The sequence below is a fragment of the Spermophilus citellus genome, assembly GCF_964194105.1.
Source record: "Spermophilus citellus genome assembly, chromosome: 4".
Classification (NCBI taxonomy): Eukaryota; Metazoa; Chordata; class Mammalia; order Rodentia; family Sciuridae; genus Spermophilus; species Spermophilus citellus.
Window position 1 is genome coordinate 106399412 of NC_138185.1, and position 142069 is coordinate 106541480.

Here is a 142069-nt window from a genome sequence, read left to right on the forward strand (position 1 = left end):
GCCTTCCCCACACTAGGTGCTCATACAAGTGCCTGTTGCCCTGGATGCAAAGCTTTCCTATTGCATTGCTCATTTTTAGGTGCCTCGCAGTGTGGGCCGGACACACTTAGGTCACAGAGCCTGGGGAGTCTGGACATTTCAGCCAGTCGCTAGGGAGCTCCGTTTCTCCCTACCCAGCTTCAAAGGGTCGTGTACGTGAAGGAAATGGGGGTCCGGCACCTTCTCAGTTTCCACCATGCCGATCTCCGATCCCAGAAGGCCTGGATCTAGTCCGGCGGTGCGCGAGATACGGGGGCCTCTACCACAGTTGCACCTCCCACTCGCGGCTGATTTAATTTATTTATTTTTATTTTTTTCTTGGAGGGAGGGGGAAGAGGCGGGGCGAGGAGAGGAGGTGGGCCGAGGGTGACTGACGTGAGCGCCAGGGAGCCAATAGCCCGTGGGGGGCGTTCCCCCCATTCAGTACTCCTCGCCGGGCTCGGAAGGTATGTTAAACAGCTGCTTTTAATTTGGTCCCCCTAATCTCGGGCGTTTGGGGGGCTAGTTCGCCAGCCTTTCGTTTTGGCTGGCTTGATGCGGTGTGGGCGCTGCGGGTCCTGGGACTCGGCGGGGGGAGGCTCGGAGTCCCGTAGCCGAGGTAGGCGAGGGGCAGGCCACGAAAGAGAGTCTTGGCGCCGCCCGCTCGCCAGTGTGTGTGTTTCCAAGCCCGGCTGGAGCCGAGGGGAGGGAATATGCCCGGCCTGGGGTCGCCCATGCGCCGGCCGCGCCGCCTAGTTTATTTCACTGAGCAGTCTGTTTTGGTAGGTTTAGGCGGCGCACTGGGGATTGGGGCCGACAGTAGGAGATCCTCCGCTCCGGTTATTTTTTTAAAGAAATGTTTTGTAAAAAAGGGGGTTCTGTGCATTGACTGGAACAGGGGCCTGGCTGTGGCGCGCGGGCTTGGCAGGGAGCGGCGGCCGGAGCTTGGTCCGCCGGGCCCACCGATCCCTTGGCGCCCGGAGTTGGTCGAGAGCTAGAGTTAAGCTAGCGAGCCGCGGCCCGCCGCTTTCCCGGGTAACCACGCCAGCAAGGGCGGCAGCCGCCGGAAGGTTTTGTTTCTGCCGGCAAACTTGTCGTAGGGGGCGGTGGGCGCGCTCGGAAGAGGCGCGGGCGCATTGGGCCCGCGGTTGTTAAGGACTCTGGGGGCGGGGGCAACGCCGGACTTGCGGGAGGGGACCTTGGGGGCGGGAGAGGTGCCGGAAAGAGCCGCCTGCGCCTCGCCACTAGCCCCGCGTGCTGCGTTGGGCTCCCTGAACTCCTGGGCCATGGCAGTCGAGCCAACATTCGGCTTCGGAGTCCGTCAGGCCGCGGGCCGGCGCAGAGCTCAGGCCGGGGGTGTGGAAAACCTCCAGGAGCTCGGCGGATTCGACTCGCAGCCCCAGCTGATCCCCTTGCAAACATGGAGCTGCCTCCTTCCCCGCCCACCCCAAGGCGGCGGCGGCCGCTGCTGTTGCTCCGTTCCCCTCCCCCGACCATGCCGGACTGCCGGGCTCCCTCTTCCCGCGAGGTTCCGCGGCGGGCAGAAAGACTCAGGAGGGGGCGGGGGCTAGTATGCGCGCCCACAAGGTTGGGGGGGTGGTCTGAAAGGGGCAGTGAAGGTCGGAAACTGGGAAAACAGTCTCCACGTTCAGAATCGGGAAAAGGAAATGCATCAGCGGGCGGGGAGGGGCGCAGGGGGCGCGCCTGTCAGCCGGGATGGCGGCCGCGGTTGGAGAGGCGGAGCACCGGCGTCTCGCGGCGCAGCGATGGGACTAGAAACGAAAGACCGCTCCTTGGAGTGCTGCGGGGCTACCCCTGCCTCCACTTCTCGGCCCAGACTGTTTACTATCTACTCCGCCGGTGCCTTGTGCAACCGGCCTGGAGAGGACCCGTGGGGCGGGGCTGTTTCCTCTCTTCCACCCACCTCAGGCTCCTAAAGAACCCCCGCCTCCTCTTGTCTTCCACTGGTTGGGAGAGAGTCCCTTTTTCCCATCTCGGATATGGATTGGATGGCATTCTCCTGAGCTCCGCCTATCCGGAGGCTGGGCTGGAGTTTAAGTTGCTAGGATTCTCCCCCCCCACCCCGTGAAGGGCGGAGGAGGATTCTCCTGGCCTACGTGCAGCGCAAGGTCCCGCCCCTGCGTCTGGTTGGAGGAATGGATAAGCCCGCCTCTCCCGCAGAGGGAGCTTGGAGGGGGAAGTCCAGCCGTGTTCTCCGCCCTTCTCCCTTCGCTTGGGAGCGCGCTCTGCACATGTGTGAGGCCCGCCTAGCTCCTTCCAACTGCCCTCCCGCCCGGAAGTCCTAGACTCGGCGCCCTTGGCGAGGGGGGCGGGGAGATACGAGGAGGCACACAAAGATTCCTCTGAGGCTGGAGATCTGGTAGACTTCGGGGTGACTGAAGCTCGGGGATTATGGGTGGAGTGGATTTGGGGCGCGTAGCTCTGGGGTTCTTGAGGCGTTGATTTGAGGGCGTGGGCTCTCCCCTCTCGGGCCAGGGAGAAGTACTAAATTTATGTGGTGGCCTGGCTGTTTCCACGCTCCTTAACTTTCCTGAGCTTAAAAGCTCGAGAAGGCTGCCCATGATAGCTTTGTCTTTTCTACTCTGGGCAAGACAGCCGCGTCAGTAGTTGGCTTTATCTAAAGCTCTGACCACCTTGGTTTGAAACCTTAGGCAAGATCCAGGGCAGCCCGTCCCCTGTGGTCAGGGGATATGAGGGCGGCCTAATTCTGGCGCTGGTTCAGAGTGGTTTTTGATGTCCAGGTGAGACTGCCATGTGGTACCCAGTCTAGGGGAGGAAGGCGGCCGGAGTTAAAAGGTAGCCATTGGTGAGTGCTGGATATCGCGTCTTAATAACCTCCGAGAGTTTATGAGGCTCCGAGGGCCACCTGGGGTCGCTTTCTTTAGTCCTTACTTTTTAGTGCCTTGTCCGGAGGTTACTGGCGAAAGGCTGCTCCCACCTGTCGGCCACTCGTGGAGTTCACAGCTCACTGCTGTGGCCTCGCGGCTGGAAGTCCTCCTTGGAAATCGGACCCACCTGTTGCCAGCCCTCGTTTTTGGGGCCGTCTCCGCGGAATTGCGGAAGGACGACAGTATTGGATCTAAGAATTGAGTTCACTGGGGCCTTTTGAGGAATTCAAGTCGATGGGGAATGTATCTTTTTTGCTGGAGAGAGCGGGAAGACTAGTCCCGCCCCCTCTCCTGACGCCGCCAGAGCGTCCCCCAAAGCAAGGCCAGTCAGCGTCTGGCCCAAGCCCTGTTTGGTTAATAAATAAAAGCAACTAGGTATCTCAAGCACTTTGTCAATCTATGTATTGGAGGCATTATTATCTACACAGGGAACCTAGGAACTTCCATTAGCACACCTTGGCAAAGATGAGATAAACAGCTCCCTTTTTATAGATAGGGTTTCGATTTGTTGCCCAAGCTAGACCAAAGCCCTGGGTTCAAGCGATTCTTTTGCTTCAAGCATCCAGGGTAACTGGAACTACGTACGCTGGCCGTGAACAGCTTTTCTTATCTTTTGACCCCAACCCTGAAATTTTTATCCTTTCTCAGTGTAAATATATTCAAGGTTCATTTATGCCATGGCCTGTTTTGGTCTCTTCCTCCGTATCTTGAGTTCCTCCAGTCTGAGGATGCCTCCAGGTCTGCCCTAGAGATCGCGGAATACATTAGGCCCCGCCTCCCGGAGGCTTGTCAGGGCGGTGGCTTTTAGGGGCCGCCCTTTGGTTATCTCCGCCCTCTTAGGACTACATATTCAGGTTCAGGGAGTGTTCAGAGAGTTAAGGTGCAGCCACCCTATCGTACGGGTGGCACCCCCCCCCCCGGTTATTTCTCGGCTTGGGCTCCAAGCCTTAGTTCAATACTCCACTTACTGAAAGGAGCTGCCGGCCGCTCTAGATATTTGTGCTTACAAGGAGACAGCATGTATAATTGTGAAGATAACAGGGTGGGAAGGATGAGGTTCTTTCATTGTTTTGGTAAGGGAGTCCTTCAGAGCAGTAGTATTACCGCCTTTCCCCTTTAGATCCCAGGGCCTCGGGTCTCGGGTGCTGAGCTCTTTGTCACCTCCTGTCCCAGGCCTTCGAACTCTGGCTTCACTCTCTAGTGTAAACATTCCACAAAAGGACTGCTCAGGTTCAGTCTCCTCGCGCAGGGCGGAATCAGCTTCCTGGACAGGCGAGGTGTCCAATGGAGGTTCCTACCGGCGTCAAGATATCCAATCCGACTCTTGGGGCGGGGCCTGGCCGGCAAGTGTGGTAGGAGGAGCCTGTTTCACTTACAGACATTTTACCCCATATCGGTTACTTACCTTCCTGAGGCGGTGTGAGAGCCAAAGGTAGCCTTCCAATGCAATGACCGGCGGAGGCGGGAGCCGATTTCTTAGGCCTGTGGCTTAGGCAGCACGGGGCGGGCTACTTTGTGTTCTCCAATGAGACTTGAGGAGCTTTCCTGCTTCCTCCAATAGTATTGTGCCTTGGGGGTGGGATTCAGCAATCTGTCTCCAATAGGCGGGGTTGAGTTAGGGACGCTCCCCGCCAATAGGGGCGTGGAGAAGGTGAGCAGCTCGCCCTCCCCTCACAGCCGAGGGGGAAGGGGCGGGACGTCGGTAGGCGTGGCTCAGTGATTGGTTAAGCCTTTGACGGATGGGTAATGTGTCCTTTGGCGGAGCTAAGCTGAGCCTTCCCTTGGCGGGGCGGGCCGGGGGAGTGGGCGGGATTTCCCGGGTAACAGAGAAGCGGCCGCGGCGGTAGAGGCGGCGGAGACGGTTTCTCCATCTTCCCCCCTCCCCTTCCCCCCTCGGAGTTTCCCTCCCTCCCTCCCTCCCTCCTTCCCAGTCTGGGCACCTGGGTCTGTGACCGCTTCGTGAGAGGAGAGGAGACTGCCAGCCCGCTTCGGCGGGCCTGTGTCCCGCGCCGTTCTCGGGGCCTCCCTGCTGAGTGCGAGGCTCACGCTGAGACGGACACGCAGTGCTGAGCGACCAAAGGAGCTTTGCGGTGAGAGCACGCTGGGCCGAGCTCCGGGCGGCAGCCTGGGTGGCGGGTAACGCGGGACTCGAGGGCGTGTATTTTTGGGGGGGGGCTGACCTCCTCGGCTTCCCGTAGAGCAGACGGGCGGGAGGTGTGTGGATGTGTGAGGGGGGCGGGGGGCGGAGCGGGGCAGCTCTCCGTGCGGGAGGGGGAGGAGAGCGTAGTCCCGGTGCGCGCGGAGGGGGCGGGCTCTCGCGCCGCCGCTCAGAGGCGGGGCTGGCGCGCGCGTGCGATGGTGGAGAAAGGGGCGGGGCTGGCGCGCGCTAAATGCTGTTTGCGACAGGCCACCCCCCCTCCAGTCCTCGGGCTGGGCGGAGCCTCGGGCTGGCGGCCGCCCTCTGCTAGGGTAGGGGGACTGGAAAAGGGTCTCTAGCTTGTGGCTTCTGGGCGCGGCAGGGAAGGGGCGTGAAGTCTCCGTTCCTCTGCATTCTCGGGATCCGGTTGGCCAGAGGGGCCGTCTAGAACGCCGATGCCACTCCCCTTACGCCCCCGCGGGGTTTCCGCCTCTTTGGAAATGAGGCGGTGCTCGGGAAAGCCCGCTGTCCGGTCTGGCTGGGAGTTGCGGCTCCTAGATCTGCCCCGCCCCCAATGTCTCGGTGGGTGGGAGGGGCCCCTATTGACTGGAAGCTGTGGAAAGGTATCAGGACGTTCTCTTGTGGCTTTGCCATGCCTTCTGCCCAGGGCCGGAGGCCAGAACTGTTGTCTTTTCTTTGCTCCGTGTAGCGTGGATGACACTATACAACTAGGAGAGTGGGTGTATGGCCGTTGGAACTTATCTCCTGGTTGTAATTATTGGGATGAGGTGCTCAAGGAACCTTTCATAGGAGTGTCTGCAGCCGGTGCTGTTACCACGCTTCCGAGGCGGTAGTATGGGGGAGGGGCGGAGGGTCTTCAGGGACTAGAAATGTGGCCGGGGACAACCTTTCCTGGAGTTCCCTTGATGTTCAGTTACTGTGGCGGCGGGGCGGTGTTTCGTTTGCACCAATGGGGTGGTGGGTTGGTAGGTAGACTTGGTGACTGTTTTGGTGCCTTAGGACTTTAAACCCAGTTAGCCATGCAGAGGGAGAGGAAGCTCTTCACAAGGTTGAGGTTTATTACAGGAAGGTCGGGTTTACATTTCAGTCTCCTCAACTGATCTGTTTATGAAAGGTTTTTATTTTTTAAAATTAATCTTATTAATTTTTGGGTTTTGGTGCTGGGGATTAAAACTAGGATACAGCTTAGCACCACTAGATTTACCACCAAGGTTCAGTGCCAGTCCCAATTTTTTTTAATTCAAACTTTCGACTAAAATGCTCTTAATTTCTTCAACACTTGCATCGTTTAATGCTGTCACTGTATAGATGGTTCTAATACATAAACATAGCTTCACAAAAAATAAGTTGCAGTTTAGATAACTACAGGTGAAAGAGAGTAAGGTGAAGTCTGGAATAAGGAAACCTTTATATAACTCCTGTAGCATTGCCCTCTAATCCTGTGTTGGAGAGTTGCTCTAGGACATTGCAGATTTAATGTATAGGTAACTACATTAGATGAGGTTTTTGTCTGGTTTTGTTAGAAGCTCTTTCCCTATTAAGAGAATTACTTGTTTTTGACATTTTCTATGAGAAAATAAGCATGGAATCATTATTCAATGACTCTGAGTGAGTCTCTAATTAATTAAACTGAAGTTAAATTCTAGATTTGTGCTTTTCCCAGTAGGGATTGAAAATTTGATGTCCTTTGTCAGGGTCTGAACTCAGGTACTATTGTTTGAGCCTCCTAACCCTATACTTCAGTTGCCTCTTGTCTAAGTTTAGGGAACAAAGAAGGAGCAGTGTGCTTTTTAAAAAAGTTTTTAACTGGCAAAATACACATAATGTAAAATTACCATTTAAATAATTTTAAAGTATATTTTAGTGGTATTAAATGCATTCACATTGTTTTGCAGCTCTTACCACCATCTCTTTAGAATTGTTTTATTTTCCCAACTGTAACTTTGTACCAGAGAAACAAATCTCTCCTTCTATATCCCCCAGTGTTGGCTACCACCATTCTGCTTTTTTCTAAATTTCACTACTCTAGGTACCTCATAAAACTCTTTTTGACATTTGTAACTGGCTTATTTTGCTTAGCATAACGTCCTGAAGATTCATCCATGATGTAGCATGAGTCAGAATTTTCTCACTTTTAAAGGCTGTATGTATGTGTATATATATATATATATATATATATATATATATATATATATGTATATATATATATATGCCACATTATGTTTATTCATCTGCCTATAGACATTGGGATTTTTCCCCTTTTTTGCTTTTATTAATAATTCTGCTATGAACATGGGTGTATTAATATCTCTTCAAGTCCTTGCTTTCAGTTCTATTGGATATATATTCAGAAATGGTATTACCATAATCATATGGTAATTCTGTGTTGAATTTTTTTGAGGAACAACTAGTGTACTTTTTGCGGGGGGAGATACCAGGGATCGAAACCAGGAGTGCTTAACCACTGAGCCCATATCCCCACACCTTTTTTTTTATTTATTTATTTATTTATTTATTTATATTTTAATATTTATTTTTTAGTTGTAGTTAGACACAATACTTTTATTTTATTTACTTATTTTTATGTGGTACTGAGGATCGAACCCAGGGCCTCTCGCGCATGCTAGGCGAGCACTGTACTGCTGAGCCACAACCCCAGCCCCACCTTTTTATTTTTAATTTTAAGACAGGATTTCACTAAGTTGCTTAGGTCCTCACTAAGTTCCTGAGGCTGGGATCCTCCTGCCTTAGCTTCCTGTGCCACTGGGATTACAGGTGTACTTTTGCAAGTTGTTTTGAGGAGAAAAAATTGGGACTCGTTCTAAGACATAAATTGTCTCAACGCTCATTTCTTTTTTAAAAGTATTCTTAAGTTTTTAGGTGAACACAGTATCTTTATTTTACATTTATGTGGTGCTGAGGATCGAAGCCAGTGCCTTGTGCATGCTAGGCAAACACTCTACCACTGAGCCACAACCCCAGCCTCAAAACTCATTTCTTTATTACCTGCTTAATAGATCTGGATTGACACAAAGTTTATTGTCTTCAAGAAATTAACATTTTTGTTTTTTTTTAAGAGAGAGAGAATTTTTTTTTTTTTAAAGAGAGAGGAGAGGGGGAGAGAGAGAGAGAGAGAGAAAGAGAGAATTTATTTGTTTATTTTTTATTTTAGTTCTCGGCGGACACAACATCTTTGTTTGTATGTGGTGCTGAGGATCGAACCCGGGCCGCACGCATGCCAGGCGAGCGCGCTACCGCTTGAGCCACATCCCCAGCCCCAAGAATTTTTTTTTTAATATTTATTTTTTAGTTCTCCGCGGACACAACATCTTTGTTGGTATGTGGTGCTGAGGATCCACCGGGGCCGCACGCATGCCAGGCGAGCGCGCTACCACTTGAGCCACATCCCCAGCCCCTGTACTTGATTCTTATGGCACCCACCATTCATTGATGTACAGTAGAAACCATTCATCTGCCTGTCTTACTTTATAAAAATGTTAATTTTGGGGCTGGGGATGTGGCTCAAGCGGTTGCGCGCTCGCCTGGCATGCCTGCAGCCCGGGTTCGATCCTCAGCACCACATACCAACAAAGATGTTGTGTCCGCCGAGAACTAAAATAAATAAATAAATTCTCTCTCTCTCTCTCTCTCTCTCTCTCTCTCTCTCTCTCTCCCCCCCCCCTTTCCTCTCTCTAAAAAAAAAAAAGAATCAAGTACAAAGTGTTTAAGGATTTCAGAGGTGAGAGAATCTATCTTAGAGGCGGAGGAAGAGGAGTCACTGCATGAGAAACAGGAGGGAGCAGTGTGACATCATAGATCCTCTTGAAGTAAGTTGTTAAATATCCTTAGACGGGCTGGGGATGTGGCTCAAGTGGTAGTGCTCGCCTGCCATGTGAGCCACCCGGGTTCGATCCTCAGCACCACATATAAACAAAGATGTTGTGTCCGCCGAAAACTAAAAAAATAAATAAATATTAAAAAAAAATCCTTAGACATCTCAAAGTGTCACTTGGGAATCACTTTAGGAATGTTAGAAGGGGTAGTATCATGTTGAAATTGAATTCTCTTGTGAAGTTACTCTTCCAGTGTTTGTGAATTGCACCATCTTCACTTTGCAGACCTGATCCTTTATATTACTTTGGGAGGTATTTAGGAATCACATTAAAGAAATTATGGATTTGGTGTGTATGTGCTTGATTATGGGGCACTTACCCCAGCCTTGGCTGGAAGAAGGATATGGTGCACAATAAGTGCATTATATAGCCAGTGGCCTACTTTATGTTTCCTCTTGCACAAACTAATCAGCATTCTTGACTCTTCTTTCTTGTTTTTTCATATGTTGAACATCCCAAATCTCATTTGCTCTATGTTCAAAATATTATGAAGAATTGGACCACTTAGTATTCCCACCTCCCCACATCCTCAATCAGTGTCAGCAGCATCTCTAGCAGGGATTCTGTTTGCTTTGTTATTGCCCGTCTTTAGTCTATTCTCAGCATAGCGACCCAAGTGATTCTTTTAAAACCTAAGACCATGTCACTTCTCTGCTTAAAACTATCCATTGAGCAGGGAATGGTGGCATAGGCCTGTAATCCTAGGCTGAGGCAGGAAGATTGCAAGTTTGAGGCCAGTCTGGGCAGTTTGGCAAGACCCTGTCTCAAAAACTAAAGGGCTGGGGATGTAGCTCAATGGTAAAGTGTTCCTGGTTCAGTCCCCCAAAAGAACCATTCAACGGCTTCCTCTTTCAGTCTTGAGTATTATATCCAAGTCCTTATTATAAACTGCAAGAACAAGTCTTATACCCTCTTTGGCTATGTTTGCTACTAATAGTCTCCTGAGTGTTTTCTAGCTGTATAACCTTGCTGTTTTGGGAAAATACCAAGAGTTTGTAAGCCTGAGGGTCTTTGCATTTGGATATCCCCTTTGCCTAGAAAGCTTCCTCACTGATTTCTACATGGTTGGCTCCCTCAGTTCCTTTACCCATAACTTACCTTTTTTGTGAGATATTCTTTGGCAGTTATATACAATTTCAAGAATGCTTTCCTGCTTTTTTTTCCCCTTAGCATTTGTCACTGTTTTTTTGTGTATTTCTCTCCAAAATGTAAGCTTCTTTTTTTTTTTTTTTAAAGAGAGAATATCTTTTTTGTAGATGGACACAACACAATGCCTTTATTTTTATGTGGTGCTGAGGATCGAACCCGGGTCCCGCCCATGCTAGGCGAGCGCTCTATGCTGAGCCACAATCCCAGCCCCAGATTCAGTACTTTTTGAACAAGAATCAAAAAACATTCCAGTTTTCTTTAAGGGTGTATTTTTGCTTTTAGGATATTTATACATCAAAACTTAGCCAGTGTGACTTTTAAGTGTACGGTTGCCAAAGGCAGGTATGTATATGAATTTGTACTTAATTGGCCTAAAAAAAGGTGAATGCTTGCAGTTGTATAACAAAGGAGATGACTGTTCTCTCTTCAAAATTGTAAAGTAAATTTTCAGTATATTGCATTTGATGATGTGATGTAGGGGCAACAAAACAACGACAAAAACCCAGAAATGATAAGTGAGAACCTTAGTGGAAAGGTACCTGGAATCAAGAGTTTATGAAATGGCTGTATTCCGGATTCGTGCATTGACAGTCAAGAGAAGTTGGTTGCATTATATGTTTAACACACATTCAAAACAGGCAACTGTAATAAACATTTGGATGGTGAGGATGAAAAGTTTTTCTGGTATACTAATGGTTAAAGTTGAATAATAAGACATAAAGAAGGCAGTGATACTTTGCATAGCCAAGATGACTATTCTAAAGTACCATGGTAAAAAAAAAGTTGTCACATGACGGGACATAATCCCACCAGTATTCACCAAAGGTATATGCCAGATGGAGTGGTAAAGATTTCTCAGCCTCAGCAATACTACGGATGTTTTGGGCCAAATAATTATTTATTATATATGTGTAGTGGGGAATGTCCAATGCTTTGTAGGATGTTTTTATGCATCCATGATCTCTACCCATTAGATGCCAGTGGGACACTCCCTTTCCCCCACAAGTTATAATGACCCAAAATGTCTTCCAACATTACTAAATTTGTGCCTGGGTGGGGAGTGAGGCAGAGTCTCCCTAGTTGTGGTCACCACTACATTAGAAGAATATAAAAATTGAGACTTGGGTATTAGATCTTGTGGCTTTTGAGAAGAATGAATTGTTTATTTTGCTGAGCTATAATTCTAAGCAATATGTAGAGAGAGAGAGAATTTTTAATATTTACTTTTTTTTTTTAGTTCTCGGCGGACACAACATCTTTGTTGGTATGTGGTGCTGAGGATCGAACCCGGGCCGCACGCATGCCAGGCGAGCGCGCTACCGCTTGAGCCACATCCCCAGCCCTTCTAAGCAATATGTAAACTCCAAATAAAATACCTCTCCTTTATTCTGGAATAGATTCCATTTCTTAGCAGATTTAAAACTAGAGGTGGATTTTCGGACAGGTTTTGGAGCAGACTATCATGGGCAATTGTACCAAGATAAAGTTACATTTACGTAATGTTTTGATAAAAATTTCTTTGCTTTTGAAGAGGAACTTCCAATTTTTTTGAATATTCATTTAAATAAACTAACCAGGACACATTTTATATCATGTTGACTACTAATAAAAGATAATCTCAGTATAGTTTTAAAATTAAAAATATCAGTACAAAATTAAGAGGCACTATAGGGTCAGCTGAAAATTAATTTCACTTTAGAAAGAATAAAATGTACTTAAGTTGTCTTAGCTTCTGGAATAGGGCAGTTTGAAGTTCACATACACTCTTACTTTGAGTTTATTCATCCTAAAATGGTCTTTGTTAAGGCAGTTATTTGAAACTTAATGTGAGAAAGTTAAGAAGCTTCTATAAAGTTGGACTTTTCATTTGGATTTTAATAATCATGGATAAATGTCTAGGTTTCTAGGAGGCCAATTCTTCATTGTTAATAAAGAGTAGAAAATTGGTCTTTAGCTTTTACCTTTGCCCTTCAGTATTTCTCTAAAATATATCACATTTGCTCCCTAAATGTAACCTTCTCCAGAATTTCCCCTGTAATGTCAGAATCACCTTGTTTTATTTGGGAATTATGATTCCTTTGCATGGTGCTTTGGAGTTATTTCTCACTTTTTATTACAGTGTGACCAGATGGTTTTTAATGTTTCAGTGCCATTGTTTACTCACATTAGTGTTCCTTCTATTTACTATCATTTAATTCTTTTGAATCTCTTTTTTGCCTTCATAGAGTTCTGCTAACCCTAAGTTTCAAATCTGAAATGATTTGAAGACCATAGTGGCAGATGAAAATAATGTGAACTGAAGCAGTGCTTGAAAATACTTCTGTGTCTGACTCTGTGGCCCTACCATTTGACATTCAAATACTTTATAACCTTGAACTACACTGTACCCCTCTACAAGTGGGATTTTTATAGTCCATACAATTTTCCTACTATAGATCGGTAAGGTATTCTAAGGAGAAAGAGTCTAACCAACCCATTGCTCCTTTAGCCAAGTATATGACTTGGAACAAGTCACTTGATTTCTTTGAGTGTCAACTGCCTTCAAAATAAGAGAGTTTAGTTGATGAGTAGATAAAGAAAATGTGGTATATATAAACAATGGAATACTATTCAACATTAAAAGAGAATAAAATCATGACATTTGCAGGAAATGGATGGAATTGGAGAATATAATGCTAAGTGACATTAGCCAGTCCCAAAACACCAAATGCCAAATGTTTTCTCTGATATAAGGATGCTGATTCATAATGGGGTTGCTGGGGGGAGTATGGGAGGATTAGATGAACTCTAGATAGAGAAAAGGTGGGGAGGGGAAGGGAGGGGGCATGGGGGTAGGTAGGAAAGATGGTGGAATATGATGGACATCATTACCCTAACTACATGTATAAAGACACAAATGGTGTGACTCTACTTTGTGTACAGAGATATAAAAAATTAAAAAAAGAGTTCTAGGTCTTTCTGACAAGATTGTTTTGAGGAACACATCACTTTATTATAGCCATGTATGGAAGACTTGGTTGTTGTTGGGCAGGAAATACCCTCTTGAGTCCTGGAACCCTAACACTAAGTCCAGTACCTGGCAGTTAGTAGGCACTTGGTAATTATTTGTGGGATGAATGAATTGGCAAAGAATGTAAAAAACTGTCTATTTTTGTTTGTAATTTTAAAGTTACTTTACTGTTTCATGGCATATAGCCTGTACTTTCTAATTCATCCCAAATTTTAAATCTGTAATTGGATTTTTTTTTTTTTAACTGAGGATTGAACCCAGAGGTGCTTTACCACTGAGCCACATCCCCAACCCTTTTTATTTTTGAGACAGGATCTTACTAAGTTGCAAAGGGCCTCACTTAGTTGCTAAGACTGGCCTCATAGAGTCTGCCCCTTGTTTCCTTCCAAGATTTTATTAAGGATATCTTCATTATATAGCAAAGTTTGTAGAATTTTGTAGTGAACACCCATATACTCACTACATAGAGCTTACTATTATCACTTTTAGAATACTGGGTTTATCATACATCTGTCCACTCATCTGTGAATCTAAACTAATTTCTTAATACAATTTGCAGTAAAATTCCAGACATTAACTGTACTTTCACCCAGTATTTGAGCATGTATATTATTGTCACTGTTTATAGCATTTTTCATTTGATGCAAACTTTATATAAAATGAAATGCACAAATCAAGTTCATGAGATCAAACATTATGTATTTGGTAGCTTTTCTCACTTTTGCCTCATTTAGTAAATGTAAGTGAATACTGATCTATTTGCTGTGTCACTTTACTACATTTGTGTCAACTTCATTCAACTATTATTTAGACACTTAGATTTTCATACTCTGTAGTAGATATACTTGATAAATGTATAGGATAGAGACAAGTGAAAAATGCTAGGTTAAACATTATGCACATTTTAAGTTTAGGATGCCAACCAAGTAGGGTATGTTGATTAGAATTTACATTAATAATTTTTTTCCCATATTTTCATCCACACAATTATGATTTTGTTTTAATTTTTGCCAGTTGCTTTGATGTAAATATCATTTTACACTTATTTGATTACTGGTGAGGCTGTATATGATCTTCCCAGCTGGTTTTTAAGCTTTTCAAGGGCAAGAGCCAATATCATCTGCCACCTTCATGTTTACTCACTGAGAATTTGCTAATTATGTGAATGAATGCTGCCAAAGCATTCCTCTTACTATGTTGAGGCTGCAGAAAGGATGAATTAGTTAAGTGTGTGTTAGGTTAAAGAATGCAGAAGTTGCACAGTGCACATGTGCTTTAAGTAAAGGGATTCTTTATTTCTTCTCTTGTGTTAGGGCTGGAATAGTTAAGTGGTTGAGAGTCCAGGCTCTGGAGGAAGATTTTATGGATTTATATTGCATCTTTGCTTCATAATAGCTGTGCAATTTGGGGGAGTTTACTTCTTTGTGTATCAGTTTTCCTTGTTTATAGAATAAAATAACAATACTTTACTTACAGTGCTGTTGTGAGGGTTAAATTAATTCATATTTGTCAATTGTGTAAAATGGTACTTGGCATTCAGTATGTTAAGTATTACTTTTGCTTATTTTCTTAGAATGCATGCATGCTAGTCAAAGTGCTCCACCATGGAGCCACATCTCCAGATCTTCATGTGAATTGACTTGGTGTATCCATGGGTTCCACATTCACAGATTTATTCAATCTCAGATCTGAAACATTATAAGTAATCTAGAGATTATTTAAAGTGTATGGGAGGATATATGTGTGAGACTATGCAGAGATTATATGTAAGTATTATACCATGTTATATAAGGGACTTTATCATTCGTGAGTTTTGATATCCATGGAGGGGTCCTGGAATCAATCCCCTATGGCTACGAAAGGAAGACACTATAGTTGAGTGTGGAGAATGCACAGTTGAAAAGGACCCTACCTTGAAGAAGCTTATAGACTTGAACTTCTTTAAGGGAATGTTGAAAACATTTGGCAGGACTGGATGACAGGGTGGGGACTGGATGAAGATAATCAGTAAGTTAACTTTCTCCTCCAATTAGTAAAGAAGGATTTTGGTTTGGTTTGGTTTGGTCTGGTTTGGTTTGTTTTGAGACCTAGGTATTGCTGTGATACCCAGTCTGGTCACAAATGCCTGGACTCAAGTGATCCTCCCTCCTCGGCTTCCCCAGTAGCCAAACTACAGGCACACAACTGTCCCAAGCTCTTAAGAGTTTTGTAGGTTAAACAAAAGAATTTTGATTGTGTCTTCAATGATAGAAGCCAGTGATAATTTTATAGCTAGATTAGATTCAGTTGAGGCAGGTGATTTTGAAATCAGTGTAGAAGATATACTAAAGAAGAGATGCTGGAGAGTATTGGCAACAGTCTAGATGAGGGATGATGAAGGCCTAAAATAAAGGGGTGGCGATTTGAGACACAGGAAAGAGAATTATGAGTAGTGATTGGTAAGGGACTAAAGTATGATTCAGAGCACGCTCCCAGCCTGGAGAGCCTCCTAAGTGTGGTAAACATGGTCTGGAAAGCAAACTCTAGTGCTGAAAGAAGTTAAATATTTTATAAAATGACAATCACTTTATAAAGTAAATGATATTTTAATAATAAAAAAGCATGATCTTAGAGTAAACCTTAGTACTTTAATACTTAATCTATGAAAAACTTGCTACAATCTTTTTTTTTTTTTCATTTTCCTGTAGATTGATCCACTCACCTGCCATTAGGAATCACTAAGTTAGTCTAATCTCCCCTTTTTGTAGATGAGAAAACAGGACCAGAGTTACAAAGCTTTTATGTCAGAGTTGAATAGAATCCAATTCTTTGACAGGTGTCCAGTGTTTTTTCCTTAGTTTTGTGCTGTGCTCTGCACACATATGGTTTATCACTTATAAGTGTTGGTTTTGGATTTTAGAGAGATTAATCTCAGAGGAGTTAAACATACAATTTTTAAACCAGTAGAAACCAAGACCAAAAAAACATGGATTAAGTCATAGGTAGAAGTAGCAGTCCAAAAGTCTTCAAGACTTTTATGAATTTATGAGAACCAATTTCTCATCACAAAATAGGCTTGAGGTTTAGTGTTCATAGTTAGTTGACTAGAGGCTCTTCCAGGTACCAAGTAGCATGTGCAAATCTATATTTCTAACCCCTTATCTGAAAATTATGAAAATATCTATGAAAATTTTTGAAATATCAGGCTAAGTATATATTACTTCATCCTTCTGAGCTGCTGGGATTGCAGGCATATACCACAGTGCCCAGCTAATTTTTAGTTTCTTATTACAGGAGTAATGTCTTTTTTCAGAGTTTCTGGGATTGGAAAGTGGTGAGGCTTGGTCACACTCCCCACATACACACACTGGGGATCGAACCCAGGGATGCTCTTCCAGTGAGCTACATCCCCAGCCCTTTTAAAATTTTTATTTTGAGATGGGGTCTTGTTAAGTTGCCAAGGCTGGTCTGAAACTTGAGATCCTCCTGCCTCGGTCTTTCAAGTCACTGGGATTACAGCCCATCTTGGAGCATAATTTCTTAACTATGCTGCATTATGCTTGAGTTAGTGGTACTGATGTTAGAAAATCTCTGAAAAGACCCAAGAGGATTTCTGGTAAAGTTCTATTTTTGTTACTTTTGTGTCCTGTTGGAAGGAAAATGTCCTTTATAAAGTAATAGCTAAAGAAATTGTGTCTTATATTAAAGAATGTAAGAAAGAGACAAAAGAAACCTTGGACATGATCTGTTCCAACTTTCTTATTTGCTATTTGGGAAACCGAAAATCACATGAAACAAGGAACTTGTTGAAATGTGTATATCCTTGGTCCTTTTACTTCTGGCTCAGTGTTCCTTCCATGATAGCATTTAATTGTTGAAGTAATTGATATTTTAAAATCAGACCCTAATTTTACTAGGTTTTGAGTAGAGTTAAGAAATAAGGGGCTGGGATTGTGGCTCAGTGGTAGAGTGCTTGCCTAGCATGTGTGAGGCCCTGGGTTCGATCCTTAGCACCACATAAAAATAAATAAATAAAAGAAAAGAGAAGGAAGGAAAGAAAGAATATTTTTGCAGCATGTGGATTGTGTAATTAATATTAGGAATGGCAGCATTTGAGGAGCAAACTAGAAAGGGGGAAAAAGGGCTGTGTTTGTGTTTTTAAATTGGAGGTGACTTTAAAACTATTTTATTTAAATTTTTGTCTTTCCACTATAACTTTTTCACTATAAGGTGTGTGTGTGCACGGTTGAACTATCTAGTGACCACCTGTAAGATGAAATTGATAATCAGTTCTGGGAGTTAAGCTTACACTAAACCTGAGTGACTGGTCCTGAGTTGTATACATCATACTGGAGTTAAAATTATTTTGCTCTCATTGCTTTTTGATTTTTGCAGGTTTTGAAGTGCATCCCTGAGCATGAGTGCAGAATGAAGCGACGTTTGGATGACCAGGAGTCACCGGTGTATGCGGCCCAGCAGCGTCGGATCCCTGGCAGCACAGACGCTTTTCCTCACCAGCATCGGGTGCTTGCCCCTGCCCCTCCTGTATATGAAGCTGTGTCTGAGACCATGCAATCAGCTACAGGAATTCAATACTCAGTAACACCCAGCTACCAGGTAAATAGGAAGTAGTCGGGGGAGTAAGGAAGGAGGGATAGTGATTTCATCTAGTTAGAAATTTTATATTAAGCATTGAGTTAGATGTTTAAAAAAAAAAAATTCAAGCCAGATGCAGTGGCACATGCCTATAATCCCAGTTATTCAGGAGGCTGAGGTAGGAGGATCACAAGTTTGAGTACAATCTGGGTAATTTAGTAAGACCCTGTTTCAAAATAAAATCAAAAGAGCTGAGTTAATAGTTTTGTGGTAGAGTGCTTGCCTAGCAAGCTTGAGGCCCTGGGTTTAATCCCCAGTACATAATAATAATGAGAACTATGCAAGTTTGGCCAGAAAAACAAACCAAAAAAAGAAATCTTACAGGTATGTGTAAGGTATAAAAAATAGCAAAAATAATGTGCAATCTCAGTAGTAAAGTGCCCTGGATTCAATCCCTAGTACCTAAAGAAAATTAAAATCATATTGATGTGACCTTTATTTTCTTTTGACACATTTTTAAAAAACTGTTCCATATACTGATCTATATTTTAATGTGTATTGTTTGCATTATGGTGTGAACTATGTAAATATGCTCATTTCATTTCTCCAGTCTGCTATTAGATGATTGGAACTTGGAAGAAAAATAGTTGCTTGTTTTCTTTGGGTGATTAGTTTTTATTATCTGAACTAGTTCATGACTGTTTCCTACACTAGGGATAGTTACATGTATTCCTACTGGAAACTGTAAATATGCTTATATAAAACCAGCCATCTCAAACATAAACTCCAGTTGAGTCTTAAAAACCAATAAACTTGTAAAACCTGTAAAAACACACATTTTGAAATATATAATCTCAGAATAATACCTCTTCCTGTGAGAGGTACATTAGAACTTATAGAATTATTTAAATGGTTTGTTTTAGTCCTAATATGTTTTGTAATATTTCATAGATTAATGCTTAGTTGCTTTATTTCTCTTTCCTTACGCCCTCCTCTGGGTAACTTATATAAACCCGTGATGATTTGAAAAAAAAGCTTTATTCCCTCTTTATGTTGTGGTATACAACTTACATTGCTTAGAAGAAATTAACTTTATGTCATTTACTCTATTTTGATATGAAGCAGTCATGTACATTGTCATTAGTTATGTTTTTGTGATTAGTGGTTTTGAAATAGGAAAGTGAAAGTACTTTGGAAATTTTATACAGCATTTTGTTGTAATAAAAATGGAAGGAACGGTACTTTTTTTATCCCTAAACTTACAAGAGGATAAGAGATTGAAAGAAAAACATTTGGGGACAAACCACCAGCAACTCAATAATTTTTTTTTTAACTTTGGAAGTATAATTGTCTCACTTAATGACAGGAACATTTTCTGAGAAGTACATTTTGTCATTATGCAAACATCATAGAATATGCTTAAACCCAGGTGGTATAGATCAGTCACTTGACATGGCCTCTTGAAGAGGCAATAAAAATAAACACAGAATATATGAGACTGCTACCAGCATAATTTGTGGTACTGTTTTATGTTATACTTTTTCTAATAAGTAGGAGTAAATTCTAAAATATTGATAAAGGCCAATGTTGTATTCCTATAATCCCAGTTACTCAAGAGGCTGAGGCAGAAGGATTGCAAGTTTGAGACCAGCTTGTGTAACTTAGCAAGACGCTGTCTCAAAATAAAAAGGTCTGGGTATGTAGCTCAGTGATAGCATGTCTGTGGGCTTAATCCTCAGTACTACACATGCACAAAAGAGTATGGTATGGTAAATAACATCATCATTTATTATCATTATCAAATATTATGTATTGTACATAACTGTTCTATGCTCTTCCAAGATTGGTAGCAGTAGAGTAAATATGTTTACACCAGCATCACTGCAGATACATACTGAGTTGTGTGATGGCTATTATGCTACTAAAAGGTAGGAATTTTTCAGTTCCATTGTAATCTTATGTTACCACCATCTTATATGTATGGTCTGTTGTTGGCAGAAATGTCATTTTGCAGTATATGACTATAATACTTGGTCATCGTAGCAAGTAAAAGATAAGTGAAATAAAACAAATAAAAATCTTTTCTAGGGCTGGGGTTGTGGCTCAGTGGTAGCGCTTGCCTAGCATGTGTGAGGCACTGGGTTCGATTCTCAGCACCCCATAAAAATAAATAAAAGGCCACATACAACTAATAAAATATCTTTAAAAAAAATCTTTTTTAATTCCACTTCCATAAAATTAAATGCTAACATTTTGCTGTATATTTGGGTTCAAAATCTTTTCTAATGTTGTGTGTGTGTGTGTGTGTGTGTGTGTGTGTGTGTGTGTGTGTGTGTCTCCTTTTATCAGTACTATTCAAAATGTGGTCCTCAAATGACTGATGTGTACACTTGGTTACTAGACTCTAATGAGATGACAGAAATTGAGTGTTTAGAAACTTTTATTTATAGCAGGTGGATGTTGTTATTTTATATCTGTAAAATCTAATAAAATTATGTAGTTGATTTTTTTATTTCACTTTTTTGGAAATTTCCTTTTTTTGGGAAAACTGAACCTTAACCACAGAGTTTAAGAAGCATTAAGTTCTGTAGTTTTAATAGCTACAAAACAATTGGCATAGATGAACTGTAATTAATTTCATTAATTCTCTTGTGTGGGAAACTTGGATTTCTAATAAATTATTTTTATGCATTCAGAGCTATGCAGGTATGCCTTGTGCATTTGTGTTTGTGTTATTTCTCTAAATGTGTTTGAGGAAGAATGCACAAGCTTTGAAATTTCTTGTCTGTATTTTGTCTATCCCAGGTTTCTGCTGTACCACAGAACTCTGGTAGTCATGGGCCCACCATAGCAGCGGTTCATAGCAGTCATCATCATCCAACAGCTGTCCAGCCCCACGGAGGCCAAGTTGTCCAGAGTCATGCCCATCCAGCCCCACCCGTTGCACCAGTGCAGGGACAGCAGCAGTTTCAGAGGCTCAAGGTGGTATTCATCTCCCTTTTTTGGGTCAAAAGTTTATCTTTAGTAGGAAATAATAGCTTTATCCTATTAGTGGTGGTTACAACTTTTAACATTAAAAACTAAGGGTTGAATCAAGATAAACTTTGTTTTTTGTTTTGAAATCTGTTTCTCATGTTGACATTAGTGCTGATCCAGAGAAGAATAGCTGTAAGAAATGTTAGTGGAATATATGAATGCACAATACTCAAATATTATTAGAATGCAAGGACTTTTCATACAAAATGAACTTTAAAATCCAGTTTTGGGTTGCTTCCTTTTGAACTTATAGTTCTTAATATCATATAAGACTTTTATTGTGTGCACATGGTTGGCTATAAGCCTGTCCAGTAAATCCGTTCAGTTCTGGTGGTTCTTATTCCATTTATTTATGTATATATGTACTAGGGATTGAACTCAGGGGCACTTAGCCACTGAGCCACATCTCCAGCCCAGTTATTTTTTTTAACTTTGAGATGGTATTACTAAGTTGTTGAGGCTGGCTTTGAACTTGTGATCATCTTGCCTCAGCCTCCTGAGCTGCCGGGATTATAGATGTATGCCACTGTGCCTGCTTCTTAGTCCTTTCTTCTTTTTTATTTTTATTTATTTATTTGTTGTTGTTCTTATTCCTTTTTATGATTTGCTATCATTAGTAAAACATATGTTTCTTTTGGGAATGCCTTTCCTTTGGGGGAAACTAATTGTGAATGAGATGTTATTGTTTTCATCTCTTCTAAATATGTGCTGTAGGTTTTCAGTGCTTTGAAATGCGTGAGGCATCTATAGAGAAGTGAAGCTTGTGTTCTCAGCTAACCTTGTCTCTGCTTGCTTGAGTGTTTTCAAACTATGTGATTGCTGTAGCAAGTACACCAGGTTTCAGTTTTTCTAGGAAATATGAATTGAAAATTATTATAATCATAATGAGATAAATGTTAGATCTTCATTTGATTATAATAGCCTGAGCACACAAAATTATTGCAGTTAGGAATGAACAATATACTCTTGTTTTTGTTTGTTTGTTTTTTTTTTTTTTTTTTTTTTTTAAAGAGAGAGTGAGGGGGGGGAGAGAGAGAGAGAATTTTAATATTTATTTTTTAGTTATCGGCGGACACAACATCTTTGTTTGTATGTGGTGCTGAGGATCGAACCCGGGCCGCGCGCATGCCAGACGGGCGTGCTACCGCTTGAGCCACATCCCCAGCCCCAATATGCTCTTTTTTAAAAATTTTTTTTTAATTTATTTATTTTAATTTTTTTTTATTGATTATTTACCAATATACTCTTAAAAGACAATATACTCTTCTGTTTTCCCTGATTTATTAGTGTCCCCCCTTAGCCACAGTTTCACTTGCTTCTCTTTGCTTTCTGTTGTTACCTGTAGGTCTGCAAATATTACATGGAAAATTCTAGAAATAAAACGATTTATGAATTTTAAGAATCCTGCCATCCTGAATAGTATGATGAAATCTTACACTCTCCCTCTGTCCAAAGTGGGATGTAAATCATTCCTTTGTTCATCATATCTATACTATACTTAAATATGTAGTATATATATTTAAGTAAGCAGAGACAAGGTTAGCTGAGAACACAAGCTTCACTTCTCTATAGATGCCTCATGCATTTTAAAGCACTGAAAACCTGCCTGTTATTCACTTAGTAGTCCTCTTGGTTATCAGATCATGTGAGATTATCAGGCCTACTGTTGTGGTATCACAGTTTTGCACTCAAGTATTAAATATTTGACTTAATAAAGGCCCCAAAGTGCAAGAATAGTGGTGCTGGCGATTCATATATGCTAAAGGGAAGTGTTATAGTACTTCTTTTTAAGTAAAAATGTGAAAGTTCTCAATAAAGAAGGGGGAAAATTGTATGCTGAGGTTGGTAATATCCAAGGTAAGTTATTGTTGTTAATCTACTTATATGTCTAATTTATAAATAAAACTTCATCATAAAAAGTGTGTATAGGAAAATACCTAGTGGATTCAGTACTATCAAATTTTAGGCATCTAGTAGAGTTCTTGTGATTAAGAGATGACTATAGCACCATCCATAAGAGTGCAAATTATTTGGGCTCATTGGGAAAATTTGGTGTTTTTCTTAAAATGTCTTTACAAGTTGCTTATAGAATGATAACTGTATTGCAAAATGTAATATTTCTGTAAGCTTAGCACCCTACCAACTCCTGAAAAAACATTTTTAATTGATTTTGTGTGATTTAATGCTGCATTAATACTATATTCTATAGGTAATATCTTAACTTTCCAGAAAAGCTTATAATATGCTCCTTTTTGTTTTGTTTGCAGTGCTCAGGATTGAACCCAGGGCTTCATGCATGTTAGGGATGTGATCTAGCACTGAGCTACACTGACAGCTCTATAAACTTAACTCTTTGTGTGTGGTTTGAAGTATTAGGGATTGAATTCAGGGGAGCTTTACATGGAGCTACATTCCCAACCCTGTTTTTATTTAGAGACAGGGTCTTACTAAGTTGCCAAGGCTGGCCTTGAACTTGCAGTCCTCCTGCCTTGGCATGTGTGACACCTTATCCAGCTTAAATTTGCCTTTTTTTCCCCCCCGCCCCCGGTTCTGGGAATTTAACTCAGGAGCACTTGACCACTGAGCCACATCCCCAGTTCTACTTTTTGTATTTTATTTGAGTTCCTTAGGGCATCACTAAGTTGCTGAAGCTGGCTCTGAACTCAAGATCCTCCTGTCTCAGCCTCCTGAGCCACTGGGATTACAGGCATGTGCCACCGCACACAACTTCATATTATATTTTTGATAACTCTTACTTGTCACGTAGTGGTAAATGCTGTTCTTAAGTATCTTCCTAAATCTTTTGTTTCTACTGCATACCTTACAGTTTTTTGTTCAATCAACTTGGCCATTAATGAAACATTGAAAAGGAAAGTTCTGAATATAAGTTAGTCTATTGAATCTCAACAGAAATTGTCACGTAATACGAAGTATCATACAAGTAGGAATTGACCAGTATACAATATGTGTCCTAACAATACTGAAATACTCTGAATAACCACAGTCAGAATTGAAATTTGGACCATTCTGTTTTTGCAAGACCATGTCTTGCTATGTTGCCCAATAAGGTCTTAAATTCCTGGGCTCAAGTGATCCTTCTGCCTCAAGCTCTCGACTGGCTGGGACTATGTTTTTACCACTGTGCCCAGCTTAGACAACTCTTGAAATATTACTTGCCTCTATTCATTAGTACTACTTTAACAAAATACCTGAGAGTTGGTAATTTTATGAATAATGGAAGTTTACCTCTAATAGATCTGGAGAATGGAAAATTCAAGATCTAGGTGATCTAGAAGTCTGGTGAGGTTCCAGTGTTTGCTTCCAAGATGCTGCCTTAAAACAGTGTCCCTAATGGGTAAGAGTTGTTGAGGGAGAAGGAAAGTACCCAGGAGCCATATTGGCCAAATTATGTTGTTATATTGTATATTGTGCAATATATGATGTGTAACAATGAATCCCATCAGTACATAAAATGATAATGTACCAATAAAAAAAAAGTGGGGAGGAAAAAACTGCCCTCATGTGGCAGAACATAGAAGGGTAAAAAGGACCAATACTAGTTTCCACCAACCCTTCTGCTAAGTTGCTAATCCATTCATGAGGTTTTGTTTTTATGACTTCCCCTCCTAAAGATCCAAGTAAATATTTTCACATTGGTGATTAAATTTCAACATATAAATTTTGGAGGACAACATTTAGACTGTAGCATCATTTAATGGTTTATTTGAACATAAATGTTCCATTTCATAATATATCAAAAAGTGTGGCTTAAATCAGCATTCCAAGATGCTGCCTTAAAACAGTGTCCTGAATGGATAGGAGTTGTTGAAGTTGGAAGAAAGTGCTGAGGAGCCATATTGGCCAAATTATTTCTGAAACTTTCCTAAGCCTGTTATTTTGTGTAATATAAAATGTCTATCCCAGAATATATAGGAAACACCTAGTGGGGATTTCCTTAGATGTCTCCTGAGTAACTTAAAGTTGAGTTGTCCTAGATCAGACTCATAACTTTGTAACCCTTCAAACATTTTACTTTTTGTGGCCAGTCACTTTTGAATGCCAGCTCTTCCTTGTCGCTCATCTGGTCAGTCCCCAAATTTTGTTATTTGAATCTTTTTTTTTTTTTAATTTTTAAATTTTATTTATTTATCTTTTGTTGACATTTATTTTTATATGGTGCTGAGAATAGAACCCAGTTGCCTCACACATGCCAGGCAAGTGCGCTACTTCTGAGCCACAACCCCAGCCCTGTTATTTGAATCTTTTAAAAGTTTTTGCATATGTGCTGTTTCTCCTCTTCACCATTACTGAAATTCAAGTCACCGTTCCTAATGTGGGTTATCCAATTAGTCCCATAGCATAAGTGGTCTTCCTCCTTTTCTATTTTAGGCTGTCTATCCTGCTCTGCACCAGTGGTCCACCCCCCTCCCCCAACACTGGTCAAATTGAGTACATGAAAATGCAGATGATAAAAATCTAGGGCTGGGGTTGTGACTCAGTTGTAAAGCTCTTTCCTCATGTGTGGGACACTGGGTTCCATCCTCAGAACCACATAAATAAAAAATATATAAAGGTATTGTGTCCATGTACAATTACAAATAAAACAAATGCTTTTTTAAAAATCTAAATTGTTTTTAAATAAGATGTATAATTTCTTTCAGGATCTAGAGCCTGTTTTTGTTGTTGTTTATTTTGGTCTTATCTCTTCTTACTCTTCCTGTCAATACTTATCCTCCAGTCAAGGTAAACTGTTCTCAGTTTTCCAAATGTTTTGCCACCTAATGTCCTGTCTGGGATTTTGCCCATGCTGCTTCCTCTGACTTTCTTTGCTAATCTGTACTTTTGACAAATTGTACTCATCATTAGGTCTCAGTTTATGCTTTATCTATGGATTGTCCTCACTTTTTGTGGGGAAGGGCAATGCCATTTCCATGCACTGTACAGGTATTTGGTGATTACCCATTTATCCCACTGTGTTATGATTTCTTGACTAGATATGAAAAAATTTCTACTGAATAGTGGCTGTGATTTACTTGTTGTTGATTTCTTTAGTGTCTGCATGGGGCCCACCATGTTGTATGTTAATACTTATGAAATGAATCATGCTGCATTATTGTGATTGTTAATTACTGATCATTTTCTCCAGAATTGTCCAGGGCAAGGCTACAGATTTTTTAAGTTGATTTTGAAGATTGAATTTTATTATTAGCACCCACTGCTAATTTCTAATACTTTATGTTTATATTTCATTTACTGTTTTGAATTTATTTAGGCATAAAGCCTTTCTTCTTGTGATTTTTGCTTATGTTTTAATTTTTTATAACTTTGAGATTTATTCCTGCCTCAGGTGGAAGATGCACTGTCCTATCTTGACCAGGTGAAGCTACAGTTTGGTAGTCAGCCTCAGGTCTACAATGATTTCCTTGACATCATGAAGGAATTTAAATCTCAGAGGTAAAAGATGTGGTTACACTTAAGTTTGTGGTTGGCATGTTGTTTTTAGATGGAGACTTATTCTTATCTGTTGGATGTCCCCTTTTGGAGGTTGAATTTTCAGGATCATGCTTTTATTTTACGGACTTATTTGTTGGTTTATTGATGGAAATTTCGGCCACTAGACTTTTTGTTTTCTCCCTATTGGTAAATTTTTCTTACCTAGAATATTTCTTAATGCTGTATCTGAATCAGTTGAGTAACACCAATAATAATTTAGGCTACTTGATTTTTGGATTAGTTTAATATACCCTAGTATTCTGGCGTGGCTCACTATTGCAAGAGAATAACATGCCCAGAAAATGGTTTATTTGGGTTTATCAAAGTTTGATTTTTTTTTTTTTTTAAGAGAAAACCTAGTTAAGTTTTTTCCTTAGGGTGTTCATCAAACCTGCTATTCATCAACCTGCTTTTCTTTCTTTCTTTTTTTTTTAATCAGCATTGACACTCCAGGAGTGATTAGCCGTGTGTCACAGTTGTTCAAAGGCCACCCTGACCTGATCATGGGTTTCAACACCTTCTTGCCTCCTGGCTATAAAATTGAAGTACAGACCAATGATATGGTGAATGTGACAACTCCTGGCCAGGTTCATCAGATCCCCACCCACGGCATCCAGCCCCAGCCTCAGCCACCACCCCAGCATCCTTCTCAGCCTTCAGCCCAGTCAGCTCCAGCTCCTGCTCAACCTGCTCCTCAGCCCCCACCTGCCAAAGTTAGCAAGGTGAGCACTTGGAAAATACTGCATTGTATGAAATGTATCCCCTAGAAAGCATCCTTCTTGACATTTTCCCTTTATAAAACTCAAATAATAGACAAATCACAAAGATTTCATTAGAGAAGATGTAGACATCACTATCGTGGCTTACATTTGCATATCACATATTTAGTTATCTATTTAAATTGACATATCAGGAACCAGTGAGAGCTCAAGGTTTCCTCTAACCTCGGTTTCCCAAGTAGCTGGGACTACAGGCATGTGCCATTGCACCCAGCTTGGAAATGATCATTTTACCATGGTCAAATTTAGGGTACTAAAATAGGGCACTAAATTTAGGGTACTAAGTCACACATGGTTATTTGCAAAAGATATTCTGTTTTTCAGGTTAGGTCATATCAGACTAGAAGATCTTGATGGTGGTGGTGGTGATGGTGTGTTGTTGGTCTAGACCCACACTGTTTGGTACACTATCCACTAGCCACATATGACTGTATTTTAATTTAAATCAGTTAAACAAATTCAGCTTTTCATTTACTCTGACCACATTTTAAGTGCTCAGTAGCCACATATGGCTAGTGGCTATTTTACAGGATGGTGCAAATAAAGAACATTTCATGATCTCACAGTCTACAGGACAGAGCTGGTCTAAAAGACATTTTTATGTGGAGTTACTGCAACAATTAAAGTGTTGTTATCTTTGAAATTAAAGATCCATATAGAATGAGTTGTTTTTTGTTTTTTTTTTTCCTTTGTGTACCTGTTGAGATAGCACATGAAAAACTCTTCTCTATAATGGAGATGGCTCCAGTTTCAAGGTTGTATTTAGAAAGTTTAAGACTTAAGATATTTGTATCATAATTTGCAATACCTCTACATCTCCTACTCCTATCCAGTATGATTTGAGTTGAGCTAAACTAGCCTGCCCTGAGTGGAGAAGTAAAGGATATCAGTTGATCAGACATTTTGTTTCTTTTTAGTTTGAACTTTCTAGCCCTTTGTCAAACCATCTATGCTCTTGAATAAAGGTTTTTTTTCTTTTTAGCCTTCCCAGTTACAAGCACATACTCCAGCCAGTCAGCAGACTCCTCCACTCCCACCATATGCATCCCCACGTTCTCCACCGGTCCAGCCTCACACACCAGTGACAATCTCATTGGGAACTGCCCCATCCTTGCAGAACAATCAGCCTGTGGAATTTAATCATGCCATCAACTATGTTAATAAGATCAAGAACAGATTCCAGGGCCAACCAGATATCTACAAAGCGTTCCTGGAGATTTTGCACACATATCAGGTAAGTGTCGTTAAAGTCAGTTTTATTTGCCCAATTTGAGTGCTCTGTATCATCCAGTCAGTGGCTGGTGAAATGAATACATGTTTTATCTGTTAAGTTTAGAGGGCAATTTGTGTAGACTGGTTAATCTACTATAAGAGTAGAAAGTTCTCTAATATTTTGTTTTATCAGTTAGTCCCCCACCACTACCACCACCACCACCACCACCACCACCCAGGCACATTAACATTTATTGCCCTAATTTTAAAAGTAATTAATTGTCATCAGCATCTTCTGTTCTTTCTCAATGTAAATGTCTGTCGTCAAAACAAGTATCAAGAACATAGACTTTTTTTTAGTGCAGCCTATGTAGATGATATAGGAGCATCAAGTATTATAGAAAGTGTTCCAGTGGTATGTGATTGAAAACGGTGGCCCTCTACTATGATCTCTTCCTACTTGCAATTCCTCAGAAAGAACAACGCAATGCCAAGGAGGCTGGAGGAAACTATACTCCAGCTTTGACTGAGCAGGAGGTATATGCCCAGGTGGCTCGTCTCTTTAAAAACCAAGAAGATCTTTTGTCAGAATTTGGACAGTTTCTACCAGATGCCAACAGCTCTGTGGTAAGCTTTAATTTAGAAAAACTGCACTATTTAGAATTATCATCTTAGATAAGTTGGTAAGCCATGATCAGAATAGGACTTCCTAGATGCTACTTAACTTGCTTTGATCAGAGCATTAATCTCTTGCATGTGTCTTAATCAGCTTTTAAGCAAAACAACTGCAGAGAAGGTTGATTCTGTGAGAAATGACCATGGAGGCACTGTGAAGAAGCCCCAACTCAACAACAAGCCACAGAGGCCCAGCCAGAATGGCTGCCAAATCCGCAGGCACTCTGGAACAGGAACCACACCTCCAGTGAAGGTGAGAATGGGCAGGAGCTACTCATTTTAACTTCCACAAGCAGTCCCAGTATACAAGTACTCTAGATTTGATTGTGTGTTCTTATCTTAAGGGTGACAGTTGGATCCTGAATATTCACAGCAAGTTGTATAGGTCACAGAAACTTAATTGCAAAACTTTCTATCTGGTTTTGCAAAAGAATGTTAGAATAATATTTGTTGCTTGGATTATTGTGTTTTTTTTGACGGTTTTATTTCTAATTTTCTTTGCTATGAGCTATTATTTATTTTTGTTTGCTGCTAAGGCTTTATGAGATTTACTAATTTTTCCCTTCTTTAAGTCTGCTTTCTGCTAGGATGATGTTTAGGCTTGATAATTGTTTCAGAAATATAAAGGGATGGTCTCTGGGGTCTACTTGCAAATATAGCCCAGGTGCTTTGTGAGAACTCTTTAACTGGGGCCTGTCCTGCCCAGGGTTCTTTGTTGGGTTGCCAGATCTGATCTATATCATCTTAATCTCCAAGGCAGAGCCTTTGGGCTATAGCAGAAGGAGGTCTTAAGCTCCTGTTAGTAACCCATCACATGATGCTTCTTGTTATAGTAAAACACTGATGGCCTGTCTACAGAAAACTAAGCTTTCTCCCCTTCTTTGCAATGCAACTATAATAGGAAGAGGAATAAATGGATGTAACAAATGTTGAAATCTTACATGAATTCTAAAGCAATATGTAATATGGAAAAGATAAACATGTCTACACAATTTCATTGAAGAATCGGAGAAGCTAGTGAAATTTCTAATAGTAAGAGGTGACTGACTGGGGGCTGGGGTTGTGGCTTAGCAGTAGAGCGCTTGCCTCGCATGTTCGAGGGCCTGGCTTCAATCCTCAGCACCACATAAAAATAAATAAGTAAAATAAAGGTATTGTGTCCAACTACAATTAAAAAATAAAAATAAAAAAGGTGACTAGTGAACAAATGACTTGACTCCAGGGACTGACGTAGTAGGTGTTGCCAACATTTTTGAAGGACCCTAATTTGTGTGTGTGTGTTTAATGGTTTCTCTTTTTGAAATCAAATTGAATAGTTATGATTTCTCTTTTTTCACTTCAGTAAAGGTATTATATGGATAGCAAGAATCATCTTTGCAGATAGGCTCCACTCTTGGATTTATTTTCCTCCCATAATTGATGATATGCAGGTGGAAACAATATGTTGGGAGCTTACAATTTCCACCTGCTTTTTATAGGCAGTATGAGCAGAGGCTATGGCTCCTATGAATGTGGGCTCTGAGATGGCCAAGGTGCTGCTTCTTACAAAGTTTATGAATTTCTAGTGAGAAGTAGGTTTTTTAAAGTAAATTCTTGGACTTCGAGTACCTAGCATGTGTGAGACCCTCAATTCAACCGCAGCACTGAAAAAAAAATTTTTTGACAGGACTATAGCATAGCCTTTAAATTATTCTGAGTGGATATTATTGATGAGATAGTTATTCCTTCTATTAGGAAAGTAAAGTATGTTTTTTTAAATGAATTTTTAAATTAAAATATTATTAAAGGGTAAAGATTGAATTTTGTCTGCTATAGGCAACACATGCCAGATAGTTTTTATAAATAGCCTTTTTTTTTTTCTCAACTGATAGGAAAAAAAAAATCAGTGGTATTAGATTAGAAATTAAGTTACTTTTGGTCTCTAGGAAAAGTAAGGATATTCTGAAAGTTTTCCACAGTAATGCTGTGATCATTTCTGGAGATAACATTTTAGGGTAGTAGAATGATTCTATGAGTTTCTGATGGAGAAACAAATTGACAGGCAAACAAAGAGAAAGACAGTAGAAATTTTTTAGGGTATAAAGTGAGTTAGTGACTTGAATTCTTATTTATTTCAATGTATTCATCAGCAGCAATTTCAGTAATGGAACCGTTTAACAGAGATGAAAATACAAGTCAGAGAAGTCCACTTTGAGCCTCACATATCTGGTTTTTTTTTTCCTTTGCAGAAGAAACCCAAACTGCTGAGCCTAAAGGATTCTTCTATGGCAGATGCCAGCAAGCATGGGGTTGGAACTGAATCATTATTTTTTGATAAGGTGAGTAAAGATGAATATGGTTTGATATTAGCATATTAGCTATTAATGATGGAGAATCACTCCATTCCCAGAAAAGGCTCCCCCACCCCCCCACCCCCCGCCCCAAAGGCATCAAAATGATTAGGACGTCCTCTCTTTTTGTCTGTCTTTTCAGTGTTGGGGATTGAACCCAAAGCCTTGTACATTCCTATGCAAGCATTCTACCCCTGAACTGTGCCCCCAGTCCTAGGTCTTTCTAGTTTTTAACTGGGTCCTTGCTGTCAGCTACTGTTAGCCCTGCTAGAGAAGTAGTAGCACTTTCTTTTTTGGTTTTGTGAAGTACTTTGTGACAATATACAGCATTTCATGGTGGAAGAAAGCCTTTTTAGAAATGTTTCATGTTCCTCTCAAAAGAAGGTGTTGGGCCCTCTCTATAGATAGATAGCCTGGTCTGTACAATGGGAAGTATTAGTACCAGCATCTTGTTGAGAATTTAAGATGTCTCTTTGGGGTGGAGGTGGGGGTGGGTGAAAGGGATACTAGGGATTGAACCCAGAGGAGCTTTACCACTGAGCTACATCCCTAGACATTTTTAATTTTTATTTTGCGTCAGTGCCTCACTAAGGTGCTTAAGTCCTTACTAATTTGCTGAGGCTGGCCTTGAGCTTGCAATCCCACTGCCTTAGTCTCCCAAATCACTGAGATGACAGGCATACACCCCTGTGCCTAGCAACGTTTTTTTTTCCCCCCTTAGGATTTTTTTTTTCTTAGGGATTGAAATCCAGGGCCTCACATATGCCAGATGTGTGCTTTACCACTGACTTATTCTCCCAGCCCCAAAATGACTTGTAATCTTCTAATTGCTGTGATAATTATTTGCAGTAAACACACATAGTGTTGTGGGAATTCTGATTTAATGGAATGTTTTCAAAGATCCCCAGGTGTTTCTAATGAGCAGGCAGAATGGAGATTACTGGTACAAACCATGTTGTGTGATATTATAGTTTGATTCCTCTCCTGTAACAGGCTTCCTTTTTGGAGTTAGCTTGGTGATTAGCAGTCAACTTTTGAGTGGGGTAGCTGGCAACTATTTGGGCTTCTTACTGTAGGAACCTGCCTGAATTGATTTGGTGGTGATTAAGCTTATCTTGTACCTCTGGATTTTTATAGAAAGGCAGATGATATCTTTCTGTCTCTGTGTATATGTGACCTCTCCTGTAAAAGGTAGTGATATTTTTTAGTGCTTTTAATAAGGGATACATAATTAAGAATGTATTCTTGATCTATGTGGAGCTTACTTTAAGATGTCAGTGGTAGAAGAAATGAAAAGAGAAGGGACAAAATTTACTATATATTAATCATTGAGGCTGAATGAGTATATAGGGTTAGACTTACGTATGCTTTTGTATACATTGAGAAGCTAATAAAAGCAAATAGGCATATAGTACAAAAAGTACAGTACATTTATCTTTAGCTTTAAAAGTTCATATTCCATATAGTATCTATTGCTGGCAGTTATGAAAAGAATAGTCTACTATTAAAGGTTTGTTAGTTCAGTTCTAAGAAGACTCAGTAAGAAGAACATATTTATCGTTGTGAAGATGAACGCTTTGTGGTATACACTCCTTTGTCATTTGAAGTTTGTGGAAATGGGAAGTGCTAATAATAAAGAATTTTGTTTGGTGACAGTCTACAGTCCCCACCAAAGAACTACAATGCTATTTACTTTTGTAACTGAAACTCCAGATTGGTCACCTATTTAGGTTAGTTTTACTCTCTTCTGTACCATTGACTTCTTTATGTTTTGGAATATTAGAATGTTCAGCTGGGTATGGTGGCTCACACCTGTAATCTCAGCAACTTAGTAAAACCTATCTCAAAATTAAAAAATAAAATAAAAATGCAGCTGGGGATGTGGCTCAGTTAAGTGCCTCAGGCTTCAGTCCCCAGTACCAAAAAAATAAGTATGTAAATAAAATGTTCAGTGATATAGAAGTAAGGGAAAGGAACAAGTCAGAAGACAGAAGTACCTTTAGTTTAAAATGCCTTCATTCAAGATTACTAGTTTGAAAACAGTGTTGACAGAAATTCTTGCTGCTCTAAACCCCTGTTAGGAAGAGCATTAAAACCTTGGGTAGGGGTTAGGGCTGTAGCTCAGTGATAGGGCGTTTGCCTAGCACATGTGAGGTACTGGGTTCAATCCTCAACACCACATGAAAAAATAAATAAAACAAAGGTATTGTGTCAATCTATAACTAAAAATATATTTTTTTAAAAAAAAAAAAAGCTCCCATAAATCTAACATGGTCTGGAGAAGCACGCATATAAGGATGTATACTCTAGGACTTTTTAAATTTTTATTGTGGAAATACTAAAACATATGAAAGTAAAGAATAAAATGATCCCTTATATACCATCCAGCTTCTGCCCTTTCCAACTCCTAGCCAGTACACCTGACTCCTGTTTTCTCACTCATCCTAGTTTATTTGGAGACAAATGTCAGATGATATATTATTTTATCAATAAAAATTTTAGTAAGATGACTTCTTTTAAAATATGATCATTATTGCATCTTTTAAAAACTAACATTGATTCCTTTATCATAAAATATCAGGTCAAAATTTCCCCAATTTTTAAAAAGTAGTTCAAGTCCTTGAGTCCCCACATAACCATCTTTCTTCTGTTTATCTCCATAAGGTTCGAAAGGCTCTACGAAGTGCAGAGGCCTATGAAAATTTCCTGCGTTGTCTTGTTATCTTTAACCAGGAGGTGATTTCTCGGGCTGAACTTGTGCAGCTAGTCTCTCCTTTTCTGGGGTAAGTAAAATGAGGTACTTAACCCCTGATTCTGATAAGAAAATAAAGTAATAATTGATTTGAGAGAGTATATGATAGGCAAAGTTGATTTAATTGGGATAAGTCAATTGACTCAAATGCCAGTGTTGAGTTCTAAGAGATCTTCTAATCTAACTCTAGAGATTAGAAATTAGGCAGAGTGTACATTGAAATATTTATCTACAAATGGCCAAGACTAGTTGTCTCCTGATTCTCTAACAAAGTGCTTGATGTTTGTAGAGACAAATCTTTCCCAGGTTCTAGAATCTTGACTATATTTAACAACCTAAGAATTATGTGAACCCTGAAGCAATATTCTTGATCAAAAAAAAAAAAAAAAAAAGGCTGGTTATTGCCTAGATTCAGTGCAAATCTTCCATTTGCACCTTAATTGATCTGAGAGCATTCTATAAGAGGAAACCAAATGCTTAGAACCGGTGTTTCTTAGGAAGTAATTATCAATGGCATTTGTTTCTGGTAGCAGAGTTCTGACCTAACCCCAAAGAGTGGAAGTCTTACCTTGGGATTACTATATCATGGCTCTAATTGCTTACCAGTTTTTGGTTTGATTCTTCAGGAAATTCCCTGAATTGTTTAATTGGTTTAAAAACTTTCTGGGCTATAAGGAATCTGTACATCTGGAAACCTTTCCAAAGGAACGAGCCACAGAGGGCATTGCCATGGAGATAGATTATGCCTCTTGTAAACGGCTTGGCTCTAGCTATCGAGCCTTGCCTAAGAGTTACCAGCAGCCCAAGTGTACAGGACGGACTCCTCTCTGTAAAGAGGTAAGGATCAGCCCTGAATTCTTAGCTTTCTTCAGAAGATAGCAGTGGTACCAGGGCTTAAGGATTTATCTGGATGATAGAATTAAGAACCTTCTCCAAGCTGGGCACAGTGGCTTATACCTGCAGTCCCAGTGATGCTAAAGGCTGAGAGAGGGGGATTGCAAGTTCAAAACCAGTCTCAGCAATTTAGCAAGACCTGGCTCAAAAAATGCAAAGGACTGGGGATGTAACTCAGTGGTAGAGCACCAATTCTCAGTACTCCCCAAAAGAGCCTCTATTTTTTGAGAATGCTTAATCACCAGAAAGCTTTTGTTAGGTTTACAGTCTCTCTTTTTCTACCCGAAGGTTTTAAATGATACCTGGGTTTCCTTTCCATCGTGGTCTGAAGACTCCACCTTTGTTAGTTCTAAGAAGACTCAGTATGAAGAACATATTTATCGTTGTGAAGATGAGCGCTTTGAGGTATACACTCGTTTGTCATTTGAAGTTTGTGGAAATGGGAGATACTAAGTGAAAGGATATATTAAATATGATCTGTGAAGGTTGGCTATTTTAAGATCAGAGAATTTTTATGGTGTGACTTATCTAGGCCATTAGCCTTTTTTAAATCATCTGTTGATGACTAAATAGTAATCCTTTTATCATTTATCATTTTAATGATAACATTGTGTTTTATATGTATCTGTAAAATTAGTATCTTAAAATCTATATTGCTTTCTTGAAGTTGTTTTGAAAGATTTATATTTTTAAGTTCTCTGTATTGTTATGCTTAGCCTGGTATCTTGGTATGGTTAGCAAACCAATTCTACTGTGGGAACTGGAATTCTGCCAGGTGGGGTGGCACACACCTGTAATTCCAGTAATTTGGGAAGCTGAGGCAGGAGGATTGCAAGTACAGGCCAGCCCCATCAATTTAACAAGGCTATAAGCAACTTAGTAAGACCCTTTCTCAAAAAAGGACTGGGGATGTGGCTAGTGGTTACATGCCCTTGGGTTCTATCCTGTTTTTTGTTGTTGTTGTTGTTTTAAGGTGTGAATTCTTCACTCATGTAATTCATATTGATTTGGCTTCTTTGGAAAGAAAATTAAGTTGGGGACTTTGTGTGTTAAAGTAGTTGGGAAGGAGGGAGCTGGAGTAGATTAGTGAGTTGGTAAAATGCTATTATATTAGGAGAGGACTACTGAAATAAAATCAAATACCCATTATTCAGATTGAAGTCTACTTATGCTACCGTCAAGGGAAGTACATATGTATATCTTTACAGATGTAAAATTAAGTATATCCAGTTTAGTGTACATTGAGTGGCTCTGCTAATTCATATGGATAGGAGATATCTTTTTCAACAAGGAACCACATATTGCCTGGCTACTGGCAAGTGGCTGGCCATCTTTGGCCTCAGGATTTATGAACAGTGTCAGCCATTTGCAGAAAATTAAATCATGATAGGTCTTAACTTCCATGGGGAGTTGTTTTTTTTTTTTGTTTGTTTGTTTGTTTGTTTGTTTTTATTTGCTGTACTGGGGATTAAATCCAGGACCTTGGGCATGCTAGGCAAACATTCTAGCACTGAGCCACATTCCCAGCACCCATGGGGACTTTCATCAAACTACAGAAAGCATTTCTTTATTACCTGTTAGCAAGGTCAGATGACTTGGAAAACATAAGTGCCAGCAGTTCAGTTACAATAAGTTGCTCCTTTTCTTTCTCAACTGCAAACGAGAGGCAACATCTTCATTTTCCATTTATGACTCTAGGGGCAAAGGAGAAGAAGTGTGGCTTGTTGGGTGTGTGTATATGCTTCGAATTTGGCAGAATAGACTATTTGAAGGAGTGTTGCAACTCCCATATCTAAGTGACTTAGAAAAACAGAAGGCTTATTTATCATGCTATGTTGTGTGTTCATGTTTAACAGTGGATTTTGCTCATGAGAATTACTTAGGGACCTATGCTAACGGTGCTACTATTTTGAATGCTAGTCCCTAGAATGAAGAGAGCTCAGAAGGACCTCACACACCTAAATGTTCCAGTCTTGAAATAATAAACATTACTTCTCACCTCATCACAGCTCATTTACCAGAAGTAGTTATATTACCCTATCTAATCATCTAGGAGCCAGGAAGATTGGGGAAGGCAGAGAGCTAGAAATACTTGATGCCTGCTGCAGTCCCCAAAATAAGAGAATTTAGGAAACACTAGTCCCTTGAGACTATTAAATCACTTTTTTAGAATTTCTTATTTAGAGATTCTTTTTTTTAAGCTTGGGGAAAAGATATTTAAATGTTGCCAAGACAGGTAGGTTGTTGCCTAAGAATAAGTGTCAGCAGTTCAGTAACAATTTAAGTGGCTACCCATAGATAGAACCATGGGTAGAACTCTTAGTTTTGGGGGTTGTTTTTTGTTTATTTGTTTGTTTTAACTGTAACAGGTCTTAGCAATTTAGGAAGGTTCAGAGAGAACGTTCAATGAAATTGCCTGTTAAATCCTTCTCACCTAAGATTAGCAATTCTAAGCATACTGTGGTGGTGATAATAATGATAATAGGAGTAATAATAACTACTACTCCATTTTTATTGGATTTGTGTGTGTGCGCAGTGTTGGAAATCTTGGCTGTTTCTTGTTTGCCAGGCATTGTGTTAAACACTCTATATGGATCATATCATTTACTCAAAAAAAAAAAAACCTTCATGAGAGTAGTAGGTGTTTTAATCCATATTTGGCTAGTATGACAGATTCAAATCCAGAGAGTTTTGACTCCCTGCTTTATTCTCCCAACTGATTTAGATCCTGACACCTTTGTCTTCCTCTTTAGCTTGATGTAGTTTTAGAGACCAATCTGGCAACAATCCGAGTTCTAGAAGCAATACAGAAAAAGCTTTCCCGATTGTCTGCTGAGGAACAAGCCAAATTTCGCTTGGATAACACTCTTGGGGGTACTTCGGAAGTCATCCATCGAAAAGCACTCCAGAGGATATATGCTGATAAAGCGGCTGACATCATTGATGGTCTGAGGAAGAATCCTTCCATTGCTGTTCCTATTGTCCTTAAAAGGTACCCAGGCAAATGTGCCCTTCGTGCTTTAGTATGTTTCAGTGTCTCATTAAATAAGGCTCTTAATTTTCAATCTGATTGTCCCATGAAACCTCCAATGTGCTCCAGCTCTGGTGTTTGGATATCAGGTGCATGGGGTTGGATAGTAGAACTTCTTTTGGGGCTTCTGTGTAACCAACATTAAAGAACAAATCTTGAAAGTTTATAGTGGAGTGCTTTGTGTGTACAGTTGAAGGGTTTTATCATTTTTAGTTAATGAGCTTAAAGAGATGGGGTTCTCACTATGTTGCCCAGTCCAGCATCAAACTCCTGGGTGCGAGTGTTCCTCCTGCCTTAGCCTTCCAAATAGCTAAGATTACAGGTATGCACCTTGGCCATCTCGGAGTGTTTAGATTTAAAATATAAAAAGAACAAAGAAGGAAACAAGTATCTGTATTCCTGCCACTGAGGATTAACTACTGTAAATGTCCTAGTTCAGCTTTTAATAAGAAAAATCACTTTGTCGTAAAATCTGATACATGCTCATTATGAAAAAGGACCTCATTTACCGTTTTTGCCAAGAATATCTTACTTCTCATAGCTAAGCTAACAAGCTTCCATGTCAGACTTAGGTGTAAAGGAGCAACATGTTGTGCCCACCTAAGTCCAGGCATCAGTGCAGGAGGCTGAGCCCCCCTGTGCTCTAAGTCTAAAGCACTCTTGCCCACACTAATTCTTTTATTAGTAACTGACTCTCCTTTCAATGTCACCTAGTAAAAGTTAATTCTGATTTGCTACACGGTTCACAGATACCCAGCTTTTTATTTTTTTACCTAGGGTTCCCCCTCAAGATCTGACACAAATTGATGATTATTCTTCTTACCAGTAGCATGTAACTTCTGGCTTTTGAGACATAGTGTATTTTTTACTTGTAGTGTTTTTTTGGTTTTTATTCTTCTGGAGCATTAGAATTAGTTGTTCTGGTCGCAGTTTTGCAGACTGTCCAAATGAACATTTTTGTGCAAGTTCTCTGCTCTTTGTATTTTCTTTAGCATTAGTAAACATTAGTCATGTAATAGAGAAATAGGTTTAACCTTGTTTTAGCTGGCCAAGGAAAAGAACCATGTTTTCAAAGAATACTTAATGATCTACTACTGTGTGCCATAGTGTGGAATGTTTTCTTTAAAAAAAAAAAAAATTATGGTGCTGGGGATTGAGCCCTGGGCCTTGCACATGTTAGGCAGGTGCTCTATCACTAAGCTACACCTACAGTCCCTGAAATGCTTTCTGAGAATTAACTGTTCTGGGTAAGATTTTTGTCTTGGGAAAATTACTTCCCCGAAGTAAGTTTTGAATGAGTATTTTTCTTTTTTAACAAAATTCAAGACTGGTTTGATGTTATCTCAAATTGTCAATAATCTTGAAAGACCTTGCATCTTTGACTTTTGAAAGAAAGTAAGCCTGCCATCTTTCTTATTTTGAAACCCTCTGAATCCCCACATATTGTTTCCACCCCTTTTCTGACCCCCACTAGGTTGAAGATGAAAGAGGAAGAATGGCGAGAAGCTCAGAGAGGCTTTAACAAAGTGTGGCGAGAGCAAAATGAGAAATACTACTTGAAGTCTCTGGACCACCAGGGCATCAACTTTAAACAAAATGACACCAAGGTCCTGAGGTCTAAGAGCTTACTCAATGAGATTGAGAGTATTTATGATGAGGTGAGTGAGGGTTCTGCATCTGAAGAGACTCCAGTCTTCATGTTCAGCATAGCTTTGATTTTTGGAAATTTCTTTTGTTATAGGAAAGTGATACCCTCCAAGACCTGCCAGTTCTTGGTTCATGGCTGTCATAACCTTTTATGTTCCCGATCCTACCATTTTAAACTTAAGCCTTACCCTTATACCTACTGTTTCACTAGTTTCAGATTTTACCTCATGCCTTCGTCCTCCCACTTCTTCCACCACATATTTCCCTCAAACAATGCCTTGTATTCATATTCATATAGATCATTTCAACCTCAACTACAACCTAAAAACTTATCATTGACCTCAACTCTTTTTAATTCTTGTTTACTCAGCACACTTATCAGTACTATAAATAGTACTAGGAGCCTCAATAGAGAGATGAATTCTAAGAAATTCTTTCTGTGAGCTTATAGTCTTAGGAAATAGAAATAGAAATGCAGTACAGTGGGAATTCTTAGAAATTGTTCCTGAGTTTTAAAAATAAACTCAATAGTAAATGAGCCCTTACATAATCTTACCTATCCATGTTTTTTCAATGTTATATTATCACCCTCCCCCACCCACCCCCAAATTATTTTGTGAGTCCCAGTCCTCATTGTATCCTGCACAGATACTAATCCAGAATTGTAAAAGATGGTTCTAATTCTATCCCATTGTTTCCTATAAGTCATATTTTTGCATCAAACACATCTTCACATTACCTATTTGTTTCTGGAAGAGGCACGAAATTATTGTTAAGGTCAGTCCTTAATTTTAGGATTAGTTAACCACTGTGGTGGTTAATGGAATGTACTACTTGTGAGTCTTGTAGATTTGTGGATATAAACATGTCACACAATACTTTTGTCTCTCTCATCAGAGGCAAGAGCAGGCTACAGAAGAGAATGCTGGTGTACCTGTTGGTCCACACCTCTCACTTGCCTATGAAGACAAACAGATACTGGAAGATGCTGCTGCTCTGATTATCCATCATGTGAAGAGGCAAACAGGCATTCAGAAGGAGGACAAGTATAAAATCAAGCAAATCATGCATCATTTCATTCCAGATCTGCTCTTTGCTCAGAGAGGTGATCTTTCTGATGTAGAAGAGGAAGAAGAAGAAGAGATGGATGTAGATGAAGCCACAGGGGCAGCCAAGAAGCACAATGGTGTTGGGGGCAGTCCCCCTAAGTCAAAGTTATTATTTAGTAACACAGCAGCTCAAAAGTTAAGAGGGATGGATGAAGTATACAACCTTTTCTATGTCAATAACAACTGGTATATATTTATGCGACTACACCAGATTCTGTGTTTGAGGCTGCTGCGGATTTGTTCCCAAGCTGAACGGCAAATCGAAGAAGAAAACCGAGAGCGAGAGTGGGAACGTGAAGTGCTAGGCATAAAGCGAGACAAGAGTGAGAGCCCTGCCATCCAGTTACGTCTCAAAGAACCTAGTGAGTGCCTAGACTGTAGGTTCACAGAGGATATGTGGGATTGGGGACCTCATTACCTAGTTATACTTGGAAGTGCTTTCTTTTAAGCATAGAGTACAGGCCATATTTGAACTAGGTTCAAATCCTGCCTCTCCAATTTACTTTAACCCAGCGAACCTATACTTCATAAATGGAGGCACTAAGTGTTACCTTATGGATTTGCTAAGAAATAAGAAAATATGCATAGCACACTGCTAGGATCATAGACGGTGCACCAATTGTTGGTACTGTAGACACACTGGGGACAGGAGATCAACTGCCCAAGTGGTAAATCTCAGGGTTACTTCATAGTGTACAGACAACAGAGACTTCAATTTCACACCAAGAAAGTACATCAATTCCTAGTTAATCATGCCTAAGACAGATGGGAATTTTCTCAGATGTGTGAGAATGGACTTCTCTTTAGTGGGGTTCATGGCTCATTCCTAATAAGTAGGAATAGTTTCTGAAAAGGAGATTACAATACAGGTGGTGTGAGGCATAGTAGAATAAGAATAAAGACAGAAAATTCAAGAAAAGGAAAATAAAGGAGTGTTAATGAAGGCACCATATAACAGTTCAGTTCATAAATTAGGTACTTGACCTGTGAGCCAAAAACTTTTTCATGAGGCCTTTTTACTGGGTTCTTCAGGAAATAGAAAATCTGAGGAGTGAGGGATGGTGGTGGTGTTCTTTTTAATGGGTGCTATTGTAGGAATCCCATGAATGGCCTCAATTTTCTGTGTACTAAAATAATAATAATGGGAATTAATTCTAAAAGCCCTTATCAGAATTCTAGTTTCAAAAAGAATTTTGGACCGAGTGTAATGATTCCTCTGCTTGGATAGAAATTAGAGATATAATGGCCTAATTCTGGCTTGAGACCTGACTTAACCTGATTTAAAGTATAGTTTTGTCTTGTGATAGTGCCATCCCTCAAACTGGTTGTAATCTGAGGTAATTTAAGTCAGTTCCTTCTTTTACATAGTAATTGTACTGTTGTGCTTATCCATGATTTCATCCCACCTCCAAAAATGAAGATTGATCAGTTTTGCTATTAACTTTGTTTTGGTAGGAGTACTGGGGATTGAAGTAAGGGCAACCACTGAGACACATCTCCAGCCGTATTTTAATTTTTTTTTTCATTTTTAGTCATTTAAAAAAAATTTTTTTTTTAGTTGTAGTTGGACATAATACCTTTATTTTATTTTTATGTGGTGCTGAGGATAGAACCCAGGGCCTCGCTCGTGCTAGGCGAGTGATCTACTGCTGAGCCACAACCCCAGTCCCATTTTTAGTCATTCTTTTGGAAGTGCAACATGTGTACAAAGATGTAAGCAAATCAGAATTGTACAGCTCAATGAGTTTTTCCAGTGAACACCTTTGTTTTCAAGAAAGAGAATGTAGCCAAGACCTCAGTAGCCTCTTTGTGCCACTATCTTAGAGAATAGGTTTTGAACTTTAATGGGGCTTATTTTAGTAAGCTCGAGAGCTTTTACTGTTTTTTGTGTCCTCTGCTTTCCAGATGTCTCTTTAGTGATAAGTAAGACTCATTCTAGCTAGAGGTTGACAGTGATTCATGTGGGGCAAGTACAGATCATTTAGTGCAATTTTCGAAGTACAATGTTGCAAATCCATTTTTAAACAAAAGGACTTTTGACAAATGCAGATTACTTCATTATTCATAGAGGATTTAATTTGTACTTCTGTTCTGAAGCGATTTCCCAGTGCTAGTGTATGAACAGTGTCTGTCTTTTCTCGAATGTATTTCATGTTTCATTGAAGTAGCTTTATGAGCAAATGATTGCTGTAAGGAATGCTCTTCTGCAGGCTAGAGAAATAACTTCTTTGAAGGCCCTTCTTCCCTGAAGTATTTTGTTCTATCACGAAGAACCCAGCAGTGCTATAAAGTATCTTTCTGGCACAGTCAATCAGAAGTTAGAAGTCACTGTTGAAGTTGCAGAGTCACTGTCCTTTCATAGCCAACACTGGTGATTATAGCCACCTGTCAGATTTCATCTCAGTCTGCTGTGGGTTGAATGAATATGTTTTGAATATCTAGTATTTATTTGCCTTTTCAAATACTGTTTGGGCCAGCTGTGGGATTTTTCCCTGCCCTGTGTCCTTGATCTTTTCTTAGCAGGGTAAGACCTCACCTATCTTATCTCTCCCACAGTGGATGTTGATGTAGAAGATTATTACCCAGCTTTCCTGGACATGGTGCGGAGCCTGCTTGATGGCAACATAGACTCATCACAGTATGAAGATTCACTGAGAGAGATGTTCACCATTCATGCCTACATTGCCTTTACTATGGACAAACTTATCCAGAGCATCGTCAGACAGGTGAGGGCATGGTGGAGGTTAGTGCTTGTGAGGGAAAAAGTTCTTACCTAAAAGAGGGTCAAGCATAGAAGAAAGGCAAGATTTCTGTAGGAAAAGGAAAGGCAGTTTGTTCAAATAACAGTGTTTATAAATGCATCATTCTGAAATGGAAAGGGCAGGGTTAAGATGAAGTCTGATTTCACATGTTAACAAAGTGTGGTTAATCCAGCCTCAGAATTGGCTGTTTTATTCTCGAGTGTGCCCTCACAGTAGTGTAAACCCTCCTCAGACCCTTGCTTCCTGGCCACATGTACAGAGTGCAGAGATCCAAAGGCCAGCTCCCTGCCCTGCCCTCCTATTCCTTCTCTTGTTTGTGAGGAGTCAGCAGTGTATAATATTATCTCATCGATGGATGCTAATTCTGTGTACTTGCTTGTATTTTATATGAAACCAAGAAGGGTTTCATATAAAATCTTTTTCAGTATTTTGCCCATTTTTCCCCATCTTGAGTTTTACTCCACATTACACATTTGATTGATTGATTTTATGTTTTGTTCTTGAAAGTTTGTAAATAAGTGGTTCTTTACGATAATATCTGTAACAAATACCTCGTAATGTATGGTCAAGTTTTTTACTTCTTGGCTTGAACTCCCAGAGAGATCAGGGTCCATGGATACATAACTTTTGGAAAGTAAAAACCTGGAAAAAGCAAATAGTAATTCTAACCCTAGAACCCACACTGCCACTATATAAGGAAAAGGCTTATTGCTCAGTTTTCTCTTGGGATAAAATGTTGAATCCTTTGTGAAGTTACCCATATTTTTGTCTTGATTTTGAAAAGATGCATGTCTCTATACCCCTCTCACAATATCAAAGATTAGGAAGAAAGCTTCATATGACTGAATCTTGAGTCTTAGAAAAAGTTGTCTTCCTCAAAGTTGAAGAAATTGTCGGGCCTTACCATAATGGTGACTGACAGATATCATTACATAGATACAGTCAGCTATGCTCACAAGTTACCTATTTCTGCTTACAAGTTTGAGTTTGCTATAGCAAGGAATAAAGTCTTTCATAACCACCAGCACAACAACTTTCAAAGAAAGCCAGTAAAACTTTTTATAAGCCTGAGGTTTTGATACACATACTGTCTCAACCTTTTTTTTTTTTTTTAAAGGAAACAGTTTTCCTTCAAAACACCTCAAATCAGTGAGGTTTTTTTTTTTTGTTTGTTTTGTTTGTTTTTTGTTTTTTGTCTTTTTATACTGGGGATTGAACTCAGGGACACTTGACCACTGAGCCACATCCCCAGCCCTATTTTTGTATTTTTATTTAGAGACAGGGTCTTACCGAGTTGTTTATTAGCCCCTCGCTTTTTGCTGAGGCTGGCTTTGTGTGGTCCTCCTGTCTCTGCCTCCCGAGCTACAGGAGTGCATCACCGCACCTGGGTCAAATCAGTGAGGTTTTGGGTTTTTTTTTTTTTAATATTTTTTAGTTGTCAGTGGACCTTTATTTTATTTATTTATATGCAGTTCATTATCATGAGAATTGAACCCAGTGCCTCACACATGCTAGACAAGTGCTCTACCACTGAACCACAACCCCAGACCCACAAATCAGTGAGTTTTTAAAGCTATGTTTGTTTCTCATCTTAACTCAACAGGAAGCATCTCTTCTCTCATTCTCTTTTTCTCACTTGGTGTTCTCCCAGAGTATGTTGCTAACTGGAGGGTAGAACATGTTTCATGGTCAAGCCATACATTTTTCTTACCTTTTCCAGACTGACTTGAAGGGAATAGTTTTTAAGTATACAATAGGCAGTCTCACAATCTATAAGTACAGAACTCAAAATATGATCATACCATGTGAAGGCAAGACTAGGAAGTTTTTCTTCTCTCCTGGATCCCTTCATCCTGGCCATTTGCTTCTTTCTCATGTTTTTCTACAGATGAATGTTCAGCATGTACAGCCTTCTCCACTCCTCTTAGACTTGCCAGAAAAGCCTTTGGCCCCAGCCTTTCAAGTAGCTGCTCCTCTGTAAAAAGTTGACATAATACTTTCCGAGTGTCATTTCAAATTACCAGGAGAGAGAACACGGCCAGCCTTCAAGGGTGGGAAAAAGTGGGAATACGCAATTGTCTCTGGATTTGTAGTGCTACCCTTTCCAAAGATGCAGGGTAAGGCCAGATACAAAAAGAGGATATAAATAGAGACTCATTGACAGTCTTTTTTTTTTTTGTACCAGAGACTTAACTCAGGGGCAGTAACTACTGAGCCACATCCCCAGTCCTTTTTATTATTTTGAGACAGGGTTTTGCTAAATTGTGTAGAGCCTTGCTAAGTTGCTGAGGCTGATCTCAAACTTGAGATCCTCCAATCTCAGCCTCCTGAATTGCTGGGATTACAGGCATGCATAACATGTGGTGACACCCAGCTAATATAGTCTATTTTAATAAGAAAGTAATTAACTGAAAGCATCTGCATATTAGAGAGAGATCAGTCTTTTGACATACTTTTTCACCCTGCTTTTTAATTCTCTTACACATTGTATGTTAAGCTTTTCATTGTGTAACCAAATCAGTGTTATTTTAATAATAATAATATCAGAATCCTTTATATCAATTTATTGTAATTTATGTAATCATCTGTAGTTGCCCTTTCTTCCTCCCTCAAACCACTCACTCTTCTGACTCTGCTTGTGTCTAGTTATCTACAAATACCTACTTGTCATTTTAAGACTATTTAATGTTAAAAATGAGTCGTCATAGTTACCTCAAAAAGAACATTATGGGGCTGGAGTTGTGCCTCAGTGGTAGAGCGCTTGCCTAGCATGTGTGAGGCCCTCAGCACCACAAATAAAGGTATTGTGTGCAACTACAACTAAAAAATAAATAAATTTTTTTTTAAAAAAAGAACATTAGGACTTCCTTTCCATCCTGCTTTTTTTTTTTTTTTTTGGAGAACTAAATAAGAATATATATGAAGACAGTGGCAGGATTTGTGGCTTGATGATAGAACACTTGCCTAGCATGTGTGAGGCACTGAGTTTGATTCTTAGCACTGCATATAAATAATAAAAGTCTTTTAAGTCTTTCAACAACTTAAAAAATATTTTTAAAAGGATGTGTGTGAAGACAAATTGTAAATAATAGAAAGTGCTAATAAAAATGAGCCAAAGCTGGGCACAGTGGTATACTCCTATAAGCCCAGCTACTTGGGAGGCTTTGGCAGGATTGCAAATTCAACAGGAACCTCAGCAATTTAGTGAGGCCCTAAGCAACTTAGACCTTATCTTAAAATAGAACCCTTGGATTCAATTCCTAGTACAAAAAAAGAAGAAGAAGAAGAAAAGGTGCCAATCCACACACCTAAAATCCCAGCAACTCTGGAGACAGGATTGCAAGTTCCAGGCCAGCTTTAGCAACTTGATGAGACTCTTGTCTCAAAAAAATAAAAAGGGCCAAGGGTACAGCTCCATGGTAGAGCACCCCTGGGTTCAATCCCTAGTACTCCAATGAAAAACTAGAAGAGCCATGGAAAAATTCTTAAAGATCCTTAGAATTGTATTTCGTTTTTTTTTTTTTTTTTTTGGTGTTGGTGATTGAACCCAGAGTCTCAAGCATGGTAGGTAAGTGCTCTACCACTGAGTTGTACCCCCAGTCCTGTTTTTGCTTTTAAATAAAGTTGTACTTATGAATCGCTAATAAAGTTGCAGACTTTCACTTGGTTACTCTTCAAGAAAATGATAACAGTGCTTCTGTGTGATTAATTATTAAAAATTACCAATCAAAACCCTCACTTTTCTAGTTGAGTGACTATAGGGAGAAATATTTTTTTGGTTTACTGATGACTTGTCCTTGCTTGATTCCAGCTGCAGCACATTGTCAGTGATGAGATTTGTGTGCAGGTGACTGACCTTTATCTGGCAGAAAACAATAATGGGGCCACTGGGGGCCAGCTAAACACACAGACTTCAAGGAGCCTCCTAGAGTCAACCTATCAGCGGAAGGCAGAGCAGCTTATGTCAGATGAGAACTGCTTCAAGGTGAGAGTTGATCATGTGACCAAGCCTTTGTTGGTAACTGAAGTTATTAGGGCTCTACCAAAATTCAAAGTGCGGTATTTTAACCAAGTGATTTTCTTCCTGGAACTCTTAATGGGCTCATCAGAAGAAATACAAAGAACATGGAAAAGTAGAAGTAGTCATCTCCCCTGACAATCTAGTTTTGTTTTTTCCTGTGTTTTTGTTTTTGTTTTTTTTATTTTTTGATTTTCGGCAGACACAACATCTTTTGTTTGTATGTGGTGCTGGGGATCGAACCCGGGCCGCACGCATGCCAGGCGAGCGCACTACCGCTTGAGCCACATCCCCAGCCCCTTTCCTGTGTTTTTTAAAAATGAGGTCTGTAAGGTGGTTTTGTTGTTGTTTTTTATGGTTTTGGAGTGTTTGTTTGTTTGGGGGAGATACGGGGGATTGAACTCGGGGGCACTCAACCACTCTGCCACACTCCCAGCCCTATTTTGTACTTTATTTAGAGACAGAGTCTCACTGAGTTGCTTAGCGCCTTGCTGTTGCTGAGGCTGGCTTTGTCTCCTCCTGTCTGAGTCTCCCAAGCCACTGGGATTATTATGTTTTATTTTTACTATTTTGTATTCTGCTTTTACTGTTAACTTTTTTCATATAATGCTTTGTAAATATATGTACACATTTTTTTTTGTTGTTGTTTTGCAGTGGTGAGGATTAAACCCATGGGTTTGTATATGCTAGGCAAATACTCTCTAACAAGTTACCTTACCAGAACTGTACTTTTTGGGGGGGCGGGGGGGGGGAACTGTACATATTTTTTAAAGAATGTTCAAACCAGATGTGATGGCACATGCCTGTAATCCCAGCAACTCAGGAGGCTGGGGCAATAGGATTACAAGTTTGAGGCCAGTCTCATCAACTTACTGAGACCCTATTTCAAAATTTAAAAATAAAAAAGGCTGAGGCTGTGGCTCAGTTGTAAAGTACCCCTAGGTTCAATCCCAGTACCTAAAAATAAAAAAGTAATTATTAGACAACCATAATGACTTATTTCCAGAAATAATTATTGATAACATTTGCAGACTGCTTGCTTGAATTTTGTTTGTTTGTTTGTTTTGGAGTATTGGTGGTTGAACCCAATGAGGCTTTGCCACTGGACTACATCTCTGTCCGCCGCCTGCCTCCCCTTTTAAAGACGGTGCCTCACTAATTTGCTGAGGCTGATCTTGATTGAATTTGCCATCTCCCTGCCTCGGCTCAGTGGTCAAGCACCCTGGGTTTAATCTCCAGTACCAACACACCCGCTTCTCCAAAACAAAACAACAACAACAAAGAAACACCCCAAAATGACTATCAAGCTTGCTGGAATTACAGTGTGTGTGCCACCTGTCCAGCTTCAATGTATATTTAGAATGCACTCATACTAAGCAAAGTGTACTGTAATTTATTTTGCTCAGTTGACAATAACGACGATACCTGGGTCTTCAACATCTTAAATAATCTTAAGAGAACCTAGAATTTCAAGAACTTCAAATGCAATTTATGACATTGTAACAAAACACTTTTTTGATAGTGGGGATTTACCACTGAGCCACATCCCTATCCCTTTTTAAAATTTTTTATTTTGAAACGGGATAACACTAAGTTGCTTGGGGCCTCCTAAGTTACTGAGACTGGCCTTGAACTTGAGATCTCCAGTCTTGTCTCCTGAGCTGCTGAGATTACAGGCTTGCACCACCATACCTGACACAAAAATATTTCTTTAACATTTTATTTTAAACACCACAGACTTGTTTACATGTTTGTATGAAGTCTTGGATTATCAATCAAATGGGCATATGGATTTTTCCCCTGGTGGACCCACAAATTTCTTTTGGTGTGGAGGGGAACCCAGGACTTCACCCATGGTAGACAGGCTACATCCTACCTCTAAGCTACATCCCAGTCCAAAATACTTGTTTTTTAAAGCATTCTTAATGGCTATTATTATTTTTATTATTATTTTAGCTAATTCAAGAAGTACCTATTTAATTTTGCTAGTAGCAAGATTGGACTTTTTGTTGTTATTTATTTGTTTGTTTTTTAATCAATGGCCTCTCAAATTTTGAGTATCTTCCTCAGCTCTTCAGTTAAAACAAAATCTTAGAATTTTATTTCCTCCCCAACTCCCAGAGCTTCAGAAGTTAATAGCTTTGGCAATTATCGATTTAAAAAAAAAATCTCTTGGGGCTGGGGATGTGGCTCAAGCCGTAGCACGCTCGCCTGGCATGCGTGCGGCCCGGGTTCGATCCTCAGCACCACATACAAACAAAAGATGTTGTGTTTGCCGAAAACTTAAAAAAAAAAAAAATGATAAAATCAAGATTTTTGTTTATTGTTTATACTTTGATTTCTTATTTTCAGCTTATGTTCATTCAGAGCCAAGGCCAGGTTCAGTTGACCATTGAGCTTTTGGACACAGAAGAGGAAAACTCAGATGATCCTGTGGAAGCAGAGGTATGGGCAAGTGTATTATAGATCCTGTATGCCAAGCAGAACTGGCACATCCTGAGTGTGCCTTATGGCCCTGTCTTCTAGAAGACCAAAGCTCCTGAGGTCTTTTTGAAGGATCAGAATGCTTAAGGTGAAGATCCTTCCAGCCATGTTTTCAACTAAAGAGAATGGCTGACTGCTGTGGATGTTTAAGGTTGATGGCAGTCTCATCTTACCCTCAGTAAAGCCATGTCTCCTGAGAAATCATGGTTGGCATCTTTGCTGTTTTTCCTAAAGTATAAGAAACAACAAATGAGATGTCATTTTTAGTGTCATTATCTTGACTCTTTGTTTCATGTTAATTTTTATTAGGCTAGGTGAAGCCAGAAATTGTAAATTCATAGAATTGACAGTGATGTGATTATTATAGTTGGTCTGGCAGGTAAGATAAAATTATCTGTGGGGAAATAAAACATGCTAGTGAGCCAATTTCTACTCATTTGTGATTTCTATTGGTATTGGGGATTGAACCTGAGGGTGCTCTACCACTGAACTATACAAGCCCTTTTTATTTTTGAGGCAGGGTCTCCCTAAATTGCTGAGGCTGTCCTTGAACTTGCAATCCTCCTTTCTTAGCCTCCCTGATGGTATTACAGATGTGTATCACTATGCCCAGCCCCATTTATGACTTCTGATAACGTAAGCATATCAGAGAAACTTGTCATCTTACTGGGTAACAGAACTTATTTTTCATTTTGTTTTTGTGGTACTGGGTACTAATTCTAGGGCCTCTTACATTGTAGGAAGTGTTCTGCCACTGAGCTGCATCCACAACACTTTTTAATTTTTTATTTTAAAACACTACCTGGCTAAGTTGTCCAGGCTGGCCTAGAATTTGCCATCCTCCTTCCTCAGCCTCCCTAGTAATTGGAATTAGGTGTATGCCATTATGCCTGGCTTTGAAATTTTTTAAATCTAAGAATTATATTGAGTAGCAAACATGTCATTGGGGAAAAGTTTGGTTTTGTCTGATTTTAATCTTGACATGTACAGTTAGTCATAGAATTGACTAAACTGCTTGATGAGGATGTTGCTCAGTGTTTGATTCCCCTCCACTTCCATTTTGTGTTTTTCATCCTAGAGATGGTCAGATTATGTAGAACGATATATGAATTCTGATACTACCTCTCCTGAACTTCGTGAACATCTGGCACAGAAACCAGTATTTCTTCCAAGGTGAGTGCACCAAGTCACCATTTGGCAATCTATACTTGTGCACAGTTGAGGATTAGAGAGTTAAATCAGATTTGAGTTTTCATGTATCCTTGTTTATTCTATCTGCTGAGGATGCTAAATTCAAGGTTTGTGTGTCTATAGCAATACATACTTACCTGGAGCATGCCTCAGAGTATTAGGGAGGTGAGAGTTTTAAAGAATTAGCAGTAACTTCCCTGCACTGAATGGGTTATTGGAGTCTCCAAAGTTTGGTGATTGATCAGGAGGACTCAGCACGTAGTTATACCTTTAACTAGGTTTTATTACATCAAGAAAATATAAGTAAAATCGGCAAAGGGAAAAGGTGTCTGTGGCAAAGTTGGAGGAAAAGGCACAAGCTTCCAAGAGACCTCTCCCAGTGTTGTCACATTAGATGCTTTTAATTTTTCCAATAATGTATGTGAAATGCAGTCTACCAGGGAAGCTCATTAAAGCCTCGATGTCAGGGTTTTATTGAGTGCCAATTATGTAGGTGCCCTCTTTCAGGCATGTACCAAAATTCCAGACTCAGAAGAAAAGCAAATTTTGGGCATAAATCCCAGTTTGTATAATTAGTAGGTATATTGGGCCACTGCATGATTTTTAGAAGCAACTAAAGATCTTCCCAAATCCCAGATGCCACACTCAAGCCAAGGGCCAAACTTCTAAGCAGGACTTCCAAAGGATAGCAGTCTTAGAGCTGCTGTGTTAACACTTTTTGGCATAGAATTTTTATTTATTTATTTATTTAAACATTTATATTTTAGTTATAGATGGATCCAATATCTTTATTATTTTTATGTGGTGCTGAAGATAGAACCCAGTGCCTCATGCATGCTAGGCAAGCACTCTACCACTGAGCCACAACCCCAGCCTTGGCATAGAATTTTAAATTCTCCCCCTATATTCAGGCAAATTGTAATGGTGATCTTCTAAGTACGAAAACGATATTTTAGCTGGGCATCTGTGGTATAGGACTATAATTCCAGCAGTTTAGAAGGCTGAAGCAGGAGAATAGCAAGTTTAAGGCCAACCTCAGCAATATATGAAAGCTTTGTCTCAAAAATAGAAAGGGCGAGGGACATATAGCTCACTGGTAGAGTTACCCTAGATTCAGTTCTTAGTGCTAGAAGGAAGGAGGGGAGGAGATAAGGAAAAAGGGAGAGAACAATATTTCAGAAGTTAGAAAATAGATAAAATGGGAAATTTAGAATTGAAATCTTACATCTTATATTACTAAAAAAGTAGTATTCCAGGGCTAGGGATATAGCTCAGAAAGAATTAAGTAGAAGTAGAATCTGTGTTGTCAGAAGTTAATTCTCATATTCCTGAGCTACTGAGAGATAAAATCATAAAATAGGATCCTCACTTCTACCTACCAAAAATGTAAGGCAAAGTGTACATGTTAGTGTTGCACAACCATTAAGACCATATAATTTTAGGCACTGATAAGTTAAATGATAGAAAAAGGTGCCTCTCATAGGAATTTAAAATTGGCTGTTTAGGGGCTGGGGATATGGCTCAAGCAGTAGCGCACTCGCCTGGCATGCGTGCGGCCCGGGTTCGATCCTCAGCACCACATACCAACAAACATGTTGTGTCTGCCAAAAACTAAAAAATAAATATTAAAAATTCTCTCTCTCTCTCTCTCTCTCTCTCTCTCTCTCTCACTCTCACTCTCACTCTCTCACTCTCTCTCTCTCTCTTTAAAAAAAAATAAAATAAAATTGGCTGTTTATAAAATAAATGAAGTAACTGGTCACAGGTCAAACAGCCAATGTACAGTACAATCAGCAAATGGAGTCAAAAGGATCACATAAAACATATTGTCCTCCCCCCCTTTTTTCCCCAAACATCAAAAACTAACTCAGAATTGCTCTTTTAATTATTATATCTATTAGTTTATACTTCCATCTGAAAATAATATTTGAATAGAACACATTTGAATAGCTCATACAGCACATGTTTTCTATGAAGTTTAATAACTCATCAGGCAATGCTTAGGTTTAGGCAAATGTTAAGAATTGCAATGAGCAACATCTTATGAATTTCAAGATAACACTGTTTTTTGTTTGTTTGGTTTTTCCCCAAATATGGACTAAAGGTAAAATCTAAAAGAACATATATAGTAAAAAAAAAAAAAAAACAACTTTCTTTTTTTCCTTTTTTTTTTTTTTTTTTTTTTTGGTACCCAGGTACACACTTTCAGTAAGCTATATCCCCACCCTTTTTACTTTTTAACAGGATCTTGCTAGGTTGCCAAAGGTGGTCTAGAATTTGTGATTCTCCTGCCTCATCCTCCCAAAAAATCCTCTGGGATTTTAGGTGTGTGTCACCATATCTGCCGTTAAAAAAAAAAAAAGGCATTTTCTAATTTAAAAGACATGTAAATATAGACATGGATTAAATGCTAAAAATTTTACCTCCTTACACACAAACCAAATCAGAATAAACACAACTTTTTTTTTTATCCTGGTGATTGAACCCATTGGCATTTTTACCATTGAGCTACATCCCCAGCCCTGATTTATTTTTTATTTTGAGACAGGGTGTAAGTTGCTTAGGGCCTCACTAAATTGCTGAGGTTGGCCTGAAGGGGGATTATACTGATAATAATTACTGTATTAGAAACCAAAACTGAAGATTGTTTAAAATGTTTAATTCACTAATTCAAAACAAAATTGGTGGAGTAATATTGTTTATTATTCTGCAAATCTCTTATGTCTGGCTTAATAAAACAGCTGAATTTCTATCTGCTTCTATATTCAATCAGTTGTATTAAATAAGTGGAGAAAATCTGGCTTGACACACATATCTAGCTGGAAAAGGACTGTTTTCACATAATTGTAATATTCTTTGAGATGACAACAAAACTTAAAAATTTCATAAAGGTTAGTTGCAATATCAATGAGTTTTTCATATAATTATGTGAAAATCCTTTGATTTATCTTACACCTTGAAGGAATTTTTTTTTCATTCATGATTTCATAACTTCATGTGATTGGTTATTTGGAAGATACTAGTTTACTGAGTTATTCACAAAATACTATATTTTATAGTAGATATTATGTATATACTATATATAGTATTACTTTATATAATACTATATTTCATATACATTTTATACCCTCACCCCCAAAGGCATGCTCACTAATGCTGCCACTGATTTCATCAAGCACATCTTTAAGTTGGAAAGCTAGCTTGTCAAGTTTATGGTTGCTGCTATCATTTTTGCCACATTTTGTAGTTTTGCCTGAAAACTTAAATCTTAACATTGATTGCAAATGTGTTCAAAGGTCCTTGAGAGTGTTGGACACGGTGGTGCACACCTGTAATCCCTATGACTCTGGAGGCTGAGGCAGGAGGAATTTGAGTTCTGATCATGATGACACACGCCTCAGCAAAAGAAAAGCGAAGTCCTAAGCAACTCAACAAGACCCTGTCTCTAAATAAACTACAAGAAAGGGCTGGGGATGTGGCTCAGTGGTCCTGGGTTCAATCCCCAATACCAAAAAAAAAAAAAAAAAAAAATAAAGTCCTTGACATAAGCATTGCTATCAGATGGAAATCATGTTTACAAAGATCATCTTCACTGAAACAATTTTTTTTTTTAAAGAGAGAGAATTTTAATATTTATTTTTTAGTTTTTCGCGGACACAACATGTTTGTTGATATGTGGTGCTGAGGATCGAACCCGGGCCGCACGCATGCCAGGCGAGCGTGCTACCACTTGAGCCACATCCCCAGCCCCTGAAACAATGTTTTTAATAGCAAACTATGGGAAACAAAACCATTGTCTACCTGATAACCTGACTTCACTGAATGTTGTTGAGAATTAGGCTAAAAACACTACTCCCCCACTCCTTTTGCATCCATTGATGTTGTAAATTATTTTCATTCCTACCTATTTAAAATGGCAATGGGTATAAGCTATCTTTCGGAAAAAAATTAAAAATGGGCCTTCAAATTATTTTCTATTATGTGGTTAAGTTATTACTCTGTAGTAGTTAAAGAGAATGAAAAAGCTTGGGATGGTGGTGACATCTGCCAGCACAGCTACTCAGGGGGCTGGTGTAGAGGATCACAAGTTTGAGGTCTCAGCCACTTAGTGAGACCCTGTCTCAAAAAAATAAAAAGGACTAGAAGGCATATATCAGTGATAGAGCACCCCTGGGTTCAATTCCCAGTACCAGGAAGGTAGGGAGGGAGGGAGTGAAAGAAATCTATGTAGTAAAATTAAAAAAAAAAAAATCATGACAGTAAGAAAAAGGTTGAATAAAATATATAGTATGATCATATTTTGTCATTTGAAAAACATCCTAGTTGAGTGTGATGATTGACAATTGCTACTTTTTAAAATTCTGTGTATCTTTGCCATTTACTTTTTATTTTATTTTACAATGAAACACTTGAACATTTTTTAATACAGGTAACTAAAATTGTGAAAAGTGCTCTGAAGGCATATAATAAGAAAAGCTCATTTGGTGTAGAAGTTATAGAAATCTACATCTGGATGAACTTTCATCCTACAGGCATTTTCTGCTTTGCAGGAATCTTCGCAGGATCCGTAAGTGTCAGCGTGGTCGAGAACAACAGGAAAAGGAAGGGAAAGAAGGAAACAGCAAGAAGACCATGGAGAATGTGGATAGCCTGGATAAGCTGGAGTGTAGGTTCAAACTCAATTCCTACAAGATGGTTTATGTGATCAAGTCAGAGGACTACATGTATCGAAGAACTGCCTTGCTCCGGGCTCATCAGGTGAGAACCAGTAACAAATTTCTCTTCTTAGCCATGAGTGGGGTGGGGGTGGGGGGAGGTTCTGATTGTTTTCTTCTCTTTTTAAAAACCTCTTCTTTCTTGTTCTGATCATGATGACACACACCTGTAATCCTAGTGACTCAGGAAGTTGAGGCAGGAGGATCACAAGTTCAAAGTCAGTCTCAGCAACTTAGCAGGCCCTGTCTGAAAATATAAAATAGATGTGGCTCAGTGGTTAAGTGCTCTGGGTTCAATCCCTGATACCAGGGGAAGGAAAAAAAAAACAAACTCTTCTTAAAACTAAGAAGTGTTGGGTAAGCAGGTACATTAGTTTGCTAAGGATTTTGTAATGGAGTACCCCAAACTGTGTGAATTAAAGAACAGAAATTTAACTTGGGTGCAGTGGCACACACCCATAATCCCAGCAGCTCTAGAGGCTTGAGACAAGAGGATCACAAGATCAAAGCCAGCCTTAGCAAAAAAGCGAGGCACTAAGCAACTCAGTGAGACAGACCCTGTCTCTAAATAACATAAAAATAGTGCTGGGGATGTGGCTCAGTCGTTGAGTGCCCCTGAGTTTAATCTTTGGTACACCCCCCCCCCCCCTTAAAAAAATATCTTGAAGTTCTCGAGGTTAGAAGTTCAATATTAGTGTATCAGCAGGATTGGTTCTTTCTGAAGACTGGAAGGGAAAATAGCTTCTTGTGTTCAGCTGGCAATTGTTGGTGTTTCTGGATCTTTGTGTTTTTTTCTTGGGTGCAATATCTGTATCCAGATATATCCTAACTGGAGTTAGGATATATATGGACTTAAACATAGGAATTTTGGGATGTATGGTTTAACCCATAAAAGCAAATACCTGATTCCACATTCTAGTGAAGCTCTTCCCAGTATTTACCTTTCAAATGGTTTTTGATCTTTTGTTTGCATGGATCCTCTGTTTTCACATTCTGTTGCCATTGGGCTACCTTCCTGATGAATTATGTACTTAGTATTGTGCCAGGCCCTGGGACATAACCATGAAGTAGAGCAAATGTGGTATTATGACATGTGCTACTAGGGACACAAACCAGATGAAGGGCTCAAGGGACTGACATGCAGTCCTTGCTTTGTTGGAGATTTCTGTAAGGAGGTGAGGTTCAAGGCCTGAACAATATAAGGAGCCAGTGTGGTGAAGAGTTGAGGGAGAAGTTTTTTCTATTCAAAGAAAATGTCCACTACTTCGAGGCACAAATAAGAAGTAGGCTACTAGGGTAGCAGTGGAATTGTACAAATTAGATTGTAGATAAAATTTGGAGATAGAATTGACAAGATGTGGTGGTGAGTCAAATGTGGAGGTAAATGAAGAGGCATCAAGGATGCCTGGTTAATTTGGGGAATTTTTTGTTGTTATTCTTAAATTGAAAGTTCAGCAATATTCACCTGTTTACAGGAAGGGATTGTTCAGTTTGGAGGTAAATCAGACTGTGGAACTGTTAAGTTGGAAGGGACTACAGAACATTCAAGGTAGAGATGTAGGGCAAGCAATTTAATGTATTTTCTCATGGCACTGAGTATAGCTGCTTGTCTCTAATTCAGATTTTTCAGGGAGTTGAGCTATGCTTTTCATATGGATACCAGTGAAGGTCTGTGCCTAGACTCTGTTGGCCAGAGTAGGGTAATAATGGTAAATGGAGAGTGAGATTTAAGACCTTCGCTTTTTACTGTATGTCATAGAAATAGATCTCCATGCTGATAGAAAAGACTTAACAGCAAGAGCTCATTATTTCTTATCTGAGGTACATTAGAAACAGCATGTCTGAATTCAAATGCAAATTTGTGTCTGAAGAATATAGCTCAGTGGTAGAACTAAGTTAACATGTGTGAGATCTTGGGTTTGATCACCAACACTACAAATAAAAAAGAGGGGGGCAGATTTGTGGGACTAAGTAAATTTTGTATTGTTAACAAATTCCCCAGGTGATACTGATGTATACTAAAATTGAGATGTATTATGCTTACTCTGCCCAGGTGCTGTATTGGTAATTCTTCAGAAGTTTTATGGGTTTTCATCTCCTTATAGTGCTCTTAAGTTCTTTTCTTTTTTAACAGAAAATATCTATTGCCTTCTTTTTTTTTTCCCCTACTTAATTTTTAGCCAGTAATATCTAAGAGCCCACATCTTCCTTCTGCTACTTTAAGACAAAATTGAACTTTGTATTTAAGGGATTTTTTGGTTATGCTTCTTTTTTTTTTTCTTTTCCTTTTTTCTGTTTTATAGTCCCATGAGCGTGTAAGCAAGCGTCTACATCAGAGGTTCCAGGCCTGGGTAGATAAATGGACCAAGGAACATGTGCCCCGTGAAATGGCAGCGGAGACCAGCAAGTGGCTCATGGGTGAGGGGCTGGAGGGCCTGGTGCCCTGTACCACCACCTGTGACACAGAGACCCTGCACTTTGTGAGCATTAACAAGTATCGTGTCAAATACGGCACAGTATTCAAAGCCCCTTAACTGCAAAACCAGAGAAGATAACTTGAGGGGTGTGTGTGTGTGTGTGTGTGTGTGTGTGTGTACACGCGCTCGCGCGCGCTGATGCTCACACACACTGAAGAAGAAAGGACAATGCCTTTCAAGCCTCACTGGTCTCCCTGAGACATGGCCACTGATGCAAGCTGGCACCAAGTAGGATGCACATAAGGAATGTGAATACCATACAAAGCTTGAGCTGGCATTTTTCCCAGGGGATTTCTGAGTATTAGCCTGCCCTGGAGGGGAAGGAAGTCCATGCAAGCACAGAGATAATGTGGCTTGCTTGCACACACCAGCAGAGCTACGAATAGTCTCCTGACCTTCGATGGGAAAACCGGATGCTGTTCACATTTTGACTGGATGAAGGTGCATTTACAAAACAGATTGGGGAAGGACTTAACAGTCAAATGGATTGTAACTATTGATGGTCAGCACTCCTCTTCATTCCCTCCAAAAAGGAAAAAAAGGCTGGATCTGGGTTTTTTGTTTTTTTTTTTTTTCTTCTTCTTTCCTCCTGGTCACTTGAGCACATCTAAAATCACCCATTAGGTTTTTATCTGGGACTCACAGTTTGGCTTAGGGATTAATCATCTTGTGGATTTGATTCCTGACAAATCCCTTGCTGCCCACCCTTTCTCTCTCCTCTGGTTCTCAACTTCAACAAGTTCAAATCAGTTGTCCTTTTTAGCTCCCGTGGAACTGTTTTGTACCTGCTCCTTTACTAGTCTACCCTAGTGCCATCTACCAGCTTTACTCTGACACACATGCACACACACACAATTTTAACTTGTTTTTTTTTTCTTTTTTTGTAAATAATGTACATACTGTCAATTTTTTATTAAAAGAAATATGCTTTGATGTGCTAGCATAATTGCTCTAGCTTCTTGTGTACCATAGTACTATGTGGCTTCAGATTTAGAACCTATGAACAGATGTATAAGACATTTATTACACTTTTTACCAAAGGGAGTTACCATTGTAGTACTTTTGTGTAAAACTTTGTCTTCTCCTTCACCCCCAACTTTTTTTTTTCTTTTCTTTTTTTCCTTTCTTTTTTTTTTTTTTCTTTTTTTTTTTTTTTTTGGTACATAAATAAAGCTTGGTTCTTTCTTAAGGAATAAATTCTCAACCCAAGTCCCTTATCCTCACCAGAGAAATGCTGTGAAGCAGTGATTCTGGCTTCAGTTGCTTTTTCAGGGTACAAACAGAATTTTGCTTTAAGTAGTCATTAGTCACTTGCACTCCTCCCAAGTCAAAATACCCAAAAATTTAAAAATAGAATACTTCAATCTTTTTAGTACATGTATTTCTCTCTTGAAATACTTTTTATATTGGGTGTTTGTTAAGCTATGTAGCTTGTATTTACAACTATTTTTTTTAATCTTCTCCTTATTGGGAATGAGAGTGAACAACTTAAAATACCAAACCAGTATTTGAAAGAAGTATGTATAAGGTATGAGGTACAAGTGGGCTTGGGAGAGAGAGAATTTGATAAATTTCCTTAGCAACTCCAAGTGTGAGATTTTTTTAATCACATAAAATTAAATTGGCATACATTTAAACATGAATGATAGGAATTTTATATGTGAATAACCTGGATTTTCTGAACAAAGACTAACTAGCCCTCAGTCATCTGGTGGGTTTTTTTTCCAGCAACCATCACCCTAATCATACTAGTCACAGTTGTAATCAAGAGTGTTTTGTGTATTTTTTTTGTTCACTTTTTAATTAAAAATCCCCAACACCAACACAAAGAAAAAGTTTGGCTCCTGGATTTTCAAAACACAAGGTTTATCTCTGTTTTTAGGCTTTGTGTTACAGGGTGACAACAGGAGAATGGCAAAAAGAGCCCTGTGGGAGTAGGAGGTTCTAGGTCAAAGCTGGGACAGATCCTGACTTCTGATCCCCAGTGGGACAAAAAAAAAAAAAAAAAAAAAAACTTGAGGTTTTCTCAGCAATAATTCACCCATTGCCTTGTGCTCCCCCTCAAGAAAGATCATGATGACTTGGGGCTATGGGGGAAAATTAGCCTGACCCGGTCAGCCACAGGTATTGCTGCCTCTACACAGTATTGTCCTAAGCACCTAATCACATTTGACATTCTGAACTTGGTCACATTTATACGTGACTTGCTTTTGAACTGTTGTCAACTTGGTCAGTATTTCCACTAAAATATCAGGGCTAATGTGTATATATTTTACCTTCTGAATACTTTTATAGACAAGATTCTAGCAAACCCAGAAGGGGAAAGAAGGAAGAATACTAGTTGCTCCAATACAGTAGAGATGATGAGAATGAAATTACTTCTGGCATTATGGCTTCCATGGACTCTGCAGTCCTGTATGGTGAAATACATTATTGGGATCCCCAATACTCTGATCTGCAATCTCAAAAATTTTTGGTTTCTAGTGGTGAACAAGAGTTAGTGGTTGAGATACATATAGATAATATAAAGCATGGAAGAGAGGCTTATTGTGGTGCAGATCTGTTCCTATTTAACATTCTGTCCACTGATCAGGAAAAACCCATCTGGGCGACTTTCCAGGTTAAACAGAACACTTTTCATGTTAGGATACCTAAACCAGAATTGGTGTTGGAAATAGAAAGCAAAGGAATTAAAGATTGCTGCTTCACAGCCCTGGGTTTGTAGCAGCTAAGGCTCCCGCCTGTCGTGCTAAATGAATAAGTTGTAAGTCTGTCTCAAGATCCTTATAGAGCTTTTGCCAAGCTTCCCATTTTATTTAGGGATTTACTCGGAGGCCTGCTATCTCAGAGGAGACTAGAGAGCTTCAAAAGCTTAGCTTCTAACCCGAAGTTCAGACAGTGGCTGGGCCCCACAAAGCCGCCGGTGTTCCAAGAAAAGCTGCCCGGGCCGGAAGGCGCCCGTCAGATGCCGGAACCTTTGGTTCCAGGCTGTGGGCCGTGCCGGCAACACCCAGAACCTTCCGGGGAGAGGAATAGGCGCATCATGGCGGCGCCAGCCCTGAAGCACTGGCGCACCACGCTGGAGCGGGTGGAAAAATTCGTGTCGCCTGTCTACTTTACTGACTGTAACCTCCGTGGCAGGTGTGCCCCTTTCGAGGAGTTGGCCCATTGCACCCTCGTGCTTTAGCCTTACCTTCCAGGAGGAAACGGGCTGTAGCCAGCTGGGTCGCGGGACTGAGTGCTTGCATTGGACAGGGCGGGACTCAACAGGAGATGGGTAGAGAATGGGATGGCTGCGGGGCAGTTCTCATGGCGGTGAGCTGGGGGAAAGCTTGTTTCTCTCACCTGCCGGCTGGCTCACGGGCAGAAAGGGGGTGACCTCAAGCGCGCGCCCACCGTCCCCTCCCGCTTAGGCTCTTCGGGGATAGCTGCCCTGTAGCCTCACTCTCCAGCTTCCTGACGCCGGAGAGGCTTGCCTACCAAGAGGCAGTCCAACAGGACTTCAGCCCCGCACATGTCGGCGACACCTTCGGACCCACGTGCGTAAGGCCCAGCCTACGGAAGCCTTTCCAGGCTTGCTCACCACCTTGAGGCAGAGCCCTTCATTGTCTATCCTCTGCCCTAGACAGCTGCTGGGGTCAGAGCAGCGCTCTCTGCTGGAAACAGCTCCCTGGACCCTCAGAGTCTTTATGAAAGAGTTTTCATGCTCTCTGGACACCCCTTATTTTCCTGATCAGGACCCCTGATTCCTCTGCCTCTTTTTCCTCACTTTGCTGATCACTGGTTTCCACTTGGGGCCCAGAGCTGAGTACCTTGTGATGCTTCAGATACTTGGAGGAAGTATCAAACCCCTGCTGACACATAATCCAAGGAAGTAAGAGGACAGACAGGACTTCAGTCCTAGGCCCATCAAAATGTCTCTCTTGCAGATGGTGGACCTGCTGGTTCAGGGTGGAGCTGAACATCCCAGAGGCATGGGTGGGCCAGGAAGTTCACCTTTGCTGGGAAAGTGATGGAGAAGGCCTGGTCTGGCGTGATGGGGAACCTGTCCAGGTGAGGGTCTCTGCCCTAGAGCCAGGTGTGACCACATTTCAGCTCTGTCTTGAAGGAACAACAGTTAAGGTTTTGCCTGCGACTGGTCTCAGGATTTCAAGACTGGGGAAGTAACTGCTTGGATACCACTATGTTGGGTCCGTAGTTTATAGCAAACTAGTGTTTATCATATGTAGTACATGCATATGGAGGAATTTTCAACAGTTCTAGATAGTATAAAATAAGACAGTTATGTAATTTTCCCCTGAAGTAATAGGTTTCTTCTACTCCCCCATCTCATTCCCTAGATATAACTCTGTAAAGTTTTATATCAGGTTTAGTCTTCGTAATCCTATGTGATAGGTCTTTATGTCCATTAAGAAGAAGATACATAGAGGTTTGCTCACTGGTTCACACAACTTCCATTCCAAATTGGCTTGGACTCTGGATCTGGGTTTAGGACTGTTGTTCTTCCTGACCTAAAAGAAGACAGAGCCCTTCCCTCCCTTCACTGGCTTGACAGAGGTCTCCTGGTGCACTGTCTGCTAAGTCTAGGGACACAGAGAACAAAGCAAACCTGTCCCTAACTTCATGGAGTTTACCTTCTGATATTTATTCAAGGTGTGCACAGGCCTCCTAACCCCTGCCCAGGACTCAAGACCATGGGCTTTATTGCTAATAAAAGGTGCTCTTTGGGGCTGGGGTTGTGGCTCAGTGGTAGAGCACTTGCCTGGTATGTGTGAGGCCCTGGGTTTGATTCTCAGCACCGCATATAAATAAATAAATAAAATTTAAAAAGATCTATTTACAACTAAAAATATTTTTAAAAATAAAATAAAAAAAGGTGCTCTTTGGGGGTCATGGTGCTGGCTGCCCTAGAGAGTGAGGCACCTACTACCAGGGGTCCCTAATTTGTCAATCTTGGCCTTAATTTGAAGAGAGGAGCTAAGGACCACTTGAAGGAACTTGGCCTCCCTCAATTTATATTTCACTTGAACTGTCCAAAGTCCTCAGGCCCTCGCTTCTCCCCTCCCTACCAGGGGTTGACCAAAGAGGGTGAGAAAACTAGTTATGTCCTGACTGACAAGCTGGGAGAAGGAGACCCCCGAAGGTGAGTGAATCCCTGTGCCCCATTGATCTAGGAGGAGCAGGGGCCCAAGTAACCTCAAAAGCACCCCTACCTCTAATACATCCATCTTACATAGTTTGTTTTCAGAAAACATGATTTTTTCTTGTACTAAATACAGAAAAGCACAAAGAAATTAACTTCCATTATCTTATCACCTAGAGATGACCATTATTAACATCTCAGCATTCATATTCTCAGTATTTTAGTAAAAAAAAAAAAAAAAAGTTACAGTTGAGATTATATTGCTTCTAAATTTTTTACTTGTTTTTTTTTTTTTTTTTTATTGCAGTGCTGGGGATTAAACCCAGGGCCTTATGCATACTAGGCAAGCCTCTACCACTGAGCCATACCCCCAGCCCTGCTTTGATACTTTGCATCCTGACTTTTAACATTTCATATCATAATGTGGGGTTTTATGATACCATCTGAAAAGCTTCTTAGACATTATTGTATTTTATGTTTATTGAAACTATTTCAAATAGTTCCAAACACTGGGAATATGATGATGAATAACCTAGTTCTCACCAGGCATTGTAGTGCATGCCTATAATCCTAGTTACTCAGGAGGCTGAGTCAGGAGGATTGTAAGTTCAAGGCCAGTCTGGACAATGTAATGGGACACTGTCTCAAAACATACATACATACATAAATACATATATGTATGTATGTATGGGGATGTGACTCAGTAGTAAAATGTCCTTGGGTTCAGTCCCCAATACTACAAAAATAATGTCCTCAACAGCAAAAGGAGATAGAAATACTCATAATTACAAAACCAATGAGGGTTCTGAAAGAAAATACTGGGAACTCAATAGGTAATCTGCTAGACCAGGTAGGGGTAGGAGGAGAGTCAGAAAGCCAAGTTTGCTCTCTAAAGGTTAAGTAGAACAGTTTCACAGCTGAGATGGCATACCCAGGAATGGCCACCCCATGTTGGCTTGGTATGAACACTCAGCCCTGAGAGTTCCAAGCATGACTTTAATATACAAAGAGGATTCTGAGACAAACATTCCTTGTGCAAGCAGCTTTGAAAATATGAAGCTAGAAAGCAGTGTAATTCGCTTGATTCTAAGCTTGGCCACTATTCTCCCTGGCCAAGGCAGAACACTTAGGAAATGGATTTCACCTGGTGTTTTTACCATGATCCTCCTGCACGCACACCTGATATAACATGGAATCTTCTGGGTGGTGGGTCCTGGAGGTGAATGGGGAGGGGTCAGTTGAATACCTCCCATGTGTCCCTCCCTATGCTCCTAGCGTCCTCTGTCAATCTCTTGGCCTGAGGCTGCTGCCCTGTGTTTATAGCCTGACCCTCTATGTGGAAGTAGCCTGCAACAGCCTCCTGGGGGCTGGGAAGGGAAGCATGATTGCAGCCCCTGACCTTGAGAAGACATTCCGACTGAGCCGAGCTGAGCTGGCTGTATTCCACCAGGATGTCCACAAGCTCCTAGTGGATCTAGAGCTGCTACTGGGCATTGCTAAGGTACTGACACCCCTATTTCCCCTATTGTCCTCTAGATCCAACCTCCAGATCTAAGTTGGGTTTTTTTGGGGTTTTGGTTCAGATTGTTGGGACTCTGGGAATCCAGAGTAGGAAGAGGGTTTCCTTATGTAAAGAGATGGTGCTGAATGGGACCCCTAAGAGGAGCAGAGATTTGAGGTGGTGGTGGGGTCTCTACTGGGATACTTGAGAGGTCATCTGGGGCCTAGTTCTAGAGTTGTGCTCGAGAGGGGGATTAAGGGCAGATACCTGCTTCAGGGCCTTGGGGAGGACAACCAGCGCAGCTTCCAGGCCCTGTACACAGCCAACCAGATGGTGAACGTGTGTGACCCTGCCCAGCCTGAGACCTACCCAGTGGCCCAGGCCCTGGCCTCCAGGTTCTTTGGACAGTGTGGAGGTGAAAGCCAACATACCATCCATGCCATGGGGCACTGCCACATTGATACAGGTAGGGTGTAGCTGGCTGGTTTGGCTGGGAAGGAAGGAGTACCTTTCAAGCTCTGGCTGTGCCCTGGAAGTACAATGTGATTCTCAGCAATTTCTTGCCCTTGGAGTTTAGGTTTCCCTATCTTACAAGGGGGCAGAGGCACTGAACTGTGCTATGCTAGCTGAGGTTTATTTATTCTCTCAACAAAATCTGGTGCATCATGAGGCCACTTGCCAGACACCAAGGATGGCATTTCAAAGGCTGATGATCACAGAGTAGGCCAGCAAGCACAGTGAAGGGAAGACCTGTGGGAGACTGGAGAGTCAGAAGAGATACTTAAGCCCAAGTGAGTTGGAGGATTCAGAGAGGCTCCCTGGACAAGGTGACATTTCACTTGAGTGAGAATGAGGACGTTTTTGTTTGTTTTGGTTCTGGGGATTGAACCCACGGGTGCTTAAACTTAAGCTACATCCCCAGTCCTTTTTTAGTATTTTATCTAGAGACAGGGTCTTGCTGACTTGCTTGGGGCCTCACTAAGTTGCTGAGGCTGGCTTTGAACTTGAGAGTCTCCTGCCTCAGCCTCCTAAGCCACTGGGATTACAGGTATGCACCACCGTGCCTGGCAAGAACAAGGAAATTTGACTAGGGTGCCCACGTCCTCAAGAGAGGAGTAATATGAAATTAATTGAGGTGGCCCAAATACAGGGTGAGGTTTCCAAGGAGGATCAGGAGTTGAGCTGATGGTATTGGTTCCCCATGGTATCTGAATCACAGAACAAGGTCTCTTTCTACGGTGCAACAGTGTAAGATAGATAGCATGAAGGGATTCTGGGCTGAAAGGGTAGGAGCTAAGGCCTAGAGGTCTGGAGAAGCTGTAGTGCCTTCCCAGACATGTTAATCGTGGGTGATGTGCCCTTGTTTCAATGTATCTGCCAGATGTACAGGTCCAGGCTAATCCCTATTCCTTCTGGGGTGTCTGAGCCTCAGTCTGAGGCTATTCTACAGCCTAGGGCCTCTGTTTCCTAATCTGCAAAAATTTATCTCATATCCCCGGAAGCACCACAGGGCTTTGCAGGGTAAAGGGCCTAGAGAGGAGGAAAGCTAGGATAGCCATTTGTAGGCCCAGGTTGGGCCTAGTTGAAGTGCTGGGGCAGGTGAGGGACCAGAAATCTATGAGGAGCCAGGGACTTTGCCACTCCTCTGCCCTTACTCCTCTCCTCTGTAGCCTGGCTGTGGCCCTTCAAGGAAACTGTACGGAAGTGTGCCCGGAGCTGGGTGACAGCTTTGCGGCTTATGGAACAGAATGCTGAATTCATCTTTGCCTGCTCCCAGGTCAGAGGGCAACTGCATGAACCCTTTAGCTCTCTTGGCTCTTGAGTGTTTTCAAGCCTGAGAGTTGCTCCTCACTCTCACCCACCATAGAGCTCTAGATTCTTGACTCTAGGTAGAGTCATTTTGATTCTTGGCCCAGCTTCCACCCCATTTGCCCTACAGGCTCAGCAGCTAGAGTGGGTAAAGAACCGCTACCCTGGCCTATATGCCCAGCTCCAGGAATTTGCCTGCCGAGGGCAGTTTGTGCCTGTGGGGGGCACCTGGGTGGAAATGGTAAGTACATTCAACAGTCCTTCAGCTTTCGTACATTTGGCCATGGCCTTCCCTCAGATGGCCCAGGATCCCTTGGCTGTGCTGGTGACTTCTGCAAGTCATGAAGGGCTTATTATTGCAGGGCTTATTAGTCCCTAGAATCCCAAGATCTGGGACTTACAGAGGAGTTGGGTCTTCAGCAGGGGACAGGCTATCTGCATGGCCCGTTCCCAGCAACACCCTGAAGTTGGACAGTTGGGCCTGAGCAAAGAGATCAATGCTTCCTGGGGCCTGGCTGTAGAATTGTGTTGGAGCAACCCTGGCTTCTTTTTTTTTTTTTTTTTTGAGAGAGAGAGAATTTTTAATATTTATTTTTTAGTTCTCGGCGGACACAACATCTTTGTTTGTACGTGGTGCTGAGGATCGAACCCGGGCCGCACGCATGCCAGGCGAGCGCGCTACCGCTTGAGCCACATCCCCAGCCCAACCCTGGCTTCTCTACAGTGGGTGGGTTGGCCTGAACTCCTGCCTGTTTCCTATCTAGTACTAATCTCAGCTGCCTGTCTCTCCCCTCACTGCCAGGATGGGAACCTTCCCAGTGGAGAAGCCATGGTGAGGCAGTTCCTGCAGGGCCAGAACTTCTTCCTGCAGGAGTTTGGGAAGATGTGCTCTGAGGTAAGCGGGGAGCTACTTCTCCAGGCTGTGCTTGAGGAGGGTGGGGACAGCTCCACCTGGAGCTCCAGAAATTCTCTCCCTATAGTTCTGGCTGCCAGACACATTCGGGTACTCGGCGCAGCTCCCCCAGATCATGCGCGGCTGTGGCATCACACGCTTCCTGACACAGAAACTGAGCTGGAACTTAGTGAACTCCTTCCCGGTGAGCAAGCCTCAGGGGGCCAGGGTCACAATGGGCCTGGATCCTAACTGGTCCTTTCTCTTCACCACAACCTCTACCAGGATGGTACAGCAGGCAGAGGAGCTGGTGTGGAAGGCCCACTCTGCCTCAGCCCTGACTCTGGACTCTCCTGTGCTTCTGTCTCCCTGCTGGCAGCACCATAGCTTTTTCTGGGAGGGACTGGATGGCTCCCGTGTGCTGGTTCACTTCCCACCTGGTGACTCATATGGAATGCAGGGCAGTGTGGAGGAGGTGAGTAGATACCTATTGACTGGGTGGGGGATGCATTGGAGAATTCTGGATATCCCATCCTAGGCTGACCCACATTGACCTTCTCCCACCTCTCCAGGTGCTGAAGACTGTGACCAACAATCGGGACAAAGGGAGGACCAACCACAGTGCCTTCCTCTTCGGCTTCGGGGATGGGGGTGGTGGCCCCACTCAGACCATGCTGGACCGCTTGAAGAGGCTGGGCAATACTGACGGACTGCCCAGGTCAGGCCTGGGCCGTTAGTAGCCCTTGGCTGTACGAAGCTCTACTCTTAGCCCTTACTTGTTGCCTTTCTTCTGCTCATACATGGGGCTCCCCCCCACCACCACTGGACAGACCTTATCCTGCTCTAATCTTGCCCCCTTCCCCAACTCCTACTTGGAAATAGGGAGGAGAAATGCTGAGGGTGGGAAGGAATTCAAACCCACCACAGTATGCAACTCTCCCAGGTATCCAGTCCAGTACTGTATGGGCAGGGAGCTTTCTAGAATGGCTTCCCTGTCGGGGCTTGACTCTTTATCTCTTGGAGTAGAGGAAGGCTGAGCTTTGTGGCCCCTGGCAGGGAGACCCAAGCTTGTGGTCTCCCTCAGGGTGCAGCTGTCTTCTCCAGGGCAGCTCTTCAAGGCACTGGAGAGTGACTCAGAACAGCTGTGCACATGGGTCGGGGAGCTCTTCCTGGAGCTGCACAACGGCACTTACACCACGCATGCCCAGGTCAGGGCCAGGCTGCTGGTCTGCCATAGGTCTGCAGAGGGCAAGGGAGGGGAGGGACAGAGCCCCTGTTCCAAGAAGAAGCTTGGAGGAGAGAAGTATAAGAACTTGGTCTTCAGGAAAGCTTGCAGGAGGCAGGACAATCTCTGTAGAAGAGGAAGGTTTGGGTGGAGGGGAGCAGAGGAGAGCACTTAGGGCAGGTTGCCCACATGAGGCCTTATCTGGCAGTCCCTGGGGAGCCATCAGGAGTTCTGAGCAAAGAAGGGCTTTGGAAGGTGTCCTGGGATGCTTGAGCAGACTCCAGACTGATCCCTCCACCTGGGCACAGATCAAGAAGGGGAACCGAGAATGTGAACGGATCCTACATGATGTGGAGTTGCTCAGCAGCCTAGCCCTGGCCCGCAGTGCCCAGTTCCTATACCCAGCAGCACAGCTACAGCACCTCTGGAGGTCAGCCTAACATCTACCCACCAGTGCCTACCTGACCTCTCACCACAGACATCTCTAAGGCTGCCCCTCCCAACTTCCCCTTCTCCAGCCTTTCCCCTCCCTACCCTTGGCCCCTGCAGGCTCTTACTTCTGAACCAGTTCCATGATGTGGTCACTGGAAGCTGCATCCAGTTGGTGGCAGAGGATGCCCTGAGCCACTATGAAGGTGAGGCTGACAACAGTCCTGCTGCTCTCTCCAACCCAGGTCTGAGCACAGTGTCCTTTGTGGACACTCAGGTCATCTTAGATGCACTGCCCCTCCCCCTATGACCAGCCAGTCTCTCCTCAGATATCCGTTCCCATGGGAATACGCTGCTCAGTGCTGCAGCTGCAGCCCTGTGTGCTGGGGAGCCAGGTCCCGAGGGCCTCCTCATTGTCAACACACTGCCCTGGAAGCGCACTGAAGTGTTGTCCTTGCCCAAGCCTGGAGGGGCCCACTGTCTAGGTATGAGCTGAGAGGTGGACTGCTACTGTGTCAGAAGAGACCAAGGCCAGACAGATCAAGGCAGGGACCCTCCCCTGGGGATCTCTGCCTTGGAGTGTGTCAGGCTGGGGAGTAGTAGCCATATCCTTCATTACCCCTACCCCTACCTGAGCAAGGTTTGTGGAAGGTTAGGGAGGCTGCACTGATACCCAGGCCTCATTCCCAGCTCTGGTGACAGTGCCCAGCATGGGCTATGCTTCTGCTCCCACCCCCACCTTACCGCAGTCCTTGCTGCCCCAGCAGCCTGTGTTTGTGGTACAAGAGGTGAGTCCTGGTGGTTCTTGGTGGGGTAGGAGCTGGCCTGGGATACTGCCTAATGACTTGGGGGTTCTGAGTTCCCTATCCTGGAACAAGGGGGTGGAGCATTACACAGCCCCAGCAGGGCTGGGGTGGAGCTGGGGCAGCTGTTGGTTGTAGGAAGCCTTTATAGACACAGCCTCAAGGCCCCCTCCCACTCAAGACTGATGGTTCCGTGACTCTGGACAATGGCATCATCCGAGTGAGCCTGGACCCAACTGGCCGCCTGACATCTCTGGTCCTGGTGGCCTCTGGCAGGTGCCAACTCCTCACTCTCCTTTCCTTGTGCCTGACAAGTGGATCCCAGACCCTGTTCTTTTTGTCCCTTGGCCACAATACTGCCCATAGCAGTCCACCAGTGTCTCTGGGTTGGGACCCACACAAAGAATAGCATCAACCAGGCTAGGAGTCCCTGTCCTCTGGATCTCCTTACCTGCTCCTACCCCACCAAGTGCAGCTAGAGAAAGCAAGGTCATAGAGTTGTAAAACACCAATCCCCATGTCCTTCCAGGGAGGCCATTGCTGAGGGTGCTCTTGGGAACCAGTTTGTGCTGTTTGATGATGTCCCCTTGTACTGGGATGCATGGGATGTCATGGACTACCACCTAGAGACACGGTATAAAGCCGGGCAGGACTAGAGACAATGGGGGGAGCTGGGGAAATACTGGCTGCCCTAGCTTAGTGCCTCCTATCTCATCCCACAGGAAACCTGTCCTAGGCCAGCCAGGGACCCTGGCAGTTGGCAGTGAGGGTGGCCTTCGGGGCAGTGCCTGGTTCCTGCTACAGATCAGCCCCAATAGTCGGCTTAGCCAGGAGGTTGTCCTGGATGTTGGCTGCCCCTATGTCCGCTTCCACACCGAGGTAGCAGGGGCAGGGTGCGGCCATCTTTCCCAAGTGTAACTGGTAAGGAGGGGCCAACCCCAACCTATGTGTGTCCCTCCCTTCCCTGTTCCCTTCTCTCCCCTACTCCTAGGTACATTGGAATGAGGCCCACAAGTTTCTAAAGGTGGAGTTCCCTGCCAGAGTGCGGAGCCCCCAGGCTACCTATGAGATCCAGTTTGGGCACCTGCAGCGGCCCACCCACTACAACACTTCTTGGGACTGGGCTCGATTTGAGGTCCGAAATGGGGAAGGAGGGAAGAGGAGGGGCTTTGATCCTCCGAGGAGACTAGTTGTGTGGTATGGGAGAGGACGAGGAAGATGGCCAATATTTTCTGCCTCCTAATATGTCAGGCATTGTGCTAATGCTTTAAATTTAGTTTGATACTCATGACCATTTATTCCCACTTCACAGAGGAGGAAACAGAGACTGAGGCAGGTTGGGTGGTATGCCCGGGGTCTCCTTGAGTGGGAGCTAGAATTCAATCATGGGTTCCAAAGCTTGCTGTCACCCAAGTGACAGAAGCTCTGAAGACTAGGGCACAAAGAAGGGAATGGGGCTACCAAGTGAATCTGCCTTTCAGGTGTGGGCCCACCGCTGGATGGATCTGTCAGAGCATGGCTTTGGGCTGGCTCTGCTCAATGACAGCAAGTATGGCGCATCAGTACAAGGCAGTGTCCTCAGCCTTTCACTGTGAGTGGGGTGCCTACCACACCAAGGACTGGCATGGGGTGTGGGCCTTCCCAGGATGGAACTCCAGCAGCTCTAGCTGGGTCCATACTTTCCCACCCCAGCTTGCGGGCACCTAAGGCCCCAGACACCACTGCTGACATGGGGCGCCATGAGTTCACCTACGCACTGATGCCTCACAAGGGTGAGTTCTGGGGATACTGGGGTTCTCTTTGGGCCCTAGACACCTCTGCCCTTGGGGTCTGGCCCCCAGCACCCTCTGGATGCATGGGGGGAGCCCGTTTTCCACCATGCCTCTCTTTCTGGTCATGTTCCAGGCTCCTTCCAGGATGCTGGTGTTATCCCTGCTGCCTACAACCTCAACTTCCCCTTATTGGCACTTCCGGCACCAGGCCCTGCTCCTGCTGCCACCTGGAGTGCCTTTTCCCTATCATCACCAGCAGTCGTATTGGAGACTGTCAAGCAGGCAAGGAGCAGCATGGTCTGGGGGTGGGGTTCCTGACTGGGCACACCCACAACCTCTCCTACCACCTGCCTCCCTCCCCAGGCTGAGACCAACCCCCAGAGCTGCACACTGGTCCTGAGGCTGTATGAGGCCCATGGCAGCCATGTGGACTGCTGGCTGCACACATCACTGCCAGTCCAGGAAGCTGTCCTGTAAGCAAAGCAGCAAGGTGGGGATGGAGGTGGAGGTGGAAGTCCTACCTGCTCCAGGCCCTCATAGGCCCTTTCTGTTCTCCAGCTGTGACTTCCTTGAGAGGCAAGATCCTGCTGGCCACCTGCCCCTTCAAGATGCCCGACTAAAGCTCACCTTTTCTCCCTTCCAAGTGAGGTCCTTGTTACTTGTGCTTCAGCCTCCATCAAACTGAGGATGGTGTTTTGTTTATGGAAAGTTTTGGGAAGTCCTCATTTCTGCCCCCCAAACCTGAAACAAGGATCAGCCACTTCTTATATAATAAATCCTTGGATCAGTAACCCTGCTGATAATTCCTCCCAACTCCCAAGAATTCATCCTCAAGCTTAAGGGGATGGCTTCTTCCCAGGTATATAGAAGCAGAGACAATATCAAAGGTGACCTTTGTGTGCCCCTGAGACAGAGATTGGGGACCTTGGGTGACAATATGCCAAGAGACCCTGAGATAAAAAGCTCTTCCCCTGTGCCAACGGGCAGAGAAGCTGTGAGTAGCCCAGGTTAGGCTGGTGAAATAGCCAGAGACCCTGAAGAACTGTAGACTAGAAGAGCTATAGAGGCTGGGCTATCTGAAGCCAGAGTCTCCACACTTTTGCCAAGTGACTGGCCCTGTCTTCTGATAGCTAATCTCGAGGGCTGGGATGGGAGCTCTGTCTCAGGATGAAGTAGCAGGTCCTTCCATCTCAGAACTTCTGTAGCAAGCCCAAGAAGTGCCAAGAAAATTCAGTTTTATTAATTTAGTTTAAAAATGCATTTCTCACATGGGCTTTAAAAAATGTGGAAGGTGGGGCCAGGATTGTTGCTCAGTGGTAGAGCACTTGCCTAGCATAAGTGGGGCACCACATTTAAAAAAATAATAATGTATGTATTTGTGTCCATCTACAACAACAAAATTAAATGTGGAAGGTGAGGTACAATGAAAAATATCAGTTGTGTAGGGAACAGCCACAGGCTTGGGACATAAAGCCCTTAAAATACTTAGGAATTCAGATGGGCCTCCGGATTATTGGCAAGGAAAGGGTGATGCAAACAACACAAGTCTCTTGCTAAGAGGCTGAGGTTCTCCCAGATCCCTTGGATGGATTGTCAGCCTTATTTTTCCAGGGTCCACTCTCTGTGGGGAGAACAGATGAAACAGTTGGCTCAGACCAGCAGGCCAGGCTGGTCCCAGTGGCGTCCATCTCTGTTTGCATAGTCCTGCATTGCCATCCCATTGGATCCTGAAGAGACACTTTCTAGGGGCCCCCTTCCCTCCCCAGAGGATGCTGAAGAAAGTCCACCTGTGGTTGCCTGTTTCCCCTTCCTCCTCCCTTTCTCAGGGACTGTGGGAGCTTTCAAGTCCTGTTGGAGGCTGGTCCCCTCAGGCTGCTGTATTGCAGTCTTCTTGGGAAGGTGTCTCCTAGCCCTTGGTGTTCTGGAAGGGGCCTTGTTTGGAGGTGGAAGGTCCTAGGCAGAGACACGTGTCCCTGAGAATCCATGGCGGGCTTTCCTCAGAGCAGTTCTGAGGTTAGTTGGGATTCACCATTGACCCCAACCCACCCAACTTCATCCAGAGCCTATATGGCCAGACCCTGGCCTGAGAGGCATGGCCAGGGCAGGAGAGAGTGCAGGGGAAGAAGGAAGAGCTGGCAACCATACCTCCAATTTTTCCTTGGGCTGAAGCTGTGTTTCCTGGGATTTCTTTTTTCGGGATTTGCCCCCTGTAGGACATGAGACTGGAGCTGGAGGATCCTATGGCCTCAGCCCCTTTCTCTAGACTCCCACTCTGTGGGATTACTCCAGGGGTTTGAGAGGGATGGGATGATGAAAGGTGCTAGAGCCCTTGCAAGCAAGTTCTTTATAGCTCTCTCAGCCTATTACATGAGGAGTTGCTTACCTTTGGGTGCCAGAGGTCCAGGATCACCCTAAAATGGTACAAGGACAATTCTGAATCAATCTGGGTTAGGGTAGGGGCAGTTTTCCTTGGAGAGGTGAAACACAGCTGTTCAGATTAATATAGTTCCCCACCTAGTAAAAACCTCCCCCAAATTTAGTTCATATCAACAAAGCTGTCCTGCTCTTGCACTGCTCCACTGGCTAGGCCCTAGGGGTCAGGAACGGTGACCCCTGAGAAGCCTCCACAGGTCCTAGGCATCTCCACCTGGGAAAGACCCCAATTCCTGCCCTATTGTGCCTTCCACCCCACAGGCTTCCCTAGAATCTCTTGCCTATGCCAGCCATAGAGCCCAAACCTGGAACCAGATGGTACGGCCATGCCGATCCCGCAGGGAACTCATGCCTGGCATGCCATAGCACCTCAGCCAGGCTCGAAAGGCAGCAAAGTCTTCCTCCCCGTGCTCCGGCCCGTAGCCTTTGCCCCCTATGGGACAGAGGAACCAGCGGAGGTCAGAGGGCAGATACAGGTTGAGAAGTGGGTAGTCTGGTTCAACCTAGCCCAGACTTCAGCTGCACAAGCTGATGGACTGAGCCAGGGAGCCAAGCTCCCTCTCCTCCCACCTTTTTTTTTTTTTTAATATTTTATTTACATATTAGTTTTTGGCAGACACAACATCTTTGTTTTTATGTGGTGCTGAGGATCGAACCTGGGCCGCACGCATGCCAGGCGAGTGTGTGACCACTTGAGCCACATCCGCAGCCCCTCTCCTCCCACCTTGATTGTGTGATTCTGAGTCATGGCTTCCCCACCCTGGAGTAGGGTTAAGAATCTTTGCCCTGTCCATTACATGGGTGGCTTGGGGGAACAGACACTTGCCAAGAGGAAGCTTAGTCTTTTTGGTCACAACCAGGTTTATGAACTCCCTCCTCCAATTGAGGAACCGGGTCTCAAAGAGAACTGCCCCAGGGTTACACAGTATGCCGAAGCAGAAGTCACTGGCCATCTTGGCCTCCCCAGGTCTCACCCAGCTGAACAACTTCCTTTGGCACTGAGTGGCACAGTTCCAGCAGGTCTGGGTTTTGCAGCTTGGCCCTGATCTTCTGGCTCAGGGTCATCTCTGGACTCTGAAGAAGGGGCAAGGAGGACCTAGCTGTCAGCATGGGGCAGGGCCACTCTGAAGGCAACAGACTTCCTCTCTGTGCTTGGCCAAAACTCTGAGGCAGCTCATTCCTCCCCCTACAAACACATTGTTGAGCTAAGCAGGAGATACCCATGCCCTTGCCACCTATGCCAACATAAGGTACTGACATGCATGCTCATGCATCACCCCTCCCTCTTGGCACCCTCACCAGCCGGTGGTGCTGCAGGGCCTCTAGCACAGTGCGGGCCTTCTCAAAGGGAGGGATCCTCAGCCTGGAGTGGTGTGGGAGAGGAGACCATGTTAAGCATTAGTATTGGCACACCTACCCCTGAAGCCCTCATGCCCTTGGCCTGCCTGCTGACCGGTACAGGATCTCTGCCCGCAGATAGTTGCCAATGCCATTGAAGAACCTCTGGTCCAGGAGGGCCTCGCAGATGGGCCGGTCAAAGGCCTTGTCTGATAGGTTTCGTAGCACATTCTCCCTGGAAGGGTACAGCCTGATGCATAAAACCCATCCCCAAACCCCGGGGGTAGGGGAAAGGGCCTGAGAGAACCTGTTCCTGAGTACAAGAAGACTGGGTGTCCCAGCTCCCCTCAGTGCTATGTAGGCATCTGGAGCCTAAGTTTTCCAATCTATTAAATGGGAACAATATGGATTTAAATTTATTATGAAAGGTGAAAAATACCAATTAAAAGCATGTGTTCAAGCTAGGTGCAGTGGCACACACCTGTAATTCCAGCAACTTAGAGGCTGAGACAGGAGAATTGCAAGTTCAAGAGCAGCCTCAGCAACTTAGTGAGAACCTGTCTCAACATAAAAAAGCACTGGGATATAGCTCTATGGTAGATTACCCCTGAATTAAATCCCCAGTACCACCACAAACAGACACACAAAAAACATAAAAGGCAATATGTTCAAGGGACATGCATCTATATATGGTTGTGTGTTTATCACCAAAATTCCTTAGATGACTCGGGACAATTTTCAGCACAAGGTCATCACAGAACCTCAGGGATGTCTGCAGTCTGCAACACAGTGTCTAGGATTCATGGTTGGTTAGAGACCATATGTGGATTTGACATTGGTTGGTTCCACTCATCTCAGGACCCTAAAGATTGCCTGGCTATGTGCAGAAGGCATTTGAGAGCAACCCTTGGCTAGTGAGCACCCAGCAGCCCACCTCCAACTGTCAGGGTTCTCCTCATTCTTGATGAAGAAATGCATCTTATTTCTTTGTGGAAAAAGATCAAGGAAGAGGAAAGCTGAGAATGTAACCACCATTTGACCCAGCTATTCCTCTTCTTGGACTATACCCAAAGGACCTAAAAACAGCATACTACAGGGACACAGCCACATCAATGTTTATAGCAGCACAATTCACAGTAGCTAAACTGGCGCCAACCTAGATATCCTTCAGTGGATGAATGGATAAAAAAAATGTGGCATTTATATACAATGGAATATTACTCAGCACTAAAAAAGAATAAGATCATGGCATTTGCAGGGAAATGGATGGCATTAGAGCAGATTATGCTAAGTGAAGTTAGCCAATCCCCCAAAAAAAGAAATGTCCAATGTTTTCTCTGATATAAGTGGGGGTAACTCAAAGTGGGGTAGGGAGAGAGAGCATGGGAGGAAAATTACCTCTAGATAGGGAATGGAGGGGAGGGAAAGGGAGAGAGAAAGGGAATAGCTAGGATGGTGGAAGGAGACAGTCATCATTATACAAAATGTATGAAGATGTGAATTTGGTGTCAACATACCTTATATACAAACAGAAATATGATAAACAGTGGTATAAAGATGTATTAAGAATTGTATGTGGGGCTGGGATTGTGGCTCAGCGGTAGAGCGCTCACCTAGCACCTGCGAGGCCCTGGGTTCGATCCTCAGCACCACATAAAATAAACAAATAAAATAAAGATATCGTGTCCAACTGCAGCTAAAAAATAAATATAAAAAAGAATTTCATGCAAAAAAAGAGTTCATGTATAATGCATAATTTGGCGTGAACATACTTTATATACAGAGTTACAAAAAATTGTGCTGTGAATGGATAATTATGAATGTAATGCACTCCACTATTGTCATGAATGTAAAAAATAAATTTAAAAAAAAAAAGAAAAAGATCAAGGAAGAATGACTGGGTGACGGGTACAAGGAAAGCGAGGCAATACTGGGGTTAAGGTAAGGGTGGAAGACTTGCTGGGTGGGGCTTAGATCCCCACAGGCTCCCCAGTGGGAGGACCAAGAAAACAGCCTCAATGCTCATCATGAGAAACTCCAGTGTCAGCTGGCAGAAAACCTGTGGCCTGACTCCCTAGGAAAGGGGAAGTGGAAGGAAGCCAGAACCATGCAAAGAGGTTTCCCTGGCGAGGCACCAGTTTCATGCCCAGGAAGACGAGGAGTGCCAGCAGTGATCAAGTCTAAGTGACAACTGCAGACACAAGTTCCCTCTAGGAGGGAGAACTTGCCAAGTGCACTTCAGGTCTTTGCCTCTGTGATTTTTGCCAGTTAGAATGCTTTCCTCCACAGCGTTACATGGCTGGCTCAGTTCTGTCAGGCCTTAGCTCAAATATCACCTTCCTGGAGTGGACGTTCCCAAGGCACTCCCCCACCCTCAGAGTCACTCTTTTCTTCCTTCACCTGTTGGATTTTTCCTGAGGCATGTGTCTGTTTGAACTCATCTTGTATTTCCTCGTTCCCTCATCCTACCGGAACATTAGTGCTGTGGGAGCAGGGGCCACGTTCTTGCTCACTCCTGAACCCCAACCTAAAATAAAGCCTCGCACAAAACAGAGACAGAGACTCATACATAATTTCCTCTTTAGGGGGAAGGACATGGCTGATACCATGTTATCTTTGACCTGAATCACATCCCAAATGAATTATTACTTTTCCTATAGGCAACGGTTAGTCATAGAGGAGACCACAGGACACAGTGCAGAATGTGGTAGGGCAATAAAACCTGACTTAGAAACTATTATCATTAGGTGGTCGCTTTCACCTATGTAGCTTCACCTCTACTGTGTTGCCAAAACCCTCCACCTTTCCTAGCCTCCTAGGAGCACCAAGGAGCAGAGTGGAATTCTGAGCTTGAGCTCCAGCTCCAATGGTAACTGGCTCTATGTCCTCAGAGCAGTGCCCAACCATCCACCTCTGGGCTTCCTTCACCTCCCACATCTGTCTTAGGTTTCCATATCCTTTGACTCAGGGAGCTAAGGGACAGGACGTGGACACTGTCTTGGACCACATCTGAGGGAACTCTCTGAGGGCGGAGACCCACACCCCGTTGGCCAACAAGGCACTTACCCAGAGCCAGGCCTGGACCTACGCCTGTTCATTACACCTGGGGCCGTCCTACCTGAACTGTTCATATTCCAGCAAGACACAGGGCCCACGACCTGGCTGCCACTTGCCCCCAGGGTCCCAGTGGCCAAATCGGCGGATATCCACGAAGCACAGAGCCAGCCGCGGAGCAGGTGGAGCTGTGTAAAAGCGCAGATGGGCATGGGGTGGCAGTGCATCAGCAGGTGCCAACTGGAAGGAGCCAGACATGCCAAAGCGGAAGACGAGGGCCAGCGGCTCCTGTGGGGGCTGGGCCCCAGGCAGGGGACTCAGTGTCAGGCGCAGCTCTTTGCCCCGGGCTGAGGCGGAGATATGATAGGCACTGCTCTCAAAGGGCACCTCAGGGTTGCGGCTGACAGAAGACTTCTCCACACACCCACCAAACACCAGCCCTCTGCATGCTTCATTCACAAAGTGACTGGCCAGATGCAGCTCAGGGCCCTCCGGCATTCTGTGGGAATGGCTGTGCCCTGTAAGGGGAAGGAGGGCCACAAGTTGGGGAAGGTGGCACCTTATGAGGTAGTAATTATCACCTGTGATTTACAAAGAACTGAGTGACATGGCCATCTGGGACTGACAGGAAACTGCTGGCCTGGCTAAAGTACTGGACAGTCAGGGAACTGGGAGCTCAGGTGGGGGAAGAGCAGGACTCTCTTGTCTTCTGCTGGGGAAGCAGCAGGACATTAATGTCTTCCTTCCATTTGCTGGTTGCTTCCCCCACCCCGCTTTGGTACTAGGGATTGCACTCAACCACTGAGCCATATCCCAAGCCCTATTTTATATTTTATTCAGAGACAGGGTCTCAATGAGTTGCTAAGTGCCTCGGATTGCTGAGGCTGGCTTTGAACTCATGATCCTTCCGCCTCAGCCTCCCAAACTGCTGGGATAACAGCCCTGAGCCACTTGGCCCAGCTTCCCCCCTGCTTTCAGAATTAGGTCCCAACCCCTGCTGGTGCCTGCATCTTATGCCCCCCCCCCCACACACACACACAAACCCCCCACACACTTGCTCCAAGCACACTGCTCTTCTCATCTCCAGGCCTTTTTCCCAGCAGTCTCTTCCATTGGGACACTTGAGGGAAGTCCTCTCCAATGTCCTGGAGATAGTATCTCCCTCCCCCCTACCTTGTCTTTTTTCTTGCGGCCTTCCACAGTCTGAAAGAATCTCACCGTGTCTCCAAGCCTCTACCTGCCATGGCAACCCAGAAAGTAAGCTCTGCTTACTCATCACCCCACCGTTTAGATGGCCCTGCATCTGCCCAGCACCCACCGAGGGAGGGAACGTGCCCAAGCTGGATGGGACTCAGGGGGCTGCATACCCACACTGGGACGGCTGTTAGCTACCAGCCGGCCAGGACTGCGACGGGCTCGCCTGATCAGAGAGGGATCCAGGACCAGGACGAGGGAATGGTACGTCTGTGCCGGAGCCAGGTTCTCATACACCCGAAGGGGAGGTGGGGACTCCAGGAAGAGCTGCCCGAGCTCTGGGCCCTGGCCTCCAGGAAAATGGAGATGCCGGGTAGGCGCCCCGGTCCCAAGGGACGTTTAACTTACTTCTTCACTTTTGCCCAGCCTCTTTGCCACTTTCGTCTGATGCCAGGACTTTTCGGGATTGGAGGCGAAGGTGTGTGTCGGGTAGCTGGGGGGCATTTAACCAGGACAAACGCTTTTACTTCGCCCTCCCCCACCTCGGCACCGCCGGGGTCTTGTAAACCTTCAGATTTCCAAGTTTTCGAAGAGGCGGCGCTCTATGGCCCTCCCCTGTCCCGCTCCCGCTGCGACCCAGTCCTCCGCTAACTCTGGCTTCCTTCCTTCTCCAAGTTCCCAAATCCCGTCCCATCCCATCCCATCCTCAGCTCCGCGGCGCACTGCCACATCACCCGCGCTTCCCGGAATACCTGCGCTCAGTGCGGATCGCAGGCACTGTGCAGTCACCGAGGGGTTAATGCCAGAGCCTAAAGGAACTCTGGGAGTCGTGGTTACCCCGCTGGCGCTTGCTGGGAAGTGTAGTTCCTCAGGGAGACCGCATAGACTGAGATGGGTCCCCCTCAAGGTGGGGGATTCCTGGATGTGGGACAACCTTAGAGACAGTAACCTGGCCGGGTGGTGGAGGAAAAACCTGTCTTCCCGCTGCCCGACGCCAGCAGGAAATGGGGTCAAATCTGGGGTCCTGAGTTGCAACGGTGTGTGCAGTTGGGGGAAGTGGTCCGCTAGTCCCGAGCAGAATCAGCACCCCCAGCAGGAAACAGTGACGTCCCAATGCAAATCCAACTGCAGCTGTGCGCAGGGATGCACAGGTGCACCATAAACGTAGGCCCTGGGGACCCAGTGATGGCTTTAAGTGTCCATCATAACACAAACAAAAACATCGTCACTGCCTGCTGGGTGGAAAGGGCAGTGAAGCAACAAAAACCAGACGCCCAGAAGTTGAACCCACTTCGGATAGTTCTGACTCCTGTGGGGGAGGGTTGCTTTGCAGAGACATTTAGGCTACGTCGGATTCACAACGCTAAAGTCTGGCTGTCACAGCCTTGGGCACAAAAAGTGTGAACAAGATAGTATGCCAGGCAAGAAGGAACCGTGCAAAGTCTCCCAGATGGGTTGAAAGAACCTGGAAAAGTGCTGTGTGGCTGCAGTGTAGCTGGAGGTAGTGCTAGATGGGGAGGACAGAGGGCTCTATTGGACCTTGGGAGGCCTCTCTTAAGTTGCATTTTGTAGCAGCCTGCCCCTACCCATGACATGCCCTTCATCATACTACTCTGCTCCCTCATCTATTTATTCACTTCTATTGGCCAGAAGCCTTTAAAAGTAGACAAATCATGACATTTCATCCCCAATACTTCAGCATCTACCTCCAAAAAGCAATTTCCTTGCAAAGCCAATACCTTTATCATATCAAAAAAAGTTAATAACTGCTTCTTTTTAAAAAAATATTTATTTTTTAGTTTTAGGTGGACACAATATCTTTATTTTTGTTTACGTGGTGCTGAGAATCGAACCCAGTGCCTCATGCATGCCAGGTGAGCACGCTACCAGTTGAGCCACATCCCCAGCCCCCAAAACTGCTTCTTAATGTCATCTAATACCTAGTTCACATCCAAATCTCCCTACTTGTCCCCAAAACACTATTTTTTGGAGGGGGAGGGGTTTGCCTGGGATTGAACCCAGTGGTGCTTAACCACTGAGCCACATCTTCAGCCTTTTTATTTTTTGTGACAGGGTCTTGCTAAATTGCTTAGGGACACCATGACCAGATATATAGTTGGTTTTTCCCATCCTACCCACCTCATCCCCTTATCCTTCCTTTTATTATTATTATTTTTTAAATCTTGATACTGACCTTTCTGAGAGTTCAAGTTGTTCCTTGGACATGTGAGTCACATTCACATTCAGGATTTCTCTGAATGTTTCTCAGAGTGTCATTAACTTGTTCCACTATCTGGAGTTTTTTTTTGCATGATGGAATGAAGGCTCAATGCTGGATCATACACATTCAGGGTTACCTCTTAGATGCTGCTGTATACTCCAAATTGCATCACATCAGGATGTACAAACTACTGGGTTATGCCACTTTAGTGAGGATCAAACTGATCATGGGGGAGGCTGTGACAGTCAGACTTCTGCATTTCTTGGTTGTTGTTTGGTACCAGGAATTGAACCCAGGGGTGCTTAACCACTGAACCACATCTCCAACTACATATATATAAAAACAGGGTCTGAGTTGCTTAGGGCTTCACTAAATTGCTGAGGCTGGCTTTGAATTCACAATCCTCCCAAGTTGCTGGGGTTACAGGCAACTTGTGGTGTGCCACCACACTCAGCTAGACCTCAGCATTATGAAAAGTGTTTCATACCTTGTGATCACTAAAGCAACCTATGGTATGCTTTGATTTTTTGTTCTCTCATTTGTTTCAATTAAGATGTAATTTATATACACTACAATTCCCTTTTCAGTGTGAGTTTTGACAAATGCATACAGTTGTGCAACTATAGCCACAATCAGGATATAATATACATCACAGAATGACTCTCAATAGATAAGACATGGAAATAACCTAAAGGTCCATCTGCAGATAAATGGATTTTTTTTAAATGTGGCATATACACACAGTAGAGTAGTATCCCAACTTTAAAAAAGGGAATCCTGCCATAGACAACAACATAGATAACCTTCAGGACATTATGCTAAGTGATGTGAGTTAGTCACAGAGAACTAATACTGCATGTCTATTTGAGGTGTCTAAACAACAAAGATTAAAGCAGAAAGGAGAATGATGGGTTATCAGAATGAGGGCACAGAAGAGGGGACGTTGCTATTCAATAGGTATATAGTTTCAGTTATGTAAGATGAGTAGAGTTCTAGAGATCTTCTTCTTGGACTCTCCCTGCCCCACCCTGGCATCAGTCTTTCCAAAAGGAGCTTTGGTTAGCCTAAGCCAATCCTGAGACCAGACAACTTAGCTCTAGCTGCTAGAATGGAAGTCCACCAACTGGGTAGTTTAAATTTATTTCTCACAGTTCTGGAGGCTGGGAAGTCCGTGATCAAGGTGCTAGCAGATTCATTTCCCAATGAGAGCCTGTTTCCTGCCTTGTGGACAGCCACCTCCTTCCCTGCACTCACAGAGCCCTTCTCAGTGCACACACATGGAGAGCATGGCTTCCACATTCAAACTGTAGGGACATCACCACTCAGGATCACTGAAGTTTCTTACCCTCATGCTACTCCACTAAGGTAGCTGAGCTAGGGAGGCTGCTAGAGGAGGCTGTTGCCACTGAGTGGTTCAGGCCTGGGTTCTTCTCTCTTTCTACAGTAGAGGGCAGACACAGGGCATTTGGCATCTGGGCCACTCACTTGCTACCAACCTGAGGACAAGACCAGTGCAGAGAGGGCAGAGCCAAGAGCATCACAAGTCTAGGAGCCAGCACCCTATCTACAGACACTCCTATCTACAGACACACTGTTCATTTGGGGCTTCAGTCAGCAATGAGAAAACGAGTGATGGGCCAGGTCAGAATGTCACTTGGTTTCTTTCACAAAAACCCTTAATTAGAAAAAAGAAAAAAGAAGAAGGAGGAGGAAAAAAAAAACCCTCACATATACTCTTTACATTCCTGTTTATTTTTCCTACTCACAAAAGCACCTGAAAGTGCCTTTCAAGGAGAGAAAATGCTAGAGCAGTTCCTCAGAAGCCCAATGCTGAAGTCTCAAGGGGGAAGCCAGGAGACCAGACCAGGCACCCCCAGCATCCTAGAACTGGGGCCAGGCCCAGAAGAGTTTTAGAGGGCAGCAACTCGACACACAAAGGGCAGCTCTGCACAGGTCAGGAGCACCCTTCTCAGCCCACGGAGCTCATCAGGCTCTGGGCCTGCTTCAGTTCTGCAGAGGCAAGAAATGGACAGGAGGGAAGCAGTCAAATGAGGTCTGGGAGGGCCCCTCACCCCTCCAGGTACAGCTGAACCTCACCTGCCAGGAGAACCTGGAACTTGTCTGCTGAGAGGGACATGACCACAGGCTGAGCCGAGGCACCTGGGGCAGGTGCCACCTCCAGTCGCAGGTGCACCATGGGCTCTTCCACAGAGTGCAGCAGGCTGGAGCTGAGAGTATAGTCCACCCTCCAGCCCACTCCTGCCAGCCTATTCACTGTGGAACAGGGTAGGGCATCTCTCAGGCAGGCGAGCCAGGCAGCCTGCGGTCCACATCCTGGTTTGGCCTGTAATACCTCAAGGCTGTGTGGTCTCTCAAGCTCTTGCCCTTTGACCCAGGCTTGGTACAGGGCAGGTACTCAGTCATTAAGAATTCAAATATTCACCACAAGCCTCAAAGAAAATAAAAACTTCTAGACTGCAGTCAGGAGATCTAGGGCCAGGTCCCAGCTCTGCACCTGCTCCATGTGCTGAGGCCTCAGAACTGGCACTCAGCACACTGCGTGCACCTTCCAGAGTGGAGCCTGGCACCTACCCTGCTGGGCCCCATACTCACCACGTAAGCTGCAGGCCCGTAGGTGCTCCTGCAAAGGACTCTGCTTCTCCTCGTAACAGCGGCACAGGCTGGCTGCATGCTCTAGGGGCAGATGGCAGTTGGCTGAGGTGGCAGGTGGGGCTATGGATGGGACCACCCAGAGGGCAGGTTTCGGGCTCCAAGCCCAGAATGGGCAGGCACACCCCAGGGTCACAGCCTGGCCTGCTCTTTAGCAGCCCTTGCCCACAGGCTAACCACCTGCCCGTCCCCATCCTGTACCTTTGGGCAGTCCCAGCTGCTGCAGTTCACTGGACAAGGACTCGCCATCCACACTATGCTTGGCTGCACTGGAGAGGATGAAACTCAACACAGCGACTGTGGCCTTCACATCACCTGACTCTGCAGACCCATAAGTGGCACAGGGTGTCACTGTGGCTCCAGCCACCTTTCTGTTGCCCTTTCATCTTCAGCTCAGAGCCCAAAGCTTCCTTGAGCCACAGGCACTGCTACTGCCCCACCAGAAGCCGGCAGAGGATGGGGGCAGGATCACTGAAGTTTCTTCCCCTCATGCTACTCCACTAGGGCAGCTGAGCTAGGGAGGCTGCTAGAAGAGGGGTCCTCCATGCCAGCATCAGGTTGAGAACCCAGGACCACCCAGGGCCCGTGGACACAGTGGCTACTCACCAAACTTAGCATCAGCAGTGAGCTTCAGGATCTTTTCATACTATGGGGAAAGGAGGCCCTCAGGGGGGTGCCAGAGCCCTGCTCGGCAGCCCCCACCCCCATCCTGCATCCTGTGTGAGGAACAGTCTGGGGCTGAAGAAAAGGATGGGGGTGTCCAGAAAGGCTGGGAGGCTGGATCACCCACCTCCCTGGGGTCATAAGGTCATGTGACAATGGGATCCTGGGCTGTACTTACATCAATCCCCTGTCCCAGAAGCTCCTTCAGCACCTGGCTACACAACAGCCGCAGCTTCACAGAGGACTGGAAGGAAGTGCTCATATTAGCCAGACTGACACATCTCACCCCTCACTGCTCAGGGACTGGATCAGACAAGGCTAGCCATGTGATCAAGGTCATGCAGCATGGGAGCATAGGCTGAGAGCACTGAGGCCCCAACCTAAGTGAGATCCCCACTTAGATCCCACCCTCTGCTTTCACAAACCCCAGTGCCAACCTCCTCTCCCCCCACCCTGAGAAGACTCCAATCACTCAACAATCTTGGCCAGTGTGCTGATCTCTGCCAGGACCCAGTCAGGACAGTCCAGATCACCACAGAACCGGAACCTCTGCAAAGGAATGAGGCAGGCTCGCTGCAGGGAGGGCTGAGGTGGGGCCAAGATCCATGTCCAATCCATGCCACTTGCCCTCCCCTATCAGGGAGAACTCTTCTCCCTGACCCACAACACCACCAGACCTCGTTGGTGTCTACTCCAGGCATTGCTTTCTCTTTGACAGATCCCATTCTGAAAGCCCAAGGTTCAGCAAGAAACAAATCTCTCTTACCTCCACTCCAACCCCACCACGGCTCCAGCCACACTGGTTCCCTGCTGTTCCCCTTATGCCAACCCCATTCCCACCTTCGTCCTCACTGTCCCCTCTATGGTTTTCTCTCTCATTTCATTCAGGGCCCTGCTTAAATGACCCTTTGTTGAGTGGGCCCTTCCACATCATACTTCCTAAAATGGCCCCTTGCATAAGGAAATTTGGGAGTCCGTGAATATGTTCATTACTTTGATCATGGTGATCCAAGGCCCAGCAAGACTTGGCCTTTGCTTGCTGCCCTGCCTCACCTTTCCCCAACCTCTAATCAACTACTGTAGCTACACAAGATGCATGCATTCTGGGGGGAACCTTACCCCCTCAAAAGAGTCTGCACATACTCTTCCCTGTCTGAAGATACCTTCCTGCCACTCTTTTTTAAAAAATATTTATTTTTTAGTTTTAGGTGGACACAATATCTTTATTTTTATGTGGTGCTGAGGATTGCACCCAGTGCCTCATGCATGTGAGGCAGGCACCCTACCACTGAGCCACAAACCCTGCCCGCTTCCTGCCAATCTTGCTTCCTAACCTCTAGTACACAAATGGACTTCACCCAGCCTGTTCCCACTCCACCCTCAGGTGGATTCCATTCTCAGGAAGCCTCCCAACACCATGCACAAGGCACAGTCAGGCCTCTACCCCTGGAGTCTTAACTATGACCCTCAATTCATGCCTCTGACTTCACTCCCTTACTGCCACTTAAGTCCAGCACCTGACATAGACCAGGCACTCATCTGTTGAATGAATGGATGGATAAGGTGAGAAGTTCCAATATAAAACTACTCTCTGGCTCTGGAAAGAGCAGAGAGGATTCTAATAGTGTGCAAGAGTGGATCAATTCCATGGGACTGGAGGGCTGGGGCAGTGGGCACCTTTAGAGGCCCTCTTAGGAACCCTATAAGGACTCCTGCTCCTGCCAACCCCCAGTTCCTGCTCTGGGAGACGCGGGCTCTTTTTTCCAGTCAAAGAGCAGCCCTGGACTCTAAGCTGGTGGGTCTCATCTGTCCCATCCCCGGGCTGAGAAGCAGGGGACGGAGAGGGGCCTTTCTCTCCTGGACCGTCAGCCCTCACCACCGCCCCCGCAGTGGTTAAGGTGAGCAATTCCCCGCTCCCAGAGCCTCCGTCACACCCTTCCCGCCCCGGCACCCAGGCATTACATCTCGGCTGGTGCCTCACCATCGCGCCAGGAGGCCGGGGCCCAGGCCTTGCTTCTTCCGGTCGCTCAAGGTCAGCTGATCCCGCGATCACGTGATCCGCCTCTGCGCTTGGGAGGATAGGGCCGCCCCGCGAGAGTGAGAGCGGGTCTCCGCTCGCTGGAGGTGCCAGGGCTCGAAGGCCAGCGCGTTCGCCTCTGTCTCCAGAATCCTTTCCTGAAAACCGCCAGCGCCATTCCCCAGTTTAACTGAGGGCAGAAGCAAGGCAGCAGGAAAGGAGGAGGGGAGTTATTTCATTTGTTTAACTTGGGCAGGATCCCGGCGGCCAGGGGAATTCGGGTCTTTTCCATGTTTTCCACCATGAAGCATCGATTTACAGCTGTGGGTTGTGCGAAGGGCTTATTTTAAAAACTTTGTTGAAATATGGCTACATATACAGGAAATTGTGCATAATTTAAGTATAAATTCTTTTCTAAGTATAAAGCTTAAAGAATTTTTGTAAACTGTACACCCCGTGTAACCAGCACCCATATAAGGAAAGAACGTTTCCAGGACCTCTGCTCTCTCCTTCGAGTGTGCACGGGTATTTTATTTCATTTTGACGAACCCTCCTAGGTGCTAGCAGAAAGGACTGTAACAATTTACAGGATCAGGAAAACCCTTTTCCATCAGCTTCACCAACACCAGACTTTTAATTTAATTTTGTCAGATCTGATGAGAGAAAAATTTTTTTCTCTCTAAATTGCAGTAATGTGCTTGCTGAGTGACTCAGCAACTGTGGGTCTAGGAAAAGTAAGTTTCCAACGTTGACTTGAAAAAGCTTTTTAAAATTTTTTTTAAATTTTACTTTTTTTTTTAAAAGAGAGTGAGACAGGGAGAGAGAGAGAGAGAGAGAGAGAGAGAGAGAGAGAGAGAGAATTTTAATATTTATTTATTTATTTTTTAGTTTTCAGCGGACACAACATCTTTGTATGTGGTGCTGAGGATTGAACCCGGGCAGCTCGCATGCGAGGCCAGCGCGCTACCACTTGAGCCACATCCCCAGCCCTTTATTTGTTCTTTTAATATATGCATGACAGTAGAATGTATTTTTGGCATATTATACATACATAGAGTATAACTTATTCTAATGAGGATCCCTATCTTATGGTTATACATGGGTAACCCTGGTTGTGTGTTCAAATACAAAGCTAGGAAAGTTATGTCCCCTTACTTATACTGTCCTTCTTATTCCCTGTCCCCTCCCTTCCTTTCGTTTCCCTTTGTCTAATTCAATGGACTGCCTTGAAAACTTTTTTTTTTTTTTAATCAGAAACTAGACTAAGGAATGAAGAAGAAAGTGAATAGTTTGAGATCTCTCCTCTCCTCAATGTTGTGACTGTCTCATCTACACTAGGTCTGCTGGATATCACAGCCCTTTAAGCTTTCAAAGGACAAATAGAAGGCCAGGGATGTAGCTCAGAGGTAGAGTGCTTGCCCTGGATTTGATTCCCAGCACTGCAAAAGAAAAAGGTAAGGAATAGATTTAGAGTCCTTGAAAATTAAACTTCTTCGTAAAATAGAAAGAAATCATGTCCCAGTTTGCACTAATATTGATGCCATTCATAGAGTTTTTTAAATCATAAACCCAGCTTATCAAAGACAACAATGTGTTAAAATATCATGCCATATCAAAATTATTTTAAGAACATTTGAATGGCTCAATTTGTATTTAATCATATCAATAGGTGCATATATTGAAAAATCATTTTTTAAAAAAATGTTTTTTAGTTGTAGATGAACACAATACTTTATTTTATTTTTTTATGTGGTGCTGAGGATCCAACCCAGTGTCTTCCACATGCAAGGCGAGCACTCTACAACTCCAGCCCTGAAAATTTATTTTTGATTTAAAAATAGAAAAAAGGAAATGAGAAATAGATGAAAACTGCCTTAAGTTGGTAGAGTATTTGAAAACAAAAGAGCAAACATAACATCAGACAGACAAATTATTTAAATTTGGGAATAAGGTAAAAAGGTGGACAGAGTGTCCTTTTTATGTCATTAGGAGCTTCATTTCACAGATATTTGCTTCACAAATGAAATTATTTGGTTACTTACAGCAGTGATTCTCAAATTTTGGAGTGTCCCTGAAGGACCTACGGGCTTGTTGGAACAGATCGCAGGGTCCCTCTCTGGACACCTACTTCAATATGTCTGGGGTGGGATCTGAGAATGTGCATTTTCAACAAGTCCCTAGGTGATGGCAGTGCTTCCAGTTTGTTATCACACCTTGAAAACCACTAATAGAAAATGCAACTGAAAGTTACATGTTAACTTGCAGATAGAAATTCTGTTCAGTAGAAAAGATAACCCGGGACGATTATAGCTTTCTTGCCCTGTAGAACATTAACGAGTTTTGTCTCTAACTCAGCACACATTTCAAAGTACCTTTCCTGATGTGCTATAGATACTGTCTCAATTGTTTTTTGAACTGGCTGTGTCATCTTGCTCATGTACAGGCCCAGAGCCCTGACCCACTGCAGGCCCCACTCCTTCCCAGTGTTCTCTAAGATCGAAGGCAACTATGGTAAAGTGCCCTGTGTCCTGGGGGCCAAGAAAGGTGAGGGGTTGTCCCACCTACTGTCTACCAGGCCCCAGAGCAGAGAATAGCCCCATCCACCCAAGCCTAACACCATATCCTAGGGACTGGTCCACTTGAAAGCAGTAGCTCAAGCTTCCCCCAGTTCCCCAGAGAGGATTTCCTTGACCACAGGCACTACCCAGGCTGTGGGTGGCCCAGAAGCCTGAATTGGCATAGATGTAGCCACAAATTTGTCTCTCAAGAGCTTCCAGGGCTTCTGGTAACTGGTTTATATTTGGGTTTGCGAATAGAGGCTATCCCCCAGCAGGAAAGCAGGGAACAGCGGTTACACACATCAGTCCTCTGCAAGGAGAAATTCTCCAGGCTCAGGGCAGCTATTAGCCTTTGGCCCAGATGAGTGGTCCTTCAAGTTGGGTATGGTGGTGCATTTCTATAATCCCAGTGTCTCAGGAGGCTGAGGCAGGAGGATTGCAAGTTCAAAGCCAGTCTCAGCAAATTAGCAAATCAGTCTCAGTCTTGCTAAGTAACTTAGCAAGACTGCCGCAGTCTGGCTGGGCACAATTCAGGAGCCACTTGTCAAAAGAAACAAACTTTATTTTTAGAACTACAAACGCCAAACAAAACAGCTCCTCAGGAAAAACCCCTCAGAGCCCAACTGCCACCACCGGCTTCCCACAAGCCTCTCACCCCCACACAAACCTCACCACCTCCCACAATCCTCCTATTCTTGAGGCCGATTGGCTGGGTTGCGTGGGCGGAGCCAAAGAAGTCCCCCAATGAGCAGCTCCGTGGAGGAGCCAATCAGCTAGATGTTGCTGGGGCCGCTGTGAGCCAATCATCAGCTGGCAGTCTGAAGGGCAGGGAAACAGCCCAATGAACATCACCACAGAGGAGCCAATCAGCTAGATGTTGCTGGGGCCGCTGTGAGCCAATCATCAGCTGGCAGCTGGTTGCTGGCAGCTGGAAGTTTGCTGGAGCCCCTTTGGCTGTGGCTCTCAACATCTCCCCCTCTCTGTTTAAACAACAAGCATGTGGCTTGGGGACCGTGCCTGCCTTAGGTTGTCCAATACTACATATGGTCCTTACCCGTCTTCGGATGAGCTGACCTCAGGGCGTCAGCCTCCTGTCTTAGGTTGGTACCATTGTAATTGGATCTTACCCGTCATTGACTACCGGTCCAGTATACAGCCACACCTGTGGAGAGGTCTTTGTCATGACAAGCAGAAGGGAGGAAGATACACCAAGGCAATTGACGGCTTTTGTTGGAAAAATTGTACAATCGATGACATCATCAGTATAAATACTCCAACACTACCACAAGTCGCTGCACCAACAGATAGTTCACAATGCATACAAGTGAGTTCACAATGCATACAAGTGACACATAGTTTAGGCAAGTTCTGCAAGCAGTTCAGTGATGGCTATTGCCGAAACTGTAGATTAGTTTTATCTTTGTCTTCACCGGCACTGGGATGAAGATAGGAATTCTGGCAATAATGGCTAAAGAAAAAATTATGTAACATTCCAGAAGGCACTAAAAGAAAAAAATTTTCTTAACAATTTACATTATCTTGAAGAGAATTATTACATATAATGAAAAGGAAAGGTGAAAGTAAACAAACAGATCTGTTAACCTTCTTTTTTGTTTACATATTAAAACAATTCTTAATAGTTATTTACCCAATTTAAATTAAACCATTTAAATCACGTGAATAAAAAAAAATATTTGGATCCATTTTTTCATGAGCGCTCATCATATATGATATATGGACATACGTACATTCAAACATATAACACAAAACACAAGTGTGCACACATAATATAATACATACAACACATAACATAATACTAAAGGCCTTATAACTTTTTACAGGTGAAATCTCCATTGCAATGTTTAAAAACTCTATAGTCAAAAAAAAATAGAACTGATCAGCAAAACATTAACTTAGGTTTGTATGAGCTCAAAAACCAAAATAGAACTTCATGATATGGGAAAGGGCAATAATAAAATAGATATTGAAAAAAGCATCCTGGTTCTGTCGCAGATGTAAGGATAGCCAAATTGGTGTTTTGGATATCAGCTGTTATGGATTTGAGCCAAATCATCTTCTTTTTGGTCTGTAGAAATCACTTTAGTTAATCTCTCTGGAATCCAAATCGGCTGCTGTTCTCCCTGTGGAAACACACAAACAGGCCCCCGACTCCAGACAATCACTGGGTCAGGATTTTAGTTAATCTTTCCGGAACCCAAATCGGCTGCTGTTCTTCCTGTGGAAACACACAAACAGACCCCCGACTCCAGACAATTACTGGGTCAGGACCTTTCCATTGTCCTGTTAGAATATCTTTCCAAAGTACCTTGGGCTTATGTACATTTTTTGGACACATATGCCTTTCTGCAGCACTAAGTCCTGATGAATCCAAATTTAAAAAGTTTAGAGTAAAAAGGGTTATTTTAAGTTTATCTTTGGGGAATATATACCCCTTCCCAATTCCGTCTTTTTGCTTTAATAAGTACATTTTAATAGTTTGATGAGCTCTTTCAACTATGCCTTGTCCCTGTGGATTATATGGGATTCCTGTTATATGAGTAATGCCAAATGATGAGCAAAATTGTTTAAAAGAGGTAGAAGTATAACCAGGGGCATTATCTGTTTTTAACTGTTTTGGAATGCCCACAGTGGCAAAATTTTGTAAGCAATGAGCTATAACATCTTTAGTTTTTTCTCCGGAATGAAGGGAGCCCATCAAAAATCCAGAAGAAGTATCAACTGTAACATGCAAATATTTTAATTTTCCAAATTCTGGTAAGTGTGTGACGTCCATCTGCCAAATATGGTTAGGTATCAATCCTCTAGGATTGACTCCCAGATTAACTTGTGGTAAAAAGGTCACACAATTTTGACATTGTTTTATTATTTGTCTAGCTTGTTCCTTCGTTATTTTAAAACGCTTTTGTAAAGTATTAGCATTGACATGGAACCTTTTATGAAAATTTATAGCTTCTTCTAGTGTAGAGAAAATATGTATGTCATGTGTAGTTTTATCTGCTAAATCATTGCCCAAACTAAGGGCTCCAGGCAATCCTGTATGTGCCCTGATATGTCCTATAAAGAATGGATCTTTTCTGTCCCAGATTAAACTTTGTATAGTGGAAAACAAAGAGAAAACAGTAGAAGAAGGGGAAATCCTACCAGCATCTTCAAGGGATACTATAGCATTAACTATATACTGACTATCAGAAAATAAATTAAATACAGAATCTTTAAACATCACAAAAGCTTGTAATACTGCATTAAGCTCTACCTTTTGAGCTGATTGTTTGGGTACTAAAAATGTAAAAGTTTGATCAGGTGTAACTATTGCTGCTGTACCATTATTTGACCCATCAGTGAATATATTTGGAGCATTCATGATAGGTGTTTTTCTTGTCATTTTTGGAAAAATTACAGGATGCAATGACCAAAAAGACAATAAAGGATTAGATGGTAAGTGGTTATCAAATGAAACATTAGATTTGCACATGATTATTGCCCAAGTATTTAACTCATTAGCTAATTCATCAATTTGATTCATAGTATATGGAGTAATAATTTTATTGGGAGAAATTCCAAATACTCCCTTTGCTGTTTTTATTCCTTTGAGTATTAATTGTCCTACAGCCTCAGGATACCTAGTAAGAATAGTGTTAGGAGAATAAGATAAATGTATCCATAATAATGGACCTTCTTGCCAAAATACTCCTGTAGGAATATTTTTTGTTGGTAGTACAATAAATAATAAAGGCAAACTTATACCAATTCTATCCAAATGCATATTTTCCATATATGTTTCAATGATTTTTAATGCCTTTCTTGCTTCAGGCGTTAACATTCGGGGTGAATTTGGATCTGATGGACCTTTTAGGATATCAAATAAAGGTCCTAATTCTCCTGTTGGAATACCTAGATAAGGCCTTATCCAATTTATGTCTCCTAATAACTTTTGAAAGTCATTAAGTGATTTGAGTTGATCTACTCGTATTTGAATTTTTGGTGGACGGACCATGGTTGAGGATAATAGAACTCCTAAATAATTAATTGGAAAATTTAATTGTACTTTATCTATTGCTATCTCTAGATTATAATTTTTTAATAAATTTATAAGTGTGGCATCACATTCTAGCAATGTGTTTTTAGCTTTGTGTGCTAATAATACATCATCCATATAGTGAAATATTTGTAGTTCAGGATTTTGATTTCTAAGTGGCTGGATTACTTTGTTAACATAAATTTGACACATAGTTGGGCTGTTAGCCATCCCTTGAGGGAGTACTTTCCATTCATATCTCTGATCAGGACCTTCATGATTTAGTGCAGGGATAGTAAATGCAAAACGTGGACTATCCTCAGGATGAATTGGAATTGAAAAAAAACAATCTTTAATATCTATAACTAAAACATACCAAGTTTTTGGCAAAGCAGACAATTGAGGAATCCCTGATTGAGCAGGTCCCATAATGACCATTTCATTATTAATGGCTCTTAAGTCTTGCAATAATCTCCATTTACCAGATTTCTTTTTGATGACAAAAATGGGAGTATTATGGGGAGATACAGAAGGTTGTATATGTCCTTCCGCTAATTGTTGTTTGACCAGATCATGGGCTACTTGTATCTTTTCTTTAGTCAAGGGCCACTGAGGAACCCATACTGGTCTTTCTGATTTCCATGTAATTTTTATTGTCTCAGTGGCCCTTTGTGAAAATCCAACCCATGTCTGTCTGTTCCTTGATCTATTTGTATTGGTGCTGCTATACCTTGTTCTTGTTTTTCTAATCTTTTTCCTTTCCTAAAACCTTGTCTAGCCATAATAGTGGGTGCATTTTGATTGATGTTATTTGTTAATGTCAAACCTAATTGATCTAAGACATCTCGTCCCCATAAATTTACGGGAAGATGATCCAATACATATGGCTGTATAGTTCCTTCACATCCTTCAGGATCCTTCCAATCTAATACCATTGCGCTTCTATCGGGATTAGTCGCCACTCCTAGGCCTCGAAGCGTTTGAGTGGCTTGTTGTAATGGCCAATGTTTTGGCCATTCTTGACGAGAGATGATGCTAAGGTCTGCACCTGTATCCAGTAGCCCATTAAATTCATGTCCTTGAATATTTAGTTTTAGCATGGGGCGAGAATCTAAATTTAAAGAAAGCATAGCCCAATCTACACCTGTGGAGCCTAATCCCTTGGAACCTCTTTCTACAGCATGACTGGAAAATTTATCATGTAGGCTTGGTATTATTAGTAATTGTGCTATTCTATCTCCTTGTGAAATTATTGATATACCCTTTGGAGAACTGGCTATAATTTTTATTTCACCTTCATAATTGGGATCAATTACCCCAGGACTTATCAAAAGTCCTTTTAGAGTAGAAGAGCTGCGTCCCAATAATAAGCCTACTGTTCCTTTGGGAAGAGGTCCTTTTACCCCTGTGGGAATGATTTGAACTCCCATCTCTGGAGTTAGTACTGATCTGGCGGAGGCGCAGATGTCCAACCCTGCGCTCCCTCTGGTTTGTCTGATGAGGGATCTGATGGACAGTGTGTCCTGGGTGCTACCCTGATGGGGTTGCTGGGTTCCTCCAGTGCTCCGTATATTTGTGGTTTGGGGCCCCGGAGCATTGGGGCCCCCTGTCCATTTTTTGGCAACGGAGCCCGATGCCTTTGTCCACGATATTGTGGATAAACACCTTGTCCTTGTTCGTTTTTTAATGGAGTACCCTCTATGGTGGTTTGAGAATGGTATTCATTAGCCCAATGTAATGGAGTACCCTCTATGGTGGTTTGAGAACGGCATTCATTAGCCCAATGTCTCCCTCTACGGCATCGTGGGCAAATACGCGGTATTCTACTCCTTTGATACCTAGTTTTGTTAAACCCTCCTCGTATGGGGCAATTCCTTTTAAAATGTCCTGTCTGTTGACAATTGTAACATGTTCTTGGCCTGGTATATAAAGCCTGTTTTACTGCAGCTGCCACAATTTGCCCTTGTTCATTAATGTCTCTGGCATCTAAAGCCTGTTTTACTGCAGCTGCCATGACTTGCTCTTGTTCATTAATGTCTCTACATAATTTAATATATGTGTTTAAATCTTCCTGTTTCCATGGTCTAATGATATCTCTGCACCAACGATTCGCTTGGTCATAAGCCAGTTGTTTTATTAATGGCATTGCTTGTTCTGTATTCCCAAAAATTCTGGTAGCTGTTTGAATAAGCCTATCTACAAATTCAGCGTAAGGTTCATTAGCTCCTTGTATTATCTTAGATAATTGACCTTGTAAACCTCCATGTCCTTGTAAAGTCTTCCATGCCTTAACTGCATCTACAGCAATTTGTGAGTATACGCCAGGATCATATGCAATTTGTTGCTGCGGATCCTCATAAGGTCCCTTTCCTAACAACATATCTAGATTTCTCTGAGAATAACCAGCTGCTGCATTTCGCCTAGCCGTCTCCTTGCAAAATTCCTCATTGGCAACCTTCCATAACAGGTATTGTCCTCCATTTAGCACAGCTTTACACATATTAGCCCAATCTGCTGGCGTCATGTTCAAGTTGTTAATGGATTCGACCAAGCTTACAGTGAAGGGTGCTTGAGGACCATAGGTTGTTACAGCCTCTTTTAGCTCCTTCACTGTTTTGAAATTTAAACCCTGGTAAATTCGCTGCCCTCCTACCTCAAATACAGGGCATACTTGAGATCCTGTCTCAGGATCCCAACTATCAACTGCAGGGGTTGGGAGTCTCCTAGCATATGGAGGTGGTGCTGTTGATTGGACACTTATGTCCTCTGGTGATAGAATGCTGTTAGTAGCAGTCTCCTGTAGAGGTGGTGCTGATGGTTGGACACTTACACTCTCTGATAGAAAGGTGTTATTAGCAGTCTCCTGTTGTAACTTTTCCCCTGATGGCTTTTTCTGCTCTAAACTTCCTTCCTCTGTCTCACTAGCTCGAAAGACCTTCTCTTTTACTTGAATCTTTTCCTCTTTCTGACTAATTTGAGAGACCTTCTCTTTTACTTGAATCAATATGTCTTCTCCTTCCTCTACCTTTGTCTGAATTGAAGGCTTTGGACTAAGCAAACCAGATACCAACGCCCACAATGTCAATGTGCCAACTGGCAGAGTCCCTGGGTTGTTCTTTTCTATTCTTTTTAAATCTTCACCATGATGGTTCCATTGTGATATATCTAACAACTCCTCCTTAAAAAGCCATGGGCTACATTGTTGTATTGTATCAACGTATGCCCTGACTGTTCTTGATTTTACTGGGATGCCTCCTTCCTCTAACAATTACTTAACAGTCTTTCGGTTTGTTTTTTACTAATTGCTGATCCCGTATTTCTACTATAATACAACCCAACAAGATAACACCAAACAAAACCGAGACAGAATGAAATAAAAAGGGAACAATAAAAATTCATTATAGCCTTTCTATCCTCCTGACATGTGCATCCGTCCTTTCTCCCTATCTGTTCCTCAGACGCAAATAGTTTTTCCTCAGATGCAAATAGTTTTTCCTCAGATGTGAGCGGTTTCTCCAGGGACAGGCAAGTTAAAACAAAAATGAAGCAAAACAAAAGAGGAATCTTAGAATGGCTACCCATCCTCTCGCCCTGCCCTCAGGGGCGAGCAGTTTACTTACCCTCAGTCGCTCCCCGTGCGAGCCACCAAATGCCGCAGTCTGGCTGGGCACAATTCAGGAGCCACTTGTCAAAAGAAACAAACTTTATTTTTAGAACTACAAACGCCAAACAAAACAGCTCCTCAGGAAAAACCCCTCAGAGCCCAACTGCCACCACCGGCTTCCCACAAGCCTCTCACCCCCACACAAACCTCACCACCTCCCACAATCCTCCTGTTCTTGAGGCCAATTGGCTGGGTTGCGTGGGCGGAGCCAAAGAAGTCCCCCAATGAGCAGCTCCGTGGAGGAGCCAATCAGCTAGATGTTGCTGGGGCCGCTGTGAGCCAATCATCAGCTGGCAGTCTGAAGGGCAGGGAAACAGCCCAATGAACATCACCGCAGAGGAGCCAATCAGCTAGATGTTGCTGGGGCCGCTGTGAGCCAATCATCAGCCGGCAGTCTGAAGGGCAGGGATACAGCCCAATGAACATCACCGCAGAGGAGCCAATCAGCTAGATGTTGCTGGGGCCGCTGTGAGCCAATCATCAGCTGGCAGCTGGTTGCTGGCAGCTGGAAGTTTGCTGGAGCCCCTTTGGCTGTGGCTCTCAACACAAGACCCTGCCTAAAAATAAATAAAACGGACTGGGGATGTGGCTCAGTGGTTATGTGCTCCTGGGTTCAACCCCTGGTAATCCCCCCCCAAAAAAAGTAGCACCTCAAATGGGAGCCCCTCTTCCCACCTCCTTGTGCCCCTACTATCCTCACCTGACTGCTCTCCCGCCACCCCAGCCAAGTTACATTCTGGAAAACCTCTACATGTCCTTGGGAAGTCACTTCCTCCTTCTTCTCAGAGCTGTTGTTCCCACCCCATTCCCATTTGCTACCTTTCATGCAATGCAGAGAGATGACCAGTTTCTGTTCCTGGGTCAGAGCAGAACTTAAGGGGCCAGGTGGGCCTGATGGCCTCACTGTCCCCTTTGTCCTTTCTGCACACAGAAAAGGGGCAGGATGACTGGCCATCTGCCTTGACTCCCAACCAGCTGCCCTCCAGGCCAGAACTGTAGAGTCCTCCCTCCTTTGCTCATCTGGAGTAGCAGCACTGGATGGAGGGATTTTTTTTTTTTTTTTTGTAGTGCTGGGGGTCAAACCAGGTCCTCTCACATGCCAAGCAAGCGCTGTACCACTGAGATACACTCACAGCCCTAGAGGAAGACAGGGATGGGGCTGATCTGAAGGGCGGGAGATCATGGACAAGTCATGGGGTACAGTGCAGCGGAGAGTGGTAGATCAAGCTCTCTAGGCTCACCTGAAACAATGGAGCCAGCACCCCCTTGTCCAGCCTCACCTACCTCACAGGTGGAAAGGGGGACTTCATAGAGAGTGGAGGCAAGCAGAAAAGGCCAGGCCACCTCCATCTGACCTTCTACTGGCCTGGGTGAAGGGTAGAGGTCAGAGCTGGAGGTCTCCAGACTCCTGGCCCTGCACTGGTGGAGACAAGGCCCAGGCAGGGGCAGGGGCAGCAGCACCCAAGTCACAGAGCCCAGGGAGGAAAGAACTGACCAGAGTCCTGGAACCCTGGTGCTAGCTTAGGGCCCCCTCGTTCCCCCACAGATTGAGGTGGTGTCCAGTTTGGCCTCTGGTCAAGATGTAATCTTCTGGCTTCTGACTCCAAAGCCCACCTTACCTCACCTTTCCCTCTTCTCACCTGAAGCTGGCATGAAAGTCCATATGAAAGGTGAGCATTTCCCTGAGCAGGGCTGCGGGGCTGGGACACAGCTCCGGGGGCTGGTGCAGGCAAGGTCAATCCCTGAGTCTTTGCAATTCGCACCCTCAGTTGAGCCTTGCCCCACCACACAGCTATGTTTGGGGGCTTCATGGGAGGCCAGGGGATGTCAGGGACAAGGCCTTCCTGAGATATCCATAATAGCACTGCTACTGCCAGACCCACCACAAACCCCGTGTCCCCCAGTCTGCCTCCCAAGCTTTCCTTGCCTCCCCTCCCCAGTCTGCTAAAAAGGGAACTGGCCCCATCCAGACCCACTGGAGAAACCACCTGTTGGGAGATTAGCTCTACCTTAGTTTACTTTTTCATTCCCCAAACATCCACTGTCCACATTGCAGAGGCTGGCTTTGAACTTGTGATCTTCCTGTCTCAGCCTCCTGAGTCACTGGAATTACAGGCATGTGCCACCACACCCAACTCATGTTGATTTTTTTTTTTTTTTTTTTTTTTTTTGGTACTGGAGATTGAACTCAGGGGCACCAACTGAGCCTCATCCCCAGCCATATTTTGTATTTTATTTAGAGTCTGGGTCTCTCTGAGTTGTTTAGCGGCTAACTTTTGCTGAGACTGGCTTTGAACTCACGATCCTCCTGCCTCAGCCTCCCAAGCCACTGGGATTATGCCACACATGGCTCATGTTGATTTTTATTTGTTTTTATTGTTATTTTTTTGTTACTGGAGATTGAACTCAGAGGCACCAACTGAGCCACATCCCCAGCTCTATTTTGTATTTTATTTAGAGGCAAGGGTCTCACTGAGTTGCTTAGCACCTCGCGGTTGCTGAGGCTGGTTTTGAACTTGTGATCCTCCTATCCCAAGTTGTTGGGATTACAGGCATTTGCCACTGTGCCTGGCCCCATGTTGATTTTTAAAAGATGATTTTTAATACACTTAAATTACATAACTGAACATGATTACTAATATAAAATTGTGACTGAATATGATCATGTAATAATCACAAAATATAGAAGTTAAAAACAAACTAAAAAAATCAATCAATAAACCTCTTCACCCCTCAAATAACAGTCTTTTCCCAATGTATGCAACTGTACATGTAAATTTCATGAGATGCCATCTTGAATTCTTAGAAAAATGTTGCCTTGATAATGGACCTAAATTATTCCTGTAGTAAATCCTTCTCTGAAACTGTCCTAACGAAGATTAAAAGCAAACCTTAAATGGAGCCAACTTATTTCAGGTAATAGGTGCTGGAACAAAGTACAATACTATGTAAAGGAAAACAACAAAATCCAGCATCCACAACATAAATGTCATAATGTCAATCACCCAGTCAAAACCTTGGTAGTCAAAAACTGCCAGAGGGCTGGGGATGTAGCTTGGGGTAGAACACTTGCCTCGCCAATCACACACACACACACACACACACACACACACACACACACACACAGGGGGTGGGGGATTAGAAGATAAAGAAATTTAAAATCTGCTGTTATAAATATACTCCATGGGCCAGAGTCATGGCTCAGTGGTAGAGCACTTGCCTAGTGTGTGTGAGGCACTGGGTTTGATTCTCAACACCACATTAAAAAAAATATAAAGTTATTTAAAAACTAGATGACTATCTTTTAAAAATACATACATACATATACTCCATGAAAAATTTGAACATGCCAGGTATGGTGGGTGGTGCATGCCTGTAATCCCAGTGACTCAACTGGCTAAGGCAGGAGGATCACAAGTTCAAGGCCAAACTCACAGTGAGACCCTGTCTCAAAATAAAAAAAGGACTGGGAATGTGGCTCAGTAGTAAAGCACCCCTGGGTTCAATTCTCAGTAACAACAACAAAAAAAAAAAAAAAAAAAAAAAGGAGAGAGAGATCAGTGGAAGTTGTTTCTTTGTTTTTTTGTTTGTTTTGTTTTTTAAATAAGAATCTCTGGAGATAAAGTCAACCTGCGCAGGAGTAATAGCAGATTAGTCACCTCAGGGAAAAAGGTCAGTGAATCTGAAGGGAATGAGCTTGACATTACCCTCAAAAAATCAAAAAGCAAAACAAAAAAAAAAAAAAAAAAAGAAGAAGAGAACATTAGGAATTTGTGAAAATAATACCAAGTGGTCTGGAATCTCAGAAACATGAGGGGACAGAGAAATACTTGAAGAAATCATGATGAAAAATTTTCCAAATTTAATGATAACTATAGTTTCACAGACCCAAGATCCTCAATGAACCCTAAGAAGAAACCTACACCAAAGCATAGCATAATAAAACTGCTTTTAAAAAGTCATAAATAAGCCAGGTGATACCAGCAGCTCAGGAGGCTGAGGCAGAGGATTACAAGTTCAAAGCCAGCCTCAGCAACTTAGCAAGAATCTTTCTCAAAATTAAAAAAAAAAAAATCTTAATGTAATGTCAGGCAGCAGCGACCAAAAGGAGGCAGCCCCCTTCATTTTTTAAGAATATTTTTACTGGGGCTGGGGATGTGGCTCAAGCGGTAGCGCGCTCGCCTGGCATGCTTGCGGCCCGGGTTCGATCCTCAGCACCACATACAAACAAAGATGTTGTGTCCACCGAAAACTAAAAAATAAATATTACAAAAAAATAAAAAAAAAAAAAATGAAGGCAAGGGCTGGGGATGTGGCTCAAGCGGTAGTGCGCTTGCCTGGCATGCGTGCGGCCCGGGTTCGATCCTCAGCGCCACATACCAACAAAGATGTTGTGTCCGCCGAGAACTGAAAAATAAACATTAAAATTCTCTCTCTCTCTCCCTCTCTCTCACTCTATCTTTAAAAAAAAAATGAAGGCAAATGAGTTTCCTACACAAACAGAAGCTAGTTGTCACCAGCAGACCTATACTACAAGATACATTAAAATTAAACTGGGTAAAGTGGTGCATGCCTGTAATCCCAGTGACAAGGGGGGCCAAGGCAGGAAAATCTCAAGTTGGTGACCAGTCTCAGCAACTTAGTGGGACCCTATCTCAAAAAAAAAAAAAAAAAAAAAAAAAAGGACTGCTGATGTAGCTTAGTGGTTAAGTGCTCCTGGGTTCAATCCCTAGTGCCAAAAAGAAAAAAAAGTTAAGCATTGGGGCTGTAAATCAATGGCAGAGCACTTGCCTACCACATATGAGGCACTGGGTTCGATCCTCAGCACCACATAAAAATAAATAAATAAAGGTAATGTGTGTTAGGTGCAGGATAGGCTGAATAAATTGAATGCAGGGCATGCCAAACAAAGTTAGCTGCAGGATGACCTGGCTTCTCAAACCCTCTGTCTGGTTCTTTATCACTTGTTTGCTTCAAGCCCAAATGCCTAAGCCCCTGCTCAAGGCTGAACACTCAGCCCACCACTCAAGGCCGAACACTTGTGCCAACAAGGCAGCTTGCAGACCCAGAGACCCCATTAGATTTGGGCTATAAAAACTCCCTTCTGCAGGGCCCCTCTCTCTGTCTCTCTTGCGTTCTCTCTCTCTCTCTCTCTCTCCTCTGTTGCACTGCTGCAATAAAGATCTCTTGGTCACTCTGAGTGTTGTGGTCACTTTCCTTTCAATGTGTCCATCTACAACTAAAAAAATGGAAAAAAAAAGAAAAGAAAAAAGTTAAAAGAAGTTCTTTAATTAGAAGAATCATTTGAATCTATACAAAGGAATGAAAAGCAGTGAAAAGACAAATAAATAAATTTGTGGATTAATGTAAAAGAATATTTTCTCTTTTTGATATTTAAATATAATTGAGGGCTGGGGATGTGGCTCAAGCGGTAGCGTGCTCGCCTGGCATGCATGCGGCCCAGGGTTCGATCCTCAGCACCACATACAAACAAAGATGTTGTGTCCACCGAGAACTAAAAAATAAATATTAAAAAAAAAATTCTAAATATAATTGACTGTTTAAGACAAAAGTATGTTGTGAGATTTATAACATAAGTCAAAGTAAAATGAGGAATCAAACAAGGGCAAGGAGAAGAAATGGAAGTACCCTATGATTATAAGGTAACAGTCACTGTTGAGAGGCCCTCACCTCTGCAGAGCCACCTGGAACAGTGTGTTGCTGTGGCAGGGTGAAGAGGGCCATTTTAGAGATTTCCACTTGGCCCTTGCTACTATACTGGCTCACATCCACAGGTCAGGGAATAAGTGTGTGAGCTCTGTTAGCTTCTAAGCATACTTTGTCAGTTGTAAGTGGGGAGCAAGGCTGTAACAGGGAGGGGGTACATGGCCCCTGCCTCCAGGGTTCCATTTATTACCTAGTCTCCACATGGCCCCACCCCATAGAGGGCAGGGGCATGATGACATGTGGGTCTTAGGGTGTATTGGCATCAGATTCACCATTTTAGGCCAGGAGCCATTTTACCTAGAGATTCCAAAGTTTTGATTCTGAGGCAGAGTTGCTGAACTTCCCATAAGAACATGTGTCTGCTGAAATGATCAACCCCGCCCCAGCTGAAACTCCTAAGCAGCCTATGAGATTCCTCTTGCGGGCTATCGAGCTGCTCTGTGAGTGCCCACAGGCTGCTGCTGTCCCAGTCGGTATGCCTCCCATTACTGACGATAAATCTCTTGTGTGGGATTCCAGTGTGTGGCGTGGTCTTTGGACTTTGTGAGTGTCCTTTTGATGAACCTAGCCTAATTCCATTTTAAGATTGGGAGCCATCTCATCACAAAGTCATGCAAAATTAATTTCTGTTTTACTATAAATTACTGCGATTTCTAAACTTGCTTGGAATGTCTCTCCCTTGAACTCACCCATGCCTGGTTTTCCCTGACCAGATAACAACCCTCTCTGAAACCCTAATGGCACCTCATAAATTCTGATGTTGGGATCTAAATTTACTCCCTAAGTGCTGAACCATTTAGACCATTAACCTACTACCTGCCTTTGTATTATGCTTGTCAAAATCCTGTTATCTGTAAGATCTCAGGTCACCCCGCTTTTTGCAACTTTTTGTGCTATAAAACTGCGCTCCTAGAGAGCTGGAGGACTGTTCTCTAACGCAAGGATTTCAGGAGAGTCAGTCCCGGCTGGTCGGAATCACAAGCTTGCTTTAATTTGATTTAAAATTGGAGTTGGTGGTCTTTTCTTTGCGTCATGGTTAAACACTTTCAGGGTGTCCATGTCTGCTCTGAGCCTGTATCAACAGCCCCTACAAGGGTCTGGGTCTTCACTTTTCACCAGATACGTTACTCTGATAAATGCCTCAGACTCCTTTGGAGAAGGGCTGAGCTCATGATACGCCGGGTTACCAGTGATGAGTTCTGCTCCCTCAAATGTTAAAGTATGACGTTAGAGAAGCACACATATAAGGTAGGGTTTATTTAAAAAGGGGTAGCATAGATTTCTCCAGGGAGGGAGAAGGGGGCCATAGATGGTATCCTGGTATCCCAAGAAGCGAGAGAGTGTTTTGCCTTTTTATAGACCCAGACTTCCTTTGTTCTCCTTCTCTCTTCCCCTTATCTCTCTCTTTTCTGTGTACTAGGCCCAGGAATGCTTGGTGGGATGGCAAAAAGGTGGGAAACAGGTGGGCTGAAGGGGGAAGGGCCTGATGGAGCAGCCCAGGACACATTAATTAACAACTTTATAGCTCCCTGTAGGAGGGGCAATTCCTGGGACAGGTTACCTTAGCAACAGGTAGAAGCAGGGGCAGGTGCTTGGTAAGGGTAGAGGAAGGACTCCGAAGAAATTAATATTTCACTCCCTCAGGGGACAGTCTCCAACTTCCTGGACTCACTCAAATTGGCCTCCTTGATCCGACCTGACTTGATTTACCTATCTATACTGACTGCCTGTCTAATTCTGGCTTTAGTCATATCTGCTGAATATCTTGTAATATTGCAGGACATTTCCTCAAGATCCAGACTCTCTTCCAACCGATGGATTATAGGTCTCATTCATCTCATTCTGGAGACTGAGTGAGTGATTGTAATTTTTTTTTGTTGTTGTTGCAGCCTTATGGGTTTTTTCCTGATTATACAAGAAATACCCAAGTGCTATGGTGTGGGTATGGTTTGAGTGTGTCCCCCAAGGGCTCATTTGTTTGGAGGCTTGGTTCTTAGCCTGGTGATGTTGGGAAATGGCGTGAAACTTTTAAGTGGTGGGTCCTACTGGTGATCCTTAGGTCAAATGGGGGCGTACCTTTAGATTATGGGATCCTGATCTCTCTCTGCTTTCCTGTTTTGTAATGTCTCACTCCCATCCCACACTTGCTCCCACTGTTGTGATGCTAATGAAACCAGCCTAATTCCATCTGAAGACTGGAACCATCTCATCACAAAGTCATGATGAGTATAAAATACTAAGATTTCTATTTGGCCTGACCATGTTTAAACTTGTTTGGAATTCCTGTCTGTGCTCTGAACTCACCCGTGCCTGGCTCTCCTGGACCAGATAACAACTCTCCTTGAAACCTCAGTGACACCTCATAAATTCTGATGTTGGGATCTAAATTTTCTCCCTACCTTGAAATATTAAGCCATGTACATCATTAATCTGATATCTGCCCTTGTATTACACTTGCCAGAATCCTGTTAGCTGTGAGTTCCCAAGACACCCACCTTTTAACTTTGTGTTATAAAAACCTTCCTGCTCTTAGACCAGGCTGTCCTCTGGCCTAGCTTTTGAGTGAGGCAGTCCGCTGATCAGCTCTCTTGTGTACACAATATAAGCTTGCTTTAATTTGGTTTAAAATTGGAGCCAGTGGTCTTTGTAAGGTCAGGCAGCAGCAATCAAAAGGAGGCAGATTTAAAAAGGCTGCTGAATAAGGCTTTATTGAGATTTAATTCTGGGGTGGAACCCTCAGCCGACAGAGTAGGTAAGAAGAGGGTCTAAGGAGAAGGGTTTGTGGGGGGCTCTTGACTTGACTGGAATTTTTATTGGGCTTAGGGCAGGAAGGGAGGACTTGGGACAGGAAAAGGGGTTTTTAGAGTCCCTTGTCCTATGGGGTTGGTTAGGGGAGCTGGCTAAGATCCAGGATTGGCCAGGAGACCCCACTGATTGACAGGTGGTTCCATGGGTGCCTGATTGGTGGTCCTTTCTCGTGAGGGTTGCTTTGTGCTTTGTTCCTCAGCCACCTCCACCTAACAGTCTTTTCTTTGCATCGTGGGTTTAACAATGCCATCAATTATGAGGCTGTCATCTAAGCTAAAAAATGCTGGTGCCATACCTAGAGCCTCCAGAGCTGTGAGCTAAAGAATCCTCTTTTCTTTATAAAGATAGCCTGACTCAGGTATTTCATCATGGTAATACTAAATGGAGAATTCTGCTAGTTTGATGGCACACACCTATAATCCCAACAATTCTGGAGATGGAGACAGGAGAATTGCAAGTTTGAGACCAGCTTCAGTAACTTAGCAAGATCCTGTTGTTGAACCCATGTGGCTTAATATTTCAAGGTAGGGAATAAATTCAGATTCCAACATCAGAATTCATGAGGTGCATGGGGCTGGGATTATGGCTCAGTGGTAGAGCGCTTGCCTCGCACATGTGAGGCACTGGTTTCGATCCTCAGCACCACATAAAAATGAATAAACGAAATAAAGATATTGCATCCATCTATAACTAAGAAATATTGGGGCTGGGGATGTGGCTCAAGCGGTAGCGCGCTCGCCTGGCATGCATGTGGCCCGGGTTCAATCCTTAGCACCACATACAAGCAAAGATGTTGTGTCCGCCAAAAACTGAAAAATAAATATTGAAATTCTCTCTCTCTCAAAAAAAAAAAAAAAAGAAATATTTAAAACAAAAAAAGAATTCATAAGGCGCCACTGAGGTTTTAGGGAGGGTTGTTATCTTGTCAAGGAGAGCCAGGCATGGGTGAGTTCAGAGCACAGGCAGGAATTCCAAACAAGTTTAAACATGGTCAGGCCAAATAGAAATCTTGGTATTTTACAGTAAAATAGAAATGAACTTTTCATGACTTTGTGATGAGATGGCTCCCAATCTTTTTTTTTTTTTTTTTAGAAAATCCTTTTTTTTTTTTTAAAGAGAGAGAGGGAGGAGAGAAAGAATTTTAATATTTATTTTTTAGTTTTCGGCAGACACAACATCTTTGTTTGTATGTGGTGCTGAGGATCGAACCCGGGCCACATGCATGCCAGGCAAGCGCGCTACCGCTTGAGCCACATCTTCAGCCCCAGGCTCCCAATCTTAAGACGGGATCAGGCTGGGTTCATCACTGTCTCAAAATAAAAATTCTTTCAAAAAAGGGCTTGAGATGTGGTTCAGTGGATTAGCATTTCTGGGTTCAATCCCTAGTAACAAAAAATTTAAAAAAATGGACAATACACCTAGCCAACTGCCTTATACCTCACCTCAGGGATACCATTAGGCAGCCAACCTTGCAGGTCAAGGCACGCTGGTCATCCTGAGAGCTAAGAAAATCGCATCCACCTTATCATTAATGGTTTGGTGCCACCACCTGGCCTCTGCTATTCTGGACTCCCACAGCCTCACTGATACCAAGTCATCATCTCTTGTCAGTCCTAACCTAGAAAGAATAGTGTCATTGAGTCTCTCAAAGATTTGAGTGGGCCTCTTGTAGAGCGCTTCTCATTAACTTAGGAAAGGAAGTTTCTCTGAGTCCTCTAAGGAAAAGAGTCTAGTAGCGCCTTATCATTAGCGTATAATGGACCTTCGTCTCCTTCCTTGACCCTCTGGGAAAGCGGTTACAGAATCTCCACCGCATTTGCTGCGGGGACTCTTAGGTGCACGTTTCAAGGAGCCATTCCAGCAGTGGGTTAGAACTCCAGGTGTCCCCCAGTCCATTAGTCAGAGACAGTGCTTCCAAATCAAGGAATTCTTTTTTTTTTTTTTTAATTCTCTGGAGATTCATCTAAGTTGTTGCATGAAATAATGATTTTTTTTTAAAGAGGGGGGGGGAAATTTTAATATTTATTTTAGTTTTCGGCGGACACAACATCTTTGTTGGTATGTGGTGCTGAGGATGGAACCCCGGCCGCATGCATGGCAGGCCAGCGCGCTACCCCTTGAGCCACATCCCCAGCCCAAATCAAGGAATTCTTATGTGCACAGCCTTTTATCCCCCCACCCCCAACACCCTCAAGTCTCTGCCTCCTCTCCTGGATTCTGCCAGAACACACCACAAGGCAACTCCATTGGTGAATCATTCACATCACCCAGAGCAGATGGTACCTGTGATCTTGGGTCTCTGTGAGGACTGACCCTAGGTTTGGGGGCATGGATCCTCATTTTATAAGGGTCCTCCTGAAAGAGAAGTGGTGCAGGACTGATCACACACACACCTGGAATAAGAAGTGGGTTTATTGTCAGGAGCCTGGCAAGGCTGCTCTGCGCAGAGCGGGGGACAGGAGCAGCAAGGAGGGACAGCAGGATCAGCCCCCCCTTGAATGTTACCTTTTATAGGCTAGAATCATGGCCGCGCTAGGGGCGGGTTTAGTCTTGACTGACATAGTCAGCATCCCCTGATCTTGTGGAAGGCAAGTTTGTTTCTTGGGAACAGAGACAGGCCCTTTTCTTATCTCTCAGAGGGGGAACAGGGAAACTGGCATGTCCCTTTATCTTCTCAAGGAGCGAACAGGGAAACCAGTACGTCCCCATCTCAGGGGCCAGTGAGTTGTCTCCTATCTCTCAAGGAGAGAACAGGGAGAGACCAGCACGTCTCCAGGCCGGTAGTTTTTACCTCGGGCTACTTTCTATTTCTTGGGAATAAGAACAGTATTCATATAGTGGGGGTGGGGGAAAGGAAGATGGCTGCGATTATGCCAACACCACCTCTTTGGATGTTCTCAGCCTTGTCTTCAGGCTGGGGACAGCTGTTGCCCTCTGGGGAAGGGAGGGCTATTTCTTTCAGCCCAGAGCATCCAGAGGAAACTGGTCAAGTTTCTCCAAGGTGCCCACGCAACTTTCGTGATAGCGCACATCTGGATCCCGTAGGAACGTGGCGTAGGAGGCTGCGCTAGTCGATCCTTCACAGCGCTGCCAGCCTCGTGGCGCAGTTCCTTGACTTTCAGCCCATTTCGCTTACCAGGTGTAAGAGAAGAGGCTTCTTAAGCCCTGCCATGGAAACTTTCTGATTTGCACAACATACTCTGAGCTGACAGGCCTAAGCCTGTCGTTCTCCTTTTTAAGGTTTGTAAGGAAATCAACAAAAGCCGGTAATTCCACAATCCTTATAATTGCTCTGTGTGTCCTCCGCCCCCTGCAGTTCAGGTCCTAGACAGTGTTTTTGGCCACAGGATAATCACACCAAGGGCTTGGTGAAACAGACAGATGGCCCCTGGGGACTTTCTGATTCAGGGGGTCTGGGGTGGAGTTTGAGAATCTGCATGTCTCACAAGCTGCTAAGTGATGCCAACGCTGCTGTGTGTCCAGGGCCACCGTGTGAGCCTTCCACCAGGACAAGCCCCAGGCCACAGCAGGCGCTCCAATGCTCACTTCCCCACTTGGCACTGGTAGTCCTTGTTGTCACATGATCAGTGAGTTCCAGAACCCAGACCTAAGAGTCCACCTTCTAGAGCCACTGCTGTACTTTCTGGTGTAAATTCCGCCCCCGCCCCCAGCAGCAGAGCCTAAGACAAAAACCCATGGATGGATTCCAGTAGATGGAAGGAGATAATCAGAGGAAGCCAGTGAGGGGTGGGAGCAAGATGGGAAGGAGGGAGGGAACTGCAGGGTGTGTCATCTAGCTGCTTGGGGCCCTTGGTGCTCAGTCCCACTGGGGGTCCTCTAAGGAGCCATATTGAATACACTTCATAAAGTCCCCCTAGTGGGCAGGGGAGGCCAGGCATTTATCTGCTGCTTCCTGTCCCCAATTTATTTCAAGTCCATAAGGACATTAGGCTCATGCACTGACATTCTTGGAGTGCATCTATTTGCAGAAAGAATAAATTTTCCCAGCTTTGGAAAAAACCCAAGGTAGACTAAGAGTTGCTTCAAATCCAGGAAAGCCACCAGGTGAGCAACAGCTCCGTGAAAGCCAAACATGCACCAGGAAGATATTTTGCATAGAGCAAACTGTGTCTACTGGGTATGCTAATGTCATTAGGAACCCAGCTTTCAGTATGAAAAAGAGATGTAAGTTTAAATCAGAGATGTAACAAAACCCTACAGTTCCAAATTTGAATTATAAATACAATGAACACACATCTATTTTTGTTTTTTTAAAAATCTACTTTAGTTTCCTCCTTTGAAAAGGACAAGGTACACTGACTACCTTGTATAATAAACATTCATAGTGCCCAGATTGTGGTAACTAGATGCCATTTCCTAATCGAAGGAACAGGAGATCCTTGAAGAAATGGCTCTTTCAAGGTCTGGATTACAATGCACATTAAGAGCCTGGAATATTTTCTTAGCAGAAAAACAGAGTTACCAAAGACTAGTTGGGTCATGTCAAAACTCAACTTGAAGAATCCCTCACTGCCAAAATAGGATATTTTAAATAGCAAAACTACACGCACGGGCTGGGGATATAGTTCAGTTTGTAGAATGCTTGCCTTGCATGCAAAAGGCCCTGGGTTCAATCTCCAGCACCACAACAAAACAAAACAAAACTACAAGCACACTTGTAATCTCACTACTTAGAAGTCTGAGGCAGGAGGATCACAAGTTCAAGGGCAGCCTGGGCAACTTAATAAGACCCTGTTTCAAAATAAAAAAAGTGGGGCTAGGGTTGTGGCTCAGTGGTAGACTACTTGCCTAGCACATGTGAGGCTCTGGGTTCGATTCTCAGCACCACATAAAAATAAATAAATAAAGGGGTTGTGTTCATCTACAACTAAAAAAAAAAAATTAAAAATAGAAAAAGGGCTGGGGGTGTGTCTCAGTGGTAGAGCACTCCTGGGTTCAATCTCCAGTTAAAAATAAAAATTATTGAAACATATCAAACATACTAACAATTTGTAAGTGCTCTGAGTTGATAGTTGACTATGTATCCCCAGCCCTATCTTGTATTTTATTTAGAGATGGGTCTTACTGAATTGCTTAGCGCTGTGCTAAATTGCTGAGGCTAGCTTTGAATTCACCTTCCTCTGTGAAACCCCAACACAAAGAAAAGACCACCAATTCCAATTTTAAATCAAATTAAAGCAAGTTTGTATTTGTGTACACCAGAGCTGGCCAGGACTGTCTCTCCTGGAAACCCCAGGCTAGAGATCAGTACCCCAGCTTCCAGGAACACGATTTTGTAGCACAAAATGTTGCAAGGGTGGGTGTCTTGAGAACTTACAGATAATAGGATTCTGACAAGCATAATACAAAGGCAGATGGCAGATTAATGGTCTACATGGCATGATATTCAAGTTAGGGAGTAAATTCAGATCCCAACATTAGAATTTATGAGGTGCCACTGAGGTTTCAGAGAGGGTTGTTATCTGGTCAGGGGGAGCCAGGATTTATGAGGCGCCACTAAGGTTTTAGAGGGTTGTTATCTGGTCAGGGAAAGCCAGGCATGGGTGAGTTCAAGGCATGGACAGGAATTCCAAACAAGTTTAGAAATCACAGTAATTTATAGTAAAACAAAAATTAATTTTCACGACTTTTTGACGAGATGGCTCCCAATCTTAAAATAGAATTAGTCTGGGTTCATCTCCTCCTGCCTCTGCCTCCAGAGCTGCTGGGATCACAGGCGTTTGTCACCATGCCTGGCCCTGTGCCAATATCTTGAAGCATTTCCTCTAGTTTTAGAGTTTCAGGACTTCGATTCATTTTGAGTTGATTTTTGGGAAAGGTTAGAGAGAGATCTAAGTTCAATCCTGTTTGTGTGGATTCTAGTTTTTTCAGCACCATTTGTTGAAGAAGTTGTCCTCTCTCTCGTATATGTTTTTGGCACCTTTGTCAAGAATCAGTTAGCTGTAGATGTGTGGCTGTATTTCTGGGTAATCTATTCTGTTTCACTGGTCAATGTGTCTGTCCTTATGCTAACCTCATGCTGTTTTGGTTACTGTGGGATGTAGGATGCCTTGAAACCAGGTGTTGTGATGTTTCCAGCTTTATTTTTTTAAAAATTATATGTAGATGGACACAATAGCTTTATTTTGTTTATTTAGTTTTTTTTTTTAAAGAGAGAGGAGAGGGGGAGGGAGGGAGGGAGGGAGAGAGAGAGAGAGAGAGAGAGAAAGAGAGAGAGAGAGAGAGAATTTATTTATTATTTATTTTAGTTCTCGGCGGACACAACATCTTTGTTGGTATGTGGTGCTGAGGATTGAACCTGGGCCGCACGCATGCCAGGCGAGCGCGCTACCGCTTGAGCCACATCCCCAGCCCCAGTTTTTTTTTTTAATGTGGCTCTGGGGATCAAACCCAGTATCTCATGTGTGTTAGGCAAGTGCTCTACCACTAGCCACAACCCCAGCCCCTTCAGCTTTATTCTTTTTGCTCAAGATTGTTTGGGCTGTTTGGGGTCTTTTGTGCTTCCATGTGAATTTTAGGATTCTTTTTTTTTAACTTTCTGAAGAATGTTAATATATTTTGATGGGCAATGCATAAATAAATTGCTTTGGATAGTATGGACTTTTGAAGAATATTAATCCATGACCTTGGAAGATCTTTCTCCTAGTATCTTCAATTTCTTTCTTCAATGTTTGGTAATTTTTATTACAGAGGTATTTTGCATCCTTAGTTAGGTTTATTCCTCTGTCCAGGGTGGCGGGCTGCAGTGTGCTGTGGTGGGCTAGTTAGATTTATTCCAAGTTTTTTGTTGTTGTTTGTTTGTTTGTTTGTTTTGAATGGAATTGTTTTCCTGTTTTCTTTCTCAGTTAACTTATTATTGGTGTATATATAAAAGCTACTAATTTTTTTTCAGTTATGGGATTAAACATAGGGCCTTGTGCATGCTAGGCAAATGCTCTACCACTGAGATACATTCCTAGCCTTTTTTATTTTTTATTTTGTGATTGGGTCTTACTAAATTTCCAAGACTGGCCTTGAATTTGCAATCCTCCTGCCTCAACCTTCTAAATCACTGGGATTACAGGCATGTACTCAAAAGTTACTCAGTTTTGTATGTTGATTTTGTATCCTTCTACTTTACTGAATTTATCAGTTCTAATAATCTTTTGAAGGAGTCTTTAGGTTTTTCTAAGTATGACATCACATCATCTGCAAACAGGGATTATTTAACTTCCTCCTTTCCTATTTTTATGCCTTTTATTTATTTCTCTTGCCTAATTGCTCTGGCCAAAATTTCTAGTACTACTTTGGATAAGAACAGTGAAAGTAGGCACCCTCATCTTGTTCCTTATCTTAGAGGAAATTTTTTCAGTTTTTCCCCATTCAGTATGATATTGGCTATGGGTTTATCATATATAGCCTTTATCATGCTGAGGTATGATCCTTCTATATCTAATTTGGGGCTTTTGTCATGAAGAGATGTTGAATTTTATCAAATGCCTTTTTGTATCTATTGAGTTGTTCATGTGACTTTTGTCCTTGATTCTATTTATGTGATGTGTTATATTTATTGATCTGTACATGTTGAACCATCCTTGCATTCCTGGAATGAAACCAACTTGATTGTGGAGTGTGATCTTTTTGTTGTGTTGTGGAATTCCATTTGTGAGTATTTTGTAGAGAATTTTTGCATCTGTGTTCATCAGGGATATGAGTCTATATATATATATTTTTCTATTGTGTCTTTGTCAGGTTTTGGTAACTGGATAATGCTGGTCTCTTAGAATGAGTTTGGAAGGTTTCTCTCCTTTTCAATTCTGTGGAACAGCTTAAGAAGCAATGGTGGTCCTTTTTTAAAGGTTTGATAAAATTCAGCAGTGAAACCATCTTGTCCTGGGCTTTTCTTTATTGGGAAACTTTATTACTGATTTGATGTAATTATTTATTATTAGTCTATTTAGGTTTTATATAGCTTCCTGGTTCAATTTTTTTGGCAATAAATGTTTTAATTTTTGTTTCATTTTTATGATGACAAATATTTTTTTTAAGTTTATTTCCCTTTTTTGTTTGTTTGCTTAAATACAAAGCTAAACCACAAATAGGTACAACCAAGACATTTTATCTCATCTTTAATTACTCATGTCAGATCCTCCTCCAATTTGCTGACCATTGGTCAGACTAGTGGGGGTGGGGGGAAGACTTTCTTAGCACTGGCTGGAGGCCCAAGATGGGGATAAGGATGAGGACAGGTTCTCACACCTCTCTCCATTTACATTTACCTGGGACCAGTGTGAACAGGAGCCCCAGCCCTGTGGACTGAAGGTGAGCAGTGAGGAGAATCAGACTCCCTGGGGAGGGAAGAGGAAGCCAGCTACCCCTCCTGCTATCACATTCAAGCTGAGAATAGGAGCCTTTTCCTTGCTCCCTGGCTGTGGCCCCTGCCTGTTCCCCTGTGCCCCTGATGCCTTTCTTTGAGGCTAATGGTGGAGGCTGGGCGATGTCCTGAGCTCTAAGCTCACAATTCAGGTTATGGCTGTTCTTCACAGGCAGGACACCTGGTGTTCTGACAAACAGAAGGCCTCCACAGCAGGTCTGGAACATTCAACCTCGCAGAACTGGGAGAGAGGATTGCCTAAATAATTTCTGGTCCCTCTATAAAATGTTATTTTTGTTTGGAATAAAGTATCATCTCAAATCCCTTCTACAAAACATCAACAACAACAACAAAATCGCAGCCACCTCACTCATTTCAAGACCTATATGCATCTGAGTTGTTTTCTATGTTTTTTTTTCCTTTTTAAATTTTTTTTATTAGTTTTTAAAATAAACTCAATGTTCACATTTATATAAAGAATTAACCCATTTCAGGAAGCCCTGCCCTGGCAGATGCAGGGAGCAGCATTTATCCCTGCCCACCTCTAGAGTGACTACTCATCCTGATGCTTCTAGGTGCCCAGAAAAGCAGCCGCCTATGGAAGAGAAAAATCTGTGCCCTGTTGTGCCCCTGGGCCATGAATCAGTAAGCTTTCAAGAAAGCAGAGAGGAAGACTATTCACTTTTTTAAAAAATTCAAATACTTCAATGTGTGCCTGTCAAATCCTGAGGAGAACAAGAGCTTGGAGATATCCTGGCCAGGCTGTGGGAGGCAGTGTCCCCACACACCCACCTGTCCTCTGATATCAGGGTGTGACAGCAGTCCTGGCTCTTCAACTAGAGTCACTAGACGCACCCTGCTTCCTAGTTCATGGGTTTGTTTGTTTGTTTGTTTGTTTGTTTTTGTTTTTTCAGGCAGGTGGTAGGTACTGGGGATTGAACTCAGGGGCACTTGGCCACTATAGCACATTCCCCAGCCCTATTTTGTATTTTTATTTAGAAACAGGGTCTCACTGAGTTGTTAGTGCCTTGGTTTTGCTGAAGTTGGCTTTGAACTTGCAACCCTCTTGCCTCAGCCTCCCGAGGTGCTGGGATTACAGGCATGTACCATTGCACCTAGCCCTAGTTCATGTTTAACTCTTTCCTATAAAACCTGTGCTTAGTCTTTGATCACATGCACAGGAAGCACAAATGTTCATAATGCAAAAAAAGGTACACAACAACTAGAATATAAAAGTTTTGGTAATGTAAGTCCATCTTTTTAAGTCCATCTTGGAAACCTTTAAATACTACAGTGAAAAGGCATCTTAAAGGACTTTTTAAAAACATCTTAAGTAATCTCCCAAGATCAAGTGCATTAAAAAAAGAAAAAAATCATTTCCCAGCTGGGCATGGTGGTGCACACCTGTAATCCCAGCAGCTTGGGAGGCCGAGACAGGAGGATTTTGAGTTCAAAACCATCCTCAGCAATGGTGAGGCACTAAGCAATTCAGTGAGACCCTGTCACTAAATAAAATACAAAATAGGACTGGGGATGTGGCAGAGTAGTTGAGTGTCCCTGAGTTCAATCCCTGGTACCGAAATAAATAAATAAATAAATAATAAAATTAAAAGAGCTGGGCATTTAGCTCAGTGGTAAAGCACCCCGGGGTTCAATCCTCAGTACCCCCTGCAAAAAATTTTTCAGTCTCCATTTGTGTCATTTCTACAGTTTCTCTTGCTGTTGACATCTAGTTTCATTTCATTATGATTAGAAAAGATACAGGATATTATTTTTACCTTTTGTATTTGTTAAGACTTGTTTTATGATCCAATATATGTTCTATAAAAAGTTACATGTGCTGATGAAAATAATGTGTATTCTACAGGTATTGGATGGAATATTCTGTATATGTTAAATCCATTTGATCTGTTATGTGATTTTACTCTGATATTCCTTTTTAAAAAAATTTTTTTAGTTGTTGACGACCTTTATTTTATTCATTTATATATATATAGTGCTGATAATTGAACCCAGTGCCTCACACATGCAAGGCATGTGCTTTACCACTGAGTCACAACCCCAACCCTCTGATATTCCTTTTTAAATTTTTTTCTGGATAATCTGTGAGAGAGGTACTGAAGTTCCCCACTATTATTGTATTAAGACCCATCTCTCCCTTTAGGTCTAATAGTGTTTGTTTTATAATATTTGGTGTTCCAACATTTGGTGATATACATTTGTAATTGTTATATCTTCTTGATGATTGACATTCCTTGTCTCTTCTTACTGTTTTTATCTTTTTTTTTGGCAGTACTGGGGATTGAATCCAGGGTCTTGTATATACCAGCTGAGCTATATCCCCAGCCCCTGTTTTTATCTTAAAGTGTATTTTGTCATTGAGACCCTGTCTCTAAATAAAATACAAAATAGGGCTGGGGATGTGGCAGAGTAAATATGATGTAAGTATAGCTACTCCTGATTTCTTTCAGATTCCATTTGCTTAGAATATTATGTTCCATCCTTTCCGTTTCAGTCTATGTGTGTCTTTACAGCATATTGTTGGGTTTTGCTTATTAATCCATTTAGAGACTAGGCTCTATCTTTTAATTATTATTATTTTTAGTTATACATGGGCACAATATCTTTATTTTGTTTATTTATTTTTATGTGGTGCTGAGGATCTAACCCTGTGCCTCACATATGTGAGCAAATGCTGTCACTGAGCCTCAATCCCAGCCCTCTATCTTTTAACTAGAAAATTAAGACCATTTATGTTCAAAGATATTATTATTATTATTTTTTTAATTGTACCTTTATTGAAAAATTAAGGGGAAATTGATATGACAGCACAATACACCCACATTTCTTCCAAACCACACAAAGAAAGATATTTATGACATGCATATTTTAGACATGGATACAGACATTTGGCAAAAAGCAACATAACCTTCAGCTTTGTCTTTAGGCCCTGGTGCTATGTCCATTATCCCTTCTCATCCTGAAGGAATTTTCAGGTTTTTTGTTTCCTGCCCCCATTTACCTACAAGGATCTTGCCTCTCTTGAGAAGGAAAAAAAAAGCTGTTTTCCATAGTACTTTGGACTATGAAAAGCAAAGAAGCCAAGAAACAATGTTGGTACTAAAGGCAGGTACTTTGAATATAGAGAGACAGTGACATATGCAATTGGTTGTAAATACATATCAGGGTATGTTATGTTCATTTCCCTTAAGGCAATTCGGTATATGTACCCTGGCTACCCAAGGAAAAAGCTGGACCAATGCTTCCTTCCGTCTCTATCTATGAGTCCCAGCTCCAAACCGTCCCTTCCACTCAACTACCTACTCTACTTCTTGCTGGAAAGTAGATCTGTACTAGAAATTAGAGACTAAAGACAGTGGAAGATATTGCCCCATTCAGGATAGTGACATTTAAAAAGTTAACTGTTGCAGCAAACACTAGGTTCAAGAGAATTCAGGTTTAGTGCTAACTGTATTGTAGGAACAGCAAGTAAGGAGCCTCCCACTGCTGGGTAGGACATATGTCTTGCTCCTGTGCTTAAAAACAGCCTCACTGTATAAAATATAGGTTATTTTAGAACAGTTGGATCAAAGATATTATTGAAAGATGTGGACTTGTTCCTGTCTTTTAAATTTGTTTCTTCTAGCTATGATCATTGTTTATTTTGTCTGCTTTTATTCATCTTTGTGTTTTGGTGGTTATTGTATTGATAATGTTTGTTTCCTATTTCTCATTTGTATATCTATCTTCTAGTGGAATTTATTCTTTCATATGCTGACATGACAATAACATCTTTCTTCTGCTTCTGGGTGTATGGTTCCTTTTATAAGGTCAGAGAAGTGAACATAAATTCCCTTATTTTATTTTATTTACTTATTTACTTATTTTTATTGGTGGTTCTGGAGATTGAACCACTGAATTGCTGAGGCTGATTTTGAACTTGTTATCCACCTGCCTCCGCCTCCCGAGCTGCTGGGATTACAGGCATGTGCCACCACACCTGGATTTCCATTGATTTTTTTTATCTGACTTATTGATATTTTCATTTCCAAGACTTATATTTGTTTGTGTTTCAGTATCTCCTCTTAGTCAGGCATGGTGGTGCATGCCTGTAATTCCAGCAACTTGGGAGGCTGAGGCAGGAGGATCACAAGTAGAAATCCTGCTTCAGCAACTTAGCAATACCCTGTTTCAAAAAATAAAAAGGGCTGGAAATTTAGCTAAGTGGTTAAGAGCTCCTAGGTTCAGTCCCCAACACCAAACAATAAATCAATCAAATTAAGTGAATAAGGGCTAGGAATGTAGCTCAGTGGTAAAGTACTCCTGGTTTAAATCTCCAGTACCCACCCCCAAAAAAAATCTACCCTTGAAAAAGTTCTCATTCACACTCTGAATTGTCTTCTTTATTTAACTGTGTATCTGTATTCTCTTGAATTTCATTGAGCTTTTAAAAAGAATCATTCTTTTGAAGTCTTCCTCCCCCACCCCACCCCGATCTGGGGTACAACCACTGAGCCACTTCCCCATCCTTATTTTGTATTTTATTTAGAGACAGGGTCTCACTGAGCTGCTTAGTATCTTGCTGAGGCTGGCTTTGAACTCCTGATCCTCCCTCAGCCTCCTGAGCAGCTGGGATTACAAACATGTGCCACCGCCCCGGGCTCTTTTGAATTCTTCATCAGGCATTTCATCCACTTTGATGTCTTTGGAGTCTGTTACTCTTATGAACCTTAGGAGGTGTCATATTACCTTCTTTTTTCATATTTCTCATGTTTTTATGTTGAGATTTTTGCATCTGTTGGGATAAATAGCTCTACTGCTGTCCTGTGAGGACCAACCTAGTAAGCAGTTTTCTCCTAATGATTCATTTGGGTATTGGTTTGTTTTGAAGTATTGAGTTTATTCCTAGCTGGACACTGTAGTGTAATGTCCCTGTATCTTTGAACGTGATTAGTGGATTTGGGCAGAGCGTGCACCAAATCAGAGTCATACAGACCCACTTTTGCAGGTCTTATGTTCCGGTAGATGTAGTTACTTCCACCATGGGAATGGCATCCCCATCAGGTGATGGAGTTTCCAAAAGTTCTGTTGATATTGGCACCAGATCGCCAGGGAGTGTTTTGGGCAGAAGCTCTTTGAGATTCCTCTTGCTGAGGTGCTCTCTGAACAGCCTAGTGCAGAATGAGGTGGCACCAGGCAGAGATTCTCACCAAGCTTCTTGAGATGCAGGCCCCCAGCCAGGGCAAAAGCAGAGCTTGGACAGTTTGCTGGAGACCACCCCAGATGCCTCTCAGGGTGGAGGGGTGTAGAGGAACCACAGGGTTCTGTGCAAGAATCTTGTGGGCCACCGTTCTCTCTCCTGGTGCCTTCAATCCTAGTACCCAGCTGAAGCCATTGAGATTGGCTGTGCCCCTGTCTCAGAGGGCTGCTTCCTCCCTCCATGATTCTGGAGGACCGTGGCCTCCTCCCCTCTATGTTGCAGCCCCTAGTCCTGGGCTCTTTGCCGGTTCACCTCAGAATCACTCCCCTGAGCCAAGACTGTCTTCTGAGGCAGTTACCTATTGAGGCAGTACAGTGGCATGAATGGGGGTTCCAGAGATGGGAATATGTAGGGGTTTCCAGAGTGTCCCCAGCTCAGACATTAAGACTTTTCTCAAGATGGCTCCCAGCTCCAGCACCCGGGGGCTTACTATGAGATGTAGTGGATTCCTTCTCTCAAGCCAGGCTCCGTGCAGACCCAGGGCCTCGAGGTCTCCCATCCTTTTAGGCTGGATGTCCTGGAGGTGCTGCTCCTGGGCTGACAGTGCCTGTGCCACTCTCTCTTTCACCTTCACCCTGCACTGGGGAGTCTCCCTCTCCCTGGGCCATGGAGCCAGGCCACAGGTGCTGGAGTGTTCTTGTCCCAGGTCTCTGGATTTCCCCCAGGTTTTTGCCTTTTTGCTGAATTCCAGTGTTCTTCCACCATCACCCTCTCAACCTGCAGCCACATTCTGTTTCTTAGGCTCCATCTCATGGAGGGGCAGGTGAGCACTGGAGGGTCTTTGTTCTGCCATCTTACCTGGATTAGACCCAGGGGTGCTTAACCGTGAGCCTCATCCCCAGCACTGCTCCCCCCCCCTTTTTAAAAAAATTTTGAGACAGGGTCTTGATAAGTTGCTTAGGGATCCTCCTGCCTCAGCCTCCTAAGTCACTGGGATTACAGGCATGTACCACTAGGCCCCGATTGAAAACTCTTTCTTATAAAAGAACTCCAGCCAAAAAGTTTAAGATTGGATAGAAGAAATAAAGATAGGTAGAAAAGAGACAAACGAGAAGGAAGGAGGGACTGTAAATTATCTAAAAACTCCACGGTCACCCTTACCTTAACCCCCCATCTCTGAAATTCTTAAAAGGTCCAATAAATCTTAGAGTATTGTTAAGTTCAATTGATTCGTGCCTGTATGCCTCATTAGCTTACAGAATGTATTTCTAGACTCATTAGGAGAAGCCTAGAGAGAGATGGTTAGAGACCCAAGACATGGTATGGTCCAGGCTCTGTTAACTAGATAATGTCAACCTAAGGTTCTGAGAAGAACCAGACGACTGTGACCCGCTCTGTGCTCCACAAATCGAAAGAGTGCAGCCCATTAAGCTGACACCACCCCATATGTCTCTCATGCTCACCATTTACAAAGTTTCCTTTTAAAGAGGTCTGAGACTCCAAAAGCACAGCTCTCTCTGGAGCGCCCCCACTCCCTCTCCCTCTGGGTGTCTGGCTCTACTCTTTGCTTTCCTGAATAAATCTCTGTTTGCGCCTCTTTTGACCTGTCCTGAAATTCCTTTCTGTGATGTAAGTTGAGAACTTGCCAGAGCTGACTTGAGGTCCTCTTTTCCCATCTGGGGGATCTCCTTGGACCCCCATCAGGTGACAAGTTTAGAGAAATTATAAAATTAGAATATCACCATTCGTGCAAACCTAATGAAACACACTTGGCTCTACATATTCTGGGGTTCCACATCTGTAGATTCAACTAACCATGAATTGAAAGTGTAATTAGGTCAACAACGGCTATATCTGTACTGAACATGTACCGTCTTTTTTCTTGTTGTTATTCCCTAAACAATGCAACATAACCATTTATATAGAATTTGCATTGTATTAGGTATTAAGTATCTGGAGATGATTTAAGGTATATGGAAGGATGTACATATGTTATGTGCAAATATTATTATTTTTTAAAATTTATTTTAAAATTTGTTCTAATTAGTTATACATGACAGTAGAATGCATTTTGACACATTGTACTTAAATGGAGCACAACTTCTCATTCCTCTGGCTGTACATGGTACAAAGTCACACCAGTCATGTATATACCTGTATATAGGGTAATAATGTCCATCTCATTCCACTGTCCTTCCCATCTCCACCTTTCCTTCCCTACTCTCACTTCCCTCTGCACAATCCAAAGTTCCTTCATTCTCCCCCACCCAATTATGGATCAGCATCCGATTATCAGAGAAAACATTTGTTGTGGGGGGTTTGCTTTATTTCGCTTAGCATGATATTCTCCAGCTCCATCCATTTACCTGAAAATGTCATAATTTCATTATTCTTTAAGGCTGAGTAACATTCCATTGTGTATATTTAGCACATTATCTTTATCCATTCATCTGTTGTAAGGTACTAGGTTGGTTCCATAGTTTAGCTATCTACATCATTTTATATAAGGAAATTGAGCATCTAAGGATTTTGGTATCTGCAGGGATCCTGGAACCAATCCCTGGAGGTACTGAAGGATGACTTGTAATGGATCAAGAAAAAGGAAATCAGTGACTAATAAAATACAAAAATCATGTTTGTGTGGTGGTGCCTGCCTGTAATCCCAGCTACTGTAGAGGCTGAGTGGGAGAATCATTTGAGCCGAGGAGTTCAAAACCAGCTCTGGTAACATAGCAAGAACCTGTTTGAAACAAACCAACCCATAAAAATCTGATAAAAACTTTTATAAGGGGTGGATTAGACACCCCTTCCATCCTTAAAGGACACAGAAAGAAGGTACCATCTATAAAGGAAAGAGCCAGCCCTCACCAGACACCATATCTGCTGACATGCCCTCATTGTGCGCTTCCCAGCCTCCCAAACTGCCCTGCCTGCCCAATCTCTGCAGGGGTCAGAGGATGGAGCTGCAGGGGCTCAGAGAGCCATTCAGGCCTAATACAGGGAGGAGCAGAGAGGTGCATCTGGGCCCCAGGGAAATGTCCTGAAAGTCACAGGAATGGGCTGCTTCTTGAGATAGTGGGCGCCTTGTCACTACTGGAGTCCAGGAGGAGTCTGGAGGGCCACTGGACACTAGCAGCAGATGGGTCCCACTCTGGTTGGCAGGTACCCAAGCAGTGGCAGGGAGAACAGAGCCTGGGATCCTTGCTTCTGCTGAGCTACTGATGTCCACTGGAGGAATCTAGCCCACCCCCCCCCCCACTGGACTTCCAGTGAAAGGAGGTCCTACTGAGCCAGGTTCCTGTGACTAGCCCTTCAGGTCCACAGCCTGAAGAGGATGCCACCTGCTGGGATAGCCACCGAGGGCAGTGCCCAGCATGCAGCAAGCACAGGATCAACTGGAGCCAGTTCTCTTGTTCACAGATACTGCAGCCAGGGCTCTTGGCCACCGCTGGCTGAGATCCAAGCTCTAGAACTTCCATCCCAGCTCCACCCCTTACTATTCAGAGCTCCATTTTGCCACCTTAAAGATACAGAGGATTATAATAATACATACTACTACTTTTTTTTTAATACCAGGGATTGAACCCAGGAGCACTTAACCACTGAGCCACAACCCCAGCCCTTTTTATGTTTTCTTTTGGACAGGGTCTCACTGAGTTGCTTAGGACCTCACTAAATTGCTGAGGCTGGCTTTGAACTTATGATTCTCCTGTTTTAACCTCTGGAGCTACTGGGATTTTGGGTGCGCACCCAGAACCCAGCTAAGGATACCTACTTCTTAGCATGACTATGAGAATTAAATGAGTTAAGATGGGTGGAGCCCTGAGAATGGTGTGGGGCGTGTTATAAACATTCAATAAACCTAAGCTGCAAACGTTAAAAAAAAGGATTCGAGCTGACAACACCTCAACCAATTGGTCAGTCCTAACATGTCTAAGGGTGGGGTGGAGGGCACAGATCACTTCTCTTCTGACTTGAGGCAATATGAGGGGTAGCATATCATAAATAAGAAAAAATAAAACCTGAAGGATATAATCAAGCTTCTAGATCTAGTTATCATCTTATAGGTACCATAGGAGACACTAAAAAACTATAGATTAAAGGATATTCTGGGGATGTAATCAGCAAAATTTAAAAAATTAAAGCTGAAGCCGTGCGTGGTGATGCACATCCAGCAATTGGGGAGGCTAAACCAGGAAAATTGAAAATTCGAGTCCAGCCTCAGCAATTTAGCAAGACTTTGTCTCAAAACGAAAAATAAAAAGGACTAGCGATGGACTCAGTGGTAAAATGCCCCTGGGTCCAATCCCCAGTCCAGAAAAAAAATTGTAAGCTATAGGACAAATTATCTAGTTTCAGAGCACTTGGTTTACATTTAATGAGGCCCTAGGTTTTACCCCTAGCATTGCCCCCAGCAAAAAAAAAAAAAAAAAAAAAAAAAAAAAATCAAGAGTTAAGAGACACATCAATTAAACATGATTCACCAACCATATCTTGATGCTGATTCAAACAATAAAATCTAAAAATAACATTAGCGAAACAATTGAGGACATTTGGATGCTGACTACATATATGAGGCTAGTAAGGAATTATTTACTTTTAGGTGGGAAAATGGTATTGACCATACTTAAAAGAGGAGACCTTATCATTTAGAGGCACATGTGTAAAACTGAGGTACTAGGTCCATTACACACTGTTTTATTTACAATCACAATATAAAAAGATATTTTCTTGGGCTGGGGATGTGGCTCAAGCGGTATCGCTCTTGCCTGGCATGTGCAAGGCGCTGGGTTCGATCCTCAGCACCACATAAAAATAAAATAAAGATGTTGTGTCTGGGGCTGGGGCTGTGGCTCAAGCGGTAGCGCGCTCGCCTGGCATGCGTGCGGCCCGGGTTCGATCCTCAGCACCACATACCAACAAAGATGTTGTGTCCGCCGAGAACTAAAAAATAAATATTAAAAATTCTCTCTCTCTCTCTCTCTCTCTCTCTCTCCTCTCTCACTTTCTCTTTAAAAAAAAAAAAAAGATGTTGTGTCCACCAAAAACTAAAAATAAATAAATAAATAAATATAAAAAAATTCTCTCTCTTAAAAAAAAAAAGATATTTTCTTTCCTTTTTTTTTTTTTGGGGGGGGGGTACTGGGGAGTAAACCACCTGGAAGCACTTTACCACTGAACTACATCTCCAGACCTTTTTATGTTTTATATTGAGACAGGGTCTGGCTAAATTGCTAAGGCTGGCCTTGAACTTGGATCCTCTGCCTCATTCTCCTGAGTCACTGGAATTATAGGTGTGTGCCACTATACCCAGCAATATTTTTACTTTTTAAATTAATCTTTTAAAAAACTGACACAAACACTTTAGCAAATGCAATAAAATAATATTTTAAGAATCTTGCTACTCATGACACTGAGGCAGGAAGATTACAAGGTTAAATCCGGCCTGGACAACTTAGCTAAAACCTGTCTCAAAGTTTAAATGTCTGGGACGTAGCTCAGTGGTAGGATGCTTGCCCAACATGCTTGAGTTCCTGGGTTCAACTCAGAATCATGTTCACACACACACATATAAAAATATTGGTTTGAACATTCATCTGGAAAAAAAAAATGAGACAAAAAATAGGGCCGAGGGCTGGGGATGTGGCTCAAGCGGTAGTGCGCTCGCCTGCCATGTGCAAGGCGCTGGGTTTGAGCCTCAGCATCACATACAAACAAAATAAAGATGTTGCGTCCGCCGAAAACTAAAATAAATAAATAAATAAATAAATATTATAAAAAATAGGGCTGAGTGGACATTTGATAATTTTAAAATATTATTATTAATTTTACTTTTTAGGAATAATAATAGTATTGCACTTTTGTTTTAAAAAATATTTATTGGGGCTGTAATAGAGTGTTTATCTAGCGTATGCAAGGCCCTGGGTTTGATCCCCAGCACTGAGAAAAACGACTTTATCTTTTAGAGATACATTCTGAAGTATTTATAGATGATTTTTTATGATGCTTGGGATTAGCCTCAAAATAATCTGGTATCTGCAGGATATGGAAAAAAACAGAGGAGGAAGTGAGAGTGTCGATATTTATTATGTCGATAATTACTGCTGATGAGTGATGGGATTGTTATTATTTTCCTTACTTCTGTATAGGTAGAAAATTTCTAGTAAAAGGAGGGGAAATGTCATTTAGATGTACATGTGACTTTATCAGTCTTCCCTATTGCATATCTGAGCTTTCATCTTGGAATATTGAAGAGGTTTCCTTCTGCCTGAAAAATACTTCTTAGATCTGAAAGTGACAAATTCACTCAGTTTATAGTCTGCAAATATCTTCATTTTGCCTTCTTTTGTTTTTCTTCTTTTGAGGGGGGTGTGTACTGGGATTTGAACTCAGGGGCATTCAACCACTGAGCCACATCCCCAACCCTGTTTTGCATTTTATTTAGAGACAGGATCTCACTGAGTTGCTTAGTGTCTCACCATTGCTGAGGCTGGCTTTGAACTTGCCATCCTCCTGTCTCAGCCTCCAGAGGCGCTGGGATTACAGGCATGCACTACCGAGCCGGGCTCATTTTGCCTTCTTTTCTGATATGCATTTTTGCTAATTATAGAACTTGAAGCAGGCAATGACTTTCTTGTGGCACATTCAAGGTATCATTTCATGATCTTCCAGTTCCTGTTACTTCTGTTGAGAAGTCAATTGTAAGCCTAATCATTCTCTTTGGAAGGAAACCTGAATGTTTTCTTAGTTACTTTTAAATTTTTTCTTAAAAAAATGCTTTTGGTTTTCTGCAGTTTTACAATTATGTGTTTAGGTATAGAATTATTTTTTAATTTATCCTGCTTCGGGTTGAGAAGACGTCTTGAATCTATGAACTGTTGTCCTTGTTACTTAAAAAATATTCTCTGCTCTTATTTCTTTAAAATATTGCTTCTGCTTCATTACCTCTTTCTTTTCTTTCTGGAAATCAGATTAAAAGTATATTTGAGGAACTGGGGCTGGGGCTCAGTGGCAGCATACTTGCCTGGCATGTGTGAGGCACTGGTTTGATTCCCAGCACCATATATAAATAAGTAAAATAAAGGTCATTGGCAACTAAAAATATATTTAAAAAAAGTTTCTTCCTGTCCCTTTCTGATCTCTCCTTCTCCCCACTTTCTCTAGCAACCATCCATTTGCTTCTCTGTCATTATAGATGAGTTTACATTAAAAAAAGTATATTTGAAAGAAGGATGCAGTGGTACATCCCTAGAATCCTGGCTATTTTGGCGACTAAAGCAGGAGGACCACAAGTTCAAGTTTAGCCTGGGAAACTTAGCATCCTGTTTCAAAATAAATAAAAAGGGGTTAGGGGTATAGTTCAGAGGTGAGTGCTTGCCTAGCATGCACAAGGCCCTGGGATCAATCCCCAGTGACTTGTACATGTACACATGTGCGTGCGCATACACACACACACACATTTGACCTTGTCAGTTTATCCTTTGTATTTTTATTTATTTATTTATTGGTGTGTGTGTGTGTGTGTGTGTGTGTGTGTGTGTGTGTAATGCTTGAATTGAACCCAGGGCCTCATACATGTTAGGCAAGCATTCTGACACTGAACTTCATCCCCAGAATATCCTTTATGTCTCTCTCTCTCTCTCTTCTTTTTTTTTAATTTATTTGTTCTAATTCTCTTATGTATGTTTCATTTTTTCTTTCTTCATGTTTCATTCTGAATGTTTTCTTCTAACCTGTTTTCCAGTTCACTAGTTCTCACTTAAGCTGTGTCTAATTGGCTATAAAAACTATTCATAGTAAAGGAGAAACTCAGGAGATTCCTGTTCCATACTGTGATTATGTCCATCAGCAGGAACAAGAAGTTTTTAAAGAGGTGATTCAAAGGTTGCATTCCATGTGTTCTCTGTTGGAGTTGTAATTAACTTGTTCATTTGGGAGAGAGTCATTTATGAGATCTTCTGGTACCATCCCCAAAGTCTGGAATACTTCCTTCCTATGGTAGGTGTGTACTCAGGGACAGAAGAATCTGCCTCAAATGGGGAAGAAAGGTAATCCTTTTTCCCCTGAGATTGGAGAGAGGGAGAGATTAGGGAGGAGCAGGGAGAGAGGAAGAGAAAGAAACATGTCCATTTAAAAAATAAATTGCAGTGGCAGAGCAGCAAAGGCTATATTCAAAGTATACCACTGTTACATTGGTAGATGACTTAACAAGAATGTCTTTTCTTGGCTGGGCATAGTGGCACACTCCTGTAATCCCAGTGATTTGGGAGGCCAAGGCAGGAGGATCAAAAATTTGAGGCCAGCTTCAGCAACTTAACAAGGCCCTCAGCCAGAGAGACCCTGTCTCAAAAGAATGGCTGGGGATGTTGCTCAGTGGTAAAGCGTCCCTGGGTTCAATCCTCAGTGTACACACACACACACACACACACACACACACACACACACACAAAATGTCTTTTCTTGGGGCTGGGGTTGTGGCTCAGTGGTAGATCACTCACCTAGCACTTACGAGGCCCTGGGTTCGATTCTCAGCACCACATAAAAATAAATAAATAAAGATATTATGTCCAACTAAAAAATAAATATTTTAAAAACTGTCTTTTCTTTCTCCTTGCTCCACTATCTTTCCCTCTTAGCTTCCCCCTCCTGATCCAGGAGCTTAAGTTACTGAGGTCAGCAGAATGGAGAAAGGCAAACTGAAAGCCAAAATAACCAAAACAGGGAATGGATCTCAGCAAGCTTTCTTTATTAAGCAGCAGAATGGCACATTGTCAGGAGACAAAAATGGCACCTGATGGCAGGAGGGGTCTGATTTTTTATAGGGTTTGAGTGAAATTTGATTGATAGGTTCCTGTGAGATTTGATTCATAACAAGATTTGAATCATTTGTAAAATGCACTGGATGGGCAGTCAGGGGGAACAGTTGTGCTCGGTCAAAGTGCAAATCAGGAAACTGTTGCAAAAATTCAAAACCCACTGTTGCTGGGGAAAAGGTGAAGGAACTCCAGAGCCCAGAGCTCATTGTTTCCTCTCCCTGGTCCCTGGTCCCTGGTCCCTGGTTTACACTGTCCTCCTTTCTCCCTGGGGGTTGTTACCCACCCACCCCCTGCCTTTTTTTTTCTTGTCCTTCACAAACAGTAACTGCTTTTCTTCCTTTCGGGGCCATTTGTCCTAAGCCCCTCATGACACTTATGTCCTGTTGGCCAGAACTGAGTTATATGGTCACATCCACCTACAAGGGAGGCTGGGAAATCCAACCTTTTTTTCCAGAGCACCAAGTGCTCAGTTAAAAGTCAGGAATAGTAGGCTAGAGACGTGGCACAGTGGTCGGAGGCTCACCTAGCGTGTTTGAGGCTCTGGATTGACCCCAGTGCTGGAAAAAAAAATCAGGAATACAAAGATGACCCTGGTGCATTAGCAGGGCAGAGTCTACTGAGCAGACAGCTATTCCTGAATCAGGCAGTGCTGGACCCCAGGGGGTTTAGGACTCCTTCAAAAGGAGGATAGGGGAGACATAGAAGGTACTAGAAGCAGGTAACAATCAGACAAGATGTTTGGTTAAAGTGGAGCAGGAGCCTGAAAGCCCCTAGTTAGAGGTTAGTTGGTGATTTCATTAGGGAAGGGTGACACTGGACATCAAATAGTTGATTTCGATGGGCGAAACATCAATTTCATTTCCTAGGCTACGATCATTCATGCTGAGTTAGGTTTCAATTTGTTTATGTAAGAAGTCAGGGCACCAGAGCCGCCTCAGTCTAGTGTCTTCACAATTATCTTAAATGGGAAAAAGACCACCTGAGGGACACTAGTGGTTACTTTTTGTTTGTTTGGCCCCGCTGGGGATGGAGCGCAGGTCAAGGGCCTCACTTGCTTTATAAGCACTGAACTATCAAGCTACACCCCAGCCCCAGGTTAATTATCTTAAATGGAAAGAGGATTATTTGGGGGACATCTAGTGGTCTCTACTAGTGTCCTCCCTTCCTACTCTGTCATCGGCTGTCCTCCAGGAAACCTTCTCAGGCATCTTCAATGCTTAAGTCCCTCTTCCTTTGCCCTCCGGCTTGGGAAGTCTAACCCCTGTAAGGAATTTGGAATAAGGGGGGAAAATTATTGGATATTTCCAGTGGAAAGCTATGCATTTTTGGGGGGTAGGACACATCTTTAGCCTTTTGTGGCCTTGGAGCTATTTAATGACTAACTCTGCATTGTAGATGACAGATAGTGACACAAAATAACCCAGGTCTATGATCATGCAAATAAATTGCCCAGTGGATGTCAAATTGAAGTGGAAGTAGGCAATTTTTACATTTATATGTAAATTAATTTCAACTTTCCTTTGCTTCTCATAAATGTGTTTGACTCCTCTGAAGACATGGTAAGTCTGCCAGGTCCCCTCATCAATAATGACTTAAATACAATCTTTAATGCATTTATTTATTTATCTATATGAGGGTCTGATTTTTCTTCTTTCTTTTTTTTGAAATTATCCTTCGCCACCACACCACTTAGTAAGGGGAGGAGCCAGCAGGGCAGATGCCAGCCTGGCAGAAGAGCCCAAGAAGAGAAACAGGAAGAGGAAAAGGAAGCACCTCTGGAGATAAAAGGCAGGTCTTGGGCCTGGGGCCAGGTTCCCAGGGAAGAAGGCCAAGCGGTACTGGGACTGAGGCTGGGCCACGGGCATCAGGGTGGGGGCAGGCGGTCTGTCTAGTTCCATGGGGCCATCTATTTGACCTTGTTCCTGACAAACTGATTATTCTGGTCCTGTCAACCTGCTTGGAAGATGTGGGTGACATCCCAGATGTCTGGATGATGACAAGATGGGCAAGACTCCTTCCAAACCTGGGGGAGCCTGGGCTGGGACCTGAGCCTCCCTCTCCAGCCCCTCTTTCCTGCATACCCATCACCCCATGACCCAAGTCACCTCTTCACCTCTGGGGCTTGATCAGGCCATTCCCTCCACTTGGAACACTCTCGCTCTTAAGACATAGCAAGTAGGGAAATGAGAGTCAGTGCACAGCCAGGGACAATCATGGCAATCGTGGCAGGCATGGGAGAGAGCCAGGACTAAAACCTCAAGTGCCATATGGAAAATTCAGAATCAGGCAGAGGCTGTGCAGGGTCCCAGCCCCCGCCTCTTTCCTCCTTGGCATTCCAGTTCCATCCTGGTCTGGTGGCCTGAGCTCATCATCAAGAAACCTTTTTTTTTTTTGGGGGGGGGGGACAAGGGACTAAACTCAGGGACACTCAACCGCTGAGCCACACCACCAGCCCTATTTGGTATTTTATTTAGAGACAGGGTCTCACTGAGTTGCTAAGTGCCTCTGATTGCTATTGCTGAGGCTGGCTTTGAACTCATGATCCTCCTGTGTCATCCTCCTGAGCTACAGGTGGGCACCACTGCACCTGGCACAGAACCCTGTCTGATGGATGAGCTAACAGATGGGAATTAGGTCTGGGTCTGGCAGGAACTTGCCCGTGGTTGCATGGTAGTGGAAGGTACCATGCCACCCCTCCTCCATAGGGGCTTGGGCCGGGAGCCAGGAAGACGGCGGCAGGAAGGGGAAGCCCAGCCTGGCACCCCATCCGTGCAGCCAGTGGGACATAGGCAAAATTGAGTGTGTGTCTAGGCAAATGTCTACCTGGCTCAGCTCAAGATGACCTGCCTGTCTGCCCCATCCCCCTAGGTCCCACTGTACTCACTGTCACCCCACTCTCAGGACCCTTTGAGGACCCCGGTGACAGTATGGAATGGTCTTCAGGCATGTTTCTGTCCCTCCTCCCTTATCATGGCTCAAATTGCTTCTGCCTTTACCATTCTGCCTGGCAGACCCCAGTGCCACGTCTCCAGCTGAGATCTGGGTCTACTGAGTCCTGCCCCCAATTCTGGCTCCAGCCTGGCCTGGAGGGCACTGGCGGGGGGGGGGGGCGGGGGAGGAAACAAGGTCCTAGTGTCCTAGGGCGTGGACATCCTTTGCTCTTGGACCCAAGCCATTAGTAACCAGATCTTCCTGGGTGTGAGGGTGCCTGGGAAGGGGGTGGCCCCCTGCCAGGCCCAGGAGGGGTGGGGTAAAGGGTGCTCATACTCACCTCACTCCTCCTCAGTGGGACATCAGTGTCTGTGGGGACAAAGCTTCTTGGCAGCTCCAGGGCCTCCAGGTAAGGCCTGGGGGCACAGGTAAGGGAGGCAGAATAGGGGTGCCGGAGTGAGTTGGCTGGCCTGGGAGACAGGTCAGTGGCATAGGTGGGTAGAGTGGCTTCTGGAAGAATGGGGGCCATGAAATTAGGACTGGAGATAAAGGGTGCCAAAGTCTCTCCTTGCTCTTGGAGGGTGTCCCTCCCTACTGTACCTGGCTAGGCCCAGGCCTTATCCCTCACCCAGGAGTGGAAGGGGATGGAGGCAGAAGCCATGGGTGTTGCAGACAGGAGATGGGCAGTTAAACAGTGGGAGGTATGCTGGTCAGGAGGATTGGATGATCCTGGGATCACTGGGGCCCGGGGAGGGGGGTGGTGGTGGTGGTATGGAGGGTGTTTCTCCATCCCCTCTCCTTAGAAAATATCCCCAACTGGAAAGGGGAGCAGACTGGGGAAGGGGTATGTTCAAGCAGAAGAAACTGGATAGGGTTCAGAGGTAGAAGAGGGACAGGAGATCAGCTGGGGTGCTCTCTGGGTCTGAATCGTACTGCAGAGTTCCCTATCTCTGGGTTCCAGCAATTAACTCCCCAGAAGAGGAGGCTCTGATACTCCAGAGCAGGTACTGTCAGTCTTGGTAGGGTGACACAGAAGCTAGGCTCCTTGGTGGGAGAGGCATCCAAAACTTCCCATGGACTCATGCGTGTAACTCCTGTGACTCAGGAGGTTGAAGCAGGAAGATCACAAGCGCAAGGCCAGCCTCAACTTAGTGAGACCTTGTCTCAAAATAAAAAAAGAACTGGGGATGTAGCTCAGTGGTAGAGTGTCCACAGATTCAATCCCTAGTACGTTTAAGGAAGAAAGAAAGAAAGAGGGGAGATGATAGATAGATAGATAGGTAGATAGATAGATAGATAGAAAGAAAGAAAGAAAGAAAGAAAGAAAGAAAGAAAGAAAGAAAGAAAGAAAGAAAGCGAGCTAGCTTGTTTCTACTGGCCCCTAGCAAGGGGTGTGCAGTATGAAGCTTCTCCAGCCCCCTCCTGTGACTGGAGCAGGGCAGAGGAGGGGCAGGGGGGTGAAATGAAAGCAGGAATGATTGGGAACCGCTGTTGGCTGCAGAAAAGACAAGAGGGTCTGGGAAGGACCCTCTACCCAAAGCCCCAAATCCTCTACACACCCCACACCCAGTGCAGGCCTGTGATCAGGATTCTGTGTGGGACCATTGCAGGGGGACAGTTCTCTTCTTGGTTCTTTAGACTCACCACTCAGTCTGATGAAGTGGGAGCAGGGACCAAACTGGGACAGGAGCTGGGTTGGGGACGGGGTGTGGCCGTAAATATCAACCTATCATCCTTATGCTCCATCCTCCTGCACTCAGAGCTCCCCATACGACCATCTGAATCATAACCTCGCTATCCTCACAACCCTTCTGTGACTCTGCTGTCACGGCAGCCACGTCCCACACCACATTCCCACCCTCACCATCACCAGCCTCACCTGAGGCTAACAGACTTGAGACTCTTCCTCAATGTGTTTTCTGGCCCATACATCCTCAGGCGGTGGGCCAGACAACAGTGTCCCCTTTCAAGAGTCTGTGGCCCAACAGCACAAGACCTGAGGGCATTTTTGAGTCTGTGCCAGACTCTGGAGCCTTGGGAGCCTGCAGGTGCCTTCAGCATGGGCGAGCAGTATCTTCCAGCTGCTGCGACTCTCCTGGCTGGTAAGGGGGTAGGGACAAGGCAGGCTAGACTATAAGGCCCTTGTCCCTACCCACTCACTTGGGGGGGGTGGCAGGGGTGAGCCCCGCTAGCTCCCACATCAGGGCTGACCTTCCTTGTTCTTGTATGAGTCTACCTTGGCCAGCCAAGAGGATGCTAGGGAAGGGCCAGAGCCCAAGTCCCTAGTTCCCAGGCTTGGGGCTTCCTGAGAGCACTAGGGTTACCACCTGAAGGAACCTGGTGCAGGGTAGGCCAGCATGGGGTTCAGTGCACACTTGTAGATAGGTGAGGGATTAATCCCCAGAGTTCAGAGGTGACCCCACGTATGCACCCCTCCTGTCCAGTCCCCAAGAACCATTCTGAGTGCTGGGAATGTGGTCAGGCCTGAGCCTCGGCCATGATGAAATGGGCAGCACTTCCAGCACCCTTGGGATGGGCCCCAGGAGTCATTTAAACAGATCAGCCCAGAGCCCCAGGCCTCAGATCCCGGGGAGCACTTGGGGCCCAGGGACCTTCCCTTAGGGAGGGACCCTGCTATGGGGTGAAGTTGGGATGGGACGCAGAGAGAGGGACCATTAGGGTGAGTCCCTTAACCTCTAGAGTCCTTCCTGCGGGGCAGCAGGGCTGTCTGTCTGGTGGGCTAGCATCGGACATCTGGTGGGAGGTTATTTTCCTGGGGTAGCTTAGTGGTTTGGGGGCAAAGGTTAGCCAGGGTTTGGATCTCCCAGGCTCCTGAGGGAAGGGGAGGTCCCAGGGGCTGTGGGCCAGCCCTGCCCCTACAGTGTCCCAACAGGGCCTCTCCTGTTTTGCAGCTTTCATGGTGGTCTCAGCTTCTGTCCTGCCCCTTCCTTCTGCTCACAAACACTCTGGCCAGTCACCCTTGGCCCCTGGTGCATCTCCTCTGCAAGTCAGCAAGAGGGCTCTTCTGGCACTAGGCGTCCTGACAAAGACCTCTGATAACATGGTTTCCCTCCTTGGTGGGGAATTGGAAGCACCGGGGAAAAGGGCAGAAGCCCTCTCTCAGGGGGCAGCTGGGGGCCACCAGGCTCCTGGAAACTTGTCCTTGGATTCCTTCTCACACCAGCTGATCCCCTTGGGAAAAACTGAGGTCTCAGGCAAGGCCACACCTGGCCCAGCATCATCATCACTGACTGAGTCCCAGTCAGAATCCTTAGTGACTGAACCTGCAGACACCATGTTGGCCCCTGGAACTTGGAAGATTACTGCCATGTTACAGTCGGGGGCTTCTCCTGTCCGTGGGCCTGGGAATAACTTCAAGATCCCTGGATCATCTGTGACAGTCCAGGCTCCTGCCTCTGCAACCCTGGGGGCATCTGCCACCCCTAGACCAACTCAGGTGCCAGCCAGAGCACCCCTGGTCTCCACCACTCTTACACCCCCACGACCACCAGCCTGGCTCTCGGTCAGGCACACCCCCATTCCCAGTGTCCAGATGCCATCTGTCTCAACAGCAGGTTTCTTCAGGCCAGAAGTCTCCCCATCTCTGACATTGGCACCAAGGGGCCCAGGGAAGGCGGTGTCCTTGGTGTTCTTGGTGTCCCCAGGCCCACTTGAGTCTGCTGCGTCAATGGCTAACACACAGCCAGACACAGAGTCCCTTGCCCCTGCAGTTCCAGGGTTGTCAGGGCTGGGCACGATCTCCCCTGCCCTTGTAGCAGGCTCAAGACCACGCCAAGCTGCTGTGGCTTCTGGCCTGGGGCCCAGTGGTCCCCTGGGGCCATTGCCCTCAGTATTGCCATTCTTCTCCCCACAGCCCTCAGCAGCACTGCCCCTGTCTCCCTCCCCATCAGCCATATCTTTGTCACTGTCACCTTCCATGTCACCACCACCACCATCCCCAGTCCTGGCCCCAGTTTCCTGCCTCACCACCAGAGCCAGAAGTCCTCCTCCGCGCTTGGAGTCTGCACCAGTGCCTTTGACCCCAGATTCTCCCCTCACACCTGCCCTGCTACAGTTCCACAACCAGCCACGCCTCAAGGGACAGTTCGGCCTGGGTGGAGAGTTTCTGCCAGCCCAGCCCCCTCTCCGTCCCATCTTCCTCCAGTCTTCCCTCCGCTGCCCCTAGCGCTGGCTCCCCCAGGGTCCCTGCAGGTGCTGACCCCACCCAGCCTTACGACTTGCCTCACCCTGGCCAGGCTGTCTCTTTGCAAGACTCAACATCCTCGGCCCCAGAACCCAGTTACCTAACCCACTACGTGACCTTCAAGATCTCCAGTGAAGTCTTCTCGGCTTCACAGTGGAACCCTGTGGCCCTGGAGCATCAGCTGCTGAATGAGCACGTCCACCACGAGGTGAGGCCACTGCCGTGTGCCGCGCGGAGGGGCGCGGAGGGGCGCGGAGCTGAGCTGGGAATGCCCGGTAAATCAATGAGCACCACCCCTGTGCTTCTTGGGGTGCAGGAGAGACATTCCGTGGAGTAAGCGGTGGGCAAGAAGGGAGAAAGGTTAGCCAGGGTTTGGATCTCCCAGGCTCCTGAGGGAAGGGGAGGCAGAAATACCTCTGGGGAGTAGATGCAGGGAGAAAACATCCTCAGTGCAGAGACCCTGCCACGGGAAATCAGAGGTGGCTTTTTTTTGTTGTTGTTGTTGTTGTTTGGGTATGGGGATTAGCTGAGAGGCACTCACCCACTGAGCTGCATCCTCAGCCTTATTTTATATTTTATGTAGAGACAGGGTCTCACTGAGTTGCTTAGCGCCTTGCTTTTCTGAGGCTGGCTTTGAACTCACGATCCTCCTGTCTCAGCTTCCCAGTCGCTGGGATTACAAGCGTGCACTACCGCACTCTGCTGGCTGACTTTTTAAAAATTTTAAATATATAATGTTATTGTATTTATTTCATACTTTTATTTTATTTATTTATTTGTATGTGGTGCTAAGGATAGAACCCAATGCCTCACACATGCTAGGCAAGTGCTCTACCACTGAGCTAGAAATGCAGGTCTGGCTGACTTTTTTCTTAGCCCAAAGCCTCATCAGAGACCTGTGGGCCCTCATGCCCTGGCAAAGAAGGCACAGTTTCTGGACCCCAAACCAAATCCACCTGCCAGATTCTGGAACCACAGGTGTGAAGGTGCCTTGGTAGAGAGTGCCAGTTCTTGCCTGTCATCCAGGAGGAACTCTGAGTGTCCACTAGTTCACTGGTTCATGCCTCCATTCAACTAATTCATCTCTTCATATAACTCCTTGGGTGCTTACTATACTGAGTGCACCGTGGTCCTACCCTCAGGGAGCCTCCAGTCTGCAGGGGGAAAGAGACAGAAGGAATGCTTAAACAAATGTGAACGTGCTTACAATCTCGATAAGCTACGTGAAGAACAGACAGGCTAAGCAGATGGCCAGGGTCAGAGGGTTGCCCAGAGAAAACTTTCTGAGAGGGGGAAAATTTTTGAGAGTAGGGGCTATGCCAGGGATTGAACCCAGCAGTCTTAACCCTTGAGTCACATCCCTCTCCCTTTTTAAATAATTTTTATTTAGATACAGTCTTGATGAGTTGCTTAGGGCCTCACTGAGTTGCATAGGGCATCGCTAAGTTGTTGAGGCTGGCTTTGAACTTGTGATCCCCCAGCCTCAGCCTCCTGAGCCACTGGGTTTACAGGTGTGCACCACTGCACTGGGCTTCAGAGAGGAAAATTTTAAGTGAGGTAGAGATAAGGTAGTCAGATGAAACAGGGAGGGGCCTTGAAGGCAGAGGGAACAGTATATGTGAGGACCTCCAGATGGACAGGTGGTCAGAGATGGCACAGGGGCTCCATGGAGAGTGACTTGGGGCAGGAGTGGAGACAGAACAAGAGAAGGGACTGTAATACAGGCCAGAGAGGCCTAGGTGACAGCTTTGCAGTGCAGAGCCCAGGATGATTGGATTGGAGAGGGATTTTTCAAGAAAACCAATAGCAGAGAGGGAAGAGCCCAGGGAGGCATTTGCAGCTCCCTGGACAGGTTTTAGAGGTGATGGGCAGGTCTCTGGCCACAGCGTAGGGAACAGCTCAGGCAGGGCCCAGCAGGGCAGGGGGTCAGTGAGGAGGCCCCTGCAGAGGCCAGGTCAGGAATGGTGGTGGTGGAGGGGAGGCTTGCCAGCCTCCAAGGCTCTGTCTGTCCACAGCTGCAGTTCATCTACCGCAGGGCCTTCCCCAGCTTCCAGGGCGCCTGTATCCTGGAGTTCAGGTGAGTGCACATGGCTCTCAGCCCCCCACCCAGCTGATCTGTGCCTTCCAGCCACAGGGCTCTATTCCAGGGTACTCAGTCACCCATCATCGCCCATTGTGTCCAGGAGCCACAGGGGCCAGGAAGAGACCCCACCTGTGGTTCTGCCCCTGGTTGTGCTGTGTGACCTCAGATGGCCACCTGTCCACTGGGAGCCTGATTCCAGCTGCAGGGTTTGGACAGGAATGCTGGACATTGTCTGGGCACAGTGGGAAGGCAGGGCAGCAAGAACAAGTCCCTTATTCCCAGGGCAGAGTGTGCGAAGAGATGCCACTCCCCCAGGTGCTTTCTGATTCTGAGCATCCAGGGAAAGAGGACGCTGGGGTGATTGTGGGCGATTCAGCTGTGAACCAGTCGTGATTTCATGAGCGAGGCTGAGGAGGTCCAAGTCGCCACAGCTCCACTTTAGTGAGCTCAGGGGCACCTAGAATCCCCTACAGGAAGGAATTTAGAAGCTCGAATACTCTCAGTGATGGGGAGCTCACTATCTAGCCTTTGAGTACCCTTTGACTCCCCTGCCCTGGGCCTGAGTAGAACTTTTATCTCCCCACCCTTGAGATGGCACAGGTAATCAAGGGAAGGAAAAAAGTCATTCTGGATCTTGAGCCTACTTGTTTCCAGGCCTTTCTCTAACAGCTTCTTCAGACCCCTGCTGAGGCCAGCTGTCTCCATAGAACATGACCAGCTGGTTTATCCCACAGGCTTTCAGAAATTCCTCAGACGTGCTGGGAAAGGGGGCACACACCTGTAATCCCAGTGACTCCTGAGGCTGAGGCAGGAGGATTGCAAGTTTGAGGCCTGGGAAACTTAGTGAGACCCTGTTTCAAAATTTAATAAAGGGCTAGAGGATAGAGCTTGGTGATCACGTGACCACCCTGGGTTCAATACCACCCTCCAAAACAAAAACAAAAAACCTCAGACCTCCCTGTCTCCAGAGCTCCTGCTCCTTATGATGAAGCCAAAGATAGTTTTCTCAGTGTCATTCAGACTAGCATCCTGAGAGCGCAAAGCCAGCTGCAGCCTGGCCGGGTAACCCTACCCAGCCCGGGGCAGGATTCACAGTGCTCTCATGAAAGCCACTTTGCTGTGGTGTCCAGGTGAACTTGCTTTCACTGAGCACTTGCTTTGTGCTCTCCTGATGGGGTCATTCAGCCTTCACCACAGTCATCCGGAAAAGGGCTCATCATCCCCATTTGACTAAGGAGGACACTGAGGCCCAGAGGGGTGACAGGACCTGCTTCAAGTCATACAAGAAGACTTCTCTGTGCAATCAATGGCTTCCCCTATAGACATCCCTCCCTTGGGACACTGGTCCCCGTCACCTCCTGGGGCCCCAGTGAAGACATGGCTCTGTCCACAGGCCTGGCTCTGGAGCTGTAAAGGCCTCCCTTGTGTTCGGGGGCTGGGCTGTGGGCCCCTCTGCCCGGGAAGTCCTCTGGATTTTGTACCGTCAAGTGAAGGCCTCCAGGGGCATGCTGGGGCACCTGTTCCTGGATGAGAGCAGCCTCGCTGCTTCCGGTGAGTCCTGCCTGTCCCCAGGCCTCTGTGCCAGGCCCACAGGGAGTGCCAGGAGGTGGTGGGAGAGGAGGCTCCCAGGGCCTCCCAGCTCCCCCTGTGGCTTGCAGGGTCCCCCCTCACCGACTTAGCTCTGGAGACCATCTGCATCAGTTTCACGGCCATGAAGCCCTTCCTGCCTGAGCTCGTCCTGCCTGGTTCTGCTCCCTTTGTCCTGCTGGAAGACCAGATCCTCCACCTGGTGAGGTGGCTCTCCCCCTGTGTCTGGGGGCTGGCGCGCTTACCCTTCCTTCCTCGAAAACAGGTGCTGCGAAAACAGAGGCAGCACCCAGCGTGGCCCTGTGTGGGGGGGGGTGGGCAGGGTCGGGTGGGGTCGTGAGGAGGACACAGCTCTTCAGGGGAACATGTGACCAGGCTCTGTGACCAGATACCCCAGCCCAGGAGGCCTTGTGCAAGGAGGCTCTCAGATCCTGCCCCACCCCTCCTGGGTCTCAGGAGAGACAGCTCCTGGCCAGCTCTGGAGACCATCCGGACACTGACCTCCAGGACTCCCTGCAGGTCACCCCTGTGGTGTCGAGATTCTACAAGGAGCATCCCCAGGAAGGCCCCCTGCTCCTTTTCAGGTGGGTCAGGTCCCGTTCCTGCCCACCTAGCCTGCTCTGCCCCTCTCTTGGGGGCTTCTCTCTGGAGTAGCAGGGGCAGCTCCATCCCTGACCCAGAGCTAGGACATGGAAGCATTGAGTTGGGGGCCACCCAGGGGAGGACTCTGTCCTGGTAGTTCCCTCTAGCCTCACGGAGCTCTGCCCTTGGAGGTAGGAAGCTCCCGCCTGAGGATGTGCACATGGGGGCTCAATGCCTGCTTTTAGACACCCATGCTGGCACAGAGCCCGTGACCCTGGCACTGTTCACTGTTCCTCCCTAGTAACGAAGACCAATGGGTGAGAGTGTCCATGGAGTACAAGTTCCAGAACTCTATCCCCACCCACCTTAGAGGCCTGGCCAATCACCTGGCTCACAGCATCATGGATCCCATCCTCCAGAAATCCAGCATTGTGGCCAATGGTGAGTCAGTGCAGCATCCCTGTTGTCTCTGGTCAGCAGTGTCCTACCTTTTTAGGCCTCCTCATTCCCTTTATGCAGGTGGGCAGAACTTCCTTTCAACAGCAAAGTTCAAGTGCCAGGGCCAAGGGAGAAAGCAGACATGGAGCGTTGGGTGGGGGAACTGGATAGAGGCGAGAAACTCGGGTCAGTGAGACAAGATGAGCAATTCCTTCGTTGTCCAGGATCTCAATGGATCCTAAATGACAGGATCTGGGGGTGTGGATGTAGCTCAATGAGAGAGCACTTGACGAGCATGCATGAGGACCTGGGTACCATCCCAGCACCATCAAAAACTAACAAGATCTGTCCCAAGTCAGGAGACAAATGCTCAGCTCAGCCCATCTGCAAGAAAGCCTAGTGTCCCCTTGAGCCCTTCCCATAGGGACATTTAGGCAGGCTTGTGCCATATAAAGAGATGGCCATTCATCACTCACACTGAGAGAGCTCTGGGTCCACTCCATGCACTCCGGCCACACAGACTGGAACTGCTCTTGTGAGGTTCCTCAGCCCAGAAAGTGCTGGTGCCTCTTGTGGCCTCTTGGGGGACATCAGTGCTTCTCCTTCCAGTCCTGCCCTTGAGTCCCTCCAGAGCAGTTATCAGGTGCCAGCGGGCCCAGAGTGCAGACAGGTTGGCTTGGGACTCAGCTCTCCAGGGGCCAGAACCACTCCCCAGGGAGCCATCCCCCAGCATATGGGCAGCCTTCCTTTGCCAGTCTTCCAAACCTGCAGGACCCGTCACACCCCATTATCAGACAGCAGAGCACCCCTGCCCTGTGGAGAAGGCTGTGCTGTTGGTCTATCAGCCCCTCCACTGCCCCACCTGGGAAGTGCAAAAACTCTTTGCACTTCTCCCCCTGAACAGGGACAGGTGAGAGAAAACCAGTCTCCTACTCTGCTTCTAGCGCCTCTCATTGGCCATTCCATGAGCTAGAGGGGTCACACTGTCCACCCCTATGGTGAGGACACAGCCATAGACAACAGTGAGCTTGGTCATGCTCCTGTGAAACCTTATTTATGGATATAGAAATGTGTGTATGTCACATAATTTTTATGTCATAAAATGCTCTACTTTTCCCACCACTTAAGAATGCAAAAGCTGTCCTAGTGTGAGGGCACACACCTGTGATCCCAACAATTTGGGAGTCTGAGGCAGGAGGATTGGAATTTTGAGACCAGCCTCAGCAACTTAGAAGGACCTAAGCAACTTGGTCAGATCCTGTCTCAAAATAAAAAAGGCGGAGGAGAGTAGCTCAATGGTTAAGCACTGTTGGGTTCAGTCCCCAGTACTCGGGGGGGGGGGGCACCCTTAGCTCATGGGCCACACAAAAGCAGGGAGCTTTGGCTCTTGAATTGAAGTTTGCAGTAGGATTTGGGCATGTGGCCTGAGGCAGAATGTGGGTCCTGTCCCAGGATGCCTAGGAGATGAGGCCCCTGATAAATGTCACTCACACTCCACCTTTTACTCTAGGGGAGAAGGCAGAGCTGGTGCTGTATGAGATGTGGCTGCAGATTCTAGGCCAACCCTTCACCAAGGCCTT

General features: G+C 43.9%; 4 protein-coding genes across 19 annotated transcripts; 2 read left to right on the forward strand and 2 right to left on the reverse strand.

Moving 5' to 3' along the window:
* The first annotated feature begins 417 nt into the window (after positions 1-417).
* Positions 418-59263, forward strand: SIN3A (SIN3 transcription regulator family member A). 5 transcript variants are annotated; one of them, XM_081290958.1, is made up of 21 exons: positions 418-485; positions 17512-17733; positions 20518-20694; positions 26096-26202; positions 26681-26963; positions 28003-28254; positions 28707-28859; positions 29002-29160; positions 31136-31225; positions 33902-34020; positions 34616-34826; positions 35172-35288; positions 37637-37875; positions 39389-39572; positions 40459-41032; positions 43227-43396; positions 47244-47417; positions 49803-49895; positions 51013-51107; positions 55658-55883; positions 58144-59263. In XM_081290958.1, the coding sequence occupies exons 2-21, from the start codon at positions 17545-17547 to the stop codon at positions 58372-58374; spliced, it is 3843 nt and encodes a 1280-aa protein (XP_081147084.1). In that variant the 5' UTR covers positions 418-485; positions 17512-17544; the 3' UTR covers positions 58375-59263. The 5 variants fall into 5 exon arrangements, with proteins under 5 accessions (XP_081147084.1, XP_081147083.1, XP_081147082.1 ...); XM_081290957.1 differs by lacking the exon at positions 418-485 and adding an exon at positions 2311-2398; XM_081290956.1 differs by lacking the exon at positions 418-485 and adding an exon at positions 4564-5017.
* A 2004-nt stretch (positions 59264-61267) lies between these two features.
* On the forward strand, positions 61268-72682 carry MAN2C1 (mannosidase alpha class 2C member 1). 6 transcript variants are annotated; one of them, XM_081290960.1, is made up of 26 exons: positions 61268-61458; positions 61731-61856; positions 62247-62370; positions 63390-63460; positions 64784-64961; positions 65238-65427; positions 66632-66738; positions 66901-67011; positions 67573-67665; positions 67751-67867; positions 68042-68137; positions 68235-68380; positions 68747-68870; positions 69196-69317; positions 69437-69522; positions 69646-69801; positions 70007-70104; positions 70301-70395; positions 70649-70753; positions 70842-70998; positions 71111-71254; positions 71601-71710; positions 71812-71891; positions 72025-72173; positions 72255-72364; positions 72450-72682. In XM_081290960.1, the coding sequence occupies exons 1-26, from the start codon at positions 61283-61285 to the stop codon at positions 72574-72576; spliced, it is 3198 nt and encodes a 1065-aa protein (XP_081147086.1). In that variant the 5' UTR covers positions 61268-61282; the 3' UTR covers positions 72577-72682. The 6 variants fall into 6 exon arrangements, with proteins under 6 accessions (XP_081147086.1, XP_081147089.1, XP_081147087.1 ...); XM_081290963.1 differs by lacking the exon at positions 71111-71254; XM_081290961.1 differs by lacking the exon at positions 68747-68870 and having other exon boundaries at positions 69096-69317.
* Positions 72683-72820: 138 nt separating this feature from the next.
* NEIL1 (nei like DNA glycosylase 1) lies at positions 72821-80839 on the reverse strand. 7 transcript variants are annotated; one of them, XM_081290972.1, is made up of 11 exons: positions 80319-80654; positions 79890-79953; positions 78781-79234; positions 75778-75897; positions 75624-75687; positions 75299-75398; positions 74630-74757; positions 74275-74302; positions 74037-74098; positions 73679-73844; positions 72821-73512 (listed from the first exon to the last, which is right to left on the reverse strand). In XM_081290972.1, exons 1-11 carry the CDS (start codon positions 80412-80414, stop codon positions 73445-73447), a joined length of 1350 nt encoding a protein of 449 aa, XP_081147098.1. In that variant the 5' UTR covers positions 80415-80654; the 3' UTR covers positions 72821-73444. The 7 variants fall into 7 exon arrangements, with proteins under 7 accessions (XP_081147098.1, XP_081147092.1, XP_081147096.1 ...); XM_081290966.1 differs by lacking the exon at positions 73679-73844; XM_081290970.1 differs by lacking the exons at positions 73679-73844; positions 79890-79953; positions 80319-80654 and adding an exon at positions 80663-80839.
* Positions 80840-83862: 3023 nt separating this feature from the next.
* On the reverse strand, positions 83863-87631 carry COMMD4 (COMM domain containing 4). Its single transcript, XM_081291470.1, has 8 exons — positions 87446-87631; positions 85942-86013; positions 85643-85708; positions 85408-85447; positions 85003-85122; positions 84745-84825; positions 84229-84405; positions 83863-84141 (listed from the first exon to the last, which is right to left on the reverse strand). Exons 1-8 carry the CDS (start codon positions 87446-87448, stop codon positions 84101-84103), a joined length of 600 nt encoding a protein of 199 aa, XP_081147596.1. The 5' UTR covers positions 87449-87631; the 3' UTR covers positions 83863-84100.
* Between the last annotated feature and the right edge of the window lie 54438 nt (positions 87632-142069).

What these genes read in the sequence shown, in the direction of transcription:
- SIN3A (XM_081290954.1), top strand. Translation starts at nt 8,868, where the DNA reads ATGAGAAACAGGAGGGAGCAGTGTGACATCATAGATCCTCTTGAA. An exon ending in CACCTGCCAAAGTTAGCAAG is followed by an intron (nt 26,964 to 28,002) that starts GTGAGCACTTGG and finishes TTTTCTTTTTAG; the next exon opens with CCTTCCCAGTTACAAGCACA. An exon ending in TTGAGAGTATTTATGATGAG is followed by an intron (nt 39,573 to 40,458) that starts GTGAGTGAGGGT and finishes CTCTCTCATCAG; the next exon opens with AGGCAAGAGCAGGCTACAGA.
- MAN2C1 (XM_081290960.1), top strand. Translation starts at nt 61,283, where the DNA reads ATGCCGGAACCTTTGGTTCCAGGCTGTGGGCCGTGCCGGCAACACCCA. An exon ending in GTGATGGGGAACCTGTCCAG is followed by an intron (nt 62,371 to 63,389) that starts GTGAGGGTCTCT and finishes CCTCCCTACCAG; the next exon opens with GGGTTGACCAAAGAGGGTGA. An exon ending in CAGCTACAGCACCTCTGGAG is followed by an intron (nt 69,318 to 69,436) that starts GTCAGCCTAACA and finishes TGGCCCCTGCAG; the next exon opens with GCTCTTACTTCTGAACCAGT.
- NEIL1 (XM_081290972.1), bottom strand. Translation starts at nt 80,414, where the DNA reads ATGCCCCCCAGCTACCCGACACACACCTTCGCCTCCAATCCCGAAAAG. An exon ending in GGCTGGGCAAAAGTGAAGAA is followed by an intron (nt 79,954 to 80,318) that starts GTAAGTTAAACG and finishes TTGCCATGGCAG; the next exon opens with GTAGAGGCTTGGAGACACGG. An exon ending in GCCGTACCATCTGGTTCCAG is followed by an intron (nt 74,303 to 74,629) that starts GTTTGGGCTCTA and finishes GTACCATTTTAG; the next exon opens with GGTGATCCTGGACCTCTGGC.
- COMMD4 (XM_081291470.1), bottom strand. An exon ending in TCAGCACACTGGCCAAGATT is followed by an intron (nt 85,709 to 85,941) that starts GTTGAGTGATTG and finishes ACTTCCTTCCAG; the next exon opens with TCCTCTGTGAAGCTGCGGCT. An exon ending in CACTGCTGATGCTAAGTTTG is followed by an intron (nt 85,123 to 85,407) that starts GTGAGTAGCCAC and finishes ATGGGTCTGCAG; the next exon opens with AGTCAGGTGATGTGAAGGCC.